Source organism: Trachurus japonicus, chromosome 20, assembly GCF_045865225.1.
Source record: "Trachurus japonicus isolate A0001 chromosome 20, Traja_1.0".
Classification (NCBI taxonomy): Eukaryota; Metazoa; Chordata; class Actinopteri; order Carangiformes; family Carangidae; genus Trachurus; species Trachurus japonicus.
Genome location: NC_140926.1, coordinates 12,907,899 through 13,037,334, shown reverse-complemented (window position 1 = coordinate 13,037,334; position 129,436 = coordinate 12,907,899). Strand labels below are relative to the sequence as shown.

Sequence of the window (129,436 nt, the reverse complement as noted above, 5' to 3'; positions counted from 1 at the left end):
AAATCAAATTATTCCCCTGGCCCAGCTGCCAGTGGCGTCGGAGAGAGAGAGGCTTTAGGCCTTAATACCTTTGTGTGTGACAGGGGCCATTACTGAGGCCCCTTTATGGTGGAACACAACAGAGACATCAGCACAGTCGGGTCCCTGCAGACAGATGGAGGGAACGACGGACAGAGATAGACAGACAGACAGACAGCGTGGAGATAGAGGAGAGAGGGTTCACTCACTGGAAAGCATGAGGAGTACAAAGTTAGAATTTCATGATCTATGTGAACTCATGTGCCGTCGCCTCTGACTCACTGGAATAACAGATAATTTAGCAAATATGACTTTTCCATCTTTCATCATTTTCCCCGTCTGAAGTCTTCACGAAGATTTTTGTCGTAAATTTTTTTTTTTTTGCATTTGTGTGATTTGTCAGCGGCATAAACACACATTATATTGTAATTATCAAAATGAGTCATCGATTTTATGGCCACAGTGAGTGCACAACCTTTTTTTTTTCCACCACAACATCAAAAGCTATAACCAATCATATGACCTGCTGCCTAACCTGTCCACCTCATATATATTTTACCTCACTGTCAATCAGCGGGGGGTTTGGATTTACAGAAGAGTTCGCACCTGCATGTAAGCTTGCACACGCACGCACGCACGCACATGCATACACACACACATGCACACACCTTCTTGGCAGTGGTATTCAGGAGTTGCATAGAGGACAAATCCAAAAGTGATTGCCGTGTGAAAGGCCCTCCTCCTGCCTTGAGAGCGCGTCTCCAGTTACGAGGTCACAGACAATTAGAGAGAGAGGATCAGACAGCCCCACTGTTGTCATGGTGCTGCGGAGTGACTCTCTCTCTCTCTTTCTCTCTACACACACAAAAACACACACAGACACATGCACAGTGATATATTACATGAAACACGTACAGACATTCCCTCTCTTTGGTCTTTAAAGCACTACCAATTCGAGTATGCAGTGCAGTAAACACCTGCACACACACTTATATACACACACATTCATAAAGACAGCTCACTGCCTGGGACTGCTGTCAGCTAACACCTTGCACTTCCTCTTCCCACCCCCCCTCTCCCTCCATCTCAGACAAACACTGCCTGGGGCTTCAAGAGCAGACGTTTTTTTTAAGAGGTGAAAATGTAATTTAAGGTTCAGGAATGAATTTATTCGCCAAAAAAATATTATCTGTCGATCTGCAGGGTGTTCACTGCTTCCTGAACACCTCTTGTCACTGTGCTGCCTTTCCCTTGTGGTGCACCGAGGAGGAGACGGGCCTGCAGGGACACGAGCCGACTCCAGATCTTATCGCTGCTACCATCCCGTATTAGGTTACATTCATTTTTTAATTTAGCATACTGGGAGACAAGTCAGCATTCACAATGCAGCCTTTATGATCTATGTCAACTCCGTGCCAGGGACGTGTTTTGCCTTGTATGCAACCGTGATGTCTGTATGTAAAGTAGTGACATTTAGTTACGCATGTAGTAACTCACAAAATTTGCTTATTCTCATAAACTTCCTTCCTAGAATGATTCTCAATACAGACAACTATTATCCTTCCTGGTGAGGGCCTGTTTGTGATGGTTATGATGCCAGTTATTTAACCCCCTCCACCGCTGATGAAGGAGACAATGATCAGTGGAAGTTCATAGGCTACAATATGGAAAGACATCCAGGAGGACATAGCATGCAGTTATTATAACCTTACATAAGCTAAATTACTAACAAAGAAGCTTTGAGGCAGTGACATTACTCACTAAAGGGTGCATCATAAAATAACAATTTTGACAAATCTGCATTTTTATACACCATCCATTCCACTCGCATGGAAAATAAGACACTGGCAAAAACAACAAAATATTTCAGGCAGCTCATGCGAACAATGAAAAACAGAAGTGAGAACTGTTTTGGGGTTTGGATTTTTGTCATTCAGTTTCCTTTTCTGGTGACATGTCATTAGAAAAGTGAAGTAAAACCAGAGCATCCAGGTTCTGTTCCAGGAGTAAGAAAACCTCATTCAACATTCAATTGACATTTATAACCTCACTGACTACTTCTGTCCCATGTCTTACTTAATATATTTAGACAAAAGATCCATCTGTCTGGAGAAAACCCAAGCAGATGGATAAAACAAACATTCCCCAGGCCTGGGAATCAAACATAGAACCTTCTTGCTGGGAGGCAAGTGTGCTACTCACCACTTAACTGTGCAAATGAGAAAACCATGAGCTTGTGATTTATTTATTTATTTATTTTTGCATTGTCGAGGTCAAAAGACAAGAGGAGCCACAATTTGGGCCAATGTGAAACGGATATTCCGGCGTAAATTTAACCCATGGTCCAATGCACCGCAACACTGCCCCGTCCCCTCCCCTCAAGAGATGAAGTCTGCTAACCGCTAGCTTCTGTAGTTGTAGCAACTTTAGCAAAGACCGACCCATAGCAAACAGCGCAGTCTATTTCTCCACGCGCAAACCGTGGTCAAAAAGCCACTCACACAGCCACAAATACTGCTCAGAATAGCACCAAACGTCATCAACAGTACAAACAGGGTCCCAGCACATAATACGAGGCATCAAACATCTGTTAGCTTTGCCTGGTTTCTATTGAAAAGAGACGAAAACAACTCACCCACTCTCCTCCAGTTATACGTTATGCAGCGTCCAGCATAGGGTCCAGGAACTGACAAAACACGTCCGAGTCCTGGCAGCCATTGGCAGGCAGTGAGTGACCATAGACAGACCACTCGAACCTCACCGGCTCTCTCCCTCTTTCACTTTTCTCCTCCATTTCCTTCAGCTCGTCCTCGGTTAACTCGGTCTCAAACTGATAGGGGCGCCCATCGAAATGATACCAGTCGTTGTTGTCCTCAAACACCATAAACTCAGCCCTGTCGTCCCTTCTGTGACGTCTGCTTGTTACTGCCATGGTTACAGGTAGTCCGCTGTTGTGGAGGCGATTACCGAGTGAAGCAAAGTCCTGCAGCTCAAGGATGAAAATGTGTGACTATTTCTCCATGCAATGCTGCCAAAGTTCCCATGTATCTCGCCTATATCAGTTTATAAAGATTATTATCGAGTGTTCACAGGGAAATGAACGGAATTGGACATTTCTAACTTTAGATATTTGCGGGAGAAAATCACGTAAACAAGCGCGAGACTAGACGCGAGTCACGCGACGTCACGCGACGTCACACACGAGATCAGCACGACGTTTGTTGCCGGAAGAGACTGTCACAGTGAAGCAGACATCACAGAAGGGACAACACGCTGAGTTTATGGAGTTTGAGAACAACGACGACTGGTTTCATTTCGTTTGAGACCGAGTTTACTGAAGACGAGCTGAAGGAAATGGAGGAGAAAAGTGAAAGAGGGAGAGATGCCGTTGGAGTCTCCGTGCTGGGGTTCTGGTCAGTGCCTGCCAGTGGCCGCTGAAACTGAATGTCTGTGCTGCCAGTCGGACTCGAACGTGTCTTGCCAGTGACTGGACACTATGCTGGACGCAGAAAGTTGCTGCATAACATATAACTGGAGGAGAGTGGGTGAGTTGTTTTCGTCTCTTTTCAATAGAAACCAGGCAAAGCTAATAACAGATGTTTGATGCCTGGTATTATGTGCTGGGACCCTGTTTGTACTGTTGATGACGTTTGGTGCTGTTCTGAGCATTATTTGTGGCTATGAGTGGCTTTTTGAGCAGGGTTTGCTCGTGGAGAAAATAGACTTGCTAAAGTTGCTACAACTAAGCTAGCGGTCAGCAGACTTCATCTCTGGTGGGGGGGGGGGGTCACGGTACGTTGGACCATGGGTTAAATTTACGCCGGAATACCCCTTTACAGTCGTGGGTTTGATTCCCCTGTTGACAGAGAAAACTCCTTGACACTCTCAATCAACATTTTAGACTACCTCTCATTGTCCCACATAAAAATTGTCCCTGTCCCATTGTTTTTTGTTTCTGATCTGGTCACCCTAGGAAGGTTAGGGTTAGGACTATAAACAGTATGGCATTATTAGCCTATTATTATAGAACTCACTTACTAATAAGATGTTTCTATGCATTCTGGTAAATCCAGATGATCTGCAGGCTGGAGGACAGTCATGGAGATAATTAAGCCTGATAGGCCTGTTGTGCCTTGCAACACCTGTTAAACTATAATCCGACTGCTGTCATCCATACATGCAATACTCATCTGAGGTCTTTCTTTAATCTTTACAATCTAACAGTAATAGGCCTAGCAGCTTTTTGTCAGGAATAATATCCTGCTTGTATGCTAAATGCTGAGGCGAACTGGCTGTGTGGCTGAACGGTCGGTCCTGAGCAGCAACTGAAACCATTAACATGGTGAACTCTGTCAGTTCTCTAATTCTCTGGGCTGGTGGTTCAGAGGAAGAATCATGAATTATGGATTGAGGTTTAAACACCCCCTGTCTCCATTTTATTTGGCCTATGGGATGGAGGGCCTTTTGCGATTATGCACGGCAAACCTTCATTCCTGAGCTGAGTGATGACTGCTGTTGGCTGAGGTCTACCTCAAAGCATCATCTTTGATTTGAATAGGGGACCATACAACTGCACGGTTGCATATTCAGCCTCTGATGTGTGGAGAAGAAGCAGTGGGACGAGCCAGTGTCAGTAGCATACACTACAGTACAACATGCCTATTCAGGGTATAGAGGTATGAGTGATCGGAGGGGAGAGAGTGAGCAGGGGGGTGGCGTAGAATAGAGGGCATAGCAGGGGGTGAATGTTGGGTGTGTGTGAGTTGGGGGGCAGCTAGGGGCACAGGGGAAGTGGAGTGGGTGAGGTGTGGGGATGGAGGGGGGGGTGAGCCCTTGGTTTCCTGTTCCCCAAATTCCCAGCTCCTGTCTGCGGAGCAGGTACACAAAGCCTCCCTTGAAGGTTTGGGAGAGGGGCGGCAGGATGAAACACAGCCACTGATGGTTAACAGATCTGTCCCCCTGGACGCTTCCCCCCCTCTCTGCCTTCCCTTCTTTCCCCTCCCGCACTGCTAGCCAGCGCCGCGTTTGTTTACACTCTCCCAAGCCTTTTTAGCATTTTCTGGCCGGGACGGGAGACTTGGCGGGGCTCCACGCTGCTGATTGCCATATTCCCAGACCAGAAATGTCACTTACCACTTTGCTCTCCTTCATCCGCCAGTTAAACCCTTTGTAATCCCCCAGAAGAGCGGAGTCACCCAGGATATAGAATATTTTCTCCTGTAGCAGTGGCTCCTTGCCCCGTGCTGCCCCTCCATCCCCTCTGCGTCCCCTGCCCAGAGAGAGGCCGAGCGCAGAAACCATTTCAGCCAACTGGAACGAGACATTAGCATTCCTACTGGGGCAGCGTGGGCTCCACAGACAGAGAGAAAGAGAAAGCAAGAAAGCATGAAACAACACTAATGTGGCTCTTTGTCTTTTACAAGATGAATGTCCCTCTTGGGTTCTGTATTTCAACAAAAGACATATTTTCTCACATATTAAACAAATGATTTTGGTTTTAAGATTTTGTGAAATCGATTTCAAAATCTAGATTGACTTTGCATCATCCACAGACCTCAGTGACCAATGAGGCCTGTTAATAGTGTATCTTTGTTCATACTGGCTTCGGTCTCAGACAAGTTACTTTCAAAAGTTACTGGAAAACATAAAACGATCACTTGGGGGCAAGACATTTTACAGATTTTGGACATTAAATTAAATAAGTGCATTGGTGTTGAAATAAAAAATACTTTTAAAACTTGCCCTGTCGTCACTCTATAATAAAAATAAATAAATAAAAGCGAAAGTGGTAGGTATCATGCACGTCTTTCGTTCTAATATAAATTAACTTTGCTCCTTTAGTGCGGTTATAGCTTCATAAAAAAAACTGTAGTGCTCCAATATACTGTATGTGGCCGTGGGTTCAGCCTTATAATTAAATGAAATATCTTCAGTGTAGCATTTCAGGACATAAAATGGCAACAGGACAGAGTTTCAGCAACAGGAGGAAAAAAAAAAAATCAAATGAGAGGGAAAACACAGTCCACCCTGGAAACAGGGTTCACCTTTCCTTCATTTCTACTTATAGAAAAAAATATGCGAGTAGAAAGAAAACATCACCCGTGACTTATCGAGCAAAAACAAGCCAAGGTGGGACGCGAGGCTGTTTTATTAACCAGATGACATCGAGTTTATTAAACTGGCCGAGAGGCTCCTTCTCCTGCCAGACGAGAGGGAGCTTGGCCCGGGTCCGACACCTAACTGGAGAGAGTCGGGTCCAATTAACACCCGAGTGGGAGGTCCTTTACACGCACATGCAGATACACATTTCATGCAGAACACACACACACACACACCTGCATGTAAACACCCTGTGCATGCTCATGGGGCAAGTCTGCAGGGGCTGCAGCAGCCAAATAAACCCTCAGGGAGCAAGTCGCTCATAGCTTTGACTTAGCTAAGAAGTCCTGCACGTGCACTCTCACTCACACACTCACAGTTGTAAGGGTGGCCTTAGCTTCGTCATATAAATCTTTGACATTCACCTTCAAATGGAGTGGTGTGGTGGGCCCAGTAAATATGAGGGAGTGTGTGTGTGTGTGTGTGTGTGTGTGTACGTGTGTGTGTGTGCGACCGCAGATGCAGGTGGAGCTGCAGTGTGGTCGGGGCACGGGGTGAAGCGCCGATCCAGCTCCGGCCCTGGCAGCGCCACCCGCTCTCAGACACTTACTAACCCTGCAGTGGTTATGAGCTGTGGTGAGAGGTCAGGTTGAAAGTGTGCCTTTGTTGCTGAATTTGCTCAGTGAGTCAACTGACTGCTGCAACCTCCAAAGAAAATTGGTTAAAAAATTAAAAAAAAAAAAAAAGAAGAAGAAGGAAAATGAAAAGAAAGAAAAACTACTGCAATCAGACTGACAGCAGCTAAATGACTGGCAGAGTTCAGTTTCAACATGTTTTTGCTTTTTGATATTTAACCAAGAATGCATTGCATCAACTACTGCTGAGCTAGTGTAGGATATATACATGATGAGGGGCTTCTATAATGATGAACACTTTATCTCTCAATGCTTTATTGAAACAGTATGGGCTTTGTCAAAACAACTGCGTCTGGTAAAATTACACATAATTTAGCTGGATTCCGAAAAAAAAAGAACCCTAATACAATGCAATGCAAATGCAATGTGGGTACCTGAATGTGCGTATGTATGTAACTGACCCTCTCTGACCTCTACATGACACAACCCACTCTGCAAGACCAATCAGACTCAAACCCTCCACCAGCACGCATCAATAGCAGTGTCGCAGTCTAGACTCACTCGGGAATGCCTCGTCTGTGTGGGACAGGCACGGCTGTGGACGCCCGGCCCCTTCGGAGTTTGACACTCCTGGCTGGGATCCCTGGCATCCACAGCTTCCTGATTACCAGCTGTCCTTGCCCCCACTCTGCCTGTCAAATCCCAGTAACTGAGAAATAAACAAACAGTAAACAAAGGGCCTAGTTTAGCACCACCAGCCGCCACAGCATGACAACAGGTTTGTCACTCTCGCTGCCTGACGGTGGCCGACTCAGCCTTGCACTCTGGACAGCCTGTCTTCATCTTTAAACCACCAGAGGAAGAGAAGGAGGAGGAGGAGGAGGAGGAGGAGGAGGAGCTGCATCAGTGACAGCGGGTTTGTCTGTCCTGCCTCAAGACAAACAGCATCAGCCAAACCCAAGAGTAAAGAAATACAGACTGAAACAATCTAATAGCATGTCGTTCTGGTTCTTCGATTGAGCAGAAACTCCTTGCAGCTCAGCTAAAGATGGAGGCTTTGTGTTTAATCCTCCCCTCCCTCCCTCTCTTTCTTTCTTATTGTCTCAGTCTGTGGACATCTGCTCGCTACAGAGACAAATTCCCCTAACTTGAGACACACTAGCCACCAAGAGGAGAACGCAGGCCTATTAATAGGCTTCCTGCTCGTAAAAAGAGATGTGGCAGATCAGGTTTTTTGGGGGGGAGTTTGATATGCATGTAATACAATATTAGTTCAATTGTGATGCACCGTCAGAGGCCCCCTCTATGGAAATCTGCATGAAATCACTGTCTGGGCGAAGTCGTAAATCACCTATGGCGTTGTTTATTATTGCAGTACAGTTTTATGGAGGGCGGGCGCTTTGCTGGGACGTCCCGGAGAGGAATGCCCAACAGAGGACCTGTAAGGTAATGGCCCCTTTATTTCCAAGAGGTGGGGAGGGGGAGGGGGGGTTGATGGGAGTTCAGTGAAGATCAGGCCTCCTGAGAATAACATGGGAACGGTAAAGCTTGATTAAAGCACAGGGACACCTCTGGCATGTTCACTAAACAGCCACCTGAAGCCCAGCACATAAAGAAATGATAGAAATCAAGATTCTGGCAGAAGATCGCCACTCAGAGACATGACAAAGCCAAACAGACACAATCTAGCTCTTATTTTTATTCCCCCGTCTGTTTTGTACGCGAGGCCAGAGCGGCTGGCCAACATGCCACAACACCCACTTTTTCTTTGACAAAATGTCTGGTCTGGTTGTGTCTGACTTTTCCCCTGCCAGGTCTCTCCGAGCATCGGGAAAACTTATCAAAGAGAACAGACCTTTATTCTGTTGCTGCGCGGGGAGAGCAGCTCTCCTCTCAGACGCTACTCAGTCTTTCAGCTGTTTGGAAGAGGAAGAAGCACATTCGCGGGTCATTGTTGCCGGTGCATACCGGTGGTAGCAGGCCGATTTTCCCTGTCCAACCTGGCAGACGCACATACCCTGGTCATCACTCCCACTCCATATGAAAGCATAATTGATCTGGATATTAAAAGGCCCTAAATAAAATTCCATGCATGCTAAATTCTCCCAACGTGGTTTTGGAGGCCGGACACTTTCTTCCCTGTCCAGTGTAGTGTTACATGCTGGACCGTCTCAGCTGTGACCACCTAATAAAATCAGCCTCATAAATATTTTTTGTGTTATTTAAACAAACCTAGCGCTCTATGAGTTGGAGTGGTTTGATATATGTAAATTATGCATGGAGGGTCCTGCAGACGTACACTATAAGGCCCTGGGCTGTTACAAATGTTGGGCTGAACACTGGCCTGACTTCAGGAGCCTCAAGAATTTGTGACGCATGTTGAGGCGATGAAGGAAATCAAGCAGTGTCTCATGGGAAATATGAAAAATATCTAATTGATAGAAAACCTAAATCTATAAATATATATATTTAAAAAAAAAAAAAAGCTATTCCATTACCTGTTCCAAACAAAAGTCGACAGATTATGCTTGCAATTCAAATGTAAGAATAGAAGTATTTCACAGCAGCTATTATGTGGATTTAAAGGATGTAATTAGCGAGTGGGTGTTGTTTGGTCTTCACTCGCACCAGCTCCAGTTTCTATTTGCTTCCTGGTAGGATTAGTGACTGGGGCCTGTGACATCACCGTCAGCCTGTGGACATTGGTGGCAAATAGTAATGTCATTCCAGACATATCAATACACAATGCAATGTGTAAAAAAAAGAAAACAAGACCTTAAAAAACGTTGTTGTGTTAAACTGTCATCTTTTTCGCTGTAGTTCTGAATTAAAGAACCAGAGAGCAACATGTAACAGTTCACAAATCAGTTTTATTAATTTAAACACAATCAAATAATAATGTCAAAAACATCTGTACACATATTTTGCAGACACAACAATCTTTTGCATTTCACAATGAGGCCCATGTAGTGTAAAGTATTTCCAGTTTGCATTTATGATTGCAACATAATAAAAAAAAGCGTGCTGTATGAATCTATAAAACATTTCCTCTATTTACCTACCATTACCTTGATCTAGCAGCAATATGTAGATACCCCAGAGCGCGGGGGGGAGAAGTTGTTTTGAGTAGATGGGAGGGGTGGGGGGTGGGGTTAGAGGGGGGCGTTCGGGGAGAGAGGGATCCGAATTGAAATGTAAAAAAGGCCAGCAGTGATCATGTGCAAAGGAGGGAAAAATTAGAAACACAACGATTCGGTTTCTGTTTAAGAAATTCACAGTCGATAGCACATGTCCTGTATGTTCACAAACCCCTCGAAGTTAGTGGCTTTTCTCTAAATGTTAATTATGGTTTCCCCATCCACAGATGTAGAAGCACCATGGAGAGGGCTTCGTGTATTTCAGCTACATCAAAGAGGGACACAGAATGTACTTTCAAAGTTGAAATAAAAACACTACATCATACAAAATTACGCTCGCTGTACAAGAGTTGTTATAGCGCTTGTATAAAAGATAATAAAACCTATTCAAGCCTGCTTTTGTTTTTAAATGTCAGATTTATTCAAATTTGTTGTTAAAATGGCTCTAAGGAGGCAGGAGACCGCCGTACGCCAAAACCCTTACCAGAATTAAGTTTGCTTCCAAATATATGGGGTCAGTGCTGCAAGCTGGTGAAATGCCGTAAGGACACAAGTTGTGAGCTACCTTTCTGAATAACTAAAATAATTAAATAAAACAAATGCCTCTTTCCCTTTGAAATGAGTCTAAAAAGGACTTGCAATAGAGGAGACCTGTTATGCTATATAAAGAGTGATTGAAGTTTCCTGTAAGGACGAGAAACATCACAGAATCAGATGAAAGGTCATTGACACTTGACATCCATGCTTTTGGTCTTGACAAAACGATTTATCACAAAATCCCATTATCTACATATTTGTTTACTGAACAAAACTTGAACACATCAACACTTTTAGGCGTCGCACAAGCTTTTGCGCGATGGGATGCCTTTTTTTTTCTTTTTTTTTTTTTACTTCAATGAAAAAGCATTGCCGCCTTTCAAGAGCACGTACCTAAATGAATATAGGAAGGAATAGTCCAGTGATTACAAACTTACACACACAAAAAAGATTTCCTCTGTACACGATTGTCTCAGCATTGTAAATAAAGTTTTTTGTAATTTTCTTAAATTATTAGAAAACCCCCTTTTTTTTGTTTCTTCCATAAACGTCTTCCTCTCGCTGTGGTTGGAAATCAATAGTACTTTGTAAAAGGCACGAGTCTTTTGTCGTCGAGGTACCTTCTCAGTGGCGCGGCGCCACTCACAAAGTCTCCGTTCATAAATAAGAAGCACAGGACTCCCAGGCCGGCGGTTATCACAGGAGCAGTCGCTTTGTCTGTCTGTCCCACGACGGAGGGGAGAATAAAAAGTAGGTAGACAGATAAGGGACAGAAAGAGACGGGAGGTGAAGAGCGGAGGAGGGGAAGAGCCAGAGGGACGGAGATATGTCACCACCAGTAGTCGTGGGGCCTGTGGTTTACTGTAGCTGAGTTCTGTGGCGAGGCAGCGGGGCCATCAGTAGCTCTGCTCTCCTCACAGGTGTGAACCCTGACAGAGTCCCGGCACAAACAGGGGGCCGTAAAACACTTTGACAGCTTCAGAAAGCGGCCAATTCACAGTAACCAGGGCAAGCAGCTGCAGCGCCGTAAATTCACCTCTGTCCTTCGCCTCCAGCAAAGAAAAAAAAAAAAAAAAAAAAAGTTTAGGGTTAAGACGAAGTGTGACCGTATGTCAGCACATTAACCGTGTGCTCAGCCTTCTTTTTTCCATTCTCCTCTTCTTTTCTTCCTGTGAAGTGGAAGACAGACGCCAGGCAGCGCAGGGGGGCTTTTTTTTCTGAGCTGTGGAGTCTGCGGCAAGCGTGGGACAGGGCTGGAGGGCGAAGGTGAAAGGTTTGCAGGGTGTGCTGAGGTGGAGCAGGGTGTATGATGGTGGTGTAGTGCTACAAGTACTCCAGGTCCAGAGCGTGGTGGAGAGCCATGAGGTCTGAATGGCTGGAGATCCTCCAGAAGGGCATGTTGTGCTGTGGGACGGAGAAAACAACAGATCACATTATGAACATTTATTAAAAACAACAAGTCTACATATTTTAGGACTGATGTGAACTGAAATGACAGAAAATTGCAAAACATGAATTAATCTGTCATTCATCATAGAAAAATGAAGAACTCTCAGCGTCCAGCTTCATAAATGTGTGAATTTATCACTTTTCTTTTAAATTTATTAACTTAGGACAAAGAGTTTCTGATTTATGGGAACTGTTGTGTATATTTTTCACAGTTTTCTGACATTTTAACATCATATGATAAAAACAGTCTATTTTCTGCCTTTCAGAATACTTGTGAGAGGCCGTAGGAAGCTGCAGGAAACTACAGCTAATACATTCAGTGAATAAAGCGAGGCTGGTTCGTTCACCAGGAAAAGCAATCATATCAATAACGCACCCCGACTGCTCCTCTTGCTCCCTTGTGCATACGTCTATGTGGCCAAATAGTACATCTGCACCTCTAACTAATTTCTCTGTGTAGTTTTATACCATCAAACTAATCCAGTGGCTGTCTTCAGCCTCACAGAAGTCAACTCCCCACAGTCTCTTTTAAACGTACCTCCTGCCTGTTAGTGTGTGTTTAGGACAGTGCAAATTAGCTGTTGTTTCCAAGCAGAGGACGGGGGAGAAACCTGAGTCGCAGAGAATGAAAGGAGCTTGTCAGGTAGAGTCCTCAGCCCCTCAGTGTGTGGAGCCCATTACCCTCCCCTTATCAAAGGTATGGCCTCTCCCAGGCATATGTTCCGCTTAGGAGAGCCTGCACTGACCCTTAAAAAGCTCTTTGCTTTTTGTTTTGTAAATTGTCTTTGCTTTTAAGTTTAAAAGCTGGAGATGTTATCTCTCCCTCCTGTCCCAGGCGATGGAGAATAACTGAAGGCAAGAATTGTTTCAGGGATTTTTTTAGGTGGAGGAATGAGGGCCGGGGAGAACTGTGAGACATTTTGCTTTTGTAGTTCCACACAGTGTCACGTCTGATATGCGCCTCCTGACGGGTGAAATTGTTGTGTTATTTCACGTCCTCTCTGATGTTGACACAGAAACCTTTTACCGCATGGCGTGTCGTGGGACTCGCACCACTCAGACTGGAGGGGGGAAAAAAAACGCCTTATCCTTCCATCAATGTCACACTCCAACAACTCAGGACTGAGTAAAAATATTTGCATCTTTTTCCACAATCATCCCTCAAGACCATATTCCCAGGGCGTGTTTCGCTTTTCATAATACAGAGCTATTGCTTTACACACTTATCCAGGGTAAAGGTTGCTACCTTTTCCTAATCACGGCCTAATCACTCTTCATCTGTCCGCACGCTTCTATTCGTTGTTTACTGAGAAACAGGTGAAAAAAGGAACTGGAGGCTTTTCAAAGGGAAACTCCATGTCTTCACCATGACACCGTGGCTCACCGTAGCTGTCAGTGAAATATGCTCCTGGGCCGCTGATTAATTTGTTAATGAATATGTTTGCTGTGTGTGGCTTGCATGTGGCATTTGGTTTACATCCAAACTTGGCAGAAATGCTGAATACACAACTCTCGGGGAGCAAGAGCCAACAGGTAACATGAAAAGGGGAGAGTCAGATTCATCTGAGCAGATACCGTCATGTTTCCTGAGAGAGTGCGGGAGATGTCAGTTTTTCAGCCTTTCTTGATCCGTTTCGTGCCAACAGGCTTGTCACTGCAGTAAATATTCTAATTTCATCAACAATGATTTAAGTCTCCTTTATGAGCGCTCCATTTACGATGCGCCTTCATCATGCCTGAAAGGGCCTGTCTAGCGTTACACATACAGCATTCACGCTGCTCAGGGCAGCGAGCAGGAATATATAATTATGCCATCTCTCCCCTCCCCTGCTCTGTAAACCTGAGATGGCGGAGGAAGAGCGCTGATTACACACCACAGACTTTCTCTCTTGCACTTGGATGCACTATAAGAGGATAAACACATAAAAGTAAAAGGGAGAGCTGGAGCACTGATTCCTTTCTGTGGAAAAGTATGGCAGGTATGTTTGGTGCTCTCATGATGAACTCTCCACCTTACTGATAGCAGTAATCACAAGTTCAAATGTTATTTTCTGTTCTCTCTCAGTTTGATTCTGATTGCACTGTGTGCATTTTCTATTATTCAAAGGCTTCTTACCTTTTTTGAGCCTTGCTCCTCTTCCACACCATCTCCAACAACAATGTAAACAACTTTCCTCCCGAACCTTTGAATTACTCTCTCAAAGCAGCTCTCCTTCCCTGCAGAAGCAGTAGACAGAAGGATGTTAGTGGGGCGTTGCATGGATGCAAACAGATACACAGTGACACGCACACATTGGCAGACTGAAAACCATCAAAGTTGATTCAGAGGCACCGGGTGACAAGAGCCCCCCTTTAAAAACACCACACGTACAAAATAGGGCCAAGTGTAAACACTCTGGCCTCAGCCAGGAGATGTGATAAGATCAGGCTTCAGATAAAAACAATCTGAAAAGCATTAACTCACTCCTCCTCCTCAAACAAAAGGGGCAAATGGACTTAAATCAGCTAAAGCAGAATGCTACAGGATCTGGTTAGGAGGGCCAGCGCGCTTAATGCTCCAAGGAACATAGAGCTGCACTCTGCTCCAACTCTGTGCTGATGGGCCTGAAAATGGCGCGGGAGTGAAGCTTGATGTTTATTTTGCATTTGAAACAGTGAAGAAGGGGAAGGGACCAGAGGAAAAGGGGGGTAGAAATGGGAGGAGGAGGAGGAGGAGGGGGAGGGGGGTCCTGTTGCTGTGGAATGACATAAATGTGCAGAAGTGGTTTCATATGCAGAGACTGAGCAGGAGAGGCCTGGGGAGGCCCAGGACAGGCCCAGCTCCAGAAAAATAATCCCAGGCTGATTAGGCTGATTCCTCCATAGAAGAACATCAACCCTCTCCGGTGACTGAATCTCCCACCCCGTCCACGCCTCAGCCCTGTCACTTAAGTAGCATGTGTGTCTTGAACGTTTACACTCACATTGCTGCAATAATAATCGCTCGCGTCTCCCAAAGTGATAGATCGATGATAGAGGAGAAACATTACAAAATACAAAAGGAGGAACTCATATTATACACTTATAGGATATTTACCTATTTTGGTTGCACTATAAATATTCTCGATAGGAAAGACTATTCCCAAGCCGTAGAGCAACACCTTCGCCAGGGCAGGGATGAGCTGTGTGGTGGTCACCAGGATATTCACACAGTTTGACCTGCATTGGAGAATCAGAGGAGGGGAGAGAGAAAAGGGGATGACATCATTTTAAAATCATTCCAAAATGAAAAAGAATGGGCTGAAAATGAATGAAAAATAATGTATTAGTTGTTTAAAACAATGTAGCTCACGTAGTTTTCAAAGTAAGAGAACAAAATCATGTTCAAAAGACGTATGAGAAAGAGTATGGAGTTGACTTATTTACACCACATGCAAGTTTATATATGTGCGGTGTGGGACTGGGTACAATTTTCCTCGCTGGAGTCCTACCTTGAGTGGATTAATGTTAGTGCTTTCAGTGCCAGTGTTAACCAGGAGTCCGTCAAGGCTTCAATTTCTGCTCGCAATTGCAACCAGGCTTCCCTTTTGGCTGGGCCCAGCAGACCTGAAACGTAGGGTAACATTGTTTGGGTTGGACCAGCCCTCTGAATACCACTGAAATTTTCAAAATTTACCCTGACCAAGTGGTGTGGCATGTGTGCTTTTAGAGAACACACACGTGAACACACGCGCAGACAACTCACACACACACACGAGCGCCCACGCAATGAGGGCACGTACTGTACATCTGCAAACTCATTTCTACTCAGACTGGTACAGAACAGTGCGGCTTGTTGGGGGATTACCTCCGACGTTATTTTTGTAGGTGGTGTAGATTTCTTTTACTCGTCTGTAGCGGAAGGCCAGTTTTCTCATCCAGTCCACGCCTCCCCGCACGCCTGTGGCCAGACATAGGTTGGCACTGGTCGCTGCTGCATGGAAACCGTCGGCGCTGAAGTTATACGTACTGGGATTAAAACAAAGAATGAATCTGTTAGTCCATGCTGCTTCGACATTGATTTTAGCTTGGCATATGATATGATGAACCAAGAAGCTGAGTGCTGTGACGTTGTACCTTAGATCTTGCCCGTTGTCATCAGAGGACACGTCATCGATATGGACCTGGTCACATTCCTGCAACACACAAAACATGCACTTTGAGTGATGTATTATATACCAATAAAGGAACATAATTCAGAGACGGTTGTTTTTTGGGGGGAAAGGACACTTCCCACGAGTTCCAGGTCATTTTTCACCAGAAACATATATATTTATTCAGGAATTTGTGCTCTGGCTGGACATCTAAACTTTAATCCCCCTTTGCCTTGACTTTCTCTTTCTATCCTTTTGAATCAGCTCTGCACATTTTTCTTTCCCTGTACTCTCACCACCTCTGTCCAAACAAAAAAAAAAGAACCTCATCATCATCAGTCTGAATGGGCTGCTACCACTAGAGGGGTCTAAAGATATGCACACCCACAGACATAACCAATTAAGTCCCAATCCAGCAACTCTAAACACTCCCCAGGTTGGCATTTGAGCAGCTACGTCTGAGAGCAGATATATATATATTTATATATATACATACAGTAGAAAGATGTGTGCAGGGTAGCTCAATATATAAAGAGACTTGGCACTAATGGTCTGTGCAAGTGTGTGTATATACGTCCGTGTATCTCCACACATGTGTGAGCACTCCTCTTCCCCTTTGGGGGTGCCTGGCTCCTCTTGGAAAGGTAGAGGGATTCTGCAGCTCTGCTCTGATTCCACCGGTACGCAGTAACACAATCCAGACTTTCTGGTAAATGTAACCTACTAGAAAAATTGAACCTGATGCTAACCGCCAATGAAATTATGACCTCTGATTGCTGCTGCGCCACACACCAACACAGCCCCGGGGCCAGTCAGCCAGCCAGCCGGCAAAAGAGCGCAGGAGAAAACACACTAAAAATCTGTTATTAGTTTTCCATTTATAGGAACTTTCTTGTGCCTCCCCCTTTCTCCTCTTCTCTCCGCCCCCCCCCCTTCAGCCAGCTTGCAGTGAGAGGGAGTCCTGCCCTGGCATTCAGATCAACACTTTTCACATGGGGCAGAGCAGAGAGATTAGCTGAGATGCTTTCTGCTAAAACTTGGGATGGCTACCAACAAGAGGTTGAGCAATAGGTTGTTAAGAGCAAAGGGCTGAATTTTCACTGAGTGTGACATCAACCTTTCAATTTGTTTCAGTCAGCTCTAATACAGTGTGAATAACAGAGAAACTATTTGATATCTCTATGAAATAGGTTAAAGACCTTCTCTGGAAAGCTACAGGTTTGAAATTGGTTGTTGCGTTGCCAAAAGGTTAGTCTCCCCTGTTTAAAGTTATGTGAGAAATAATAATTGAAACTTGAGAGATAGAATTCCTCCAGTCTCGAGTATGAAAAATCCCTCCCGATTTTGTAAGCTTTTTAATTAAGTTTCATCCGGCTGTTAAGACACCCAAACACAGAAAAGGACTTCCTTGTTTTAAGTCAATCTAACTGAGGCCAAATGCTGACGTTATTGCATTCCTCTCTAATGCTAGAGCAGGGTAAGGGTAAGGGCTTTGGACCGTAAACCTTTTTTATTTTACTGGTTCCCCTCTGAACAAATTTTTCATCTCCCTGGATTTGTGGGGAGAGGGAGGGGAGAGCGATGTGAGGAGAAACTCAAACCAGCTGTTCTTTAACAGAATTAAAATCTTGACCCCCAACCCCAGCTCTAATGCAGCCATTCTCTCGCCAAGCCTCTCCCAGCAAGCCCCGAGATCCAAAGAGGAAAAGACTTTGACCCCGTGACCCCTCTCCCCTCCTCTCTGGGGCTCCGGCACCCCGATAAGGCGGTGGGAGGGTAAGAGAGGTGGATATGGAGGAGAGCAGCGGGTAAACGCCGGGGGAGATAGTCCAAAGTGACCTCACATGGAGCGAGCTCAGAGCCCTGCGTTCCAGAAGATGGACTGCCAATTGGAGATGGGGTGCAGGCGGGGGCTCTCAGCTCAGTTGGCCTAATCTGTTTCCAGACACTCACCAGCAGATCTTTAATAGTTGAAGAAAGCAGCAATTTGTCCCAGCTTGATGATCCGCTGCCAAGAAACTGGTGGATAATTTATGTTCACAAATTATCCCAAAACGTTCCTCAGAACTGAACTAAAGCCAGAAGTATTGATGTGCCTAATTCCTTAAGTAGTGGAGGCATGTCTGTTTGTTTAGGAAAACAAAAACAGCACCCTGGGTTAAGCACCACATAAAGCCTCCTTTCAAAGACCTCCCATTCTGGTGCAAGTGACTGGAATGCTTCTATTATCCAGTAATTACCTGCTGATGAATCAGACACAATCAGCCCACTGCACAAGCTCCTGACACCTCTTTCACGTTGGTACTGGACCATTCAGTCCCACTCATTCGGTAGATCATTGCCAAATTGCATGCTGTTTCCTGGTTCCTTGTTGGATGACAATAGTTCCTCCATGTTTATTCTCCGTATGTAATGTGTTTCTTTCACAGTCTGACAGCCAGCATGGATCAAAACAGATATCTGAGAACAATATTACTCAGCATGTTCATTATGGGCCTACTTTGTGTGCCAGAGTCCAAACTTCAACACGACTTGATATACATAAATATGTCTCAGTAATTAGGCCTAACTGTAGCCATTATAGCTGCCGCCTGATTATGAATGATTTTTCATAGACTTTTCCAAATCCTTAAAGCTAATAAACACATCAAACCCCAACAACTGTAAAGTGTTAAAAAATCAAGAGGCCAATTTAAACACAGCAGTTAGGGGTTTAAAGTTTGAATGCCTGTACCCTTTTCATTTAGCTATTTTTTTGCATGTTTATATTATTTTTTAAATATAATTCTGTAGATATTACAGTGCATGATTAACAGCTGAACAGTCCTTGAGACCTCCAGATAGAAGTTGTGTGTGTGCACATGCACTGTGAATAAAAAGGGTGGAGGGCACACTGGAAAAATGTGCAGACTCCAACAATTACTGTTCCCAGCTGGGGCTGGCATAAACCTCTGCACTGGCTCCCTGGGAGGACCGGGAAAGCTAATAGAGGAGGTGGCTGTGGGTAATGTCGTACAGTAACCCTTACACATACTCATTAGGAGCCACTTCTGAAGGTCTCGTAAACACCACAGAGCCATGGATGGTGCAGGTTCAAGTCAGTTAAGTACAGTCGTATAGTCAAAGTGGTATGGAAAGAAACACTATGGGGAGGTGAATTTTACTAACTGATGGACTCGCTGAACGTCTCCATGGCAACATTACATTATTAGATGGATAGATGATGAAATGATCCAGAATATGCATACAGGATGCAGATAACATAATTTTGTTTTGTGCTGCTTGTGATAAAATAGCCACTTTAGAAGAATGCAGGACTTCCTAAAAAATGAAGAGTTTATAAACACTTCAACTTACTGCCACTGACTCAATGAAGGCCTTAGAAGAAAAATACTGCTTCTGTTATTTTGTTGGTGCAACAACAATAGAATGACAGGCCTCAAAGATGGTGGCTCATTGAGGGGCAGTCTGAGAATTTCTTAGAACCTTTTGAACATCTCTTTTTCATTGAATCCCCCCATTCTCCCCTCACCAAGCAAACAGTGGTCTCTCTAAAACCTACAATCACTGCTAACTCACACCAGATGTTCCTACTGTACTCAGGAGTGAAGACCCTCCACCAGAAGCCATCGCAATCACTTCTTATGCAAAATCTCAGTCTTTCTGTTAAATTCATCAGCAAGAGTCCTTTTTTTATTTGATCTGAATTCGTTTTACTACCAAACGGTCTGTAATTATAAAGAAAAGAAAAAAATATGAAAAACTTTACATTTAAGAGAGGAGATTTCCTCCTCAGGATGAGTGCAACTCTACATCAGTCACTCTCTTTTCCTTTCCCTGTCTCGCCACTAGTCTGCTGACAACTTCTCACTGGGGAGGAAGTTATCAGAGCCCTCTTTGTTCCCTTGGTATCTGTCATTAAGCAATCAGCAATGACGGCCTGAGTCTTCCTGTAGCCCTGGAAAGAGCTCAGAGTGGTGACTGTAACAGTCAGAGACAAGCAGAAGAAAGAAACTCGGCAACCCATGTTACCAAAACACAGGAAGGACTGAGCTATCTGAACTAACCTTTACACCCATTTTTCCCATAGAGGTGCAGGTCAGTGCCACAGACAGCTGCCCCCTGCCCCCCCCTCTCCATCTTCGCTCTCAGGTGAGCTGTTGGGTGGTCAAAACCACAGTGTGAGCGATAACAGCCGTCATCACAGCATTCTTTGTGACCCTACAGGCTAATGCCATGTGAAAAAGGCTCATCCATGGTTCGCAGGTTCTCAATGCTACCACTCCACTGGCAGAGGCTGTCATCCCACCCCCCGTGGTCTGTGACCCCCAGCAACTTCCTTCTCTGTTCCCACCACAGGCACCCCTGTCTAGGGGGAGAGGAGGAGGGTGCAGAAGGGGAGGGGTGGTGGGGGTGGGGGGGCTGTGATTACCTGGGGGTCAAACACAGGATGTGGGTAACAAAGGAAGAGTTCTTCAAACCTACTTCATTCCAATCCACAATCTGTGCTTGAACAGTCATGGAATTCAAACAGCAGCGCCAAACAAAGCACAGGTATAGAGAAGTCTCTGCTGGTTTTTACAAAAATTCACACAACCCAGAGAGGAGAACCAGAGGGAGCATAAGTTTTCCTTTGCTCCGGCACAGACTGAATTTTAAGAAAATGTTCTTTAAAGTGCTGCTGTAATGACTGGAAAAGCTGGAAAAGAAGGAAAAACACCCCACAGGTAGGCAAGAGAAAAGTATAAATTAGTTATGTGTGATGGATGAGCTGCTTCTCATTATTTCCTGTTTTTGGCATTGCAAGTCCAAACCACACCTCAAAGGAGAGCAACATTAAATGCAATATCAAATCTCAGCCATTTCAGCATTTTCCCTCGGCAACAAACGTATCCATAGAGAAACAGTTTATTCCTGCCAAGTTGACTGTTGTTTGGACAAATCTGTGCAAGTTTCTCTTCTCTTCTCCCCCAGACCACACTGGGCAGGTGCTGTCTCTCCCTATTTAATTCAGGACAAGAAATCTATTCTTGAATCATCATCATTTGTCACCAGACAGTAATGTTATATTTTCCATGCACCCGCAACCCCTATTGGTGCATGGGTAGAAGGTGGGGGTGAGGTGGAGCTCTGCGGAGCACAGATTGACAAAGTGGCTTTGAAACCTCCACTTTCTCTCTGTAGTCTTTCCAAAACACATCAGTGGCCCCGCCTTGAGACTTGATGGAGTTCTGTCGAGGCGCATGACAGAACTGCTGCATCAGTAGCCAGGCAAATGATGAAATACCCACATCAGTGTGCACAGGCCATCTGACAAAATATACCATGTATGAAAATGACCTAGTTTACTGTTGCTATTTGGTTTTAGCAGCATATTTTTATATCTGGAACATTTAAAAAAGGAATATGAACTCCTAATCCCTGCTTTGCATAGCTTTTCATTTGATGAGTGACTGCTCTGTCATGTTACTCTGATATATTTCAAAAACAAAGACAGATGTCAGAGCTACGGTGTTAATTAATAATCAATCAACTTAACGACCCAATGTCATGACTCGGTGAAAAACACAGTTGAGGTTATGTTTCTTCTTATTGGGAATAAAATCACACATACAGAAAAGAAATTACATAAATCTTCTATCAAGGAAAACACCATAAAGCTACCAATCATATGGAACGGCGAGTACAGGATCTGACTCTCTACTGTGGGACATAAAACCTACAGAACAGTTCCATACTAAGAGGCTCTGGAGGGCCATTTCAGCCACTAGGAAAAGGTAACCGTGCATTTCACAGCATCTCTCATTAACAGGCAGCCCCTGGGTGAGAGTGACAGAGGAGGTTTTAAACCTGTGAGTGCAGGGTGGGAGCTATAAAAGGCAGTCAGCTCACAGTGTCACAGGGTTGCTCCGCAGGTATGTGTGTGAGAGTTTGTGACCACTTTCACGAGTGTCGATACATTATGTATGTCTTTGCCTGCATGTGTGTATATTAAGATTCTGCAGCGCAACATGCTTAAAGTGCATGTGCACGAGTGTGAGAGAGTGTGTGCGCACACAGCATGGAAGCATCAGTGGACTAATTTAAAATGTTGCCACCTTTAGAGACCTCTCCCCCTCTCTCTCCCTGTGAGTGGTTTGCCCCCATGCCCTTTATCCTCCAGACAGGGAGGGTTGTTTTCTCACTCAGGGAGGGGGAAACGGCAGCCCCCGTACCCCACTGCGAGGGGAACACAGGGGGCTCGGCCGAAGAGAGAGAGGCCTCTGGTTCCCACATACTGCTCGGTGTTAGCGTTTGGGCTGCAGCAGCGCACCTACAGTAAACTCACACCCTGAGTCACAGCAGAGCTGTCAGTCTTCCCTGTGAGGTCAGGCTCAGTGGGCTTCATTACACACATCACTTTACACCATCAATTAACTCCACATTCAACCCCACATCAGCCTGAGCATAAAGATGGCATCCAATGAAGTAAACTGACTATAATTCATAAATAAGATACAAGAACAACAAATCATCTGGTAGTTTACTTATAAAAAGTGTAGCCGACTATCTTGAAATAAAATGTTATGTGTGATTAAATCTGAAAATAAAATAAAGTCTACAATAAAATACTAACATTACTTACCAATGCAGTGCTGTTGTTAATTAGCACATTATAAAAATTATTGATTTCGTATCAGGTTTTGCATAAGATGAACTGATTATGTGTTTATCTCTGTAGCTATTGGAATACAACTTCTACAAGGAAAATTAATACAATGGAGATCACATCAATAGGGATCATGTTGCCTTGAATTACTTTCCTAATACTTCCTTCAGTGAGAGCATTTTTGATGATAAAAACAGATTGTGCTGTTCATACAATACTACCCCCCCATCCTTTAAAGGACTGAGCAGCAAATGGTTTGTGTGGGACAATCGATAGAAAGATTGTGTGTGTGTGTGGGTTGAGAAGGGGAATCTTTTGGTGAGGTGCAGTATTTCTAGGACCCTCTATCTAACAGTGAATGAAAAAAGAGAGCGCTGATCCAGAAAAAGGTTAGAGGAGAAAGAGGGAGAGAGAGACGTAAGGGTGAAACTGATCCCTGTTGACCCCTTCGGCATGCCCTCTTTCTTTTTATGACTTTCCTCTGAATCGTCACTCACCAGCTCTATCAACACGGCCCAGCCTCCATTCACACACACTCTCTCTCTCTCTCACACACACACACACACACACATACACACACACATTGAGCGCACATATTACAAAGGTTTAGAGCGTTTTCTGTGGCTTCAGCAGGCTGGGAACAATATTGTGCTTAATTGTGATGTTTATAGGGCTGTAAACAACCCTCATGAATTCAAAATCTTTAAAAATGATTCATGAATATTTAAAACTAACATTAAATGCAAGCAAAATAATAGTTAACTGTGCATATTTTGAAGAGTTAAGGAAGCCGAGTCCATGTTTAATGTTCCCAGGCAGAGGCTGGCAGGACAACAGTGTTAAGACTTAGATGGGACCACTCACACACACCGTTAGGCCACTAACTCTGCACCTGTGTTTCTGTACAGCCTCTGGGGTCTCCCTTTATGGCTTAGACTAAATTAGATGGACCATATGCATTTCTGCACATGCTTAAATACATAACTGCTGCTGGCTGCGGTATTTATAGCTGGACTCTATTTAGCTCTATCTGAGAAGGAGGACTGTAAATCAGCAGAGAGGAAACACAACATGGTTAGATATTGCTGAGACCTGGCACTTAACACTCAGAGTGGCCCAACTCAGTTTAAGAGGAGAGGTCTATATGCCTTCAAGAGAATGTCACTCCTCCTCTGGTATGATTGTTAATGACAATCATTTCAGCGTCTGCTGCTGAGAGGTCTTTACATTGCCCGGTTTAAAAAGCACACAGCAGACCACAGATAGCGACTTCAGTCAGAGTGGAAAAAAAGTCTGAAGCTTTTAAGTGTCATAACAAAATCTAATAATTTGGTAACTGAGATAGAGCAGAAGAAATAGATTCGCTGCATTTTTAAATAATTTTATAAGCAGTTTGAGCTGCCAATTCATCTGTGAGCAGTTTCATCACACATGAAAAGAAATCAAAACACAGGACAGATGTTGAGCAAAACCACATTTAAGCGTTGTCACAAACTTCCATTTTTTCAAATGATTGGGGCACATCTATTAAATAAAGTGCAGCTAGAATGGATTCTACATGGCCAGGGCATAAGGAAATATTTAACCAGCCAATTGCAGCCAATTAACTTTGATCATGATGACTGCATTTGGAATCTCAGTCACTCGTCTGTCTGGGGGAGTATGAACATTTTCTTTCTCTGTGTCTCTCTCTCTCCCCCGTTTTTTCCTCCTTCTTGGGTTTGCTTCGTGTAACAAAGCCGAACATGGTGGTGGTGAGTAATGAGACTTGGCAGACTGGCCACAGATCTCTTCACACTTAAGTATCAAACAAAACATTTCCTCTACTGTGAGGTCAACATAAAGCAGGACACTGAGGGAAAATGCTGGGTCAGTCGGATCAGATTCAGCGGGAGAAAGACACACAGAGGAAGAGGCAGGAAAAAAATCCAAGGAATAAAAAGTCAGTAAATTCGTACAAGGGGAATTGGACAGAGCAAGTGCTGAGGGAAGTAACACAAAGATGAATTACTTTGTTTATTGCTTAAAAGAGATGAGCACAGATAGTTAGTTGGATCTGACAACTGGATCTGGTAGTGGGTAAATTTCACGTCTGTGTTTACTGCATGTATGAACAAATGTGTCTCACACTTTTCTGTACATACAGTCTGAGCCTATAGGCATCTCTAACCCTCTGGTCTTACTTCACTGCTCCCCAGAGTGAGGCAAACACTCAGACACCCCACCACATCCGCGCACACACACACACACCTCCCTGCCCCTGATCCCTCTATTCCTGTGCCCCAGGGGCAGATTTTACACTAGCCGTACATGAATCAGGGGGGTAAAGAGGCGTGGGAGGGAGACGGCGGGGGATTTCATGCTGGGACGGAAGGGTCTGTGGTGTAGGTGGACAGCGACACCAAGCACACAGCATGACACACAGACAGACAGAGTGGCCACAGAAACACTAGAGCCTGACAAATTGCGCTAGCTGCTATGGGAGTGGGAGTGGGAGAGGGGTGGGGGTGGGGGGAAGGGCCGGTGACCCAGGAACGACAGAGACCGACAGCACATGTAAAATTCATGGTATCCCTTGGGTTCCGAGGTAATACTTCACCACTGTGGGACTGATAACTGAAAAACGGGCTCCACGCTATGAAACAGTTGTTTCTGATTTTACTAAAATCTTAATGGTCTCCTCTTAAGCTCCTGTTAGAATATATAACTCATCTGACCACTAAAACCATAAAACATCACAATGTGAAGAAGTGGAGAGTAAGAGCACACAAAAAGACCCACCTCTAAGTCGTTAAAGAATAGGTGTGTGTCGGCCAAGTTGAAGATCATTTCTTCCATCCTCAGGCCTAATGATACAGATGTCGGTGGGTCCTGAAAAATAGAAGAAGAAAATTAAATTTAAAGAAAAAGTCTACTCATTCAAAAGCAGTTAATGTAATTTAGTAAATAATGCTGTTCCCTGAAAGCTACTCAATTAACACAGACTCCCTTTAAATTCTTCAGCAGGCTGTTCCCTTAAAAAAAGACATTAGCGGGACTTGAAAGTTACAGCCTTTGTTTATGACCCTTCGAAAGGGACCAAAATAGTCATCAGAAAAGCCACAGACTTGAATGAAAGCAGTAAAACGCATGTCTCCTCTGAGGAGGGGTGGTCGATTCAGACGAGTTGGGGTCACAGCCTCATCGTAAATGGTCCATTCTCCACATACTTGTCCTGATGCATCATCTGATTGCTCTCAAGGTGATAAAACAATTTCCCGCCAAAGGGTCTTGAGACCACACAGTCACATCAGTGTGTTTATTAATATTCAAAATAATTAAAATGTAAGATAAATAATGAACGTTTCCTGCATTGTGCTTCACTGTAATTTTTCCTTAAATCGTGATCTCTGTCAGTAACGTGACACGAGCGGTAATGGTGATATCGTTGCACTGTCTGAAAGATAATACCTAGAGAGGAGTGAACTGCACTGTAAATACTTAATGAGCCTGTGACAATGTGTGCGATTTTTTCCCTTTAAAAAGATAATGAATAAGCAAAAAGCCTTTGGTGCATTTTCACATAAATATTTATAAAGGTGCAAGCTTTGTGTAATGATTTTACACATTAACAAAATTGTTTAACCACATTTACTTAATTTACTTCAGCTTTAGAAAAAAAAAATCACTTGACCTCCCTATTCTTACGTTCTTGTTCGGGGGCATAACATTTTTTTTTTGCACAAATTAAATGAATTAAATTTTATCTTTAATCTCTAATCAGCAAATTGTCCTCGGCAAAGCATAAAGAGAGACAATAGCAGGCTGCAGAGGAGGATTTTCTGCAGCTGCGTGAGACTACATTATGGACAGGCCAGGGAGGACCAGAGCAGGGATTACAGAGTTAAACCACCTGAAGACACACCTGAGCTTTCTGCTGATTAGCTGTCACATCCCACAATGCTTATGTTTTCACTAAAATGACAGAGGACAAACCACACAAGTAGAGCTCAATCCCCCACTTCTAGAGGCTTTCTCCTTCCTCTTAACCTCCCAGTTTGAATCTTTCAGTCAGAATTCATCAAAAATAATTACCCCCCCGCTTCCCCCACCCCCACGTCCGCAGGCTCCCAGGTCCCTCCTCCTAAACTGTAGCGCTCATGGGTGATTTAGCATTACAGGCAGCTTTGGTGGGAAAAGGCGTTCTTCTCCGTCGCAAGTGAATCCTTTCCAATTAAATCTAAACAATCAGTCAGTGAGGGAGTTAAGAATACAAGCAGGCCAGAAGGCCAAAGTGCTGCTGCTGTCATTGCTCCAGCACCACCTGTCCTGAGATGTCAGTGCCATCCACAGGGGCGCCAAGTAACCCCCTCCACCCCCCCCCCCCCCCCCACCAACCAATAACACCCCCCCACTCCCCATCCCCACCCACTTTAAGCTCTAGCTCTGGCCAGCCCAATAGCAGCACAGCTGGCCTCAGCCATCAGCTTTATGGGGGTGAGCTGCCTTGATGCCAATTAAAAGAGCTGATAAGAACAGCAGTGTGTTTATGTGTGTATGAGGGAGAGAAAAAACTCAGAGTCAGAGAGGGTGGGAGGTCACAGTAAGAGAGAGAAAGTGTGGATGTGTGCTCTCTCAGATACTCATCTATTTATAGTAAGCTCAAAGCAGCTTAGAAGGAAAACTGTTTTGTAACTTTTCTGTTTATGCCACTAAGATAGGGATGGCATGAATGACAGACAGAAAGGAGGAGAAGGGGAGGAGATGGGGTGGTTGTTGTGGTAGATGTGGGGGAGGTCGGTCTCTACAGGTAGGTAGTTTACAGATTTGCATTTCTGATAAGCTTTGAGGCAGCGTGCTCTGTGGTTTCTGTGAGTAAGCATGTCTGCCTCTTATAATATGATTTTATTGTGATACTGTCAGCAGCTTTGAGCATGAGGTGGAAAAAAAAAGGTAAAAAAAAAATGGAGAGAAACGGGCAGCCGCAGAGAAAAACAGGGAACAAAAGAGAAAACAGTGAGACAGACTCTAGCGGCTGTCACATCCTATAGCTGAGCTCTGATGGAATGGGCCCTTATGGAGTCAGGAGTGTTTCCTGTTTCAGAGGAGCACACTGGAGACCCTGTGTATGCATGTGTGTGTGTTCATGTGTGTGTGTGTGTGTGTGGTTGAAGAGTCCCTCATCACCGAGCCACAGCTCCCTAAGCCTTAGCTCTCTCTTTACCCAGCATGCAGGGCTGAGAATAAAGTAAATAAACAGTGGAGGGTCGTGGGGCAGCCCTCTTTCACCCCAAAAACAAAACACTGCCCCCATCAAACACCCCCTCATTCCAGAACAAAGGCACCGAGCATGGGCCGCAGACACTAAGCTGTCTGACATATGAGGAGCAATATGTCATTTTCGACTTCAAAACCCAGACACCTCCATAGCCAAAACAACTGGTGATTAGAAATTGTGTATTCAAGCAAAGTAAAACAAAAGGTTGATTCATTTCTCATTGTGAAAATCCTGACTGCCATAAATTAATGTTATGATTATAATTTCATTTTATTTATCTAACCTCTATCTAAATGGGAAAAACAGAGAGGAAGATGCTATATAGAACCTGTGACCCCCCCAAAGAAACCATGAGAATAGGATTCTGCTGTGTTTCCCGAATTGTTTGTTTTCAAAGTTTAAATTTAGAGACGCAATTTACATGGAACAACAAATAGCAAAGCCTTGAGAAGCAAACTCTTCATCTTACGAGCATACACGGCAAAATAGGATAGAAAATGACCTTTCCGTATAATTATATACATGTATATATATATATAGTGAGTTTGACTGAATTGCAATTGGTGGACTCTCTCTCTCCTGCCACGGTCTCCAGGGAGATCCCTGCCTGAAAGGGATGGATTGAGAAACACTTAATTAAACTAACAATGTGGCATTTTCTGAAGGAGAAAGGAACACTTAAGATGTGTCAATAGACATCCAGAGTGCAACTGTTGTGAGCCCCTACAGCTGAGCCCCAACCAGCCACGCATAGCTCCAACAGCTGCAAAGAGCAGTCAAATACTTGCCAAGCCTTATTGGACCTATTAAAAAAAGAAATAATTATCTGTACACCGAGTTCTGCTCGGTGTTCTCACTATGGACTTAAAGCAGAGTGAAATCCATCCTCCAGTCAATGGCCATTTCCCCTCCTCTGATCCGTTTTCCCCTCTTTGATATTTATGTGTTTTACTGATAAAATACACCGCTACTGCTACAGTCTGATGTCACTCACCCGTCCATATCTGTTGGCATAAGAACCCGTAAGCAAGGAATGGAAAACGATGATTGTTTCATCCAGGTCCCAGATGAAAACTCGCTGGAGAGATATGAGGGCAGAGGGGGGAAGAAAGAAACAAAGAAAAACAGAGAGAAAAGAGGCAAAATCAATGGTGCACTCTGTAGGACTGCAAGGTGATCCTCCTGGTCAATAGGCCAGGAGCGTGTATTTGTGCGCCACAGGGACCAAGATCCATTTGCTTGGGTTGGTCACCGCAACACTCCTCCCCTCACCCCACCGCACGCTATCCCAGCCCTTGCCCTTTACATTAGAGTAATCAATAGTGACAAACTAATTAACTAGATATGTTAACATGGCATGATGTCAGAGCTATAATGGGTGCTATTAACCTCGTTCAAATTCATATCATATTAATGAAGAGCTCCCTGAATTACCAGTAGTTTATTTTGACATATGGTCGCTATCAGAGTGTTTTATGGCTCATGGTGTAGTAGTACAATTGTTAGTCACAGCTAGTGTCCAGCCTTTGGTGACTAGAATGTATATATTATTCACTCCACATGCCCTGTTACTTATTCATGCTGTCTACACAAGAGCTTTATATAAGATATGTGTTTAGTGATGTCATATATTCCACAACGCATTAATAATACATTTATGGTTAAGGAATCAAATCTTTAAGTATTAATGCCCATCAAGTGTTAAAGTTGGCGTGGCAGCCATACAGTAAGTGGATTAGTGTCCATGTGCCTCAGACAGGGCGAGGCTGTCTGTCGCCAAGGTAGCGGGCTCACCCTACCTCAAGGTCGGAGTCGGGCGGCGGTGATGGGTTGTTGTTCCTTCTTCCCCGGCCACGTGACTTTCCATCCGAGGCCCGGCGCAATCGATCTGATTCTGAATCTTTAATGGGGGTTGATGGACTGTGGATGGTACTGTACTCTGCTGAAAGGAAGGAAAGAAGGAAGGAGGAGAGTATTAAAAAAAAGTGTATCGAAGATGAGCTACTATTTGCTTGTAGCTAAAATGTTTTGAGTGATCATTTGTCTTGATGCTGCGCAGACAGCTTCCTGTGACATTATTTAGGAACGAAGCAGGCCCACAGGTAACAACTGTCATAAATCAGCTGCAGAACACACACTAGAAGCGATTGTGCTCCATGCTGATTTAATAAACAAGAGGTAATAGAGTACACATCAGCTAGAAAAAAGCAAAGATGTAATTCATTTAAATTAGATGAGCGTGGAGGAAATTATGTTCAAAGTCTGATGTATTTGGCGTTGATTGATGACAATTTCAAATGGAATCATAAACATTTGAATAACTTGTAAAGATAAAATCAGTGTTTGATTGCCAGATTATCTGCATATGTTTTCAGTATTAACTTTTTTCCTGCTTGATGAAATCATTTCCTTCTGCATCGGAGTTGGGGGGAGAAAAAAAGATTTTTGGTGTTTAGCTAATACTCTTTTATCGAAAACAACTTCAAGTCCGTGAGAGGGAAGAAGTTCAGCAACCCACTGGTTTCAAGAAGAAGAGACACTGCTCTTACAAAGATCAAACTCTGAATATTCAAGTTTCACAGGGAGACCCAGCTGCCTGTGGTTTATGTCCTACCTGCAGAGTTGTCTGTGAGGGCCTGGCTGGTGATGGCAGCTGGTGGCTCCTGGAGGGTGTAGGTGGTGGTGGTGGAGGGCGTGCTGGGGCTTGTGTTGTTGCTTGTCATGTAGGGTGAAGTGTAGGGTGAGCTGTTGTAATACTGAGCATACTGGCCCTGGCCAAAGGCTGGATAACTGGGGTAGTCCTGTGGAGAAAGACAGACAGCGTAGGGTTAATGGGGAAAAATGTAGGTTATACATTTGGGTAAAGTCAAGAGGAGAATAGTGAGAGATTAAGCAAAAGTGAGAGGACATATTTTGATCAAAAATGTGGAGGCAAAAGGTAGCAGAGTTGTGGAGGAGAAGTAGGGGGTTTGGCAGAGTAACGTGAGATTTGCCCTGCACCAGTGTTGCTACTTTACAGCGCAGATTCCAAAACATAAATGCAAACACATGTCTGTTCTGTCCTACATCTGGACAAAGATCTGTCTTGTTTTTTTTTCTTCTTCCTTTCCTCTGTGGCATAATACATATGTGTTGGAGGAGGTACAATAGATAATCCTGCGTACAAAGCTTTTGACATCCTGAGTGATTTATGTTTGAATGTGTCACGGATGAAATGTTACATATTGAGTGTGCATGTTTCATAAAGATTTCCAGGCTGGGAAGAAGTCTGCAATTTAAACTTATATAAACTGATAGCTATGCACTGATACCAGATCAGAGGGACAGAAATAAGAGGAAGGAAGCGCACAGCTACCTGTTGTGTGCTGTTGAAGCCAGTCGAATTTGTCAGGGAGTTGTTTCCTGGATACAATCCTGAAGTTGTTGTAAAAGTACCACCTTTAAAGGACAAAAGAATACAAGTTTGAGTTATAAAACATATTATATGAAATAAGACCCACAACCAAATCTGTTGCCTGGCAAATAAATGCAGTGACAGAAATAAGACAGCACATTGTTAGGGGAAAAAAGACTTTTGTGAAACAACTATTTGAGGTTGTGAACAGAGGGAGGCCTGAGGGAGCTCCCAACAGCAACCTTATCTTTGTCCTCTTCCTTTCTTATCAGTGATTGGATCAGGCCCGATGAATGATGGGAGGGGAGGGTAAAGAAGGGTGAGGGATGGATAGAACCTGCTTCCAAAGCCATCCAACACACAATGTGAAGAACACAGTAGACTGTTGTGTGTGAGCAACCAAAGGGTGGCGTTGGGAAAGGGGAGGAATGGAAATGGTGGGTGGCTTGGGGGCGTGGGGGGATGCACATGGGCAGCGGAGAGCGACATAGATGCACACGGAAGCAGGGATGAGGTCAGAGTGAGTTACACTGGGAGTAGGCTGCTGCTGACATCCAGCCTCAATGAATATGTATGTTCTTCTTTTCACTTGCTAAAAGGACGGTCCACCGGGAAAATTAAATCATTCACAGGGGTTGATAGCATCTAATAGCTTAATAATATACATGTCATGAATCATAGAGGAGAGGAGCAGCAGAAGCCCCCGAGGGCCATGACTCCTCTGTTCAGTGGCCGTCCACCTGTACTGTCATGTCAGGCCAGAGAACAGCAGCAGGGGACCACAGACTGGCAGAAAGAGAGCAGGCGGACAGGGAAACAATGAGAGTTTTATCTGTTTAAACTACAACTATTTTGCTTAATCTTGAGATCACAATCGTCATGCCAATTCAATTCTCTCCCGAGGATAAAGCAGTTTTACTATGCAGAAACATTTTTAGTATGATGTTTTCATGTCATGTATAATACTCTTTTAGTACAAATAAAAGCTGTTTCAAATGTGCAGATATTTAAATTGAAAATCTCCTGCCTGCAGCCACAGCCATGTTTATAAAAAGGAGAACAGTTCATGACAAAGTGCTCTGAGCAAAAACCTGTGATTGATCAAAAAAGCTAAGTAGGAAGTGTTTGATCTGTTGCACCGGCACTCTAAATCAAAGTATAAATATTTCATCCATTTAAATTCACATGTAACCACATATACATGTAACACACTTACTGTAGAACAGTTCTCTACCTATAGCAGCAACAGGTGGTTGAGTTTTACAGATTTCATTACAAGAAATGTATTTTAAAAACATCTGTGTTATAGCGATTCTAACGACCCATGGGCTTTATTACTCGTCTCTGTTCATACAAAGACATAACGCCATTGCTTTTTTTAAACAGCTTCTTCACTTCTCACCAGTGATCCACCCCATAGCCCCAAAAAAAACCCTGTTCCTTCAGTGAAAACGAAGGGGGAGATAAATTTACTGTTCCTAAATGGGGGCGTAATTACACCTTTGTTCCCAGAGACAAACAGAGTGAGTTCCTTTCATCCTCTGGTCATTGGCCCCATCAGGAGGGCCCTCCCACACCGTGACAAACGTGAAGCAGCTTTCATTACAGGGGGAAGGATCAGGGAAATGAGGGGAGGGCATGAAGGGTACCGTATGGAAGGAAGCATGAAAAAGTAAGACGTAGTGCTGTGTTTAGCCTTGTCAGTCTGCAAAGTACCCAGCACTGTGGCTAAAAAAGAGAAACAAATACCTCCCAAGATCCAGAGATTACCAGGATCCCCTAATTGTTTGTGCAGTTTCTCACTCTCTGCTTCCAGCAATTACACACACAGCAGATTTTTAACATGTTTCCAACCTGGCTGCAGAACTGTTCCCTCTCTTTGTTGTTTTGTTTGATATTTCATGGCCTGCAGGGGGAATTTTTAAACTTTTGTGTTCTCCGCAGAAAGTTCAACATCAAGTGAAAGTCCAACAGAACAAAAAGACAGAGAGAAGAAGGAGTAATGCTGCGAAGGACAACAAATTAGCCTAATGCACAGTTCAAACAGTCATAAAAGCTCTCACTGGAAGGGTTTGAGGGTTGCTCTGTGGAGAACAAGGAGCCACATAAAAGCCAAGGGGACCCCTGCTAGCCCAGTGAGAATGAGCCCGTGCTGTTGGGATTGGTGCTGTTGGTTATAGTAAAGAGGGGGGGAGGAAGACGGGGTCTTGTGGTTCCCCCGGGGGGCATGTTTTCTCTCCCTCCCCCTGTCCTGCTCCAGTTAGTTCACTCACACAAGACCAGACATCATCCCTCCCTCCTCTCCTCCTTCCCTCCTGCCTTCTGGCTCCACAATTGGAAGTCCATTTGCTTTGCTTGATCAGTCCCCTTGCCATGGGCTATGTCTATCATCAGTGCACAATATTTGTAGCAGAAGTTTGTATGCCCCACTTGGGAATAGGCTATCAAGTCCAGATGGGGCTCTCCTCTTAAAAAGGCAAAACCAAGGCTTCAGCTTCTTCAGCTTGCACTGCCACTGGGACAGAATGCCGGGATCCAATTATTCACCTAATTAGCATCTGCTCAGTCCCGCCACCAGCACAATCTCTCTGTTGCTTTGCACACCTCTTATGTTTTATGCCTTTTCTGGCCCATCCATGAGATGCGCTACATCAACTGCTACAAGGGATCGGAAATAGCACAAAAACGCCTTTGTCTCCCACCCCAACAATTTGATGGCACGACTTTAGCGCCCACACAAAGCTCCATGGCATCGGACATGAAAGCAAAGAGCAAAAACATTTATCTAATCGTCCTCTGCCTTGACAGCTGGCCACAGGCTGGTGGCAGGGACACTGGCAGGGAGGGAGGGGGGGGTATCAGATGTGGAAAGATTCTTTGGTTGGGACACCCAGGCCTGAGGCACCTCACCCAGGCCCGATCAATAGGCCAGAAAGAGTAATGATGATGGTGTGGCAGAGGGCCAGAGCCACAGTTAAGAGAACCCAGGGCCAGAATAGTGGTCAATCTGTCATCTAACAGGGCTGTCAATTACTAACACACTTATTGCTACGTGGGGCATTCGATAGCCAGAGATAGTGGCTGAGAGTGAGGAAGAGATGGAGATAGACAGAGGGAAAGAGAAACACAGAGTAAGAGCATAATACTTAGAAGATGAATGGGCACATAATACTGTCATCGTGAGTTAAACCACTAAGGGCAGGATAGCAGCTTGTGCATTCTGCCGCACATGCTCCGTCTCCTTGCTCTCTTTCTTTCACTCTCCCTCTCCCTCTCTTTGCCTCTCCTTTTTTTTGCAGGCGCTCGGATGCACGCTGCAAAAAAACTCTGGCTGTGGCCGCCTGTATTTGGTTAAGAGGCGTGGAAAAGAGGCTTCCCCGCGCCACATCTGCTGCTGAGCTGGCGTTATTTATTGTGAGATGCTCTGGAGGCTTTTCAACAACATGTGGAGATGTTTCTACTGTCACACATTAGATATTACAGGAGAGAACACAGAGACTACACTAGCTGTTAGCTAACTGTCCTTGCCTGGGTGCAGGTGCTGCCGGGGAACAGAGTGTTTTCCAACCAATACAAAGAAAATAGCAGAAATACTACATGGCAGGAGGCCTGATCTGAATTTAAACTGGCTGAAAGACTGGACAGAAAGAGCAAGAGGGGGAGTGCAGGCGCAACAACTCATTTTTATCGGTTTTAAGGCCATAAATCTCCATGGTCTCAGCTCTTAAACAAATACAAATATGATCACAGGGAGAGAAAAAACAAAGGCTGGGGAGTGGGGACATGGCTGGTGCCTCCTAAGTGCCTGCCATTTTTCCATCTGTGTTGATTCTTTTAAGAGGAGAGGAGAGGAGAGGGAGGCAGCCGTTGTGGCCGCACGGAACGACTGCTGGGATGCAACCATCTTCTGGGGTGAGGGCGAGGGCCGTGTAGTGAATCAGTCTGACTCATGCTGTTAAATCAGGGACAGAGACCTATTCTCTCTCATAATTTTTAAGTTAGACAAAGTAAGATGTAAGTAAGGACACGGCAGATGAGTACTTTGACAAGAGAGTTCAAAGGACAAAAATAGATACGCACAGAGGCGGGTCTAAGTAACAGAAAGAACACAAACAAGACAGGAATAAATATACAAGCAACCAGATTCCCACCAAAGCTATACTAGGTATTTTCAGATTGCTGGTGATCTGCTTTGTAGCTTTGTAGCCCAATCATGATTTTGCTGGAAAAGTATTACAATCGTAAAATTGGACACGCTGTCAATTTTACGAGACAGTGACGACATCTCATGTTGCATTTTGACACCCAAGTCTTCACTTGTGAGAATGCGCGGAGATAATGATGGAAGGATTCACAAAGATGTCCTCACCCTGCATCTGGTAGCTGTAGGGAGCCTGTCCTGTCTGCGGCGTGGTGAAGCCAGAGCCATAGCTGAGGAAGCCTGTCTGTCCCGGGGACTGGGACTGGCTCAGACCCCCCTCCGTCTTTATGCCTGCCCACAATGGACCTAAATCAGTTAGTGACACCAGATCGGTTTGATGCACAGACAACAGTCAACACAGAGGTTTAAATTACACTGGACACAGCAAAGGGGACACAGTCTCTCTCTGCATTAATGACAATGGACGAGCGCTGATTATCTGATTAAAGATTTTTACTATGATAGGTTGTTTAGAAATATTATCTTGCACTGGATGCTGTCACTCAGTGAAGGAGCTGTCTACTGATTGTTTGATATTACTTTATCATCCTCACCATTAATATCACCGTGTAAGATAAGTCATCTGTAAGAGGATGCACAATTATTAAAACATTGTGCTTGTGTTTGTGTGTAAAACGGGCCGCTTATATTGAATCAGTCTTGCTGCAGTTTCTGTGCAACGGTAGGTTGCAGGGCTCCATTCAAATAAACAGTATAAATTCCTCCACATATTGGAGAGTCTTCTGGGGTCAAAACACTCCAAAGACTCTGGACAAATAAAGCCTACAGTGGGCCTTGTACGCCATGCTTTCTCTTGCAGTGCCAGAGGAAACCAGTTTTTGTTTTCAGATTTATATCACTAATCTTTCACATCTATCTGAACAGCTTGACAAGCAAATTCTGTTTTATTGCAGTGGAGGAGAGTAGGCAGACACTAAACAAGAACTCAGCATCTCTCCTGGTCTTGCTTTACTGGAGGAATTGTGGGAACATGATTTGTAGCGAGCAGGGTTCTGACCTTCAGGAAGGAAAAATATTTAGTTGTGAATTTCTCTGTCTATGCATACATTCAATTAACACAACACTGACCTTTGTTAGTAGGAAACTCCAGCAAGACAAGAGAAGGTTATGTAGGCCTACTGTGTTTGAGAAATCTTACCATAAGCTGGGATGCCATACGGCTGGCCAGGCTGGGGGTAGCTAGCATAAGCTGCGGCCTGCTGCATTCCTGTGGTGTACTGCGTCTGCCCATACGCAGCCATATTTTGGGATGAAGGAGTAGGAAGAATATGCGGATATGTTCTGCTGTTTGAGAAAAGAAACAAAAGACAAAAGTGAGAAAGGAAACACAAACTTCGCTAACTGACAAATTCCTTGTGATTGTGCTACTTCACTCGAAACACTGAGCCAAGCGGTAAGACAGATAGCATCGCACAGCTCATATACATAGTGAAAGAACAATAAATGGCAAAGGAAATTTTTGCAAGATAATAATTACAACAGATTTCAGAGTGCGCAAGCTGCAGACATCCCGGCAAACAAAGCCAGTCGAGAACCCCCCGATCTAACAGAAGGATCTAATTAAAGATCCAAACGAAGTTGGATGCTGCTTATTTTTTAAAGAAAAATAAAAGAAGCCTTACTTGGAAGGATAAATCTGTGGAGAGAACTGGTGAGTTTGTCTTGGGCTGAAGCCACTGGTTCCAATAGCTGAGGAGAGTTAAAAAGAAAAGAGGCAAGCACATATTTAAACATTAAGAAATAAGGTAAATATTATTTTTTGCCAACAGAACTTCTGGATTCCAAGGAAACAGTAATTACATTGCATTACTCTATTTATTTCGGTAACCTTATTTAAGGTTGAAAACCGGAGAGCAATAATGAAGTAAAATAATCAGGTAAGAACATCACGTTTTTCTGCTGACCCGCGTATCTCTGAGATAGTTCTGGGCTGCTATGACGACCGCTGGTGTAAACACTCGCAGGATGGTCTGAATCAGTCTCGACCTGTGGCTACAGTTGCCTTGGGCTTTTCAAGCCACAACCACATTAGAAGTGACATCACTGATTGCAGGTAATGAGTGCTACTGCATGATTATTCCTTCATTAGGCGTACGACTCTGTGGTTCCATGGTGCTGTTAACTTGTGAAAGTGCAGCCACAAATAATTCACAGAATGTTTTGAATCTGCTGTGAGTCATGAAACACACACAGATGGACACACACACTCTTTCCATTTTAATGTTACTGTTTTCCAAAAGTAAAATGTCAAATAAAATCTTGTCAATAAGAATTGGGAATTTATAGCAGTGTTCACAGTGTTACCTGCACACTTCAGTTGACAAGTTTGTGCATTTTAGAAAATAGTTATTTTTAAAAAAAGGCTAAAGTAAATGAAACATCCGTAACAAGATCCAGCCTGCAAGAGCTCAGCTTCCACTTTGACATTTGTATTTAAAAAGGTACCATTTGTTTAAATTAATGAATCATTTTGTATGTAGTATGTATAATTTATTTCAAATTCTATCTGAATTTGTGATTTAATGTAGGGCTAAATATAACGCTTTATCTTTGATAAAACAGGCATTTTATCAGAAATTCACAGTTAATTAAAAAAACTGAAAAAAATCAAAGGCAACAATCAGTTCTTGCATTAAACTGCAGCCGAGTGGCACAGTTTTGAAACATCTGTCTAATTGGTCGTGACATGTAAAATATGGGATTTGGTTGCGGGGGAGTGCTAACTGTGTGTAACTGTATGCTGTAACCCCTCACACACGTTATTAATATTGAACACTTTTCCCACATCAGCAGCACCTGCCACTGGACAAAACCTGCTCCTCTCAACGGAGCTTTGGGTTTCCCCACGGAGGATATGGGGTGTAAGATTACTAAATTTCATTAATACTGTCACAGACAAAAGTCAAAGCAGTGATAAAGTATCAAGTGCTTAGTTAAACAGTTAAGGAAAAACAGGAAAATTAGCAGCAAGATAATACCATGCACTGTTAGATGCAATGGTATTACAGTAATACAGGTTTCTAGAAAAAGTAACACAGAGCTGCAGGATGACATAGAAACCACTCAGGGTGGAAAAAAGAAATAAGCCTAAAAATTATCACATTAGTGATTATTTCTTTAACAATTCTTACAATGCTCATTACACTCAGAGGGCTTGGTTTTATTTAGCAATGCCTGCGTGTGTGTTTATGTGTCTGATGTTCCCATGCTGAGAGGAGGGTGTGAAAACCCTGGCTCTGACAGGGCGATAGGGTAACAGCCCGTGGAGAGAGAGGGCCAGTGGGACGTCATGTCACTCCAGTGGACAGACAGGCTCAGTCCTCACTGGCATGGGAACCGAGTGTTAACACACACACACACACATACATACATAGTGCAAGCAAGCACAGCATATATATGTGCTGACAAAGGTAAGGTAGAGTCTCTTAAGCACACACACACACACACAACTACACACACAAACACTATATTGGCGTTTTAGCTGCAGGGACACTTCCTGAGGCCCAGCTTATCAGTCACCCATCTCCAGGCTCATCTCTCACTAATCAGTTCTGCATCTGTGTGTGTGTGTGTGTGTGTGTGTTTGTCAGAGAGAGAGAGACGCAACCAGAGCACACACACACACACACACACACACACACACACGTACAGAGTCCTCCCTGCTTACCTGATCCTGAGAAGCTGTCTAGAGAGGTGTCTGCTACCGAGGTGACGATTTCGCTGCTGCTCATTGGCTCAGTTTTAACTGCGAACAAAGAAGCCACATTGTCACCAAATGCACCAAATCAATGTCTGGAAGAAAAAAGGAAAACAAAAAAGACTAGATTAATGGCTAACTCTGCATTTGCCTGTGAGATTTTTTTTGCATTCACAAAATTATTAACCATTTAAAAAGTTACTCATTGTCAAAGAAAAACAATAATGCAGAGATGGGAGATTGTAGTTGGACAACTTTTCAACAGCCAGCAAATTTAACTGCATGATAAAAGATAAAAGTGACATCTGTGTTAGCTCCAATGGCTTCTATACATTTCTTTATGCTAGTATCTTTAATTCCTTTGATTGGATTTATCTGATTTTTCAAGAGACTTAACCTTATCTTTATCAGCGATCCTTATCTGTCAGCCTGGGGACATTTTCCTATGTAAATCTTAATTGTTTATTTAAAAATGGGCTTTTAAGTATTTTGCAAAAACAACATAAACCAGACTCTACTTTGAGATTGCATTACCACAAAAAAATTCTGACATTACTGTTTTTATTCAATGATGAATTACTGGAGTTTCAGTACTTCAGCATGAAATAAAAATCACCACTGTGTGTTAGAACTCAATGTTAAAAAAAATTACAAGTGCAATTGAAATGTCAAGGAAATATATGATGTATAAAATCTTTTTAAGAGTGTAGCAAACGCTATTTGACCTTGACTCCATTATACAGCTAAGCGATAGATCTGCAAAGACAATTTCACAGTTATCTGACAGCTCAGGAATCTTTGAAATCAATCCATTTCACTTCAGGCGGGCTGCAGGGTTTTTTCTTCCCCCATTTTTTTTTTTTTTTTGGCAAAACAAATTGACAATGTGGGCAAGGAAGTCATGCTCAGTGGAATCCCTGTTGGTTGAAGAAGCCATTTGCTGTCATGTTTTACATGTTTCCGCTATGCTCGTTCAGCGCAGAAACATATGTTGACGAGAGGCAATTCTTTTGAACAACACACTGATGAAAAAATAGTGGCAAGGTGCATGCATAAACTAGCACACACTCGAGTCACAGAGCATACAATAAGCACTGTATTCAGTGAACGGCATGTAACGTTCAAATGAAAACAAAATGCACAGTATGCAGGTTCACAATCTGAACATTCATTAACAATGAACTCAAAATCCAGTCATGTCAAACCATGCTTGAAAAAGAATACCACAACAATTACAGAAAAAATACTTAAGAGTTTCTGAATGAAAGGCACAATAGTTGAGGTGCATTTAGAAATTTCCAGCTTATAAAAAGTTCATTTTTGGTTGTAAAAAAATATAAATTACATTGTATTTTGTGGGTGGTTCAAGGAAGTGAGCTACACAGACTCCTTTCATTCTTGCTCTCAGTGGAGTTGGGGAAAACACCAAGTATTGTCCTTTCATTGTGTCACTAAGGGTAGACAAACCTGCAGCGGACTGTGAGTTAGAACCTAACAACCAGTCTGCAGTGGTAAGCATTGTGATGTTATCACCTATGGGAAAGAAAGAATGGCAAAGGGACACATTGACAGTCTGCACCATGTCTACGGGTCCTGTGTCATACACTGTATATACAAAGAAATAAACCCTGTGCTTAACCTGAGGATTGCATGACAGTGAGGGATGTTTCTAATAAGTTGTTGGTTTGTGGAATGGGCATGACTGCTTCACTAAACAAAGGCTCAGATTTAAAGCACAGGTGAATCACCTGAGTAAATAACTATGTACAGTAGAAACCTCATGCAAAACACCATCATTTCCATTCTAGGTTTTGAATAATTACATGCTTGCTTAGATAAACAGCTAATAGTCACTGGAAAATAACTACCCGAGGCAAGAAACATTTCAGATAGAAATCTTAAGGCACCAAATTTTCCGTGAAGCCCAAAATAATCTACACTGCAATCCCGCAAACATCAAGTGCACTTTCTCTATTGCTCATGGGCTCTTTCATGTCATATTAAGGCAAAATCAATTAATGCTAATTCACCCTAAGAATCATTTATGTTTTTAATAAAAGCCTATTTTATTTCTTACAAAACAACATTGCATTGCCTTTATTTACCTTTTTCAAAAGTCACATTCACCCTTAATGATAATACAGATAACACAATATCTATCAGGGTTTTTTTTTTATAAATATAAATATATATTCAGAATAGCAAACAAGGCAGAGAGAGGGATAGCATTTAGCACAGCACACATACCTTCAGTGCCATTGGGTGTCATGGAATTGTTATTGATGTGTGAGTTGTCGAGGTTGGGACCATTAGGAGATTCACTGCTTCCACTTATTCGGCTGTGAGGACTGGCTAGATCCTGCATTTCCATAGACCTGACGAGACACACACAAGCACACACACACCAAATCAAATTACACATATTGCTCTGATTTCAGGGAAGACAGCTTTGCTCTGCAGTGCTGTGTACAGAACAAGCTAAATACAGTAGCTCTGGTTTAGATGAATAAAATAAAATACTATAAATTAGAAAACAGTCAAGTCGAGTGTGAAGAAGAGAAATGTTCTATTAAAACTGCATTTAAAACGTAAAAATTCACTACAATTTTACAAAATGCTTTCTTGCATGTGATATTTTCAATACAATATAAAACAGACATTTTTATCGAATGCCAAATGATTGCCAAAAGAAAAAATGAATTAGAAAAATGAAAATAAAATAAATAAATAAACGTGGTAAAATGTGACACACACACAAGTGCACAAAGAAAAACTGTGGGATTCCAAACCATGAAATGAATAGTAAACATTTTGACAAGATAGTTTTCGGGTTTCTCTTATTACAGCAATTTCACAACAAGTCACTGTTTTACATGATGTGAACACAAAGAGTTTACTATCAATTTACTCTGGTGTATCTTGAAGCAAGAATGGCCTTAAGTGTATATCGTTTAGTGTGGTATCGAAGACTGTTAACAGATGTTTGCTGGTTTGAGGCAATGGTTAATGTGCCTGTTAAAAGTGCAGCACTGCTTGATTATAAGAGCCCATGCCTCAGTGATGGGCAGATGAGAAGCTCACGAGGCATGTGTTTGCTCTGGCAAGCTCCTTAATTGTTTCTGTGTTTATACAAACGACCACGCCACTGAAAACATTATTCTATCTTCTCATTTGTGCGCTCAAAGGATTTGATCAAGTATAGACAATGGAGTAGAAAGAAGGCACGAGTGATTTGAAAAGTACAGCCACAAACTCCAGACCCCATTTGTCTCTGCCACCGTTCCCATTGCAACAGTGAGTTAATGAAATTAGGACAAAATGTTTTGTACATTATACTGCCATTTCCAATTATATTCCAGGGTTCTGGATATCTCTGCTATCGATAAACATTGGCCTTTTACACAAGGCCACAAAGATAAATGCTCAAGTAACTCTAAGTAGTCTGAGTGCTATCAGATGGCACGAAAGAAACCAGAATTACGAGATAAAAATATTAAATTATGATATGCATTTACTGCATTTAAGATTATATTATGTTATGATACTTTGCAGTAAAGTTTGACAAATACAGTCCTTTCTTGCGGTTAAAGTCCAATTTAATTATTAATGGAAAATATATACTTCTCAGCATTACATTACAAATCAAACAAACTAAAATAAAACTACCACAAAAAAATGTCATAAAAGAAAAAAAAAACAATGTAAAAAGCCAATCACCTCTTCCACACATACCCTAATAATAAAAGCTGTATTATCCTTTTCCCAAAGGTGGATTTGTTTACTTCTCTGCTAAAAATATCACACCCTCCTAGCATACAACAACACAGAAGGGCAAATATGAACGCTTAAAAACTGTCCAGAATCAGCTAACCATAACATACACCATACGTCTCCTTTCGCCAAACTTTTTTCTCATTAGCTGACAGTGAAAAACTCATCGCTATCTCGAATCAGACAACACAGCAGACTGAGAGAAGTTGACAGTTTTTTAGCAGAGTCAAAGGCGATCTCTGATGCCACTCAGAGATCTACATGTCTCTGATGCTGCTGGCACTGGCTCAACTGTGCTCTTACCTGGACCTAAATGGCTTTGAGTCCTCTCTCAGACCACACTCTCTTTCTTTATTCTGCCTCCACCTGCCCCAGCAGAAACAATGTCACTCCTTGTTATTGCGGCTCGATGTCACAGTCCAGAGCCATCCATGACACAAAAAGGCTTGTCTGAGAAAACATTATTGTTGTTCTGGAGCAGAATGGGAAGAGAGGGCTAGCGGGGGGAACAGAGGCGCACATTGTCTCTCTCCGAGCCGCAGCCCTGCTCCACTGTTGTTTCCTCCTCCAGGTCCTCCCTCCTCCCTCCTCCCTGAGCAAGGGGAGCACGGCCAAATGACGGAAAGGTGATTCATCATTGGTCTACGACAGCTGCAAACTGGATTAGCCCTCCCCCAATCAACATGCAAAGCTGCTTAGCCAAGGTAAGCAGGAAGGGGTGGAGGGGTGGAGGGGGGGTTGCGGGGGTGAAGGTAGGCAGAGGGGTGAGGGGTTGGGGAAAGAAGGGGCTGAGGGGGCAGCAGAGGGTGGGAGAGTCTGCCTGCTTTCCTGCTTGAGGTAGCCTGCTGCTGGAAGGAAGATGGGACTTGTTGAGGAGAGACAAGTCAAGCGTGACACCCCTAGCATCTTCAGCAGATCTTTCATCTGCAATTGACACTATCTGAAATTTATCAGCACTCCCCATCACAGCACACTGACAGGTCCTAATGATCGTCAGGGCTGCTGTTCCGCGGGCCTGCCCCAGCCTGGGGCCATGCCACAGCACACAAATACGCAACTTCCTATACTTCACAATCTATGCACGATGGACGGAAAAGCAAAAAGGAGAATAATCTACACGCTCGCACATACATTATATAAATCTCTTCTTTCTCTGTGGCAATGTGAAAATTCATGCTTATGTCTTTTTCTTTAGCACACGGAGACACATAACTCATGTCTGCATGTGTACACACACTCATGCACAGGGCACTTCAGAGGCCCCCACATCAGTGGTGCAAACACACACACACACACACACACACACACACACACACACACACACACACACACACACACACACACACACACACACACACACACTCACACATGCAGGGCACTTTAGAGGCCCCCAGATCAGTGGTGCATCTCAGACAATGAAGGAGACTGGAAACAAGAACACGGAGAGCATATGGAGCCACATATGTTTCCTATGACGCTACGAATGCCTCTATTACTCTCCTTTAGCTGACAGTTACATTTTGCTGTCCACTCCCGCTCTGCTCGTCTCTCTCCAAACATCAAGCAGAGCCATATACTTGCATGACTATAACACTATATTAGACCTGACTCCAGCCCACCATGGGAATACAGGGTCCAAAAAAGGTTAAAGGTATTCAACTGGTCAGGAAAAAGGAAAAAGACATATAAAGTCTTTTTTTCAAAAATCCTGGCATGATTTTTTTAATGGCTGACTGTTTACATGAGCCAGCGTAACCTGAGCTACATGCATGGTCTTAAGGTTTTTTTTTCCTTCTTTTTTCAACAGGCTTTGCTCTTCACACCAAGGCAAAGCCTTCATGAATACCATTCCAGCTTTACAATTTGCCTTCTCGCTCACTGCCTATGGAACAGCCATTTTCAAAAAAAAAAACAACAAAATACATATATATATTTCATTCTTACTTTAGGAGCCACTGATAACAGCAGTGCCTCCTCCTGACATCTCCCAATATTGAAATATGCAGACGGGATGTAAAAAATACAAAAATATCAATGGAAAAGAAAGTCCACAGAGGTAAAAGCCATAAAGACGAAAGAGAAACACATTTTGCCACAGCACATTAACAGCGATCACAGAGTTGGGGGAAGTTGTGGAGAGAGTGCTGTGGTGGGTTACTGTGGTATGGTGTGTGTGTGTGTGTGTATATGTGTGTGTGTGTGTGTGTGTTGTGGCTTGTTTCTCTGTTCAGCAGTGCAGGCCAGTGAAGACATTATAATGCTGGTGTCTCAGCCTTTGCCAGCAGGTGAAACCAGCCAGGTGAGGAGAGAGGGAGAGCAGGGAAGACAGGAGAGGAGAAGGCAGGGGGGCAGGGATTTAAAAGCAAAAACAAGCCTTTCTTCTGCCACGCTAAATATTTATTGTTTAAAAAAAAAAGCGGGCTGCGTTAAGCATCTTTGATGTGTGACTTTAGCTCAACCTGAACTAGTTGGTCTTTGAAGCTAACAAGAACAAAGCCAGGCTAGATGAAGCACTGCAAGTGTCATCAAGAGAAAGAAAGAAAAAAAAAAGAGGTGCCACAACACGCTCCTCTCATGGTTGTTTGCAGGGTCTTTTGTTTCGCTTTGCTTATTTCAAGACCTGCAATTCCAAAAGTAAACATAACACAGCAAAGCTTTTAGCATAGATCATCTCAGCATGCAGGCTGACTGACCTGACACAAATCATTTTCGCCTCCTTCGCTGCATGTACCTGTGCTATCGCTGCAGGAGAGGCTCACCTATTTTAATCTGGAACGTCCTTTATGAACTACAAAATTGTATCTTTACATAATAATGATTAGTGATGCAAACAAAAATGACCAAACAGAAGATGTGACTGAAAAAGAAATATGACTGAAAATGCTCTGTTAATCTCTGTGCTCCTCTCCCTGTATAATCTTTAATAGATATTAATTTTATAGGGGAAAGTCTGCAGCCCTTTGAATTTTACAGACTACGTAAGCCATGTGTTGTGAGTTACAACTTTTCAAAAACAATGCTTTAATCAAAATCTAACTTTAAAACAACTAATCCCCACTTAAGCTGGTCAGCTGAATCCACATGGTGGCCCAGGAAAAATAAATCCACTCGCAAAGAATGTAGATGCAGACAACAATTGGACACAGATGTGAGAGGAATTAGGCACAGTTTACAAAATGCTACACTTCACTTGTGTCTCTATATGTGGCTGAAAAAATGAGGGTTGCCAAAAAATCCAACATCGAATAGCATGGTGTTTTTTTTTTTCATCCTCAAATGTAAAGTATTTTAGATGAGAAAACTGCTGCACATGGGAAATTACATGGTGGTGTAATTCTCCACAATGACACCACTTTTCTGAACATTGGTTACTGACAAAAAAAATAAGTATGTGTTTTTTAAATTCATTTCAACCCTACAGGATGCCATAAAACATATCCAAACAAAAGTAAATTTTAAATAAATATACAAAACATTGCTTATTATTTACTATTTTCCTTATATTGCATTTTTATTTGTACCAATATACTGTGGGACAGTCGACACATTTAAGCGCAGCACACAAATGAGTCTGATGGTGACAAATTTTGCAAGCAGATGGTGCTTCACACACAATTTTAAATTTTGTACTTGTCTATAATTAAAAGCACAATTATTAACAGATGTCTTGTTTGTTGATGTGCAATTTGTCCCTCTCATTTGGTTCAATCTGACATGGTGCTTGCAGCAATTCACTCAATAGCTACATTAAATCTGTTAATACTGTGCTCTTCAACCCTCAAAATTATTTCCAGAAGGCCAGTTCGCCTTTGAGGGGCCATCAAACAAGATTTAAGGTGCACATTTTATCACAACCTGCCTACCACTGTGACCACTGCAGAATGATAAAGGCTTTACAGCGCAGAGATGAAAGAAGGGCCAGTGACAAATCTCAACAGTTATATCACTGTAATACTTATGACTTGTTAGTCTAATTCTCTCAAATCTAAGACGGTGATCTATTACGTGAATTAGAATATCTAAACAGGGTGGAAAGCAAAGCAAATTCTGAAATAGCTTAGTTTATATGAATATAAAACAGATAAAGCATTTAAAAAAAATGTAAAAGCAGAAAACGTAATACGATCTGTGTGGGGTCACGCTGTGCTATAGGGAATCTATTGGCGATACAATGCAATCGCTTTGAATACAATTTCTGTTTAGACTTACAGCACAGCAGCTTCCTTTATATCTTTACTATGTAAACATATTGCCATTTACAAACAAACATGCAAGTGGGTATTAGTGACTGAGGACCTGTAATGGCGATCAACAAAAAACTTTAAAGCTCATTTCCTGCTCTTTCAGCCACACATTTCAAATCCAAGGAGCGGTGTGTTAACAAAATAACACCCCACAGTATTTAGTAAACAACCGTTGCACCCTAATCACCCAGTAGTGGCTACTTAATAGGAGGTCACCTATTTCCTTCGTTCTCTCGCGCTCTCTCCCCCCCCCCTCTCCGTTGTCTTCACTAACAGCCGAGTGAGGCAGGATCAATTAGCCCTCTGTCTTTCACCATTTTCAATCTCCTCCCTGAGAGAGGCGAACAAGGGTTTGGCCGGGGAGACACATCCAATACGAAAGGCATCAGGCCTTGGGCAAACAATGCCACCGTCACCGCCGACCACGCTTTCTTGTACACACTGCTGCTACACATGCATGAAGCGCTGGCCAGGCAGAGAGACCCTGCTCTCTCCCTGTGTAAAGCAAATACACAGTGTAAACAGCCTCAAATCAGCCCACTCATTATCTGTTAATTGGATAAATAAGGTTATTGTGTGAGTGAATGGCTGCAGCAGGCTGTCACACACTGTTATGTTTGTCTACACGGAGCAGAGGCAACCCTGCAAGCAGTCTGGCTCACCAGCCTGCCCTAACCTTTCTATTTCTGCTCTTTCATCTACAGTACTAACACACACCTTTCTAAACACATGGAAAAGGGCAGGCGTTTGAAAATGACAGGAACTAGAAGATGAAAAAGGACAGAAGGAAAAAAAAGAGATGAAATGCCCTCCAAACACACACACACACACACACACACACACACACACACACACACAACACACAATAATTCCCTGACTTGTGATGTAAGCCTGTGATGATGCACACAACATTAAACCAGAACATCCTTCAATTAGAGAGGCTAGTGATTACAGTGGGTGAGTCATCTTCACTACACGTGAAATACTGGCGAGCGGAGACGCAGCACGGCCGGGAGTCGGGGCCTGTTGTCTTGGTCAGACGCTGAGAGGCTCTCAGGTCTCCCTGCAGCATTCCTGGCCTCAGCAGATGGCATTAGATGTCAACTGCTTTAACTGTGTTGGTTTTGTTTGTTCTGCCAGTCGAAAAGAGACTCCTGCAGGGACCGGCCTGTTTTCCTTGTCTGATCAAAAATGTAAACCGGGCCAAGCATAAGAGGATCCCATATTTGCAAGGGAAATTACGTGAGATATATATTTGCCCAGATGAAATTATTTTTTGTGCTTATGTTGACGATTTTTCAGCCGTTTAAAAAAAAAAGTATTTTACTTACACGTACAGACAATTCTAAGGTCATTATGTGTGTGAGTGAATTTTTTTATCAGTAGAAAAAAATATACACAAACGCACGCCAAATATATTAATTATATATAAATATATATACATACATACACACACGCACAATTTTCTTTTTTCACAAATGTAAATTACAATTACAATTGAATATTTTTGAGAAAAAAGTGGTCTTGAAATTTGTGAACCTATTGCATGTTTTTTTTAAAAATAAAACTGATTGGAGGAATGAAGGAACATTATATTAGTTTTAAGACCTGTGTCTTTTTCAGGATGAGGTTTGTATTCACTTGCCTTTAAATTAAAACTTAAAAATTTTCACCCAGGGCTGTGTTTTGTTTTGGGTTTTTCTTTTTCTTTTTTCTTTCTTTTTTAATTATCTATCACCATCAATGAATTACAGCTATAATGTAAAGAGTAAATCCTTCATTTTTAGTTATCATTGTTCATATATTGTACAGTTCTACTGTATTACAATTCTTACTTACAATAAGCTGTAGTGTTGTAGGTTCTGTTTTGATTCCTGACAAGTAATGACAACATTAGTCTTGAAAACTAACTGCTTTGTTGACATAAATGCCTTAATTGTGAATTAATTCTTTAATTAAATGTACATGCAAATCTATGATATGAAAGATATTTCCACACACAGACATATATATATACACACACACACACACCACACCACACACACACACACACACTGGCATATTCAAAAATTATACAAATGAAGACAAGGCAACTAACAGATGAAAAATAAATTATACATTTAAAATATACTCACTACAATTATGGTTGAATCCCTGTGTGTTTATCCCTTCTTCTACTTTCTTTAAAAAAAAAAAAAAACTCTTCTACAGACAGATGGTTCAGTCCAGCAGACCGGACAGAAAACTTTTCTTTAAGGAGTTCTTCAGGTGTTGGTAGAACCTGTAGCACAATAAATGTAAACTACAAGACTACTTTTTCTTTTTCATTTTAGGTGTTGGAACCCATGGAGCCCCGCACGATATCTCAGGAGACCCAGTCCTAGTGAGAAAGAGAGTTGTCCGATTACTGCTTCAGGCAGTGACTAGTGAGTGTCTGAGGAAGAGGGAAAAAAAGAGAGAGAGTGAGAGAGCAACGCGGAGGGAGGGAGGGAGCGAGGGAGGGAGAGGGGCAGTGAATAAGGGAGGGAGAGGGAGGCTGCTGCTGTTTGAAAAAGCAGAAAAGTTGTGCGGAGCTCTCTCACAGGAAGACTTTGGGTCTGGAGGAGGCACGCGGGAGTTGCGCCTCACACCAGCTCCCCATATGTCATTCACTCACAGCTTTAAGCAATAGAGCCCTCTCCAGATTGTATCAGTTGAGACTAAGACAATGAAATGGCAGATCTCTCCACCGGCCTGCCTGTCCGCTGGAACACTAGGCTCTGCTCACACACCCCGAGGGCCCACACTTTTCTTACCCCCCTTTTCTCTCTTGTTTTTGTTATGCTCCTTTTTTTTTCTACCACAAACCACATTTTTTTTTGCTCTCTTTTGTGTGTCTTAGGTCACTGCTGGATTTCTCTCTGTTTCTCTCTGTCATAAAGGGACCTCAGAGGGGTAAACAAGGGTGCAGGTCATTAGCTTAGGTGATGGGGAGCCGGAGGTTTACCAGCGGCCGAGCGTCTCGGCTCTGTCCGTCTCCACAGCAGTCTAGTGGAAATCCTCCGTCAACACATACACACCGCGTCTGTGTGCAAGGTAATGACTGCCTTCTGTCTGCTCCAGGTTATTATTTCAACTGTGCAAAGCTGTTACACAAGGCCATGCTGCTACTGATGAGCTCAAACTGGTGATTTATTTAAGCGGGTGATGAGGCTTGTACAACTTTTGCTTTAATATGTCGAGCTATTTTTTTTTCAAAGAATATCAATTTTGTGTAATGAGCGGTTGAAAGAGCGATGCACCATTTAAAATTTTGTTTGATTTTCACATAATAAAACAGAGGTTAAAATACCAACTGTAATACTGAAAAATGATTTTCAAGGAAGAGGAAACCATACATTTACAACGGTAAAGAGGTGCTGAGAGAAAAAGAACACCCACAGCTTAAAGAATAGTATACTTTGTTTGCGGTTGGCTTATGTACACACTGCTTGTACATCTCTGTTTCTTACTAGTCAGTGGGTGATGAGAAATAAGAATTTTAAAATTTGTCATGTGTGTCATAATCAGATCTGTTTTTGTTATATGGCTCCGTGCGGTGTTTTAATCAAACAGGAAATGATAAATTGGTGGGTTTCTACTTGATCAGCTGCAGGGTTCACAACCCATACTGAAAGCAGGTCAACACCAACCAACCTCTGTCGAGCAATAGTCAACAAGGAGCTGACAGAAATAGATCAGAGCTGCAGAGCTCCTGATTTAAATACACTGCAATAATGATGGGGACGTGCTGCCTGCCGTTTCCTAACCAGCTACCCACAGGTGAATCCATAGGCTTATGTTTCAATATCTGAGCATGAAATATATTGCACATTCAACAGGTTTTTTATAAGTCAATTGACTAATAGATGCTTAGGGACTCTCAAGTAACTATTTCTAATAGCGGAAGTGTACACATGCCAATTGAGTTACTGCATTTGCACTGTTGCTCTCTATTTCAATAAGCAGTTGTATAAAATTAGCTTGAGATGCAATTTTGCAAGTGAGTTATTTTCAAATTGCACAGTATCATTATCCAGGGTTGTTTATGTCTCGATGACTAAACTCAGATTTCCCTCATACCCTCATGCATGCGGTGCTGTATGGTATGTTTTGAATCAAGGGTCAAATCAACCCAGCGGTTTTACTGTTTTCATGATTGACAGTATTTCATGCGGACAACCGTAAGTAAAAGGTGGTTTAACGTCGAATCTAAATTGTCAAGATGTTCTTTCGGTTTAACTTCTGATAAAAAATATTCACAGAGATATAGACTATTGCAGTTTAAGAGGTACTGAGACATATTCAGTAAAAGAAAAACGTCATTAGATGCATAAATAAGAACAATAAAATCATCTTTTTGGCAGCTATAAAAGCTTAAAACTGTCCACATGTGCCAAATGGAAGCTTAACAAAAGATGCACTGATACTGTCCAACTGACTTCAGCACTTAGACACCACTTGCCAGAAACTATATCAAGTAAGAAATTTGAGAAGTGAGCTAAGATTAAATGTGAAACCGTTCTTTATTAAGGATTATCTTGATGGGACTCAATGGTCTTCATGTGGGGTTGCAAGGATGCCTGCCTGCAATTTAGAGTGAAGAGAGATGTGCACTGTCCTCCACTGCCAACAGGTTATCCACTCAGCTTCTCACACACATGAAAATAGACTCACTTCCAAATGGCTGATTCTGTTTTTGAGATAAAGACTGGAGGGTTAATGAACATCTAAATGGAATCCTAGTGCTTGGAAACTTTCGGATCTTAAACCCCCCCGATTCTTCCTCAAAGGGGGACATCTCGGTAAAGAGAGTTTACTTATCCTGACAAAGAATACATAAACAGTGTGAAAGGAGCAGGAACGGTGTGACAAGGAGTCAAATGGTACAGATGAAACAAAATGCTAACACCCCGGTGACACAGTTGCAATATTTTCATATGCATAAACTGCAAATTTGTTTGGGTGGAGCTACTACAGTGTTTATACAATGTCACACACTGGGGGGATCAAGTTCCTTTTTTGACATAAGTCTCAGCAGAGCATTACACTCAAAACCTTCCTCTAAGAAGGGAAATCTGAACTTGGGACAACTTTGGATAAAATAACAGTTTTTATATATTTATACAGGCATTACCAGGTGAAGTGTTCACCTACTGACTAAGGAGAAAATAAAAAAAAAGCTCTTAACAACACAAACCCCTCAACCTTCCAGCCTTGCCCCTGACACAAGTGGAACATTAAGTTTGCTGCATGGCAATTTGTCAAAGAGCCCAGGAAGTGCTAGGTATTGGATATTCACGAGTTATTCAATGTCCATAGTTTCCTGTTGAAAATAACCAAGCTCCTTAGAGTGACATATGCTCGGTATAAGCAAAACAACACTGATGGCCAAGGGAAATTCAAGACAATTTTCTATACTATTCTATTCTTTGTTCGTTCCCACTGCTTGTATTTTTATGTGAACTCTTGAACTAGCCTAGCAACTTGCATAGCAATAGTGACAGCTAAAGCAATGATAGCAAAAATAAAAACCAGCCAAGACAAATATGTTACTTAAAGTTTTAGATGTCTTTCTGCATGTAGTATTCAAGTTGATACAATATAACATTAAACCATCTATTCACAAGGCTTTCATTAAACTCTAAAGAAAATCTTTGATGATGACAACTTGTCGCCACAAAAAAAGGGTTTGACAGTGCAGACAGATAATTTTGAAGTCGCTCAAGGTAAATTAGTAGCAAGTCAAGTGCTTTCATGTGGTGAATGAAAGTTCCAAGTGAAGCCTGAGTTCCTTATAAACAAACATCAGGTTGGCCTGCCTCGCTGAGGAGCAGTGATAAAAGTAAACACAGCATACCTCAACATGAAAATACATTGGAGCTTTCCTCGACAGAGAGCAAGGAACAAAGGAAATGGTTAACCTCAGTGGACGTCACAACCTTAAATGAACAGACTGACCCTACTGTTGCAGCCATCTTGGTTTCAAACAAAACAAGAACATGTTTTGAGTTAAGTGAAATATGCATTTGTCTTGTGAATTATATAAAATATATAGCAAGGACACTTTAGCACACTCTTACAAAAAAATTTCAAAGGTCACTTCAAAATTTTGTATTCGCTGAATTAAAACCACAGTGTGCACTAACTAGTATTTAGTTTAAGAACACCCAGTACACACATTTATCCATGAATATACCATGAGAGACAAGTTGTACTTTATGACCAGTGAGGCACACCTGGTGAAAGTCTATGAGGACCCCGAAAATCCTCAGACAAAGACTTTATTGCTCTCCAATGGCCCCAAAAAAGCCAAACAAGCACACTTTAGAGAGCTATTACTCAGAATGAGACATCACTACGGCTGGAAGTATCACCGCAGGCGTTACGCTAAGAATATATAGCCTGTTAAAAGATAAGTAAGAAGAGTTCATGCGGCGTAATAAGTCACTTGAATATGGTCTGTTGTATATATTGAGGTTGCCTTCCTTAGAATCTGACTTCAGTTATGAATATGTGATTTACCATTCATTGTTAAACCAGGCTAAATATGCATTTGTGTGAGGTAGACATCATCACTTCACCATAGTTGGATGACAGCATTTTCCTGTAAAGACAACCCTCTCATACACTTGAGTGGAGGACCACATCACTTGTTAAGCTGTCAGCGATATTTACAAACTGAAGAAACACTGGAATGCAAGGTTTGGTAGGTTTTTAAAGACGACTATACACTACACTTCAGCTGAGCATATATGTGATACTCTGTCGGTTTGAATGTGTGGTAAAAGTTGCGCTTAGATGGCTTCATGAGGAAATAATCTAAAAGTATTATTTTCCCTAAAAAGGCTATATTTGACCTAGACTCATTATCAGCATCACTTATATAATTTTTTGTCAATACTTGCCACTCAGCATCACACTACTCTCATTTGCTAAAATGGTTTAAAAAATAAAACATCATTTTGAAAAATGAATATAAAAGCCTGAAATAGCATATTTTTGTAATAGTAAATGATGACACATTATAAGCATGATGACAGACCAGATACTTTATACCCATTTTCTTGACGTTGTGCCCCATTTAAAAAATGAGAAAATAAGACAAGACAATTTTAACAGTTGCGATTCAAACCTATAAATAATAGAATTTCACAGCTGCAAATTTGAAGTCTGTGTCTTATACAACTGTTGAGAATATATATATATGTATATACACAAATGATTACTTTGCAAGTTGAAGAGATATCACTCATGGTTACTATAGTGTAAGAGCAGTAAGTGGGTGGGATGACTAGCACTCATCTAGTACTAGTAATCTGGTAAGGTTTCAAGACAGAACTTCAAACAGCAATGCCACTAAATCAGAATTAGCTGCACCCTAAAATACCAATATGTTTGGTAATAAATTTTCAGCACCCCTCTAATGGCAGCATTTGTCATGACTGCCCCAACTGTCTGGGGCTGGCTTCTGACTTGTGCAACCCAGGCGGCCAGAAATGTGGCACTCCCCGTCCCCTCCACAGCTGCCTGCCAGTTGGGCCCAGGTCAGCAGAGCACTGGGGGCTGGTCCGCTGATCAGCAGGCATGCAGTGGATCTGGCCCATGGGGGTGGGCTGGGGTGGTGGTCATCACAGGGAACTTATGTTCACCACACCACCAACTCCCAATGGGTTCGAGTACGAAATGCAGAGGTTATAGACATAACTGTTGCCTCACAATCCCACCCCCTCAGGCCTGACTCCATGTTCCTCCCAACCCCCGTGCCCCCCCCAACCCTCTGAGTCACTAACCAAAACCCCACTAGTCCAGCCACTGTGACATTTGTGAAGCCAGGAGTCCACATAACAAAAACACATTAGGCAAATGTCTGGGGTCAAACGTCTGTTTGAATTGGACAGATGAAAGCCACTTAGATTGGGTCCATGCCATTCTGCTTAGTGACTAAATACAGTTACAAAAGAGGCAGTACTGTGCAAGCCAGTGGTTTGTCTCTCTGACAGCATATGCTTCCACATTCAAGTTACAGTGCTGTGTTTGCCAAGGGAAGATACAAGAGCACAGACAAGGCTATTTAAGCCTGGGTATTACCAATCAGCTATCTATCCTACATAAATAAAACAGAAATACTACGGACCGGAAAAGAACTTATATTTAACCTACATCCACATTTGTTCTCTAAAAAGCAAGTGCAAGCGAACACAGCGGGGGCATTTGCAGTGATGAATGGGCACTGCCATTGGACACCAGTTTTCAGTAATTTTTAACTCCCGGGCTTTAACAGCTGGGCTTATCTGTCTGCCTAGCCTCCCTGTGCATGTGCACTTATAAAAGCTGTAGCTTGGATTATCTACGCACCAAATGTCACTCATTTTATAGAACAGTGGGAAACATGCTGAGCTGCAGATTTTTTTTCACAGCCTTGAGGACAGTGTGAACTATTAGCAGCTTGCTAAACTAGTGGATCCCTCCAATCATGCTGGTGTCAAAGGGACATGAAGTATGAGTGGTTTCCAAAATAAACCAATGTAATAATGGCAAGAGGAGGGCTGATGTATATGCTAATGCTTAACTCCAAAGTACCTCATAGTGACTTCTGTGCATGCGTCTGGTACTTGTTGCTGCAGTCATCACGACTGAGGGAGACAGCCTTTCATTTATTGTTTTTACTTGAGCACTACTGCTGCGCTATCAATATCCAGTGAACAGGAAGAGCTGTCCAAGTTACTTTACATATGAAAAAACAAAGGCAGCATCATCCAAAGGAGGAGACCACTAACCGTGGGTCACAAACCAGGAGGAAATAACAAACACATACAAAAATTCCCTGGAAGTAAACATCGATTCTTCCTGTTCAGTCCGGTCCGACTGTGATGCTGATCCACTTTCTTGAGATCTCCAACTTCCTAATTCAGTTCATTTGGACAAACATATCATTGTGAAAGACATCAATAGAACCGACTGGACTCGATGATATGCCAACTTTCCATGTTTGTTTCCTCTTGATGTGTTCGGAACAGCAGTGGCCCAGTTAAAAGGTGACTTCCTCTATGAGGAAATGGAATTTGCAATGGACTCCTTACAACACACTCCCCCTTTGTACTGCGTGAAAATATGTTCTATCTCATCTAGCCAGAACTGCTTTAGGTCTCATATTTAGCCGTTTTCGCTCCGTTTACATTTTCATATTGGAGCAGTGTATTTCTCAGCTATATGACTTTATAATATGGCACAATGCTTTTACGGTGACTGATTAATGATGATGATCAAAAACACATCTCTTAAAAAAGCAGATAGACAGTAAATGTTAATCAGAAAATACAGCCATAGTGTGGATTTTTTTTCTTTGCCTCTTGTTTTGCTGCTGTAGGTATTTCCTGTGAACATTTAGTCTTCTTCTTTGTTGCAGCGTTACTGAAATCCAACAGTGGTCACGAGCAAGACTGGACAGTAAAAGTTGCATTTCAAGGGGGAAGTAACAGACGAACGATGGCAAACGTATAACCACAATAGTGGTGTTAATAGTGGGCGTGAAGCTGAAAATGTATTGACAGGTTAGATCTATGTGCATTAAAAACCTTTAAAGACAGAAATGATTGATTGTTATTTAAGTTAATGTATCTAGTCCATAAACTAAATGGATTCCCATTGATATCTCACCTCTTTTAAAAGTCCATCTAATTCCATCTGTTATGTAGCCTCTTGAAATCTTATTTGTGGACTCAAACCTTTCTTAGTGTATCTACATTTATCAAGAAGCTGAAAAGCAATTTTTAATTTTGTTTTTTACTTATAGGTCTTGAACTTTGAAACTGTTTTAGATGCGACATTTAACAGCTGCAACACATATATAAAGGTAACATCAATGGAACAGAGATATATTATGTCCAGTGGATGAAGATGGTGAATAGAACTAAAAGTAAGAGACAGATTTTGAAACTGGAGTTAAATTGGCTACAGCTGCCAACTGCCTTAAGGGACAGCTCTTTGTGAACTCTGTAATTGACACCTATGATAATGAATATACCTGTGAATCAGAGATAAATTATCACATTAATATGGAGGGTTTCCCCGACTGACCTTACGAAGGAGATGCACACGGTGAGGAGAGATGAGATGAATAGCGAGCAACCTCTGATGATGAGCATATGATTCATCAATACCAGCAGCTCTTTGCTAAGAACACAAACTAAACCACAACAAAGAAATTCCGGTCATCCGGGGCATTGCCTCCGACTCCAAAATAAACATTACGTTTTGTTACAAGGATCCGCTTCTGTGTTGAAGGGGGGGAAAGCAGACAGCGGGAAAACAGGAGGGGGAAGAGTGTGAAGCCTTCCTCCTCTTGACTTTGTGACTCAGTTGCTCAAGCCCCAGGTGTTTTTGTTCTCAAAACAGCTAGTGAGTCTTCTGCTTGACATCCAGTCAATCAAAAGCAGCAGAGAATTTCTTGTTAAATAAATGAATAAATTGTTCGTAATGCTTTCTGTGCCTACTTGTACCAGTGAGATACACCTATAAATAGCTCAGCAGCCTGCCATGGAAACAAACAACCGCCTCATCTCGGATCAGTTACAGAAGTAGCAACTTTTTATAGGTCACAAAAACTTCCAGTTGCCTAGGAAACAATGTGGAAGAGTAGTGCACTTTTGGAACAGGTAGTACCGGTCAGGGCAATTAGAGGGCCCATTTTGTTGAATGGGAATTATCAGAGAGCCGGCTTGGGGTAATTGAGGGGTTTGCTCATTCACTGGCCACAGACTTTTCTCCCAACGCTGCACCTGGGCCGAGGCACTATGAACAACTCACAATAGACAGAAATTTCTGTTAGTCATCTGGAAGCCAGGGGCAGTTATCTGTCAAAGGACGGGACTGGCGGTGTAACAAAAAGCCACTATCTGTATATTGATTTCCAGTAAAATTGTGCATTCTGTAGCCAAGCTAAAGTGGAAAGCAATGTATCTGTTCGGTGTCCAGAGAACTAAGCTTGAAACACGTCGCTTTTCTTTATGTTATATAACAGCCGTTTCCGTTCATCTCCTGCTCCTTGTCTGCTGCCTAGGAAGCTTCTTTCTATGCTGCGTTTGTTGTGGATACCTGAAGACAATGCTCCCGCAATTGGATTTAACTTGCTGTACCTGTCACTAAAGTCCCATAGGCCAGCCTACATTCACAGCTGTCTCTCTCACAGACCATTGCATGATGACTATGCAATTTACAAAATTACAAGCTAGCTGAAACCCTGTCCCAAAGAAGCCCCAGACTCTGCCTGAATTATTAATCAACTATTGATGAAGGCCTGATAAATGCACTCGGCTCACCGTCCCAATGACATTCTTGTCTCCTGCCCCTAAGCCACTTCTGATGCTCCGCTCTGCCTATATGTTTCTGTCCACTGACACAAAAGTTACCAAGATGTGAAATGTGCACATTTAAATCAAAAGAGGTAATTGTTTTCAACAACGTATCGGCTTACAGATCTCAACTGTACCACTATCTCTGCTGCCCGGGAACTCAAATAAGCACACTTCCATGCCAGCTAATTACAGTTTCACACTGTGTGACAGTCGACAATCTTCCCCTATTCTGTTGGCCAGCCACCAAAGTCTTCTAATGTGCTCACACAAGGGGAATCAACAAAGGAAGCTTATGGAGGTATACAATCATCAGCAGAGAATTACAGACATAATTTTGATTACTTGTCTGCCTTTAGGTATTAATATAAACCCCATCAGGGTGTGGATGTGTCTTCTAAAAACAGCTTGAATGAATTTATGTAAACACACCAGGGGAATTCATAATACCACATGTACAGTGAGGATGTTAAGTTTATCAATATCATGCACATTATCAAATGACAGTCAAGCTCTTCTGACTGACCTCTGGGCCTGGTCGTCCATATCTCCACCACCATCACCTCTAGCAGCTGCAGAGCACTTAATAAATTGCACCTTTAACAAAAGGAAAAGGTGATGAATTGAAAAATGTTTAGCCCGTTCATGCATTATTAATGCAGCCTCTCCCTCGAATCGGCCGCTGATAAATAATTAAAATTAATCTCATTATAGGAGTTTTCATTATAGGATAACTTAATTAAATGAAAGCCCAAGGACCTCTGAAGGCCTGGAGCCACTAGGGCCCCATGCCCTACTCCTCTAATGGGTCAGGACAGGAGAGTGCACTGGTAATGCACAGGAGCCCATACATTATTTAATGGATCCCGCTAAGTAAGGACAGATCAATGATAACTTGTCATCTCATCAATGTGTTAAAAGCATTCCAAAGCCCACTGCAAGACAAATCCCAAAACTGGAAATGCAAAAATAAATGCATGCACAGACTGAAAACCCACACGCCTACAAGCACATCCATATTTATTCTACACCAAGCAATGTCACTTACTGTCATTTGAGGATGCGGCTATGAATATGCTTTGTTTGTGCATATCGAAATGCAATACAAACGGAGGATGCCTGTGCATTCCACTGATGGGAAAACAGCGGAGGTTGGAGGATGGAGGGTGGAAGGAAAAGACTTGATGCCTGTTGCCTACATTACATTTCAGGTCAAATGTGCTTCTGTGAAAATGGTGAAGGGTACAAGGTACATCTGATACCAAACAATAAATGATATCAGAGTCAAATGGGAGCCATTAAAGACCTTCTTGGTGAATGAGAGGAGGGGCTGAAGAGGAAGGGGGTATCTGAGTTTGTACTGTCTCCAGGAGCACTTAAGCACTCTAATTATCACACCACAGTGAAGATGCACACATCTAGCTCACATTGAGATGACTTAAACTGCTTTTCCGCCACACGCAGATCGAGTTCTCGGCTCTACAACACAAGCACCAAAATAAACTGCATCTTAAAGTTGTGATTACAACAATGCGTTTGAGATAAAGAACTGCAAACTCTCAAAAACTCTCAAAAAATAAATGTATATAAAATATAAGTGCATGAAATGCTAACAATTATGTTCTATTTGAGCTCAAGCCTCCATTACTGCCTTAAACTGATTTACAGATACTGTCCTAAACTATTTCTACTATTAAGATAGGCTACAGTCATAACAGCTACTGTATCCTTACTCCATATAAGACACTCCATTTAAAAATAACAGGAAGTAATGATAGATGGAAAAAAATATGTGTTTTAAGGTATGATTTATCATGTTACCCTTATTTACCAGAGGCAGTACTGTGTATGTGCCTTAAGAAAAAAGATGTAATTTGGTTAAATACTATCAACAAATTGTATCAGTTTGTTTGAATATATTTCAGCACCATATCCGCACATTATATTATCTTGTAACAGCTTTGTGTATACCACAAACAGAGGCTTCCATATGATTACTTTGGGCTCTCTCTCTCTCTCTCTCTCTCTGCAGTACAATTTCAACATGTGCGAAAAGTTTTGTTGTGTTTCAAAAGAGGAGTCAGACAATTACGGTCAAGGTCCAGCTTTGACTTTGAAGTCCCAGGTCTGATGACTCATACTGTGATTCTTCTAAATCAATATCCCACACTAATATTCTAACCTAGACTTTAATATCGTTGCCACACTCCTACAGATAAAATGAATGTAATTATTGCATTCAAAATAGTGTTTAAAATAATAATGGCAAGAGTGTAATAATGAAAAACACATGTGACAGACCTCCATTAAAATGTAAAAAATCTCACATTATGTATATGCATGTCAGACCTGCATTTCAAAGAGGAAATCTTTAACATAAACATTAGCATTTTGTGAAAACAACTGAGTAATTAGTTTAGGGCATAATAAGCTGGGGTAGGCACACAATGAAAGAAAGCATTCTGGCTTTAAAATGAATAAAAATTGATTGTGTCCCAATAAAAAACGAATTGGCGGAGTGTTAACTGGATTCCACATAAACGTCTGTAGCAGTCCCTGGCCGCTTTATTGTGTGCTAATGCAATAGAGAACACTTAGCAATAAATGCTCCTCTCTGATGAGCTCACAGAGGCTTTCCAAGATGGCCTGATGAAATTGTAAAAATTAGATTTGAGCTAGCTGCTAATGACTCCTAAAACAAAGGAAAATCTCTAAATAGAATTAGCCTGCCCTCTTCTTCTCTAAATACATCATATGTAAATTACTGTCATTTGGAGAAATATGCTTGCCTGGAAGGTAAAGCCTTCATTAGAGATCTCAGTAGGTTTGGGACTCGAATAAGAACTCCTCCAGGACATTTAAAAAGTTTGAGTACCGAGAGAAGGTAAAGGTATTGTTCACTCATGGCAGCAGATGAGAGACATGACATCTATTTTAGTTCAATCAGATGGATTTTCCTCTAAAGCTGAGGACATAGAGCTGCTATAATGTCATACTGTACGTTAACCTATATTTGTATTCAGTTTGGAATCCCACTGTGCTCACCACCCTTCCACTCAGTCAAGTGCACAATTTCTCTACAAATAGCAGACTCACTTATAATATCTTCTGTGAGCCAGTTCATAAATGAGGCAAGACAGACACCAATATACAGTAGAGTCTCAGTGAACACAATTCAGTACAGTCCATTAAATGAGTTAAAATCTGATACATTACAGCAGTCACTATGAGCATTAAGTGCATACAGCTTCTATTTTAAGCTTTTAATATGAAAGGTCATGACAACTGCACCTTCAGAATGATGTTGTGGGTTTGATTAGTGCTATCCAGCATTCAAGTTCTGTGAGTGCCATGTTTGGCAATGTTTCAAAATGTCCCCAATGATGGTAAATGTTATTAACAACAATGAGAAAGTGAACTACTGTCTTAGATATAATGACTTGCAGTATGTTTCAGACAAGGCTTAAACAGCTGACAAAAAACATGCTATTTGAATTAAATGTTTAGTTTCAAGTCAAGTGAAAAGCTATTTGGTCTTATTGTCAGTGTTATACTAGATAACCAAATTGCGTTATGCAAAATATTTTTTTTGATGCAGAACAAGCCTAAGTGCTATATAAGAAATATATTAGAATTATCTGGTGCATCAAATACTTAAATTGATATTCTTGTATATCCCCGTCATTGAAATTGTTCAAGGAGCAAAAATACAATAGTTTTAAACTAAGGTTTCAGAAGTGTTTACACAACTTGTTTGCAACAAGTTTACAACTAATTCATTGCCCTTCTAGAGAGAGGCTTCCACTTAACTACTCAATGGCCATTAACATACCCTCGACTGTTTGTTTAGGGCAGGAGAAAGAGACATATACGCAGGAATTATGCACCAATTATACAGGATAAGTTGTGTTTGCAGGAGCTGTTCAACTGTTTCCTAAGACAAACAGAGGGCCTGCTGGTTGCCTAGCTCCAGGCCACAGCCCTTGCCTGCTCCTACCAGGTAGGTATAATTCACTTATCTGGGCATTGTTCTCGGTTCATCCCTGTTGAATCGCGTGGCTTTGCAATTAGATGTGCCCAGCTTTAGATAAAACCTCCACCAAATAGAGGCACAGACCTCACACAGGTCCCCAAATAAGCCCATGCAGAATACTTAGTGTTACCAGGCAGTTGCATGACCCCAAATGTCAATAATAATTTAAACCATTTAATAAGAAATGAATTGTCCACACCATAACTTTCATTCCACAGCTCCGCGGTAAGCACTAATGGATTGTCAATAATGTTTTATATTAATCTAATTGTGAGAAAAGGCAGAACATCTGTAGACTCATTGTGAAGGCGGTGCATTTGTTGGACACATGTCTGTGTGGGTGCAATTGAGACTAAGTCTGTATGGTAGTGAAGTTTGAGTGTTTTCTGAGGGTCTGACAGGAGGATCACATATGGAGCAACAGCCAGACTGCAGCTGTGGGGTATTTCCAATGTCCATAAGCACCTACCTATTAACAGGCTTAAAGAAACTCATAATAACTCAAATCTGTCAAACAGTTACCGTGCTGTTATTAACTCTTAGATGCAACCATTTCTTATGAAAATCAAAGGCAAGCTGATACTCAACATCTAATTCTCTTTTTGTCTTGCGTTCATATTCAATATTGTGTAATTAATCTGAGTTATCAAGAAGGGGCACAAAGCAAGATTACTTAATATCTTTAAATATATATCCGAACTTTAATGGTTGTTTGACGTCTACTGGATAGGTAAAGAAAATAAATTCCCTTTATGTCAAAAAAAATTATGTCTATTTATGATATGACACTTTAGGTGTCACATCAAATGTGTAGGAATAGTTAATCAGCCCTGATGTACTTGAAGGAGTCAAACAGCGGATTACAGTAATTGAAAGCCCATACTGTGACAGAAATAACTGTTCTCACACAGGGGCTAGACCCACTGGTGCCTTTTGCTGTCTGTTGGCGAGAACTAAATATATTTTCTGCATTCTGAATGGCATTCCACTCTAACGCATACGTGCCAGTAGTTAACAGTGTATGAGAATAAATAGCTTTCTCAGCCAAGCCTTGAGACATGTCAAAGATGGGCGCACATGTATGTGATTTGTGTGTTTGTGGACATATTTTCTAAGTACATAAGCAGCTGTAAAGAAATGTCCATGTCAGTGTCTTAATTTCGCCTTTCCATTGTTATCGGTTTACATTAGTAACAAGTCAGATAAACTCATGCTTATACATATTGACAGAGTAATAACCCTTCTGGCAGAGCAACAGGGCCTAATTTCTAAGGATCTTAACAGTGTGCCAGAATTATGTCACTCTGACCACCTGTTCCTCTGAAAAACGTCATTGGCCTTAAGTAGTTCCGGCACGAATCCAAAATGTGAACTTCTGAACCGGAGTGCTTACTTTCTCATTCGTGTAGAAGCAGGAGGCGGCAGCGTGTAGCAACAGCCACTCTAATTTCGTGGTGGTAGAGGAAGGGTTTACATGAGGGATGTGTTGTCCTGTGCCTGTCACTCAATCTGCCTCTGATTGGCAAAAGCAATATAGAGGCTGATGCTGTTTCGTGTCACCTAAAGGCTAATGAGAGATTAAACATCAGTAGCAGACATGTTAAATATTCCTCCAGTAGTTCAGCAAAGAGTTCACACATGCATCTGCGGAAATAACCCAGGGAACATTTCCATTTCTGGTGAATGGAATAGAACGCATAACAAACACCTAATTCAAGCATTTTCTTTCTTGTCTTATACATATCTGTATCTATGAAATGAAATACAGCAACAACAACAAAGCAAAAAAAAAATGCCACATGACACCTGCTCTAACTAATACTCATCTCCATTGTTCATGAAATACAGGAAATGCCATCATCTCAGGAGAGGCCACACACTTTTAACTCCTGTGCTCCAAAAAAAAACCTTCTTCCATCAAGGGGAAATGCTGTCTGCAGACCCACATCCCATTGCAGGTGGAGGAGAGATAGACAGTATATGTCTTTTAGATTGGAGATCTAAAATAGTTGTGCAAGCGCCGACCGACCACACACAGCTGTTAGTGGTGCAGTGCTGCTTACATCATTGCAGTTTATGCCAATTAGCTTTTCTCCCTATTTGCAGGGTGTTTGTCGTGGATGGAAATAGATGGACCTGCCTCCACATGTACACAGCACTGTGCTCACTCTGACTGAGAGCACAAGCATAACTTAAACAGTATATGTTGAAAATATATGAATAGTAAGAATAAGAACGCTGATTCGACAAAGTGTATGATAAGATTTACATGTTTTCAATGCAAAAGAACTCTAAATTTCAAATTTAAAAAACACAACCAAGAGATTGAGTAGCTTATCAGGAGCTCCACAGGAAGATAGTGCATTAGCTGCACAGGAAAATGTTCCTGTTAAATGGAACAGGCTTGCTGAGGAAACCAGCCCAGCAGTGGTCTGTCATGGGGAGCGGGGCAACCACTGTACTGTGGTGGCCTTGATGAAATCAGCTCACACTAAGGCCCATGTGCTGACAGTAGGGATCAAGGCGGTCAGAGTTATTCCAGGGGTCCTGCCACTCTGCAACCCAATGGCTGACCTGTACAAGAGTCTGATAAGCCACAGACACATAGTGCCAGTCTCCACACCGTAAACTACATGAAAACCTAATGACACAATGTTTCAATTTGTGGGTGACCAGACAGACTGGCAGGCAGAAGAGGGCAGTGTTATTCTTCACTTTTGCACACAGAGGAGCACATTGATAGATGTTCTATCTAATAAATCTCATCAGTATACAGTACCCTCAGAAAACGTCAAAAGCTGTGTACATGATATGATACTCTATGGATCATTATAAAATGTGAGTCCTCCATTTACCAAACAAAATGGACAAATTAACACTTTAGAAGAAGAGAAAAATCCAGTTTCACTCTGTTAAGTAGCACTATAGTCCATTAAAAAATGATAACGCACCTACTGTAAAAATGTCTGAATGTCCTATAAAGCCAGCGACTGTCTGACCTGCTCAGTAAAGAGAAGTAGCCACAGACCCCACTCCATTTGCTCCATGTGTTAAGGTGTCTATCATGTGTGAAACAAGCTATTTTTCTTCAGCTGTGCCTTTTTGACTCTGATGACATAATGCTGGGGAGAGTGGGAGCAGGGGGAACTTTCCCCACTCTTACTTTTATACACCTATTTAAGAACAGCAGCCTTTCACACCAAGTTCAGCAGGAAGAAGTTGTAAAATGAAATGGGCAAGACCTACAGTATTTCATAATTAATAGGTAGCAGTGAGAGGAGAAGGGTCCACGCTGATGTAAAAAGATCAACAACGTATAAAAGTGATCTTTCATTCTGCAGAAAATTACGCATGAAAAACCCGGCGCGGTGTGTTATTCCTTTCGCACAAAAAATATCATAACAGATTTGAAATATGCATCAAGCCTTTTATAATCTTTGATTGCTTTGCTTTATTTGGAAGTCGTATAGAGCTGCTACTCTGCTTGCCTATACGATCTAATTTGTTACCGAGGTGGTCCCCAGCTTATACCAGGTCGCCACCTGCAAGTGGTACTGTAAATTACTTGGTGGGCCTAATTGCCCATGTCCGCTGTATTACTATAAACCACTAGTGCTGTGCTAACTCTATTGTCAGGTACTTAATCAAGGCCACCAGATTTATTTCCTTGCACTAACTCTGGGGACAACCACAAGCACAGGCCTGAGTAATTGGATCTTTTTTGCATCTAAAATTAACCACCTATTCTTAGTGAGAGCTGGGCTTTGGAAATGATAACAATAATGATATCAACCAATACCATATGAGGCTGTGCCTTTCATTCTGGGAGTTGGATAATGCATGATAGACCCAGATGTTGCTCGGAATGACCTTACCTGGGGGGTATGGTGCCATTATGCCAATCAAACACTGTACCACTTGATCAGTCACAGGCCTAGAGCAGACTGAAGAAACTCAATTATTCAGGCTCTTACCTCACACACACACACAGCAGAAGCAACAGGCGTTAAGGTAAGTCCGATCCCTTAGGCATGGATCTAACGCAGGAAATGACAAAAAATGAAATTAATAACTATTAATAACTCATATGCCTTACGCACACACAAGAAAAATACTGTTATTGAACTTTCAACATTTTACACAATAGACAAAATGTTCAAGTAAGAACATAGACACTGATTGCTGTATTAATTCTGCAAAATGACAACTTTTAGTTTGAAAACTGTAGGATAATACGGAGAGAGATCTAGAGTCATTTCTGGGTTACAAAATTCATCAGATCACATTTGAAAGAGTCGCAAAATACATATTTTTACATATAAAACATAGAAAAATATCTTTTTATGAAAATAAATAATTTTATTTTACCAAAACATTTTGCCAAAGGCTATACCGAGGATATGAATTTGATGTGTAATAATTCGATTTCAACATATTTTCCATCCCAGTGTCTTTCATTAAATGACTGCATATAGTAGGTTGTAATATAACTCCGTCTTGTCAGTGTAGTAGGTGAAGCAGTGCGCAGTGAGAAAAGCACTGAGCACTAAGCATGCAGAGGGGATGTGGTCTGTGTAGGGATGTCAGAAGCATAATGGCCAGCTGAGTCATAGGTTATAAAAAGCTGTCATTAGGGATTTCTGTCCTCAGCAGCTCATCACACAAGACCTGTGAATTATTTATTACGCTGGAAACCCAAGTGCCCCGTTACTCAAGACGGCCTGGTTTCCTGCACTTCCCTTTCCTTATGAGATTGTTTAATAAAGGCAAGCCATCTAGTTGTTGTAATGTTACATAAATAGAAATTATTCTTATTAATGTAACTTCTGTGGTGATTTTTATACTGGATATAACAAATTATACTGCACCAGTGTACAGCTAATGAGGACATTTATATAATGAAAGTGGACAATCAAAGTGTTTATTGTATTAATCCCAAATGACCACCTGATTAGCACTCTAATTGCAGTAATAAAGGGAATTTTTATGATATGACTGGACTTTTTAAGATGAGCCAAAGATGAAATCTTAAAGAGAGAAATTGTAGGTATTTTGTAAGAAGCGTGATGTGACGTCAACATAGTCAAGAGTTGTGTCCAAATGTCAGTCCTTAGAGATTTTATCACTGATTCAATATCATGAGCAACATATTCCACAAATCACGAAAAAAAAAGGAAACTACATCTCCCCTAAATCAGTTTCATTCATTCTTTCCCCTCAGTTTTTGATAGCAAAGTCGATGCAAATCAGCTCAGGCATTTTCCTCACTTTGTTTTGTTCTCGGTATATGAAAATGGTTAAAAATCCCATGGGTCAGTGAAAATGATCCTTCCACTCCAGTCGCCTGCTCTAAGTCAGCCAAAACATTCCAGACTTCAAAAGGCAGCTTTGCCTACCAGGGCCATTTCAGTGTCCCAACCTCCATGGCCCAGGAGGACTTGGTTATTTGGATAAATTAATTTCTGGAGTCTGCCTGAGTTGCAAAAACAACCTCCTGCCTGACAGCAAATTAGTCTAACTGAAAAACCTAGAAAACGCACAAGGTTAAAGAAAACACTTTCCACTCCCCTTTTTTTTTCTTAAACATAAAATTGATTTTCTGTTTACTGAATTCTCAGCTGTGTTTAGGATTTATATATATTTTTGGTAAGATTAATAAGAGAATAGAAAATATTGTGGAATACATCTGTAAACCTATCTGCTGCCAGGTGATGTGTTTCAATAGGGGACATCAGCACAAAGGCTGTAAAACATACTGTGTACAGTACACAGCTGACAGACTGTATGCCATAAAACAGGCTGATGTAAAATTTTAACAGCTGTCGGTGGTATTGAAAAATGATATAAAACTGAGATCTCTTAGACTCATACATTTATAAAAGAGGAAAAAAAATAAACCTGAGAGCATAGACTGTGAAAATGGGGGAGGAAAATGGTTATAGAGGGAAAATTATGCAAACAGATGAAGACAATCCAGAATTAATGGTCCGCAACATTTTCAGGCACTCCAAGAGTGTCCAAGGACACCATAGGGGAGACTGCATGGCCCCAGTAATTGGAGGAGCATGTAACTTCAAAAGTAAAGAGAACAGACTGGAGAACTTTCCTCTGAAGTCAAGTCTTAAAGAAAACGTGAAGCACATGTACAGTACAGTAGGGAATCTGGTACATATGTGAATGAAAATTGTTCTGTTCACTGCTGCAGACATGATACACTGCAGTATTCCTGCTGAGCTACCACACTTTTCTAAAGTGAATTCATTCACTTCTTGAATTTTTTAGGCCACAGCTGTTCCACCTCAGGTCAATGACTGAAAATCCAGAACGAAGCAGAAAGAAAGGGGGTCACAACAAAACAAGATACTCCACAATATCAGTAAAGACAACCACATATTATAGGCTATCACTCAGACAATGTTTGACCACCTCAAGAAAAAGAAGGCAACCTTTAAAATTTGATGACCGTAAGTCACAATACTTGTGTCAGTTACGATGCTGTGGATTTTGACATGCTCCCTATCTTTCATAAAACGGATGATATTTCTGCGAGGAAATCCAAGGGTCGTGAAACTGTGGCCTTGTCAAATGATGAGTCAATCGCAATATGCAAGGCACATTACAGTAGTGGTAATAGTCGTGTCGTGTTGCAAAATGCTAGACATCCCCTGCTTTCTTATGTGAGGATTTCTTTGTCTTCTGAGTGTAAATTCAATATTTGAGTGGTGGACTGCTAATCAAATAAAATAAAAAGTTAAAACAAGAAATGTGCGGATGTCAGCATCGACGTTTAGTAAATTAAGATCAAAGATTAAAAGAAAATCCCTGAATGTTCAAGAAAAAAATAATATCAACAGGAGAAAAGAGTAACTTTGACCGTCCTCTGATCATGTATGTTTTTGTCTATAGTGAACAATGAAGGCTGAAATATAATAAACAATACACGATTTGGTTAATATGTATCGAGAGGTCTGATTAGGAGATAACAGAGACTGGATGAGACCGATAGACAAAGAAAACTTCATCTGTGGCTTCTGTTCTGCTTTTTCACCTCTGTCATTGTGGCACCACATGGTTTGTGCAAACATGGACCCACTCTACTCTTCCAGCATGACCACTACAGTCAGAAATGAGGCAGCTCTCAGCAGTAACCTCATCATAACATTTAACCAGGTGCATAAATATGGCAACTTCATGGACTGACATTTAAACACCGGAGGACTACTGATATTTGACAATTCTATTCTGCAAGACTAAGAAAAACATCCAATCAAGGAACCACCATCTTTACAGTTGATTCAGTGAGATGCTTATTCAGTACTGCCGGACTAAAGGAAGGCCTGCTTCTGAAACCCAGACTGTTATCATGATGGCATAACTTTGACATAACCTACACTTCTGTCTTGATGATGTGCTTCGGCTATATATCATGGAAATGAGTCAGAGTCAGAAGAAAATGAAGACAAACTGTAACATATTGGAATGGGAAAAGCAGAGGGGAACACAATCTTTCCAAGGTCTTTTGGTCTGAGGGAAGAACTCCATGCGTGCTTGAGTCAATCCAACATACACTAACTGAGGAGTAAATGTCCATTTTTAACCTGTTATCCATCACTGTCAAATGCGGTGCACAGTAAAAAAGGAAATAATTAGACAGAAAAATGACTGCAGCCTGGGGCAGAATGAATGAGTGTAAAGCCTAGGTGCAACTGCTGTTAACTTAAGGCAAATGATATTTTGATAAATGCAACTGGCACTACCTGCATAGCCCTATTTCTGGGGGTGAAAGCATGTTATTCTTAGAATATATGCCACTGAGGGAAAATGTGAGACAATGCATGTAATATAATACAATGCAACTACACTCATAGGCCTACTGTGTGATACACAGGGGCTTGTTTGAGCAGCAACTGAATTATGCAGCACAAAACCCAACTCATTACCGTGAAGCAGTGATTACTTTTACAGACTTTTATCGATTTTTGTGAGGTAATACAAAGAACGCGACAAACCAATGATTTACAAAAATAAAAAAGGTGCAGGTAATAATTAAGTTAGAGTTTGCTGTTGCCTATGAAAGAGTCAGTTTACCGTGCTTTAATTTATCACTGCGCACTAGTCCTTCTGCCACAGCTAATACTAGAGCTATGATTCATTGAGCTGTAGCTTGTTCCACTCAGAATAACTCCTGCTGTCCCCGCCCATATTGGAAATGGCTCAACACCACGCTGTCAATTCACCACAAGTCAAACAAATAGGTAATGGTCGTTCATTGTGAGGAAACGGCGGAGAACAGAGAAGTTATAGAGAGAGAGAAGAGGAAAAAGTAAACACAGTCGTGTCACAGCTGCCTGCCTACCTTTAACCGTGCATGTATCCCTAGCGTGCCGCTGTCACTCCAAGCAACAAGTCGCTCCGTTCATAAACATGAAGTTAACGTCTTCTGAAACCGTCAGCGGTTACTTCTCCCACCGTGCGGCTGGAAAATGTGTCGGTGGCAAACTCGAACGTAACGGTGAAAACCCAAATAAAACGCTTGTCATTGTCCCGACATAAAACCCTCAAACTTTTCACGACGACGGGAGTCGGAAGGTTACAGTGAAATTGTCAAGCTAAATCCGCATGCGTCTTGTGCGCGCGTGCTGCCCACTGGTATCAATTGTTGCACGAGGAAAGGCAGGCACGAGGGAAACTTTACCCACAGTATTACAGTTCACTATTTGTCGTCGTTAACAGGTTGTTTTTGACTGTCAGTGCTATGTATTCTAAAATTATTTTTTAAAACTCTACCAATATGGGTAAATTTTGACCAAAATAATAATTTATTCTGAAAAATAATGACACTAAAATTATGATTACAAGTCTTTAGTATGGCCCACATATTTAAAGCAGGACTTTCTTGTAGTAAATCATATGATGTCAATAAATCATATCATGATGCTCTTTACAGTAGGTACATCTCTCCATCTCTCTCTGGATATGAACCAGAGCGCCACCTATAGGTTTCTGTATAACTCTAAATAGTTTTAAATTCAGTCAGTGTTTGTTTTTGAGATTTAGTCCAGCAGGAATCTATGAGGTGAAAGTCAGAGATTTGACCTGTTATTGACCACTTACTCAGGAGCCTTAGGGTCATAAAGTAATTTCTCAGGTAGAGAATGAGAAAAAATTATATTCTAATGCACAAAATAATGTATATCTCAGACTTTCATCTATAATTTGCTTGTTTCCTGTGAAATACAATTATTTTTACCTTCAGTTATTCAAATTAAACAGTCTGTGAAAGGACAATTTGAACTGCTCACATATGCAACCTATGATGAGGGGTCATAAGGAGATATTGCTTCATATTATGGGGTCAAGTCAAAAAGGATAGGAACCACAAATATCAGTGCATAATTTACTAGTAGGAATTTCTGGCACAACTTCACCTTCCAGGGATCATGGAGTGGGCAAACATCAATATTTCATTCAAGTGTTCCTTGAATAATCTTTTCTTTAATTTACAGCACACTTTGGAGCATAAAATAAGATGCACCATTAGGAAAATGTAGTTCTGGCATTGTAAAAGCAATTTCTGTGTGAAAACAGTAGTTCAAATAAATGCAACATTAATACTTATGGTCTTCATGTAAGGCAATTGTCTTTGTACTCTTGATAGTATCATCTCATTGGACTAGATGCTTGGATGGACATCCCTTAACAGCCTTCAGCAATACATCACAAGACTATTCAGATAATTTGTTGCATCAATTGACTGTTCACATAATCACATTTGGGTTTGAAAATGCACTCATCCAAAGGTTCCAGTCTGAGCCTTCATTTCAGCATAGCAGCCCACACACCTTCAGATAAAGGGATGCGAGTGGATGGAGAGTGCCACATATCCTTGAGAGCATTTTTTAATTTCTTGGTGCTCCATCTGTTGAAATGATAAAGTGCAGCCATAATGGAGTGCAACAAGATTAAATTAATCAGGTTTGTCCATTATACCGCCGCAGGCTCTTCACAGATGATTGCAATTTTCTCTGTCAGGCCCATTATTGTAAGATCTGTTTAGTGGGTTGATGCAATTAAAATGGACTTAATGTAAATTTAACAATACAAATAACACTTCTGTCTGTGTATGTTTAAGAGGGGTGCGGCTGGAGGGTCCCGAAGAGCAACGGTAAACACCCACTGTAACCATTTTTAACTTCAAACAAACCAGGGTGATATTTGATTAGTGTGGACTCTGTGATCAATAACTATGTTTCATGTTTTCATGTTCTCTGTGATGTCAAAGGATCTGGTTGCACAGACCACCCTTGTCTGGACGTTGGCTGTAAGGAACACAACACCTTCCACAAGCGTATCATGATGCCCATAGATCATTTGAACCTGGAGAGGGGGGGGAGTTTAATGGAGTCGCTCTGATGAAAGTGCACGCCTTTACTCTTGTGTATGAATCTCATGGTTCGGTACAGTAGGTGAGGCAGACTTGAGAGAATTTTATTAATTTTTCCCGGAGCTGATCTAATATCTTCCTGATTGGTTGCTTCCTCCTGCTGGATCAGGTCACTGCCAGGGGACAAAGCGTACAGGATGTGCGCTTAACAGGAGGAGATCTCGGCCTAGCGCCACAAAGCTCCCACCACCATTTAAACACGGGAACTGCGGAACTGTCACGCTAAAAATGTCAGACGCTTTTTATTCTCACCACCTCTATAATTTGTGATTTACACCATACTGTAAAATATAACAATGCACCAATGCCTTCTTTTCATGAAGATTCTCCTATGCATTCGAGAACCGGATTCAGTGGTACCACTGCCGTGAGACACATTTTTCATAGATCTATCTGGAACCTCAGAACCACATCTGTTTTAAGTGATTTTACTGGATTTGAGGCGGCTGAGCTTAAGGTTATTGTGGCTAAATGAAGAATTACCATAACCAATCAGACAATACACTTTATTACATTATATGCTACATTTCATTTTGAGGTCAGGTGTTTTGTATTAGTATCCTCTCACATTACAAGCAATGTGAAATAACCCACACCTGGAGAAAAGTACATATTTTCCTTGATACATAAAAAGGGTGGGGGGCAATGTTCTTATTCAGATATTATATCTTTTCCTCATCTTTGCTGTTTTTTTTTTCCCAATGAGATTTATAATACCTGGTGTATCGCCCATGCAGGTAACCTGAGGAGGTATGCACCAGTGTGTTTGTTGGAGGCACCTTTTACACAAAGCACATTCCAGTGGTCATGACAGGCCAACAACAAGTCAATCAATCACATTCTGTACACCAGTAATTTAGTAGGTGTCATACTATCTCTTTTGTTAGCCGGTGGACAGCAGTAGGAGTTGGAGAAGAAGGCAAGAAAACAAAATGCTTTTCAAACAGCTGAGGACACATGCAGAGCAATAACCCCCAGCCCCATTTTTAAAGCTAGCGATGGTCAGTGTGTCAATTAAACAGCCAATTCCTCTGAAATTTGACCCTTTACATGATAAATACAATTGTTTTCCTGCTCTCATTCATCTGAAATTTAAAATATTACCTGTTGAAAATAATGTTGTCTTGAATAGTGGTGCATCCTTTGGTTTAGATATGGATACCCACCACTTTTCCCACTGGATAACCTTGTAAAACTATTCCTCATGCTCTGATACAAATGATATATAATGTATAATAAACTTTATAAAACATATAAAAGTTGGCTATTTTATCAGTGTAGATCTAGTTATGAGAGTTTCATAAACAACACAAATATTCATTTACTCAGTCCCATGCTATACAACCCACTGTATCAGTTTATAATTGATTGCCATCCATGAACATTTATATTTTTGATTTGCAAGACCTCCAAACATGCAAATACAATAATAATCAAAATACTTTGATTCATTGCTCCGGTGGTATATGGCCTCGAGGTGAAAGCTGTCCACTTGCCAAATCAAATATCCCTGCAGGTATGTAAAAGCATGAGAAATGCAGTCCAATCTGTCCTCTATCAGCGGTTATACTGGAGAGGAAGTATGGCCAATGTTTGAGAGTGGAGCGCAAAATAATGAGCCACCCATTCCAAAAAATGTTTAATACAAACATACAAGCACCGGCATCAAATGCCAAAACCTCCCACAAAAAGAGCTTATGAACCCCCGGTCCAGTGGGATAGCATAAAGTATGGGAAGTTTGTAGTGGGGAGAAGTCCTCCAAAGCTGCTCAGTACAATTACTTGGTATGTGTGGAGTCTTTTTAATATGTCATGAAGAAAGCTGGCACTGAATGCAAGACCTCTTCTTCCCCTTTTTACTCAGTCATGATGGTTTTATGGGAGGTTTCTTTTTATTTCTAAACTTTGCTAAAGTTGCTCTTTATCATATGGAGTTTTTTTTTTTTTTTTTTACTATTTCAGGCAGTTATGTTTCCTTGTTAAATTATCACCAGGATCATTTTTGGCTCATGGTAGGAAACTGATTTCTGAGGAAATAATATGTGTGAAGGTTAGAAATGCCATAATGAATAGCAGAGATTGATTACCTTATTGGATCTAATATGATTAGACTGATGTGCCATCCACAAAGCTTCTTTAATCTCTACTTCCCTTTACTGACACCATTTTCTGCTGGTTTGCCTTACATACCTGTGGTTTTATGAAATAATACAATTACTGGTAGGTTTTCAAGCTAAGAGTACTTGCTTGTAAAAACATTATATATACAAAGAATGGTGCTAAGAGGTAGGATATTTGCTTTAAAAGCTTTTATGTGCACATTGTCACTTACATTAGGTTAGGTTATAGCATGCCTTTTTCTAACAGCTGGTTATACTTCATGATAATGTTATAATTTTCTTCTTAGGGGGAAAGGACTTATTAGATTTGTTAAGCATCCACCCTGCCGTTTTATAATGCCATTAAAACATGCCACAGCCCATGTGCAGTAACTGGGTTAATCATAACACATACGTACATTCATACCTTCATATATATATCAATAGCCTATATCAATATGTTAAAGTGGGAGACACACATACGATGAAAATGTTTTTGCCTTACAGCAATAGGTCAGCAATAGGTGTGGTTGAGTCTACAGACGGATAGTGATCATGTGGATTAAACTGCATTTAGCCACACTTGTCTCATGGGATTTTCCTTGGCTACATGCGAGCAGACACTGAGCCAAAGCCCAGCTCAGTATTTTGACAGCAGAGCCAGAAAAAACAAAAGTGTTTTGCTTTTCCGTTAAAAAAAGAAAAAAAGAAAAGAAAAGCAAGAGAGAAAGAAATGAAGATGTAGTGGAGAGAAACGGTAGTCCCTCAGCCACTGCCTTACTCAATCCATATGCGAGGCTTAGAGGCAGGAAATACCCACAATTCAGTGTAATCAGGGTAGAGGCCGCCTACCCCATTGGAACGGACCTGGTGGAACTGATTGGGCACCATTAGGGCAAGCAAGAGCTAAATATGCAGCACTCTCAAAATGTTACATTTTCATACAGCCTGAGACAGAATCAAAGTAATGGAAGGGAACAAGTTCTATCTCCCATGAAAATGTAAGTAGAGATGGATTTATGGAGGTTTTTGCTGTATGATTTTTAGGTTCACCTCTAATCTAACAGCTTCAGCGTGCTGCCAAATACATGTGAGCTCTGTCAGAACACGCTTCCCTTAGTTGAGACTGACACATTTCTAGAATAGGTTACAAATGTTTGATCACTGCAAGGGCAAATTATACAAAGATTTCACAGACCCTCGCCGTCGCACATTCGCGGCTCGCTCTGAATCACAAAGGAACATTTGTATTTTGTTCACTCGCATCGCTAATTCGCAAACGGACTCTTTTCCACGGTACCAACATTCGACCACAACCAAGACTTCGACTGAGCAAAATGACAATGTGCTTCCCTAAGAAGGCAGCAGTTGTTTGACAGGCTGGTGGGTTTGTTTCATGATGAGGGAGAACTGCTGGCATGTTAAACCATAATAACACTTCTCCCAAACTAGCGTGCTAGCTGTAGCCCTGCTTCAGAACCAAAGAGGGGTTTCCCAGATATACAAACACAGGCCGGCTGGCTTGTTGTCCATGCAACTTGACGTTTATGGAATTTGAGGAGTCTGCATGTTTACTGATAGTTGGTTTTGGTTTGTGCCTTTTGAGAAATAATTGGGGAGGCTGGAGGAAACAAGGGGAGCGACAGCTGATGTGGTTTGGTCAAAGGGAATGAACATCTGCCTTTGATTTAATGTGTGGCCCAATAAAGACCCATGGCACTGGTGCAATATCTGTCTCTCTGTCTCCGTCTATTGTTAGATCTGTCTGTCTCTCACAGTGTCCTCACAGACTCCTGTCCTTCACACACACGATTCAAGAAAGCATCATCTTCACCGCACAGCTCAGGACTTCTCTGCGTTGTAAATGTCAGTCATTTGTGAGACTAACCAACAGCACACACAGCAATCACAATCCCGATTGAACACTGGCCTATACATTTTGGGGAGGAGAGAGAGAGGGCTGGAGTAGTTAAATCCTTGATTTGTACCTCTCGAAACTCTCACAAGTCCCCAGTGCCCCTCCACCCCCGCTCTCCACCTCCCACACAATTCCCAGGTCAACAGAGCTCTCAATATGAGGCGCGTCTGGTCTACTGTGACAGCATATGGTTATCCACTCAAGGTGTCCAGAGACACTCGTTCTTCATACATTTCCAATAAACAAAAGAGTAAGGGGCTTATTCAATCAAAGTGGGTACTACTTTGAAGAAGTCTGCCTCAGTAAAATGTAAAGAAATATATATATGTATGTTATTCAAAAAGTTATATGTGCACAATATTGAATGTTATAACAATATAGTAAATTGAATTTCAAGAATTTCAGTCTGTCCCGTCTGTGTTGCTTTTTTTCCCTCTCTCTGCAATCAAAGTTTTTTCTCAGTTAAATGTCTGGCAAAAAGCAGCCGTACTGTACGCGAGCGAAGCGTAAACACACTAAATTAGACGCTGATTACATCATATTTTGAATTGGGGGGCTAGAATGGCATCACATGAAGTTTTATGAGCACTGTCAGTTACCTTTTAAATAATACACTCACCATGGAGATTATGTTTACTTTAAGAAAACAAGTGTATGTTTTGCCTGTTAGAGGCACAATTCCTTAAGTGCTCGGCAGCTCCGTGCAGATGTTTGTACTGTAAACATATAGAGAATATTAGAATGATGTAACCCAGAAGGTCTGCAGTCTATTACCACCTCCACTACTCTGCCTCTTTATTTATAATGTTCAAGATTATCAGTAAAGCAAATTTTATTCCATTATAGTGCCTCCTCTCCAATAGATTTGACATATATTGTGTGATTGGATGATAGACAGCCAATCATGTGAGAGAAAGACAGTTCCTAGAGTTTGTGTATTGCAGTTGCATGGCGACAGTGTGGCAGGCATGATGGAGACGTGTGCTCAGATTGATAGCATCTCTGAAAGGCAGCTCCCCTGGGTTAATGGGGGAGTTATCCTATTAGAGCCCCTCCTCTGCCCCCACTCCCTCTCTTTCTGCAGGAGAGCACCCATCACTGCCTGGACTCTCCTGCAAAGGGGAAGAGGCTAATGGCCTCTGCCGCACACAGTACGCAGTCCTCTCCTCCCTTTCTGTATCACTCTCCTGTCTGTCTGGCCGTCTCGGTCTCTCTCTTACCTTCTCATTCCACTTTCTGCATGGCTCTCCGCCGCCTCGTCCTCACTGCTGATTTCCAGGATCGATAATTCTCAGCCGGTGCCCTTGCACTTCCCACTCAACATGTTGGGGCCATAAATCACCCCTCCGCTTCTCAGGCAGGAAGGATGCCTCAGCTAGAAAACATCTCAAGCAAGTGTAGGTCAGGCGGAAAGGTGAGGACAGCTTAACGGACTGTCCCCAATAGCATGCCCTCCTCTATTGCTTCTACAAAAGAGATTTTTTTTCCCCCCTCGGTCCTGAGTCAGAAGATGGGTGGGGAAATAAATTAGGGAGCCACATTAAGCTGTCAGCCAAGACTTTGAACAACACAGACTGGCTTTTCACATCTGATCATGCTTTTCAGAAACCGCACTGAGCAACTGGTGCAGCTTGAAGCCAAACTCATGAATAAAGAGTATTAGGTTAAAAAAATTAAATAATAGAAGTACTGTATTTTCAAGACTTTTTTTTTTTTTTACTAATCCTGAGGTTTTCACTTGTTTGTTTTTTTTTAGCATGTGCAGTTATTCATTTTAAACGAAATTACAGCCACAGCCTGAGAAAATGTTTCACTTTAATGTGATTTTTTTTTGTCATTGCCCAATTATATATTGTTCAAATATCTCTGCTGAAATCAACCGCAGCCACTGGAGAGACTGCACCACAGGAAACAACAAAACCACCCTCTTTTAATATCACCACTGGCTTATCCCTGTTGTTTAAAACTCAACTCTGCTGCTTTATAAATCACACCGTCTCAACCCTTTTCCTCCTCTCCCAGTTATGACCATCATATAAAGCATTCTTATAGCACATATGTTTGATAGTGAAAGTCAGAGGAGGGAATCTTTTGAAGATTTCGGGAGTGTGCATCTGGGCTCCTCGCGGACTGTTCGCTCCTTCTACAAGAGCTGCCGGTTATTTCCCCGTGGCTTCTGAAGGCAGCACAAAGACGTTGACCTAGGCCTCAGTAATGGCCCCTCCGTGGCCATCCTGTCCATCGTCAGCATAGTTGAGTGCTGAGGTGCATGACATTTTTATGCTGTAACATATGCAACTCAACCATATCGGCAAGGGTGCACTTGCAAGATGTTATGGCAACGGAAGTGAGGAGAGAAAACCGTAAAAATTTGGGGGGATTAAAACAATCTTATAGATCACAGTCAACTGAGGCCTGCATGTGGCTGCGCTATGGCTTGTTCCAACAGTAATTACAAATTGTGCTCAGGGATCTTCAGGACATCAAAGGTGGTATGAGTAAGGTGACTCGCCCTCAGCAGGGAGGGCTGATATATGGTATGAGGAGGGAGATGCTATGAGGCTGAGGCTCGTTGAGGGGCTCGTGCGGAAACCTCTTGGACAAACTCTAACTGCACCGTGTTTGCCCTTGTGACCCATCTTCCTGACAACATTTGGTCAGGGCAGGGGAAATGTTAGTGGTTTTTCTGCACAGAAAGTTCTCAGTCAGACCAATACAGTCCAGCAGCGGCAATTAGTTTGGTTCCTCTTCCACTGTTTTAACCACATATTTAAAAAGTTATCATTTTCAATGAGGCATGCTCCACTTTGTAGGGTCTCAAATCAAATTCTCCTCTCTTTTATTTCCTAAGGACATGAATAATGGCGGTGTGGAGCCAAATTGTTCGAAAGAGCGCGATGGGGTTTCTCTGGCAGCAATTTATTGATTTCAAGTCAAGGGTATTTCCAGAAGAAGGCCATGGTTTCCTACCCGACTATAATTGCGCTGATTTACACCAAGAAACACTTGATTTCACCTCCTCCCTTCTGCAGTCTAACTTTGTCCATTGCTGCAACACAGACAGACCATTATATATCTGCATTACGATAAAGAATACACAGATAAGTGGAGACTGGTACCAAACAATGACTTTTCTATTGCAAGTGTAGGTAATCGTCCTGTGGAGGGAGTCACTGTGTTTTGGCAAATTGCACCAGATTCATCAGGCTATAGGCATCCCCTTTCCTGCTCTCTCCTCAGGTTTCCTCCGCCCCATCACAGCGCTGGGGCCTTATCATGCTGCCCGCTCTCAATAGGCAGGGCCGACGCTAAGATTTCAGATGCTGGCCAACCTCTCTGAGGGAACAGGTGTCCCCTCTGTCTGCCTGTGGTCGAGGTCCCGTAGTGGAGGCATGGGAAAGGGCAGCCACCGCAGAGGTTCTACCCCAGCGGACAGGTAACAGTGCGCCTTTCAGCTCAGCCTGAATTCAGCTAAATTGGCATCCTTTTAGGAACCACGGGAAGCAGTTGGAAGTAGAAAATAAAGAGCGGAAATTCACCCAGCGATTCCCTGTTGGCTTGAGGAGTACGGTGTTCTCACAATGGGAAAGGAGAGAAACTATTTTGATGTGTAAATGAGATAAGAGAAAGGGGATTTGGCCTGGACTGTTTTATTTTACTTTGCTGCGTGTCCTGATGGAGAGTGGACCAGACTAAAATGTACTCAGGATTCAATTTCTTTGTTGTTGCTATTTTTGTGAAGTCTAAGAAAAACCTAACATTATATGAAAATAAATGTGCAGCAGTGAGCCTCATCTCCTGAGGACAAACCTTTTTTTTTTCTTCCCAGTCTGACAATCTGACATGAGAACAGGGGGATTTGGGGCCTTGTGGTGAGGTGGTCACTTTGAGATCAAAAGAGCAGCAGTGTGAGCCCTGAAGCATCCAGTCCACCAGTGAAACCTGTGATCAATGGTGCAGGTGTGGAGGAGAACACAGGGGCAGGTAAATATCTCAGAGGCTAACACCTTTAACTCCTCATTAGGTACAAATTTGTCTGAACTTTGACAGATGGGATTATTAGAGACGTCACTTCAGGCCTGAATCTTAAAGTTTAAAGTCTCAGCCATGGGGAGTTTTAAGCCAAGAAAACACTAATTAACGTCTCAGTAATAATAGGCAGTTAATATTTTTAGTGCTACAGTTATTAATGTCAACTCTCACTGACGGTACACCCACCCAGTGATCTCCTCCATTCATAAATGTGGCCCAACATAAACAGCTAAATCATCAAAGTCAACCACAGCCTCGAGGAAGCTCTGGGGTTGGAGGAACAAAGACGTTTTGCAAATGTCATGTGTGACCTCTACACTGACTCAAATGCTGCAGAGTGATAATATATCGATGGGAACGCCATTAAAAACAGTTTCGAGCTCCTCCTGGATTCATTTGCGCTGACCCAGAATGCAGTATTTTCTTAACACAAGCAGCAGGCCGCTTTGATGTTATCTCCCTATCCAAACAGTGGAGGGCCGGCTGCCCCTGCCCCGCCTGTGGCCGCGGAGGACGGCGTCGATTAATCACAGTGAAGCCTGCGAGAGCGCGCTCATAAATCGCCTCGCCGCTCCTTAAACAGGAGAGTCCCAGGGCGCAGCGCCGTCATTTATCAACACTCTCCCCCTCAGGATGAGGAGTAAATAAAACTCTGAATATGTAACGGAGGGGAGCGGAGGTGGGAGGGGGGGCAGGGGGGTGTCCTGGGATGTTGAGCATATCCAGTGGTGTAATGGTAAATAAAGAAGTGCCTAAACTCTGACCTCTAAGCAGCCATCAATTTATGTTGTTTATTTATCAGGTTTTTCCTTTGAATCACACTTTATTTTCTCCTTTGAGATACTTCAACTCGGTGTGGTGAAGCTGAGCTACGTTCATATAAGAAAAGGAACAGGACTTATGACTTGTTAAATCTTCAATAAAGCTCTCACACTGTGATCATAACTGAACTCATTTGCACATTTGACTATGCTGCTTCTAAAGAACTGCAGCCAATTTGAATGTGTTTTTCCCCTTTCCATCATTCTCTCCACGCAGGTCATATTTTGTTCAGTAGGAACTGCTATATTAAACCTGTGCAGGAAATTAACCATCATTTACTATAATGAACATTAATTTAGTTTAAAGTTACAACATGCAACTTTTCCACATTTTGGAGATTTTCAAACAAGAATGCCAAACATCACATCCTCAGAACTCTATGATAATAGTATTTGATTTCTATGTGGTTATGATATCTGATATTTTATTGACCAAATTATTTATTGATTGATAAAATCCGTTGTGTCTCATTGGGTGTGTCTTTTTTCCAAACTGTCTTGTGCCGAGACAAACAGATGAAATTATGTTTCCCTCAAGTGGAGATTAAGAATAATGCACTAGTTTGCCAAGAACTGTCTCCAGTGTTAATAGTTTCACAACTATGTGTGCAGTGGATTGTGCTCTCATACAGTAGATGAAATTAGCATAAAGCAGGCAGTAGATCCAGTTGTACTGATTGCTATAGGTAAGGACTAAGTTATAAGATTCTATCCCATGAAATATACTCTACAACTATACAATACAATTTCAATAGCCTACAACACACATGTTGCGGACTCATGTTGATATTTTACTACATCCCTGTGTGTCAATTCAGTCAACTGATCTTTTTTCTTATGGGTCTGTGAAACACTTAAATGCCCTGTAGTGCTTTCTTATGTTCTTGGATCTGAGTTGTATGTTTTCAAACTTTTTACTCCAGAGAAGTGGATTAGTTTGTTGTACATTGTGTCAATTCAGTAATAACTCCACAGAATGAATGGGGCATAAGGAAATGTACACAACATCACACTTACGCAGTGTAAATAACCAGCCATGAAGACCAGTAAAACATTTTCCCAGGATTTGTCTTAGGGACTGGTCGGAGTTGTAAACATTGTTCCTTGTATCTGGCAACACTGGGGTCCTGTGAGAGTCTGGGAGAAGCAGCAGCAGAAAGCACTATCTCCATCATCGGCGCTCCCCAGGCCTGTCCTCACACTGGCAACCCCACAAAGCCTGCCCGGAGACAGATGACAGCGCCACAAAGACAACACAGGTGGCTGGCTGCAGACCACCTGGAGCAGAAAAGCTTGGCCACACTAAGACCTCTGGGAGACACCACAGAGAGGAGAGTTTGGAAAATGGGGGGGAAGAGAGGGAGGAAATTATGAAGGGGGTGAGAGGGGTTGAGTGGGATGAGGAAACAGAAAAACAAAGGATAGGAATGAGGGAACAGAGTGAGCTGGGCAGCTGAGACAAAGTTGGAAGAAAAAACATCTTTTCAGCAAAGTATTTTGTACTGTTTGTTTCAAACTGAAGGAAGTAATTTAAGCACCTAGTCACTGTCTGTTCTGGTCTTCATGGTAAATCTGAAGCTGAAGTCAGCAGCCAGTTAGCTTAGCATCTGTCTGAAGATGTCTAAAACTGTCCATCAGCACAGCTCAACAACTATGTTATATCTTATTTGTTTAATACATTGAAAAGTCAAAGTGTAAAAACTAATAATGGGACATTTTCAGAGGGTTATGCTCAACAATTTTTTGGCCAGACCAGTGATTAATTTCTATTTTTACACTTGATCAAACCTAAACTAAAGAAAACCCTAGCTTTCCAGCTAACCAGATGGCTGGCTGTATAGCCTCATATTCAACTGATGCGGAAATGGTAGAGATCTTGTCGTCCAATTCTCTGCAAGAAACATTCACTATTCTTTTTTTCTCCTTTTTGTTTTTTACTGTGGATGGGAAGGAAAGGACTGAAAAAATAAAGAAAGACAGAAAAAGGAAAAGTTGAAGGTACAAAGTTAAAGACAAAGAAACTTATTCTTTGCAGGTTTTCCAATTCCTTGCAACTCCAGAGTCGTAGAGAAATTTTGTCTGTTGGACTGTTTCCAGTTTTCTTTCACCATTTCATAGGGATATAGCAAATCACTGGTCATATATGTGCATGCATACATCTATATACGTATATATAGGGAGAAGGGGGTGTGAGTAATGTGAGCATAAATAAAACAGAATACTTGTTCCCCCCAAATGACATATACCTCTATGGTATAATTTATAGTGATAGATAAACTTCTCAAAGCTAACCCTATATCTATCACCAGCATCAGTTAAGGACTTGTCTCAAATGTCACAATAAGGCGGCTTACGTCGAATTTGACCTCTCTTCAATACGTCCTTTAACGATACCATTTAATAACGATATGGTGGGTCACGCTCCATAGTGCGATTACATGCCCTGCTTTCAAGAGGTTTTCTCTTGACCAAGATGAATCTCTCTTCAAGACTCATGTTCATGCCCACCTTTGAACTGGAGGAGATGCTTTAGTGCCGTGACCTCGATCCATTCCCCTTGCAGAGCGTGCTGAACTTTTATCCAGACAGCACAATCCCCTGGATCAACTCCTTCAGCATGATGGAGAATTTCTGGAGCCAGTGGGTCTTTAAAGAAAAGATGGACTTCCAGTGAGGTAGAGTAGATCTGATAGCCTTTCAGACCTCAAATCAACTTTTTTTCCCCTGTACTGGACACGACCAATAGTTAGTTTTTGCAGAAATTGAAGAAGAAGGTGAAAGACACAGAGGAAATAAAAGTAAGTCAGGCATAGCGCTGGGGAAGGACTGATTAGAAATACAGGACAGGCCTACAGTATATACTCCCAGCGGTTGCCAGGCTCAATTTTTGACCTCCTGCTATTGTCGGTGCTTTTACATGGCTGTAATAGAAGATATGACCTTACCTGCTGCTGAAGGTGCAGTGCTGGAACATCATCAAGGCAGATTGATAAGCCTCCATTCTGTCATTGTGTTGAAAGCCACCCACAGGAGGTCTCCCTGCAAAAAAGAGAGAAAAAAACCGAGTCAAGGGTCTGTTATTCTTATGTTAGCTTTGGAAAATAATCATTCCCCTTCTACTCTGCTTAACTCTCCCCGCAATTTCCTTTGCAATGCTAATCTTTTTCCTTCAAGTGTCTTCTCTCCTTGTTGTCATCAGTATTTTTTTCTTTCCTTTGTCAGCATCACTCCTTCATCTCACACACTTCTTTTGTCAACTTCTCTATCCCAGTATTTTCCCCTTTTTATGCCACAATCTCACCTCATCAGCAGCACTTCTCTACGAACGCTGCAGTCTCCTGTGTATCTGCATGTCTTCCATCTGGGCCCAGGCCGGCTTGGTTTGAGCCCTTCACCTCCAGCGCGAGGCCTGCCTGTCTGCAAGCCTCCTCAACAGCTGTCATGAAAACCAAACAGACACTCTTAATTGGTGTTCCAGACTCAAGGAAACTGGACTAAAATATTTGCATAATTTCACAGAGGACGGAGGAAATTGTTAAAACATGTGACCGGAGGCCCTGACTGATGTAACCCTACCCACCAGCTGAGTGGCTCTTGGGTGCCACCCAGCGCCAACGGTGCCAGGAGGGAATGGTAGAGAGGGTGACAGGGGTGAGGGGAGGGAAGTCGAGGAGAGAGAGGCGAGGAGTGAAAAGGTCATTCTGGCTGATCCTATCAGAGTGTCTCACCTTCTCATGCTGCTCAGAGCCAGAGAAGGCCTGACACAGGCAGGGCCGAGCCTGCAGTATCGTATGAACACAGCACTGGGTGGTTCTTGTTAGAGAAAACTTTTTTTTTTTTTCTGAAACTTGTCCTGTTGCTTACAGATATGTACATGGGTGTTTGTATGTGTATCAAACAGAAACCATGTTTTAAAATGTAACGCAGTAAACCACATAGTTTTTGGCTAATATCAGAATAGGACAGAAAAGTATTGTTTGAATCAGTGGTTCCCGGTCTGTGGGTCAAGATTCCCAGGGGAGGGTCACAAGGGGTTACCAGATGATTATCAGGTTAGGATAGGAGAATAAAAACATTTTTCTACAAATATTTAAAGGCAGATTTACATTTTTATGCCCCTAGAAATTTAAATATTAAACATTTTCATTGCAAATGAATTAAACCCTTAATGTGATGTGGCCATTCATGTAACCATGAATGTGGCCATTTATGTAAAGGAACAACACAGAATTTGTTTGACTCTATGTTGACTTTACACATAGAATTAAATTACTGAATACCTGAAAACCAGAATCAATTTGAAGAGGAAATGTATCCACTTATGTGCCTCTATATGCACATCTTTGTACTTATATACTTATGTAAATGTGTATTTTCATATATTTGTTTATGTAGATAAATCAACCAATAATAAACCATAAAACCCATGAAAATACCCTGTGAATATTATTTTATTTGTAAATTACTAGGATAGAGATAAAAGAATAGAACGTGTCATTGCTCTTTTTACATCACTATTACATTTAGTAACATAACATCACATATACACTCAATCCAACGTATTAGTTTTACGTATTGCTGTAGCCCGTGTCCTCCTCCGTCCTGGTTCCCACATAGTGAACCAGCGCGGTGGGCGTTGACAGTCACAGCTGAGGCAGGGCAGGGTAATTAAACTAGTCTGGGCCATGTGGAAAAGACATAGAGCTTTAAATGCCCTCACTGGAGATAACATGAGCGCCAAGCAGATAGATCACATGGGAGCCCCCCGTTTACTGGGGATGCCAGCTGCACTGAGACACTGCAGCGAGCTTTGTCACCTTGTAAACGAAAGAGGAGAGACAGAGACGTGTGGGGAAGTCAATGAGTGGTACTACAGTATGTCTTTTTGTTGCACACCAGAGGCAGAGGGAGCAGGGAGGGGAACGCAGGGTCTGCAATTGCACGGTGCTTAATAAAAACGTGGAGGAGGCAAGTATGAGACGCATGAAGTAGCTCAAACAAGCATCAGGTGTCTCTGGGATTTCAAAGGAAATTTCATGTTGCAAAAGGGTATTTTATGGTCCTTGCCGAAGAGAGGCTGTGAAATACAAGCCCATGATTGTTGACATTAGATATTATTTAGTTATTTCTTTTTCTTTTCAATATAGATGCAAATGAGCCGTCACAAACCCTGCACTTCAGTATAACGGAAAGAGCTAATAACAAATTCGCCAGAGCTTAAACCAGGCCTAATTATTAACAATAAAAAAAACACTATATTACGGAGGAGTGATTATATCTAATCAAGTGGAGATAAAGTGAGTAAACAGATCATTAAACATCAGCTCCTTATGAATACAACATAATTATTAAATGATTAGGGTGATTACACCCCCACCAGGGTTTGTGGCGTGTCTTCATTATCGCACAGATTAATCAATGCCACAGGCTCAGGCAGCATGTTGCTGGAATTCTCACAGTGCGAGAAAGATGAAGAATAAGAACACTGTCATAGATCAACAGAGAAACATACAGTAGTAGACACATACACACACTTTGTTTGAATGTTGATCATCTCATCTGACCATAAAAAGCTGTGGTGAAAACACACCGACTCCGATCTTTAATGCTCCAAGGAGTCGGTGTACTGTCTACTATTACAGATTCTTTTCTTCTTAAGTGAATGATTATTGTAGTCAGAATTCAGAATGACCAAATTTGGATTAAGAGAACAGATTATTAAGTGGGGTTAGCTGCAAAATCAATTTTGGGGGAAACTATATCATTATAGAGTTATGCTAATAGACTGCATTTACTTTCACGTCTTTTAGTGTTCTTCCACTGCATCACAATGTATAAACAACTGCAGAACAGTTTTCCCTGATATTCGTTGTGTGTCCATTAGACAGAACATATTAATCAGTGTCACAGGCCCAGACAGCAGGAGAAGGATGATGGATGAAAAATGTCTGCATGGAAATCATGTGACACCAAAAGAGGAAGAGAGGAACGCACTAAAAGAGACTGAGTGTGTGTGTGAGAGAGAATCTGTGATGCAACGATAGAGGAGGAGGAGGAGAGATAAAGATAGAGAGTGTGTGTGTATGTGTGTTGTACTGATGCAGAGGAAGGAAGAGACAGTGAGAGAAACACAGTGCGTGTGTCTTTTCAAGTGTGTGTTTGAATATGTCTTTCTATGATGACAGAACAAACGAGCTCCTCTGTCATGCATGGCCTTGAGAATCCTCTACGGATTTAGGACTCCATCAGCCCTGCGGGGCTCGCTGGCCGTCCTTGGAGCTGCCTGTTTGTCTCTTTCCACACCACCGACTAGCCAAACAGCAGGGTCCTCCGCCTCTCCCACGGGTCAGGTCCCTCTCAACCCCGTGGCAAGCTTTGATCTGATGGACAGAAGAAGAGAGAGGGCTTTGGGAACTCTAAGCTGTGTGTGTGACGGGGTAGCAGACAGAAAGGCTGGGGGGATGGTCCGGGTCAGGTGGGGTCAAAGGCCGGTGTCCATCTTGACTGTCCTCCTGTTAGTCGGCTACAGAAGAACTGCTGTCACACTCATACAAGCATGCACACACTCAGACAAACACATGCCTGCCTTTATATAAAGACACAGACAATTAAAAGACAATCTGTTTTATAAATTCACAAAAAACAATAGGTCAAATGTAAAGGGTATCACTTGAAAAGAGCCAATATTTCCAGCCAAATTTTTCTCTCACGAATTAGTGTGGAGACCAAAATAGAGCTAAAAGGACAGTGGAAACATAACGGTAACACTTTACTTGACGCCTATCTCTGTAACACATTATAACCATACTTATAATGAGGTATAATTCAGTTATAACACTGTATAACAATAGTTATAAACACTCATAAATGATCATAATGCTTTATAACAATAAGCATAACACTCTATAAAGCATTTTATCATGACTTATAAGGTCAGGTATTATAATAGGTTATAATTGTTAGTAACTCACTGACAATGCCCACATCGATAATGCATTATTAATATAGTTATAATGTGTTATAATTTTCTTATAAACATGTATAACTATCATTATAAACATCATTAATTATCATAAGGCTTTATAAAAGCATAACACATCATAGAGCATTTTATAATGACTTATAAGGTCTTAGTATTATAAGAGTTATAATGCTCTATAATGTGTTATGCTTATTGTTATAAATCATTATCATAATTTATGAGTGTTTATAACTATAGTTATACAGTGTTATAACTGCATTATACCTCATTATAAGTATGGTTATAATGTGTTATAGAGATAGGCGTCAAGTAAAATGTTACCAAAATGAATAGCTTTGCAGCCCCCCATTGGCCAAACTATAAAAAAGAAGTAAAAGTAAATCTGATAATAAATGCTGGTGTAACATGTCAGTTTTTTTTTTTCATTCATGTTTCATCTTCATATGACAACCTGATTGCTCACCTGTGTGTGCGGTTGCATGTCTGTGTGTTGGCTCCGCATGTGCCCCTCATCTCTGTGCCTTTTCCCCAAGGGCAGCCTCTCTGACCACCACAGCCCTCCACTCACTTCTACCCAGGACAGCCCCCTTTTGAAGGCTGAGTAATTAACGTGCCATCTGATACACCATCCGGCCATAGAGGCTCTCCTGGGTGACACACACACACACACACACACACACACACACGCCTCACACACACGCGCGCACACACAAACCTGCATGCTCACTTGCACGCCTACACGCACAGGTGATCCATCAAACAGTGTTAACTGGCCGAGCGTCAGCTGTGTCTTGGTGTATGATCGTGACCCTGGGGTTAGCCCAAAGAGACCATCATGGGCCATAATTACAATCCCCACTTCAGCAATTTGGGTTTGGATACACCATAAAACTAATCCTAAAGATATAATGTCTGATTGAAGGTCTGTAATATTTATCCTAAAGGGACAGCCTTGCTTGTAGGAAGTACAGGTACACTCATGTGTTCCTTAGTGTTTATTCCTTACTTGTAGTTTGTTAATGTTAATGTAATTCATCTGGATATCTATTGGATCAAGAGGTGACATAACTGCTCCATAGTTGGGGGTATATGTTTTCCTCATTACCTTAAAATTACATAGATATTTAGATATTTTTTAATAAAATATGCATCTTTTTTGTGAGAACATATTGACAAGCAAAGGATTTTTAGACAATTCCACGTCTTTAACAAAATAAATAAGAAAGAAAGAAAGAAAGAAAGAAAGAAAGAAAGAAAAATACAGGAAAACTGCATCTCTTTGGGTAAGTAGAACTTGTGACTTTATTTGTCAAATATTCTGATGTGTTTTCCTGTTGAGATCACGCAACGTTAAGTGTTTACCGTCATTGGAGAAGTTTGACATGGGTTGATGGGAAATGTAATAATGGGGAAGTGAGCAAAGATCAATATACAGTCACACAAAATTCAGCGACTTGTCCGTCTCTTCTCAACATTTTAAAAGACCCACATTTGTTGCTGCACCTGTGCAGACTATATATACCATCATCAGAGGCAATAAACAAGAAAAGAGACCACATCTCAATAAATTTCTCCCTTCCACTCAAATGTTTTAGGACATCACGTTCTACACGATAGCCATGAAATCACTTTGATTTCTGATGTGGTCATGCAAAGTTCAAGCCTCTTGGAACAACGGTTGGATTTGGGATTTAGTTGCTTAGATGTGGCGATCAGAGACCCCTGACAGAATATTTTCTCCATGAGGTTAAAGGTGATGCAGGAGGCTGTCAAAATAAGACGGATGCCTGGAAAGTTATCCTTCCTGACATTTATTTGGACTTGTAAAAACATTCTATGCAAGTAATCAGCTTGATTGAAATGATGGATTCTTTTTAAAAACTCTTTTTTTTCTTTCCAAAATAAAAGCACCCTAAATGAAAGTTCCTTTTGCCTTAAATAATCATCTGTTCATCTACCAAATCGCCATGATGAAAAGGCAACAAAATCTTCTGTGTGCGACTCATATCTTGTCCGCCATTACTCTGGGTGTTGCCCAGCATAGCCAAGTTTTTTTTTTCTTTTTTTTTGTCTCAAAGACCATTTTGATGTGGCCAACACTGCCATGGGCAATGTGTCAGAAAAGAAAGAGCAAAGAAAAAAGGCCTGAAAAAAAACTTCTAATCCATAGTTGCAGGTGTGTTACACTTTTGTTGCCCCAGCAGAAGTTCACAACAGAGTTGATGACAAAGGGCTGGGCCCCATGCAGCCCATTGTGGCCTGGAGAACAATATGGAGGCTGTGAATGGCTAATCCCTCTGGACCGCTGACAGGTTGGGCCTTTAAGCAACCTGGGGACTCATTTCTCCACTGGGCTGGGCCGCTGTCTGACAGGGATGGGAAAACCCAGGCTACTTACAGCGACTGAGCCTTCGCCCAGAGCAGAGACTGGGAGCCATTGTAAAGGGAAAATATTATCTCCATTGTCAGGTTGTGGCTGTCTTTGTAATGTCAGAAGATGAACTTGGGGAGAATGTGCCACCGGAGGGGGACTGGAACAGCAGTGGAACCAGCTCAGACTGTGTGAACGCTATTCATTCGGGTTAAGAGGTTTTTTAGTCTGAAACCTTGTCTCAAAACAAATTCTTCTGACCTCATTAGGGTGACACATAAAAGCAAGTGTGCAGATATATCAATTTATGTTGACATTTTCATAGATTTATTGGTATTCCATCTCTATAATTGTCGATATATCAACACATTAAATTTTAATTTTGATTTTTTTTTTTATGTTTCTAAAAATATTAAGTCAATTTTGGGATACAAATAGCATGGTTTTGACCTTAGGGTGTACATATTTATAAAATGTGTGTTTGCATACCTGCAAGAGGACACCACAACATAAAACCTCTCCAGAAACTGAGAGACAAAGGGGAAATATGCTGTCTGTGTGTACATGAAACAAGCCCGATGAAAGTTAATGTCTTTGTGTGAGAGACAGAAAGGCGAGAACAAGATAATAGACCAGGGGGGCACCGCCCAGTCCTCGTAAACAGGTTCGGGATAGCTCCACATGCCCTGAGAGCAAACACAAATATCTGTTTCTCCTGGGCTCCCATTGGCAGCAAGACTGGAACCAGGACACCACCCAAGCTCTACAACTGCCAGAGCCAACAAACAGTAGGGCAGAGCTGATATTCACCCCCTGTGCTGTCGCCCAGTTAGGGAGACAATGGAGGATGAGGCAGAGAGAGAGAGAGTGAGAGCCGGGGGGCTTGGGTGGATGTTGTTTTGTCAACCCTCCCCACCTAGTTGCGTCCTCCTTACCCCTCCACGGCAATTTATGCATCTTCCCTCCCGTCTTCTGTCTCTGTTTGGCTCGACCTTCCCTTTCAGAGTGTCCAGTTCATCCTGCCACAAAGAGCCTCCATTCTCTCCTGAGAGGAGGCTGCCAGTCCTGCACTGTAACCCAATCACCTATCTAACAGAAGAGTGTGTCATCTCCACAGAGTAACAGGAAGTCTCGCACACAAGACAGATCTCCGTCTCTCTGCCTCTGTCTTTCTCTCATTCACACTTAGGCACCACAAATCGCCATGGACAAAACAGTGCAAGGATTGATTTTGGGTGTTTTTCAACTTTTTTTGCACCTTAAGTTTAAGTTAAGTTTAAGTACCTTACTTTGATGTTAATTATTGTGTTTTCAATCCTGACAACATTCAATGTTTTTCTCATCAAAAAATCCAATGAAATTAAAGGCAACTCCACTGCACAGAGTAACATGTTCTTTCATTACAGTAAATATGGGCACTGTTGTTGTTTTTTTAAACCAATCACACATATGTTGTCCTGGTTTTGGCTTTCTCATCAAGCTCTCTCCAGCCATATCTTTTAAATCTGCTAAAATCTCATCATTTAATATTTTCTATCAGTGTGAAAAGTGATAGCGATTCTTATCTAATAAAAGCTAAAAAATGAAACGATTATATCTCAGTAAATGTGATATTTACAGATTCTGCGTAGCCCCCAAGTGCCTATAAATGCTTATACAAATGCACTTGGGCACATATACAAATGTGTGAGTACCGTTTAGTGTCCTTCAGCAAGACAAACATTTTCTCCCACTGCTTCCTCCACCCTAAGTCCAGCTTTGGCTCGGGTGCAGGTTTTCCTTGAATGACTGAGGTCATGGGCACATTCTTGGAGATGTTCCATTTCAGCAACACTGAGTTCACCAAGTAAGTGTGATTAGAGCTGGTTATCAACAAACAATGTCCCTGTCAATGTTGCACCACTATCTCATTGCGATAATCATAATTACAGCAATTTTTTTGAAAAGCAATAGCCCAACTCCAACCTTAAATTTCTGTTGTAGGATGACAGCTCCGGGTCCAAGGGGTCAACGTTTTTATACCTGGAAAGAATGTATTTTCTAAACAAAGCCTGGACACAGGAGAGGAACTATATCTCCCCATGAGGAAGTGTGTACATTAGGCAAACATGATTGAAATAGTTTGGGATTTACATATCCCGTCTCTCATTAGTGGTATTGAGTGACTGGATATTGAATAACAAACATGCTGAAGGTGGGTTTGCGAAGCTCAAAGGGTCCCAGCTCCATGCTTGCAGTCTGTTAAGGCCTTAATTTAGTTCTTTTGGGTCAGCTACAAAGGCAGTCTCACTGAACCTCAGATGTTGGCTTTGGACGTATAGTTCCTTCCTGTTCATGGAAATTCTTCCACAACTTAAAAATGTTTCAGTTGTGCAGAAAAAAAAGTAAGATTTTGCTGAGCTTTGATAGCTGACGACGATGCAATTTAACACCAAAGCGATGTGTTCAGTCTGAATTAATTTAATATCTGAAAACACTGGTTGCGGTTTTAAAAAAAAAAGATAGTAACAGAAGACAATATCACGTGAAAAGTACATGTCAGAAGACGATATTGAAAAACTTGTGTATTTTTTGCTTAATAAGTTTGCATGTTAACTTAATGCTAAGGTTTCCCAAATTCAAACACACCTTACAATACCAGGAAAGCAGTGAAGTGCCTTACTTTGTCTCGACCATGAGGACCATTGTCTATTGTGAAGATATGGTGACCTCTGCTGGACATCAGCTTTCATGACTCTTGCAAAATCAAGACTCAAAACTGTTCAAAAACCTGCTGGGCTTTTCCACAGCAACTATCAAACTTGACATAGAAGAAAACATAGGTAGTACTATCATGACAATAATCACAATACAATTATAATGATAGCTATTCAAGCGTGGATGCCTGTATTCCATGATGGTGATGGTGAGGCAACATGCACAATGCCAGCTCCCAGAAAATAAAATAAGATTCAGCCAAAAATGTAAATGTCCTTGATTTGTTGTCAGTGCAGTTTGTAGTCTGCTGAATATACTGTATATATATATAATGCAATTTAGATTTAGATTTAGATTTAGATTACATATTTCTTCCTCTTTAAGGGAGATTAAAAATAGAAATATATCATTAAAAATTAGCATTGCAATAATTTCAGGGCAGTTACTTTATATTTTACTGGCCTAACAGTCTGCTAAGTGCCATAAACAATTATACAGATGTGTGTATATAGCCTACAATAAATGCAATGCATTCCAGAGGTAAATTTTCAAAATAACATTAAAGATAATTTCTCCATTAAAAGGTTGTGACTCATATTCATTCTACAAAGTGTGTATTTTAAAATTAAGTGTATGAGACAAGAAGTGTAGAACATTATGCTGAATGTAGTGTATTTGCTGCTGTGTGTTCACATCTCTCACCACTAGATGCCACTCATGTAACATCACGAACTGCTTGAGCCTGAAAGAAAGTTGCAACAGCAGCATTGTGTCACCTTTAGCAGTAATGTCTTTGTTGCTCCAGCCAACATTGGCACAAACTGTTTAATTTACATAATAATAAAAATACACGAGAGAACTGAGATCAGCTCAGTCAGAGGGACAGTCATCGTCATGCTTTGATTAATGGCTCCTCATTTTCGGAGCAGTCAATATGCACATTAGACATTTTAGTAGTTTTCCCCAGGTGCCACATTTGAAGTGGATGGCACAAGAGAGGAAGCAGCCTGAGTGTGAGACAGCAGCTCATTAGCCGCCCCGGGTCCAGCAGAGTGGCTGGTTTGTCCCAAGAGAGAGCTTCAGAGTTCTGGGAAACTCACCAAAGCGCCAACAGCTGCAACCTGATGAAAACTCTTCCTCTCCTCTCTTTGTCTCTTTCTTCATCTAAAGAACTTTGTTTGTCTGTCCCCTCAGACAGGCCGCCCTGGAGCTCCATCCATCTGTACTCACATCGTTTTAGGGGGTTAAACTGAAAAAAAGTGAATCTTATAGATCAAGAGATCGCTCTCATCCACTCTCCCAGTGTCAGCTATGTGAAAATGAGTGTGTGATTGTGAAAGTTTGTGTGTGAGTGAGTGATAAGGGGGAGGGTTTGTCTGAGCTGACTTCAGTCTCTCCCTTAACTTTTGACCAAACTTTTAGTTTCTTGTACAGTTCTTTTTTCCCTTGCAACTCTACTTAATGCAGACAACCTGAGTTTAAGTGAGGTTTATGATTTATTTCCAGCTTATTAAAATGTTTTCATCTCACTGAATTCAAGCATTTAATCTACACATGTTTCAATATCACGATGCTCTCTATTCAATACAATAGTTGTCTTCTCGTTTGCTTTATGGCAACATTAAAGCTGCATATGCACTATATCAAAGCAAAGAATATTGGATGTCCAAAAATATATGAAGCGATATGGAATTAAGGGAATAAAGCTGTGACACAGAATGTGCACTGGGTGTTGGGTTACATGCACAAATGACACAAGTCAGATGTTTTTAATTGGATTTTCACAGCATATAAATGCTGCAGCTACTGGTCACAACTCATTTCTACCATTGAGGTCCATGGAGCTGCTCACTGCACATATCAAGTCACATTGATGACCTGTTCTCACGCAATGACACACTGCTAGATAGATAGAATAGGCATGATTTGAAGTTTAACACCACAAGAGACAAAAAATTAAAACATGTTACCAAATTTTTATCTGAAATGCACAAACATACCACAAACACAATAAATAGATCGGCAATATCGAGCCCTCCTGCTACACATGTAGGCCTCGTGATGCACTGATATATTCAGGCCTAAGTAGTAAAACAGATAACACTTAACTGCACTCTAATACCTGTCCAATACCTGAATACATACAGTTCAGAGTAGCAAACACTGCTATTGTAAAATCGAACAACAGGTGGGCTGGCAAAACCATATTGTACATCAGTGAGGTTTTGTGCTCCACCATAATGTTTAATGACACACTGTCCGATCATCAACAGTGGCTATGACAAGTGCTGGGGTTTGTAAAAAAAAAACCCATATTCACAATCAAACATAAATGAAGACAAGAGATTACAATTATTGTAAACATGCCATCATATTGATTTCAAGCAAAACATGCACACAACAAAATATAGTCTGAAGTTCATTGTTTTTGGGCCACAGATGTTTGTCAAAGGTGAGAACTGGAGAGAGGAGGGGTTCTCACTGTCTTCAGGTCCTAGAACCAGAGCAGGTTCCTATGCTGTGGCTCCACAGAGTCTTACAGTGGTTGAGATATCTTGGTCCTCTGATCTGCCTGACATCATAAACGGCCAGGTCTGTGAAATGAGAAGACAGCAGGTTAATTAAGACATCCAACTATAGCATTAGTTTGAAATACAACTTTTTTTTTTCCACTGCAAAAGCCATAAATAAACTCTGTAAACAAAGTTGCATCATCATACCAGACTGACTGGGTGCGCAAAGCTGTTCTCGAATCGGTCATCCTGCAGGAGCTGCCTCAGGTGAGATATGTAGCTCGAGGCGAGTCGAAGCGTGTCCAGTTTGGACAGCTTGGTGTCCGCAGGTACCCAGGGGAGGCTGGTTTTTAGTCTGGAGAAGGCTTTGCTCAGCACTCTCATCCGCGCCCTCTCCCTGGCGTTGGCGGCGTTTCTCTGCGTCTGCCGCGCCTCCTTCTGTTGCGCTCTGGACAGTCTGCGCTCCGGCTTGATCCCCCCGTCCACACCTTCGTCCTCCAGCTCCTCGTCCGAAAACTGACCGGGGTCGTAGCAGGTGGTTTCCCGCGCGCTCCTCTCCAAAGGGTTTGAAGTCCTCCTGTAACATGTCTCATAGTCCTCAGCATCGCTCGCTGCAGAGCCAGTGGACATGGCTGATCCACCTGTGCCTTTGGAGGCGGACAGGAGTTAGCACTTAATAAGACACAGCAGTGGCAGAAAAACTGGATTCACAGCTGGGTGTTATTTCAGTAAATCACAAAATATTTGAAGCCAACGGTCGATCAGGCCTTTTAAAACATTCCCATTTGGTAAACCAACACCTTATCTCAGCCTGATTCTACTTGACAGGACTACAATACCAACAGCATGAAGGCAAGTCTGAAAATTGCAGCTCTCTCTAAAAGTCAAACATGCCTCCTTCCTTAGCTACCCCTCTAATTTAAGTGTCCAGGACTTGGCATCTGTACAGTTTCTTTGGAACATTTCTCCTCCCCTTTTTTCTCCAAGCCACCGTGACCTCAGTGAGACCACAACTCTGTTCCCCTGTGCAAACTGTTGAAAACCCAACTTGCTCATCTGGACTTTGATAAATCCGTTACGCCCTTTACATGAATGGTTTATTATTGGTAAACATATCGAGTGGGGAGTGAGGTTGAGGGCGTAATGGAATTGAAAAATGATGTCTGAGGAATGATTGCGCCCAACAGAGGTCATCCTGCCTCTACAGTGGGGCCATAGCTATTCTGACAATAATACACACAACCCATTGCAACAGTTTGGAAAATGCACATATAGAGTAAACATTTCCCAGGTTTGTCGGTCCCACAGATGTGTTTTGGTAATAGAAATGTCTTGAGGACCTTATCAAAAGTGTCTAATCCCCTGCTGGTTTCACAGAGGGATTGGGTTTCTGCAGATGGAGCAGCCTTTCACACGCAGCCTGAGTGCACCAGCCCCAGCTGTTATCGGTTCCCATGACATCTGGAGTGTTGGCATGAGAAGGGTGTGGCAGGGGAGAGGAGGCACCATCCTCATTCCCATAGCATGTTTTACTGTGGATCTTGGGCATTTTTGCATCTGTCGTGTGCTGTACAAACTCTCTGAGAGCTGAGAGAGAGAGAGAGAGTTGAGATAGAGAGAAGTATTTTTCTGTGGATTGAGATCAAGAGCTGACAGAAGAGGGGAGAGAAGAAGAGGCTACAGGAATTCAAAGTGTACTTACAGACGTAACCATACTGCCTGGAAAGTTTCAGGGAAAGAATGTATTTGCTGCACCAAATGTTGCCATCCAGACAGAACATCTATTGTCTGTTAGATTTACAAACATCACAAAGTAAAACTGTAGACACATTGAAAACCAGATCCAACAATTGAAAGTTCTGTGTAGCTGTTGCAAGAATCCCTCCTCTGCTTTCTCAAGATATTCCCAGAAAATCCCAGGTCCCTGTTAGCTATTACTCCATATAATATGTGTGAAATTTAGATTTTTTTTATGACAATAGCAAGACTCTGCCAAGGATTACCTAACTGCAGCTGAGATGCATGCTTGATTTTTTGGTAGCTGGCCATGCCAGGGTCACAAGAGGGAGGAATTACTGTACTCTGCTCTGGCCTGAATGCTGTACTGTACTCCACCAGTTCCCAGGCTGGTGTGTAATTTAAAGCAGCACAGCAAGCTAGCATCAATCTCATTTTACTGAGCAATTGTTGAGTTGAGATGTTAAGTTCAAGTTAAGTTTGGATATGAAGTTTATAATGACGTTGTTCCGATTCTGTTTTGCAGTGTCAAATGCATTTTGCTGTGGTATTGGAGCACTTTGTGGTTTTCCTCCACTCAGATTTCCCTCTCTCCTATAGACCAAGAATGCTCCTTAATCCAAGGACACATTCCCCCATACTTCCCACAATCCTGCTCTACACAGCTTTCACAAACCCCAACATCAGCTGAACCTCTGAGGGATCCCAGATCTTAGCTTAGCCTTGGAAGTGTCACAAGGTTGAGATATTGAATTCCACTTGTGCTGGTAAGACAGTCAGAGCCTCAGGCAGGCTGCCATCTCATCCCCAGTCACTGCATCAGTCAGCGAGGTGAACGGCCTGACTGACACACTTGAAGGTGCAAGGTAAGGGATTCTGCCGTCGGATTTACTCCTCCGATGATAAACTGTCATTTTTTTTAACATAACATGGGAGGGTATTGGCTAGGTGACACATATTTCAACCAACTGCTTCACTCACTGTCAAGAGGAAGCAGGTTGACATAAAATACTCTGCTCATTAGTCATTCTATAGATGTAGCTCCTCAAGCAAAAGCGAAAAATGTTGTCCAAAACATCAGTGTAATTGATGGTTACATGGTTATTGTATTTGCCCTGGGAATAATTAAATCCAGGGCCAACAGTAATAAATATCACTTGAAAGTTGACTTGAAGGGAGAGCGAGTGTTTGTCTATCGGCAAAGACTTTCAGGGGTCACGACCTCCACAGGGGCCCTATGCTAGAGAAGCCGAGGGACAGGTGCAGGCTCATGATGTCAGAGGCCTTTCTCTGTTTCTCTCACAACATTTTAGGATTCCCATGATCACTACTGAAGCTACAATAAGCTGGTGTATGATGCCAGGGAAAGAGGCATCACACATTATCAGTGGCAAGAACATTGGTTCATAATAATAATTTTAAAAAAGCAAGCTCTTCTTCTGCAGACCTTGTTGACCCAGGCAACATACGACTGGGATTCAAACCCCTTGCCAAAGTCAGTGGCATTAAACACTGAGCTTTCCAGCTAGATGTGTCAAACCCTCAGGTCTTCAGTAAAGACTAAGCAGATAAAATCACAAAAGCAACCGCCAGGCTGACACACAGGTGTTTTAAATCAGATGTTTGGGAACATCTGGGATGTTCATGGTGTTTATCACTTTCATAACTCTCAAAGTCCGACACACACTCACAAATGCACACCGACAGGTTGATAGCGCTTTCATGTCGGCGTTCAGAGAGACAGATGATCATGTGCTGTACTGTACATGACGGCATGTCTGTACAAAATGTGACTCCTGATGTTAAGGTTGTGGGTTTAATTCCCATGATCAAAGATCACACCCTGGCAGCACACCCCATGGCACTATTTTTTTTTTCCTTTTTAATTCAGTCTTGCATTTGGAGATCCAGGGCAGTCTGGGTGTTTATTTAAAAAAAAAACTTGGATAGAATTTATAAATATGTTGCACAACCTCAGTGTTAGGCATGAACATTTTAAAAAAAATTTACACATTCCTGTACTGTTTTACATTTAAAGATATGTTTAATGATACACTGGAAGGAAAGCAGAGGCAACATATGCGCCACACCACTGAATGATATAAGATGTTTCACACAATGCTAAAAAACAACAACAAACACTATTACTATAGACTTTAGCCTCATATGAAATAGTGTTGAACCTTCAACTAAGATGCTTTAAAACCCTTCAATAGCTACATAATTGCACTTAATGGAAACAAACTGCTTGGATATGTAAACAGCTTTACACATTAGAAAGACAAAGTCGTATACATAAGTATTTCGTGAGCTACATTATCTGGTTAAATAATGCCATGATTAAATCTATCTGTCAATTGAGCTAAGTATTCATTCTCTAAACTAATTGTTACGATGTTTACATGTGTTTCTCATCTCATCTCATCCTCTTCATTTTCTTTTGGCCTCAATGGCTTTCATCAGAGGGACCCACTGAGACACGACACGTCTTCTGGGGTTAGCCTGTCTCACACTTGGCCACATGCTGGCCCTGACGGGGTTGACGGGGCCGTCGTACTCGTCGGCCTCTGAGGTGATCTCCATCTTCTGGATGATGAGCTTCACGAGGCCGTGCTGCTTCTCCAGCAGGCATGACATTTCTTTTATCCTGGAGAGGAAAACATGTAATCATGCAGTTCAGTGACAGACAATTCAAGTACATTTATAATCAAGCTATTTCAGGACAAAGAGCTTATTTTAAGAAAGGGACACAGTGAGTCACAACTGTCTCTGACCTGGTCACAGTCTTTATTTCTTTCTATCCACTAGGGGCTGCTCATGCATTAAAAACTAACAGCTATTACATCGTCTTTTATGCTTTACTACTTTGACTTTACACACTGTTTGGTGAGCAGCATTCATGAGATTGTAAACCATTTTCAGCATCACACCCATTCCACTGATTGCAGTCCATTGTATTTATTATCTGCCATGTCAAAGGTAACTTTGCGTATTGCCCTGCATTATTGAGCAGAGTCTTTCTGTGCTCTCACTGTGTGCTTTACCTGTTCTTCTGCTTCGCAAGCTCGGTCTCGATCACGGTGCAGCGCTGTGATTTGGCCTGCAGACGACTCCAGACTTCATTTGTTTCAACCTCACCTGAGATTAATCTTTTCCAATATTGCTGTAAAAAAATGGTGAGAATTAATAACAGACTAATATTTCACTGTCATAAATTACAAAAAAAATAAGTATGGAGCGGCATACCCTGGAGCATTTCCGGTTGGGATAGATGATTATGGAGGGTTTGTCAACGCGTTTCATAAACCAATAAGGCAGTTTATCTTCCAGTGCGGTGTGGAGGTCAATCTGGGGTCAGGAAGAGGCATTTTCAGTCACATGTGACATTTTAGGCAGACATGTTCAGAAATGTTTGTCAAGCCATATAAAATGTCTCACTTCTCATAATAATAATGCTTGATCACAGAGGCTGATTTTTTTTTATTAAAATCTAAACGGTTATAAGTAAAAAAAAAAAAAAAAAAAAGTTGTATAAGCACACACAAGCTGGGTCCATAAATACCTGCATGGCTATTCTTTTTAGGGCAGCATTTCTTTGTACTTCAGCAATGTCTCCAACTGCTAAACCAATCTGTAATACACCAAAAGACAAGCAAGATAAGTCTAATAGATAAAAAAAAGGGGGGGTATTTACATGAAAATAGATGTCTATTAGGAAATGGGAAAAGTATCAAAGAGCTAACAGGCAACATGAAGTAGTGTGACATTCAGGGGCTCTTAGTACATGCTTACCATCAGGTTCACCAGCAGAATTGGCATGAGCAGTACAAATTGCACAAGAATGAAGTAAGACAGGAGACCAAAAGGAAGGCTGTTGCTCAGGTAGGCGTCCAAGAAGTTATTCTGGTAGTTCAGTTCCCCAACCATCATGATAAAGGTCTGCATCACTGAGAGAGGCATGCTCTCAAATTCTTTCTAAGAGGGGAGACAGAAAGTCAAATATGCTGCCCGTAGCTTTGTGCTTACAGGCTGGAGGTATCTCCTTGTCCAACATTTGGCTAGAGAGTGAAAAAGCATCACTTCACACAATGAGAAACTATTCCTGTTGAATAACCTATTCCCTTTTGCCCAGTTTGGCCAATGACAATTCAAGAATGAATGGCTTACTGTTAAATGTGCTGAGCTAATTCATGCAGAGGATTATTGGCTTTTTATCAATCTATAGCTAAACTACTGATGATTATGAGATTGTTAAGTTCTTTACTCAAAAAAATGTATGCAAAGATGACGAAACAATTCAAAATGAGACAACTGATTATAAATACTAAAATAAGACGAAAAGCAGACTGGAAACATAGGCTTGAAGAACTTTGGTCTTAGATTGTTATTTATTTCTCCTCCTACCTGGTTAAGCATCAGAGCATGGAATGCCAAGCTGAACGCCAACATCAGGTAAAAGAACAGCATTACAATACGGACCAACGTCCTCAGGATCTCTCCAAACATCACAACATAGATGCCAACACCCTCAAACCTGAGGAAGTTGGAGATTATACCAATTACTGCCTATTGCAGCATGAGAAAGTTGTTGGATTGAAATGGACGTCAGAGTAAATATTACCTCTGGAGATAAAGGAGAAATCCAATCCAGGAGCTAAAAACTGCCAATGCCCCTGCCTGCCAATGTAAGGAACCCTCTACATTGAGCATGAGAGGGATGATGAACAGAAGAGAGAAGATGGCTGCAAACCAGTCAGACTGGTTGGAGTAATCCTTTAAGTAACCCCAGCGCTTTTTTAAAGACAAGGGAGGAAAAAATCAGCAAAAATAATTTGTATATTGTATTGTATTGTGCATGTATATTATTTAGCATATTACATGATGTGCCAGTTTTCCTAAGAGCTATAATCACAATGACTAAATATAGTGTGTGGAGCGGACATCCAGTTATCCTACAAATCTAAATCAGAGGGCGCCTATCCATCACGCCTGATCATGAGTGTTGTCCACACAGACCTGGTGCTGACCAGATTTATGAGCACATTTCTTATGTGAGGCAATGACACTTGCGTAACAGTACCTGTTGTGATATCTGCACCAATTCCTTTGCTATGCAATACAAGTTCATGACCAAGACCATCACCATGCAGAAGGACAGGAACACACTTTGCTGTGAAATGACAAAGTTAATATTGCGAGAGGTTGAGAGAGACTCTGTAAGCATATGAATCAATTTTCTCTGATGTAACTTCCACTGTGTAACACAGGGCTTCACCTATCATTCCAATCACCAGTGTCATTCCTACCTCAATGAAAGATACGGGCACCATTGTGATTATGTGCTCGCCTGATTCAGTGGTGTTCATTGTGGGCCTCAGAGCTATCATAAGGTGAGTCAGAGGCAGCAGGCCTAACAGGTAAAAAAACATGTTGAGCACATGAGCCATGCTCCCATATGCAACCCTGCAGAATAAAACAAAAGCTGATATTAAAACACTGATATTCAAAGTGAAAAACGTATCATCAGCTATAAATCATGGAGCTTAGACCACAGTGAATACACACCACTTCATTTCCAGGTACTTTTTGCAGACAGGGTGGTTTAGGAGCTCGATGCGGTTGTACCGCACCATTGCCTGCAGAAGGAGTAAGAGGAAAATAGCCCAGTGTTACTGGCACATTTTCTACAAGCAGGAAAGTACAGGCTGACAGCTAAAGCTCATAAGATTTAAGTATGTGCATATTACTGATCTCCACAGGAATAATATGGGATTACCTCTGCAGGCAGAAACGTGCAATGAAGTATTTCTAATATTTGGTGGAAGAGGAGATTGTTTCTATCAAATATATCAAATAATAAAGTCCACTGTTAAAATGCTGCCGTAGGATTTGTCAAGATTAAAAAATTGAAATTTTCATGCAGATTAATTCCAGTTTTCAGCTAATAGTGAAACTGGGAAAATATAGTATTGCGCTACCCACTTTCCAACTGGCAGAAAGGCCAACAACAACTGCCTGTCACACACAGTGCTCAGTAAATGATGAAGTGACATTGTGGCCATGCCTGCTCTTCCTATGAACTGTCCCCCCTGATGCATCTGCTGCTGACAGTCAACAGCGATGCATGCTGAGAGGTGTTGAACCAGGCAACCAGCCGCAATGGGAGAAACTCATACAGCATTTAGCAGCTTGTCTGTAACATCAACACACATAACGGCAAGCAGAAACCTGACTTCACAGCTTATTCCCACCTGGTCCTGTCTGTCTTGGCCTTCAAGGCAACCAGTTAGAAAGGCCGACAAGGTGACTCAAAACATCCTGGTCATCTATTTACCATCAAACAGTGCAGCGAATTTGACTGCCAACAGAAACCGCTCCACTTTTCATAGCAAAAATTGCTAACCTGCTAAGTTTCATCAATTAATTGTTATGATTGAAGACATCCAGGGTAATGAAAATCTGAGGTAAGAGTTTGGATTTGACAAAGCAACAATTTTTGTGATCGGCTATTAGAAGGTATCCCACTGGGACTGGACTTGGGGGATCCATGCCATTGCACATCACCCACCAGTGAAGGCAAAGTGCAATATATCAAAGATGCCATAAACCTTAGCAATGTAATTATCAATGTCACAGGAAAAAAAATAGATGGATAAAGGTGTTTCCACTGTCCTTTATATTTGATTGGATCAGCCAATACTTGTAAAATATGAACTTGTGATTACAAGAGGGTAAGTCGTTAAGTTGCTTCATTGGGTGCAAGGCATGACTAAAATAAAACTTTACTGCTTAGCAATTATGGGAGATTATTTAAATATATACTTGAGAGATGAAGTTTCTTACATTGAGTGCAGGTAGTGGTTGATATCTTATAGACGGCATACTGTCCAAATTTTTCTTCATTGTAGCAGAAACTTGGAGCCATGTGAAACTATACTCAATCTACAGCACAGGAAGACAGAAAAAGTACATTATACAATAGATTTGTACTCTAGATTTGTGCATTATAATACAGTAGAGTGCTGTGATGTTTCACTGTGCGAGCTGCAGCTGAGTTACGTGGTATTCAGGGCTGTTGTGGTCATGATCTGATTCCCTGACGCAGCGGTCCAACAGGTGCTGTTGAAGACAATGAAGAGAAAGATACAGATGTGTTGACTGCTATGCGCTCAGATGTATGATTTGTTTTTGTTTTTAATTATTTGCCAGTGTCAAACCTTGTAGGTCTCAGGCAGGAACTGAATCATGTCTAGCATAGGACATCGCTGGCCTCCACCAGGTATGAACAGTCGCAAAGCTTCACCACATCTGGAAGAGGAAATCTGGTGACTTTATACTCTCATGACTTAATTGACAAATAATTCTGCCAGCAGTCCACACTACTTCTCCTTGAATTTGATGATAAGGACACATGGTGAAAGCCATCTATGTTTAAATTTAATGAATTTGGATATTAATGGAAATCTACTGAATAATATTTAAAAACAAAAAAACAAAAAAATTGAAAACGTAGGATATTTGAAATAATGCATTTAGCTTAAACCAGGTTTCTAATGAAATGTTCACACGGCAGCACTGAAATGCTGGATAAACACACTGTTTACAAAAGTGGTGCATAAAAACATATAAAAACTTTGTACACTGAACACTGTTTCTGTATTTTTCCTCTACAGAGCCAACAGTTGTGTTGAAAATGTACCTGCCGCTGTCAATCACAGCATTGACCACATCTTTTCTCCCATTCTGCAGAGCTTCATGAAGGAATGATGTGTCGTTCTTGTTTAAGACGAGCTCTGCTCCCCGACTCAGCATGAGTTTGACTGCAGTCACATGGCCCTCCTTTGCTGCCATGTGGAGTGCTGTGTTCTGGTAAATCAATACACAATAGGACACAGGACTCTGTATTTATTATAGAATAGCAATGTCTTTATAATCAATGGTACCTTAATAAACATTAATCATAAATGAATTATGGGTTTGGTTAAGTAGAAATGATGGTAAATCATACCCCATCCTCATCTATTTTGTCCAGTAACTTGGTATTGGCTGACAGAAGAATATCCATAGTTTGTGTGTATCCTTCAGCTGCAGCATGGTGCAGACTGGTCCAGCCTTTATAATCACTGTAAACATCAAACGGGAATCAGTCACATACTGTATGAGAATTGTATACAGATTTGACTGTTGTTTTTTGTGTACATGCACGTGTTTTTTCTATAAACATTCATTTTGGATGTACCTGTGAAAGAGAGCTCCCTTGTGCAGCAGCAGTTGGACCACCTTGGTGTGCCCCCCTCGTGAAGCCAAATGAAGCGGCGTCAGACCTCGCTCATCGCCTTCATTCAGCAAACGAGAGTCTGTGATGGTCTCTAGTAACCGTTTACATGTATTGATGCGTCCATACCTTGGAAAAAAGATAGTGAGGCATTAGGTTGCTGAGAAACATTTCCTCAGTTTCAGTCCTCTGAAATGGAAATGCTTCTTGTTCAAAGCCAACAAAACAGCAAAAGGCAGAGGATGGGGGGCAAGAGTACAGTTCCTCTTGGAGAGTTGGCACTTTGCTTAAAGACACTTAATATTGCTGTTACAGGTCTTGAACCTGTAAGGTAAAACGTTTTGAGGAGTGTTAGTGACTAAGTGTGCTGCAACCTGCGAGAGGACATAAACAGATGTGACATATTAGCTCTCACTGTGATCTCTCTTCATCTCCCAGCCTCTTAAGAGGGTCAGCGGCACTTTGTGTCAGTGCGGTGGGACAGGTGGAGAAAGAGAATGAGGTGTCTATATGAGTTAAAGTATGATATCATAGCGTGGCCTTCATTCGCCCCCTAGCTCTAATGAAATGGGTGTACATGATAGAAAAAATCAATAACAATAATGTTGAATGTCCGCTCGTTTCGCCCTATTAGTAACATTTCTTCACATGTGCCTCGCTAATTGAATTCTATTCTTGTGACAATTGCTTTAGGTCACTGTATAATAGGTGTGCCACGGCAATTAATCTTCAAAAACAGAGCGAGAGCTTTTGAGCCCAGACATTTCTCACAGGATTAAAACAGCAGATCAGTGAGGTAACAGTTGTAAATGCAGTTAGATTGTTCATTTTTCATCGGATTGCTATTGCTCAATTACATGGATAAGACTTGGCTTTAGGAAGATCGTAAGTCAAAGTCCTTTTTAGAGCCATTGTTAGCCATTTTTGATTCATGTCTTATACTCTTGTGATATCACTGATCAATACACAACACTTGAAACTAGAACAATGTCAAAATATTACCATAAACTGCATGTCAAACTGGGATTTTCCTAATAACTAAGCTATTTTCAAAATCAAATAATGAAATGCCGTAGTGGCCCCTGAGAGTAAACTGTACTACAGTGGGATGGATGGGATTTATCGTTGTGAGTGAATATTGAAGTTCGTGCAAACTGAATATTTATAACCCTCTTATGCCCATACGACATTTTCATTTTTTCATACCTTTGTGTTTTCCTAATAAAGTTGTCATTTTCAAAAGTTCTCACTCACCAAGTGCCATCCATCAACATTACTTAAGCTACTTATGTCACTCCTGCCTATAACTCAATTTGCATATATTTGCATAATGTAATATTGTGAGCGTATAACTGAAGGACTAAGGCCAAGATGCAGTTACAAGACATAATTTGAAACATCATATTTCATAACCATTAAAAGGATATACTTGGTAAAAAAAAAAAAAAAGTTTGAAAAACAAAGCCTCTGTATAAGACACTGTGTGATTGGCTATAGCAGAACCAAATCCAGCCAATAAAAATGTGAATTTAAGTGATGTCACTGTGCAAAAAAAAGAAGAAAAAAATAATGCTCTCAGCAGTAGGATTATTATTGTGGGAAGGTGACTATCTCTGCTCTGGCTCACACTCCAGCGCAGTAGGTGGCGGTAATGCACCTTGACGTTGGTGCCGCCAGCCATAAATGACAAAGAAGAAGATGCTGAAGAAAAAGTAAGATTAGGCTACTCCGAACCTTTTGCTAACATAATTGTAAACGTATCGATCGATGACAGCTACTCTCGCGGATCAATTGCGCTAATTATAAAGTGCCGATTGTCTTGTTTAAGAGGCGGAAATGGCGCGTCTCAAGCTTAAACTGTCGCGGAGTTATGACGCTCTGAAGACAACTGAAACATGGGAGTAGGCTATAGGATTTGGAGCAATGCTGCCTGCCTGTGGACTTTGGATGATCCTGCCTCCAGTGGCTTCAGGTAGCCTAAGTCTGTTTGGTTTGATCATCATTAGGGTAGCAATGGCTTGGTCAGAATGTGGATGTGAATTAGGACTCACTCTCCATCCTTCCCTCCTTTCCCCCATCTCAATAATGGATTCTTACAGTTGAGAAGCAGGTATTGACACAGATGGTGACCTTTACCTGAATTAAATTTTTTCCTCAATTGCCCAGTTGCAAGAAACTACCTTAGAGAATAGCCTATTTTTCCTGAATATCTGCAAATCTGACACTATGTGCACACCCTCTTACCTTACCTACTCAAAGTGAATCACCTATTTTCTCCAAAATGTGAATCCTGACGGAAAGGTGTCACATTTATTTTTACAATTCATTATAACTTGTCTTTGTGACAGCAATCAAAATTGAATGGGGAAATGAGCTGGGGATGTGGATCTCCAATGTGGGGATCGATTAATCTGTCCAGTGCCTTGGACAGATTAATGCTTGCTCTAGGTTTCAGTTTTGGGTTATCAACAGATTCCGCTATTTAATATCAAGGCTTCAACTAGATATTTCCAGACATCTCCTCATAGTGTGATGAGTGCACTTTACCAGAGGCACATCTCCTGCATGATTGAGAGATACTGGACACAAAATTGTTAAAACTTTCTCTGATATTCTCAGTATCCACACTGAACCTGATCCTGTCTTAATTGCACTAGAAAGTTAAGATTCCATAAAAAGGACCACAGCAGCAGCTTCTCCCCTAAGATCTGATTTGAACTTAATATTAAGTTTGACACTCTGACAACGGGAAAAAGTTCCCAAAAGAATTAAGCAATACCCATCATCTGGAAAGAAAAAGATTCTCTCTGTCAGAATTTGACCGGCCCTTTGTCTGTTACCTAAGAAACAAGCCACAGCCGACAGAGCAGAATGTGTTGAGTTGTTTTTGTGTGTGTGCTGACGAATGTTGGATACTTCCTATTGCATTCTGTTGTTTGTGTGAAAATGTAGTGTGCGTATGTTTGTCTAGACTTGTGCTTGTGTTATATGTAGTTCTTCTGCAATTTGCAAAGTTGAATCAATGTTGAGTGAAAATCAGGTCGAATCAGTATTGTTTATATCAGTGAAATGGAACGACATGCCCTTAGGGACCAATCAAACTCACTGAGCAGCAAAGTGCAAGGCAGACTTCTTGTCCTTGGACTTGCATGCAAGGCCGACTTGTCCCGAGAGGCCCAGCATGTTCTTTACTGAGTCGTGGATGCCCAGTCTGCAAGCGTAGTGTAGCGGGGTGCATCCCTCATTATCCTCACAGCTCAGCAATGCCTTCACACTGTTATTCTAAAGTTTGACACATTTTAAAGACATAGTATTAATACAGTGTAATTCACATGACTATTTAGTAATGCACAAATGCAAAAGACTTGAGTATGTTGCAGGAGTCATGCACCATAAATGTCACGCGTTATATAACTCATGCTTCTAATACTGTATGAACATCACACCCACACACAGATATGCATATAAATTATATATAAATTATATACATAAAAATGCAGCATAATGATACTTACTGTACAGAGAAACCCATTTACACACTATCTGTAAACAACCATTAAATGTAAATGTATCAGCTCTCCTCTGTGGCTCATTTTAAAGGCGTTGGCATTATTCTAGCTTAAGGTGAAGCTTACAGTGTTTTAAATGACTATCATCTGGCTTAGTGAGGGGGTAATGAAACTCATAAACTGGCCTTGAATATGTGCAGCTCAGGGTCAAGGCAAATTGATTAAGGAAACGTATCATAATTAGATTCCAATCTCTCCATGGTGTCTTTGCCTGTGCAGCATAATACATGGCATGTGATAAACTATGAACAGAATACAGTGATTGACAGTACCTGCAATACTTCCTCAGGGAGGTTTTTCAGACCCTTGGGCTGCAGGATGGCCAGGTGAAGGAAGTTACAACCGCATCTGTCTGTTACATTCACATCTGCCCCTAAAATGATATAAACATATGCATGAATGTGCACAGTCGGCATTATTTAGGCATTCTTACAAATTACCTTAGCACTGCTTGTGGTGAAATACAATACTGGCGCTCACCTTTTGACAGTAGCAGAGACACAGTTCCCCATGCTCCACAGCTTGTACCCAGCAGCAAAGGAGAGTTCCCTTTACAATCAATGCTGTTTAGGTCTGCACCCTGCGGAGGGAATTACCTAAAGGCTTAACATTAAATCATTAATTACCACAATAATTTCAACACACATTGCCTTAAGTATTGCAAACAAATTAGAAAATTAAAATAAATTTAAATTAATGATTATATTAAATCCTCTACTGCATAATGTCAGATGTAGTGTGCTGATAATGAAACGAAATGGACCTTAGATACAAACAGGAGGAGGGTTGAAGAACATAACAGTTTAATACCACTCATCTGCTTCATACTTTATTTGTTTGAGACTCTTCCCTGCAATACATGAAAAATAATGTTGTTCTTTTATTTATTATTTTACATGAGAGATGGAGGCTTATATTTTACATACACAGACACTATAGCCTCATGATATTACTATGTGGTCAGTGTATATTTAAGACTCTTAAACAAAATTCCCTTTTTAAATCAAGCCAGGTGAGCTAACTAACGGGAGCTGATCAAATCTATAGAATAACATGAATAGCCTAATATAAGTCCACTCTCTTTGTTAACTGAATGTGCCATGTAAGAGCAAAAACATTAACTGGCACAATAGATAAAGGTCAATTATTTATGTCTTCATATATTCTGTTGAAATATGAGAGAAATGGCACATGCCCAAAATCTTGTTGGATTCAATAGTAAAGAGACAGCTTGGATTTATCTTCTGCTATTGGCTGGTTTTTGTCAAGTGATCTCGCTCTCTATGGATCATTTCAGAGTTTCCATGACATGCACACTTGTGTGAATTAGTTTACTGTTGCAGTGAGTTTACATGAAATGAACTTCCAATTTCTTCCTAGCAACAGAGTTCTGTTTAAAAGGTCTGTATCGAGTGACAGATGGTCTACAAGCAGCGGATACCACTGTTAACCTTTATGGATCTGAGAGGTGTGCTTGAAATAGCAAATATTGTTCAGTGGTGGTGAGAACACACATAGTAAAGTGGCAGAATGGACAAATCACTATATGAACAAGGTGTAATAAAAAATGTCCTCAGCACAGATTCAAAATAAAAGCCTTTTTAATTTGCACAGTCATATTATTTACTATGGATGTAAATGATGTACTTTTGATGATTTATGATGAAGATCTTTTCCTCCGAGCAAAAAGAGCCTTCGATATTGAAGCTGGTATTGCCCTGTGCATGGCAGCTGTAGGGTGTGTTCATGTGTGTTTGGGTGTGTGTGTGTGTGTGTGTGTGTGCCTTATTTACCAAAGAAATTAGGTACTCTGCCAGCTCGGTGTGGTCAAATATTGTAGCCCTGGAAAAGTAAACACAGTTGTTGTAAACCAGCCACGCAACACGTGACTCACGGTGAGTCAGGGTCTCCCTCACTACTAATGCTGTCAGATGTCAAGCGGGGACGATGCGATTCTAATTCTGCTTTGTAGAAGTGTGATATAACAACCAGATTTATTTCCCTTTGTGGTTACTTTGCTTATCTCCCGGATAGTGATGGTCTGCTTCAATGACGCACTTTGATGACTATAGTTACTGGTATTCTGGTCATATTATGTATGTATACAGAGAGACTTAAGTCGAGGACAGACGATTTCCATTACCGCACAGATGGCACTTTGTCTAAGGAGAGAAGGGAGCATTGCTGTTGTGTTTTGAGACTTATAACAACACATTACAGTATCAGAATAAGAATTTAAACTTAAATCTGGCTCTTGTTTCCAAATATTTAAAAAAGGAGGCAAACAGCATTAGACAGGCTCATACAACACCACAGTCTACTCCCTCACTCTCTCGCTGTCCTTGTATCAGGTCTTACTCTGCTGCAGCCAGTTCCAACACAAACAGCTTTTTGATAAAATCAATGTCGGAAGCGGATCTTATTATTATCATTCTTATTGTCCCCAATTAATGCTCATTATACCGGCGCTGGCCATGCCCAAGGTTTTCATATCGATGTTCCTCTTGTTTGTCATGACAATAGAATGGTTGTATGAGCCAGATAATTACACAACATGACTAAGCAATAAGCAGCACATGACTAGATGCAGTACACGCAGTGACACCGAAGAAAAGATAAGAATTTGTTTTTGCTGTAAAGAAAAAAGTAATTGTTCTAGATTCTGGTATCTTGCCAAGACATAATTGACACAAAAAGATTGATACCACTCTCATGTGTACAACTGCACTGCTGCTCAGTTTATCTTATCTTAGCTTAGCATAAGGACTTCCTTATAGATACAGTCCGATATCAAAGTCTTCACAAAAAGATCCCAGATTTTTCCTTTAATTCCTCAAAGTTCAGGTGTTAAAGAGGAACTATGCAAACATTTTACCAAGAACTGTGCTACATGTTTACCTTAATTAAACAGCTTCGGAGTAATTGTGATGACTAGATCAGTTTCTCCGACTCGGTTCCCCATAGCTCTCGTTTCTGTGGCACCGTGACACAAACCCACCGCTTAGCCCATAATCTCTTGTGTATGACAGATAAGACTGTACAAATATACACATGGTAACATGTATAGATAACATTATCCATTGCTCCGTGGATTGGTTTCTCGTTGAAAACAAATGCACATGGCCAGGAGGAGGGTTAGCAAAACAGGGGAATAACAACCAGACTTGCATAGTTCCTCTTTAAGTATGGACTGCTTGTATGAAGCACCAACTCGTATCATCGCAGAGGGAAATGTTTAGCCCACCTGTGCAGAGGGGTCTGGCATGCCCCATCAGTTAGGTTGATGATGTCTTCAACTTGGCCAAAGGAGGAGAGCATCATTTTGACAACCTCAGTAGCTCCTTGGGTGCAGGCCAAGTGCAGTGGTGTGGACCTGTCATTCTGGACAGAGACAAACATAAACGCATTATGAGTAATGAATTATAAATATTCACAAGCTCGTCGACCATGTTTGTGTCTGCTCCATACAAAGATGCTGTGGCATACTGTGTGAGACTGAGCAGAACATAAACACACAGGAATTAGTATGCACACGGGCTCTCTCACGTGTACACTTCCCCAGTGAAACATTAGCAAAGTATCTCCCAGACTTGCTGGCTGAACACTGGGGGCTGTAACACAAGCCTTTAATGAGATAACTGGGACTGGCAGGAGGAGACTAGTGATCGCTCCACTCAGCTCCACAGTGTAAATGGAGGTAATTTGTATCAATTTAGCCAACCGATGCCATTACTGCGCTCACTATTCCTGCTGTAGCTCTGGCCACTAGCCCAGGGCTAAGCATGAGGATCACTCCCAGATGGGCGTGATAAGACTGACATGCTCTAACAGTACCAACATCGATACTGTAGGCTACCCTGTGCCAGGGAAATGCTTTACAGGTGTATGCAAATGAGATTGACATTTAAAAAAACAATGCAAATCTAACAAAGCATGGAATTGCCTTATAAAGGGTAAATAGCAACATTTGTAATCTGTAGCTGCAAGATGTTAATGTGTTTTTGACTATGTGATGCAAAGGCAGAAGGGTATGAAAAACAGCCACTGCTACTGTATGACAACTAAATTAATTTGTGACCTTCTAAATGGCCACTTTGAAGGATTATGAAGAATGCAGATTTAGTGTAAACCATTTTTTTTGTTCAGTTTGTGCTGTGGGTACCTGTTGCTGGTCAACTTTGGCCCCAGTAGCAAGGCAGAGGCAGATGGTGTCGATGTTTCCGCCACGAACGGCCAGATGGAGGGGACTGCTCTTGGACTTGTCTAAATAGTTGATGTGGGCTGCAGCTGAGTGGCCGGACTCCTCCCCTACAGAGAATAAATGGACTGTTTCTTGTACAGAGTATTGTGAAGATTTCCTGGTTAATGCGTGTTGGTATAAGCTTTCCCCGAATTTTAAAAGTTAGGTTTGTGTTCTTTTCAGTCACAGGAAGTGATGAGTAATTGTGTCCGTTCACGGTGGGTTCTGTGTAAATTCCCAAACAGCACGAGAAGCCATTTGTTTCCTTGCTGAGCAATCACGGAAATGTCATAAATATTTTGTGCTCTGACTAAACCTTTTTTCCAGCGACACAAGATTTACCAAGCAGACCTCCCACTGTGGATAAACACGCTGTCAGTCTGTGGCATCTGGCCTGTGGACAAAGTAGCACGAACATTTTTCTACAAAATGCCTCTGGGGGCTGAGGTGAACTCTCTTGTTATCTATCAGCTTAATGTGGTGTTTGGCCTTGTGAAAACTTTTTCATTATTGTCAGCACTTTCAATTTTTGATGATGGATCATTCCTTTCGTCGTACCGGCCTTCAGGATCACTTCCATGGCTTTCTTAGCGCCCGCGAAGGCAGCTGCATGGATGGCGAAATGGCCGAGCTTGTTCTGCTTGCACAGCGCTGCTCCATGCTTAATCTTTTGACGGAGAACGAACAGAGAGGGAGGAAAACAGAGATGATTCCTTGTCGGAGATGAAGCTTCAATTATCTGGCTGTCAGTCTAAAGCAATGCTACATAATCTGCTCTGTGCAAATACTCATAAATACGTGAGTCTGAAAAGTTTATACATACCAATATGCTGAGAGCCTCACAGTTATTGATAGAGCAGGCCAGTATCACCAGGTTGTTCCCAAGGTCTCCCTCCAGATTACAGTCTGTAGCGCTGTACGACACCAGCAGCTGCAGGAGGCAGAGAGTAAAACTCGTCCTTACAGGCCTTCAACTCTGCTACCTATACACCTGCATCCTTTATCTTCCACCATACTGCAACTCAACAGTTTGTGGACGGCAGCCAAATGCTATGGGGATGACATTACAAGGTCTTTCCAAGTAGACTGTTGAGTCAGGTATTGTCAGATATGCAAACACTTGTCAGATGACTTTAGGATGCAGTGGCTGCGCAAGTGACAACTTCATTTTGTATAAAAAATAGGATATGAAGGCATTCTTTGGATCCTATTCACAATGAAAAAAAACAACCTCCAGTACACGCCTGCCAAAAAGTAAAAATATGACATTAATGGTAAACATAAAATACAAAAAAACTATTGAATGTATTTTTGTATAATAAATCCCACAATGTAAAATATAAACATACTTAAATGTAGAAATGTGGGGTCGGGTGGGTCATTTTCAATGCTGTTCTCAGCGAGAAAAAAGCACTTTTGTGTCATATTTAGCTGTATTATGAATGTGCACTATGAATGTTTACCTATATCATAATGCTGACCAGTTTGTAAGATGTGCAGTTTGTACTTTATAAATCTAGCACATCCTCAAAGAGTGTGTATTCAGTGAGAAAACAGCAGAAAGAGGAAACACATAATTCATCTGGATTGTTGTTTTCAGTCGGGCACCTCCACTAGGTTGTTGTGTCCGCGGTTGACAGCCAGGTGCAGGGGGGACAGGAGGGCCGTGTTGAGGATGTTGGGGTTGGCCCCCAGGTCCATAAGAGCCCTGCAGCTCTCGGCTCTGTTCTTCTCCACTGCCCAGTGGAGGGGCACATTTCCCTGCTCATCACAGCTGTTCAGCTCTTAGAGGACACGAGAGCACATGCAAATACACACACATGCAAATACATACAGATGCATGACACAGACACATTGACAGAATACATAAGTCAAACGCACTGCTCCATATAGTAACTTACAGACAGAATTATGTTGATTAACAAGACACATATTTTACCTGTGCTGGAGTGCATCTTGTGATGGATGGCTGAGGTATGCTTACCCTGTGAGTCTATGACAGTGGTGATGAATTGGATGAGGGTGACATGGCCCCCTGCGGCGGCATGATGAAGGGGGCTGGCTCCACATTCATCTTTCTCACTCAGGACCTCTGGGCTCTTCCTCACCAGGTTCTCCAGGAGAGCCAGGTCACCCCTCTCGGTCAACTAGATGGCCATGTAGATTATAATGGAGGACAAAAGAGGCCTATCTCAGTCTGATTTCACCACAGATTATGAGAATAATACTTGTAAATGCTAAAAGACATTAAGAATAAGAATTACCCTTGTGTTATTCCTGTTGTGATAGTTGAAATATGATATGACAGATTTTTTTTCAAGTCACTGATCATTATAATCTAAATTTCCGTTTGAATTAAGCACTGCGGCTCACGTCACAATATTATTATACAACACAGAGCTGCCATCAGATCTCTATTCTGTTCTGTTCTTCACAGTGACTTCTTTAAGGTTACTCAGGGTCAGGATTAGAGGGATGGGGTGTTACATAAACACTCATTATATTGTACATATTTGAAGAGGACTTTGACTGTTTGTTTGTATATGTGTTATCAACTTCACCTCAAATACATTTAGGCTTGCCAGGGCTGGATCCTCATCTTCTATCACATACGTATAGCAGCTGGTCTGTCGGGCCACCTCCCTGCCGAAGTTCATCACTTAACGCACTCTCAGAGATGAGTGAGTCCTCATGAAGAGGCAGCGGCACGTGTCTAGACATAACCACATACAAAACTCTATGAAGGCGACGGTAAAATGCAGGAATGGAAAACAAATCCACCTCGGTTTAGATCAAGTCGTACAGCTGAGCACATAAAGACTATTAAACAAGGCAGAAAAAACATCATGTGTTATGTGACGGAGAGGACAGATAACGCCCTAAGCCAGATCCTCTTGCCATGAGGGGATATGGGCACGGATGACTTTGTCTTTACCCAGAAGGGCATTCAGATCCGCTGAGTGTTTGGAGGTTGAAGCCCTTCTTTTTAAGAAAGCAATTATGTTCTTCACAGCAGGAGGCGGGGGCTGCTTGTTTGAATCAGTCCCAGGTCTCCTTGCGTGATCCTGGGTGAGCAAGATTGAGAAGGACCTTGTAACTGTATTGTGTAAGGCCCCTCAGTCACATCAAAGGGCCAAATGGCAAATTACATTTTTGGCGGGCAATTTACCATGGAGAATTTTCATCGTAAACCACTCCCAACCTTATGCTGCAGCACTCGTTTGGTGTGTACCGTGACTGATTGAAGTTGTTTCTCGGGTGAAAGTGGTGGGAAAAAGTTTTACCTTGAGTTGTTTTTCAAGAAAATTATGTAAATGAATTGCGCATTTCTTCACAAGTGTGCATTCAAACATTTAAGCAATAATTCCATGGGTCGGTTCATCTGGATGGAGGCTTCAAACAGGCCTTTAGTGGCTCCTTTAATGTAAACAGAATGACTCACTCCAGATGAAAATCTTTACTTCTAAGAATCAGTTGGTTTAATTCACTTTCATTCAGGCTGCTTTACAGATTGGTAACGGATTGTTCTAAACAATAAATGAGGAACCACAGTGTATTGAAAGTGTAGCTCTTACGAGGTCTCCAGGTGACTTTATTACTTATTACGTCGTGCCAGCTATGTGGTAGGTATGAAGACTATTGCTACAGAATTTCTGCAGTAGGAGACTCAGTAATGCAACAGAATATATTTCACCCTTGTTCGTAATGAGATAAAATATCTCCACTATGAGAGAACATTTCCATTATGATCCATCAATATTTAAATGCATTATACTTTGATTAGCTTTGCACTTAAGAGATGACCACACTGTAGAATAAATGAAGACTCAATGGGAGACTCAATACAGCAGATGATATATAATAGTGTTTGTAGGCTTACTGCACAAAAAACGAAGAAAAAAAAGTGATTGAAAGGACATATATTTCTTTTTGGGGGGTTATATTATGGGACAATGCTAAAATAACTTTAATAAATGTAGAATTGAATGTAGAAATCACTTTTGGTTTTTCAAATAATGACCTGCAAAATCATTTTTGGGGTTAAAAATGTGACCAATTTATAAAATGCTAATATATAAAGCTATTTGGTTTTATATATGGTGGGTTGCTTAAATTGATACAGTAAGAATATAGGCAGGTATATAGATATAAATGTTTTTGCTTTAGCCTAATTTTGTTCAAAAACTACCACAGTACAGTCATTTATGCTTATTTGAAGACCTTTTGTGATACAGATAGAACTTCATATTACAGTGCAAAGTGGTCAGTTTGGGCAAATTAACTCCTAATTTGGTGACTGATCATAATGACTCACTGCCTGCATCCCCCACATCACTTCCAAGCATCAGTGGTAAATAATTGTCATTGGTTTTGTAATTGAGCCTGTCACTGATCTGTTTGCAGAAGCCAAATGTGCAGGAAGTGCACTAATGGACACTGGTAAACACACTTCCCTAATAGTTGAAGGAAAAAAAAAACAAGTTGAAAATTAGATTAAATGTAACAGTGACATCTTTGCTTTTATAGCTCGCTTCATATTAAACAGCAGCTCAAGTGTTATTATAATTAACATGGGATAGTTGTCTGTTTGTATAATGTAGTGTAAAAACTTAATGAACTTGGCTAGTCAGAGTTTAATAATAGATGGAGCCTTAATTGAGAAAAGAGTTTTGAGGCAAAATAACTGCAATCAAAATCAGAGTAGCACAGCTGATATTAAATTATGGTTATACTTATAATCATGGAACATAAACGAACATAAGACAAAATAATTCTAAAACATGCGGAATAGCTTAATGAATAAATGATACACTCAAATGAATAAAGTACATATTTAATGAGGAAGTTTGTTGCTGTGCCCAGTGAGCACACCTGTTCAAATGTAACTCACACTCTACATCAGATGTATTTAGTTATACTGACAGAGCAAGGAAAACACCAGGTAAAACTTTTAAATGAAACCTATCCTCCACAATGAAGCCAAGGTCATTTAGCTTCACCAAAGAAACTGTATAGATATAAAGTTTAAGATTCGTACTTACTGTATTTGTGTGATGCTGTTGTTGAGCTCAGCGAACAGGATGTTCCTCTCACCACAGCAATAGGGCTTTAAATAATGTGGGCAGTGAGCTATTTCCCTGTCTGTCTCCTAATGCAGGCAAGACGGTGGAGCTGCCCCCTGTGACCAATTCACTCTCATGGTGTTTTTTTTTTGTTTTTTTACATAGGATAACATTAACCCGTCATGAAACATGATAGGAAATTTGACTATCAGAAAACGTTCTGCAGACTGCCGTCTCTCTGACAAGAAGTTAATTAGATTTTATGATTGAGGAGAAATGTTTTTTTAATGTTTTACACAATAATCGTGTAAAAGTGTTTTTTCCCCTCAATGTTGTGCTTATCTGCAAACTGCAACACATTCTTTTCACTGTGGAAGTAGAGGATGTGTTTATGTCCAAAGCAGCCTTTTCCATCACTTCAAATTTCCAGGCTTGACCATATTATTGTTAATATTTGTTTTTGATGTCAAGCCAGGCTGGGTGACATTTTCAGCAAACCAAAGAAACAACCTGACCGCTCAGCTGTGTATAGCAAACTGTATACAATTTATCAAACCATTACTCTGTATGGGAAAACTATTTACTTTACTGCCTGTGTTCAAGATAAGGCCCATTCTGCTGCATACACTCAAAAACATGTGACTCTTGACAAGATAAAATGAAGACAACCTTTAAGACCTCCTCGTTGATCGTGGGGATTAAGGAATATTCCACAGGGAATTTTTATCAGGCAGGATTATCAGATAAGGTATATCATTAACTAAGGATTATACTAGCATTTCTACCAGCATTGTCATCAAGGGAATAAGTATTGTGTCAGACTGCTCTTTGACTACATACATGTATATTATATCTCCCTTTTGAGCAGGACTGTATTTGAATCTTATTTTAAGAAATTAAATTGATACCAGACAAGAATACTATTATATTTACCAAATGAGCCACTAAGTCTGAGAACAAGAGGGAAAAAGTTTATTGTGTACTAGACCAGATAGAACTATATGCCACATGTGGACATTGGTGCAAAGTCTCCAATTACATTTACCCAAGCGCACAAAAAATGTACAGAATGACAACGTTTATCTTATGTTAAGCAGTGAAGCTAGCCAGCTACTGACATAGTTATGATAGCTTTCATTACAAACCTGTACAAACTGTAAAAACTCAACTAGACCATTATAATTTCAGTATAGGAGAGAAGGATAATAGTTGTCGTCAACAAACTTGACACCCAGGTTTCTCTCCACTTTAGTTGCGGTAAGGAGGTACTAGTGTTTATTGTAAATATAAGTGGTCCCAGTATTGATTCTTGGGGCACTCCTCTGGGTAGGGTATGGTATAAGGACATTTTTCCTTGCCATGACACACTGAAGGAATGCCCGGTGAGATTCATACCAAGAAAGCATTTTGCCGAATATACCCATGTTAAAGTGTACAGTCACTCAGACAGTAGGATGCAGTGGTTCACTGTATTAAAGGCTGATAGGTCTAACAAGATAAGAACGGTGGACTGAGCTGCAGCTGCAGCTGCCCTTAGGGCTTTTGTTACAGACAACAGAACTGTTTCAGTATAATGACGCTTTTAAAGCTTGATTGGTTTAGATCAAGGAGGTCATTCTGGGACCTGCTTGAAAACGATCCTTTTGATTCACTTACATAAGAATGGTAGTAGCGAGATCAGTCAAAAGTTTTTCACTTGAGCAGGGTCAAGTCAAGTGAAAAATGTATCAAGTATTATTGCTGGCACAAATGATGGGAGATTTGGCTTGGGGGAAGTTTAAGGGAATTGGTGTAGAAGGATGATACCCCTCAGAGGTTTTGACATTTCTCTTGGTAAGAGAGAAGAATTAGACTTTAAGTGGGAGACTGGGATGGATCTGTGACAGGACTAGTACATGTAACACATTTTGGAGTCTTACACTCAGCTATGGGTTATGAAAGCGAGGTGGTGAGGTATTGACCAGAGTAAGAGCAGAAGTTCATGAAAGTCGTGTGGACAGTGGTGTTCCTTTAATCATCAGAGACTCTGTGAGGTTCTGGGAGGTTCAGTGATTTGATACCGGCGACCACCACATGACCAAGATATGAAGGTGGAAAACAGTCCCCAAGTAAAAAAATAAAATAAAAAGTGGTTTTGACAGCACTGATGTAGGATGAGGAGAAAGGACAGGAGTGGCAGATTGCCCTGACATCCGTTTCAGTCAGCCATGTCTGGAGCAGATTAGCGTGGCTAGGTTGGGTACATAGATGACACAGGTTTTTCAAGCATTAGATCAGAGTAAGGTAGAGAGGCTTGATACCCCTTGCCAGTCAAATGAGTTCAGGGACAGGAGGTCTGCAGAGTTTGTCTTAGTTGTCTGAGTGGATGGTCTTATCATAGGTAGCAGACTATGTTGAGGAATAATGTGTCCATAACTCATTAATAAAATCTCCCAGTTGTGCTGCTGGTCAATACAACAAGACAACCACAGAGACATTAAGTGGAGTAATACCATGGTACTTGAAAGAGAACTATTTCTTTGGAGAAAACTGTTGAGTGAATGTCCATTTGTTGGAAATTAGTAGACCAATCCTGCCTCCTGGGACAGACAGACAGGAAGTATGGAAAAATTGTTGTCCGTGCATCGCCACGGCAGCAATGAATGGGAGTGGATGTAAGTTCCGCTGTTTAGGCTGTTTCCAGCCCTCAAAGCCGCATTTTTTTTCCACAGACAGCATCAGATGGCTACTCAAACATGCACCGAGAAGTTTATTTACTTCAAGCAAGCCGACATGTTTGTAAAAGTCGATCTAATTCAAAGTCTCCCGGAGTCTCGCGCGAGCCCGAAGTTGCAGTGCTGGTGTATTCAGGCGCAGTAGGAGCTACCGCTTGTGTCATAAACACAGGAATATCAACTCTTTACTTGCTTGAAGTGTACATTTTTTTCCACAGACAGCGTCAGGTGGCTACTCAAACATGCGCCGAGAAGTTTTTTTTACTTGAAGCAAGTAAAGAGTTGATATTCCTGTGTTTATGACACAAACGGTAGCTTTTCCCACTGCTCCTGAACACACCGAGCACGGCAACTGGGTCTCGCGCGAGACTCCGGGAGACTTTGAATTAGATCTAGTTTTACAAACATGTCGGCTTGCTTGAAGTAAATAAACTTCTCGGTGCATGTTTGAGTAGCCATCTGATGCTGTCTGTGGAAAAAAAATGCGGCTTTGAGGGCTGGAAACAGCCTAAACAGCGGAACTTACATCCACTCCCATTCATTGCTGCCGTGGCGATGCGCGGACAGACGCAACTACCGCAAAACAGGAGCGATTAAACTGAAAATCTTCAGATTCATTCTTTTAGACCTAAAATGATATGAAAATACACCCCTGAGTTGAATTCGCCTGGAATTGTCCTTTAATGGAGAGCTTTGTAATACTTAACTTCTGAATTGAAACTCTAAAACTTAATTGTTGCTGTTGACGTCAATCTAATTTATAGCAGGCTTCTTTTTAATTAATGAACCAATACATCATCAAACAAGCAAGTAGTCCTCAAATTTTATTAATTATGTTTAATCTCTATTTTGTCAACAAACAAAAAAGTACAACAGTTTCCATCACAATAAATGTCAACAGGTTCACTCAACTCAGAACCGGAGTTCAGAGCCACATAATGACTCAAAACTAATATTTGCCCGGTTATTGTTCTCACAGGTTATCTTTGAGATGCGCTGTTGTCCGAGCAATATTTGTGGAAACGCCACACAAGCAGTCCAAGTGGAGCCAGTTTTACAAAGCAAGTATTATCTCTCCAGCTGAACTTGATTTATAGGCTGCATTACATAAATAAACATACAGAACAATATGGTCGTGTTTGTCTTGGAAATTAGCGGTGGGGACTACTTGAATGTACAAAAGCGAAGAGGCAAGTGAGGGTTAGGAAGGCCAAGTAATGAACATGTGTGTGTTTTGACTAAATTTGTTTCAGGGACTGACTTTGTGTGTTCCTGTATATATAATGGCTCTGTAATGGTTGCATTATTTGAATGTTATTTCAATCAGACAGAAGAAATGTGTATTTAGCAGCGCAGCCATGCCTATATGAGGACGCTCCACTGCTTTTGTAGAATGATACCACAAATGCTGACGAGCCGGTTACCGTGCCGTGGTGCTGGGAGGGCAACTGGGCCCTAAATTATACATTCATACCATTATGTAAAGGGCATACCGCACACTGTAAAAATCATCACTGCATAGAAAATGAAATTTCTTACATGCTTCTCCTATGCTCAGCCATGCATTTGATACCGTTATTATTGATACACATAAAAACTTGATTCTCTACTTTAACACATTTGCCCTGATTTGCATATTGAGGGTTTTGTTGGCAACAGAAACATCCTCAGGCATCATGGGAGACTATTTGTGAAGAATGTCACCCATAAGAGCTATTTAAAGTGCCTGGCTTGCAATAGAAAAGCCTCTTATTGGTTCACAGAGTGTAAAAAGGACAGGTTAACGTGTTGCTGTACACAAAAATGGCTGAGAACAGCGATATGCAGAGTGCATTAACCGCTGAGCTGTCAATCAGAAGTTCACAACAGCCTAAGTGGTCTTAGTGTGTGTGGTTGTGGTTACGGGGCACTGCGGTGGTGTTCCATCACTTATAAATGAGGTTACCTCCTAAGAGTGGTGGTGTCCTTGGGGACCACGCAGCAGACCAGGCTGCCAGACTGCTTTTTGACACTTTATTTGTCCCTTGCTGAAAAGGCACTCAGCATTTTTGACTTTTTACATTAATTCTAACACCAAAAGTCACTTCCCCATCAATTGAAGACACGGACAAACAGAACTTTTATGATGATAATGTAAATTATGCTGGTTTTCTCCTGTCTGACAGTGACAGGCCTCCCAGACAATGTAAATCACTTCGTAAGTGGGATGCAAATTTCAATATACATATGTTTGCACAGGGAATCTCTTTAGTCATACAGAGGATTAGATTCTTTCAAAGCATGTAATTAACAGCTCAAAGGCATGTGTTAAAGGCTTTTCCTGCAATATGGAGTTAGGCCAGAGAGACGTATTTGAATGAGTTCTTCTTCTGAAAGGAAATAAATATATGATGTACTTCCTCAGTGATGCAATGAAAACATTCAGGGAGGTTTATGTTAATAACAATAGCACAAATGTGAGATTAGTATTCCTCAGACTGTTCCACAACAGGCTCAAATGAATTCTAAATGTCTGCGATTTTTAATGTTGTGCTGTGTCTGTCCGAGTTTGACGGTGCACATTAGAATTCCCCTGTATCCAGTGTTATAGGTTATAAATAAACACCATCAAAAACAACTTATTCTAAACAACTTTTTTATTTTGCTCTGCTGGCTGTTCGCTGCTGGGTTTGCAGTCTGTGAGTGTCTGAACTCCACAGTTTGCAGATTTTTTTTTTTTTAGTCCAGATAAATTTTGTATTCTGTTAAATGCAGCACTTTCAAGGGGGTTTTCTTTTGCTCTCTGCAAAGTTATGAAAAGTTTATAAGACCTCTCTCCCCTTTACAGACATGTGTATGAGACACCAGGGAACTATGTGCTGCAAATTGTAGATATTTGTATAAAATTAAAGGGACAACGAGGAGTTTCTATTCGGTTATAAAAAAGTCTCACGTTAATGTGGATGAATCTCCGATACCCACACTTGTTAATGGGCCCATTTTCGATAAATATATCGTTCTGTCTCTATCGTTATTTTGTTATTATTAGTGGTGGCGGAAATGCTGGTCGAGCCGACCAGCGTTTCCTTCGTGGCGAGTCATGAGAATAACGCAGCCAAATCGCCGTTTATGGTCGGAACTACGACGGTATGTGAACCTCTTTGAACTTCTGACTTTAATTATTGATAAATGAAAACATGAGTCCGTCTTGCGCCGGTCAAAGAATTTTACGGTGCGCGCGGAGGCTCATAAATGTAGTGTGAAAACGCTTTGCTTTTCCAAAACTCCTCGTTGTCCCTTTAATGTTTATGTGCTTATTTTTACAACTTTTTTTTTCCATCTGTGTGTTTGACATTATTTTGTCTTATTTTGCACCCAGTAGGACGCAATTATGGTAAAAGGCAAATAACAACCATTAAAGATTTACTAATGGCTGATGAGAGAAAACAAGTATTGACAGGACAGTGTTGCTGTTTGGGAGAAAGTTAATTAGTCTGTTCTTAAGCGTTGATTCTGGCGCTAGGTCTCGCTCTCTCCCCTCTTCCTCTCTGCCTTGCGGCCCTTTGTTTTCTATCCCCTCGAGCCCCAGCTGGTCTCAGCTAAGCTGAGGTGAGCTCCGCTGCATTGTCTTGAGACTACTGTGAGCATTATGAATGCTCGAGCCCCCTGAGGTCTAAATCCTTGATCCCGGTGCCTGTGATTATCTGTGTGGATTCGCACAGGTCAAATTGGAAAAACAATCATGAGCTACACAGGCTGCTGCCGCTGCTTGTCAGGTCAGAGTCGCTATCATTTCTGTCCCATCCCAGATTCACCATCTGCTCAGTTTGTGAGGCTGTGCCCTTAGTGGAGTATTGTATTTGTCACTTAATTCCATTTCTACTCTGAAGTTGTGAACATTTATTGCACTTTATTAAGTGCAGTATGTATCCAGATATTATATGCTAGTTACTGTGGCTATACATTAATCAAATATGTACAGGTTACATTTATGTAAAATACAGTATAACTATGTACACAACACATTCTGCAGTAGTTTTCATGTCACATGACTATTCCCTAACCTGGTTCTTTATCATCTTAATTAATGACAACACCATGATAATCCTCTGTCCCACACTGATCTGCAGTGACTTTAGACCAGGACTGAAGGGAAGAAAGATACATGCTGTAGCTGCTTCCGGAAAGCAATCAATGCACTTCATGTACTTCCAGAAGGCCCCCCCTTCCCCTGAGCTAACCTTTAATCCTCTTTAAAACTATTGTTCCATATGTCAATGCTGCATCCCGTGTTGATCGCTAACACTACAGTACATTAACACTTGAGTAACCCACCTGGTAGATCCTCTCAACAACAAAGAATAGGACAAGTGAGCTTCAGTTCTGAGATAATCAGCACTAAAGACAAACATTGAAGTGATGATGACTTGTATTGTGTACGGTCTTCAGCATGTGAAAAGTTCTTCATACATTCAATAGTAACTATTTTAGTAGCTGTTTTCAAAAATAATGGCTTTCTTTATCATGTTCCAGCCATTAAACTTACAACAATAAAATGTTTTTAGGTAGTAAAGTTGCTTGCAATATTTGTAGCATACAATATAAAAGAAATGACTATGTTAAAAAGAGTCATTGTGCATCTCAGATGTGATATAACTGCCAACAGTAGCTTCGGCAGGCCTTATGACCGCTTTTATTTGTATATACATTTGCCTTAAAGGCTACACCTGCATATAAAATGTGCTCATTTTCCATTAATGAGAGTTATAGCACCCACATTTTAAAACATGGAATTTAATATACAGCTTTCCAACTGATTGATTGATTGATATAGATGTGTAAATATGGTGCTCAGACAATTATTTTTTATGTTTGTTACCTTTTTGTGGCATCTAAAAGGTGAAAGTTCATGTTAGACCCATTGCTAACTAAAGTTATGGCAAAGTTTGTATGGTCACACACTGCACTGTACATGTAGACGTGGAAACCACAAAATGGATCAGTAAGCCGATCATGAGTCATGGTTAGTTCCATTTACTTAGCCCAGACAAAGCTTGTTAACCGTGACACCAGGGGGGGTTGAGCCAGGCTGCAACCAGACTGACCACCAGGCAATGTGTCATTGGAGGCAGAGAAGCAGGTTACATATAATTGCGTTGCGTAATCACACATTATTTGTTTTTTGCACACAGCAGAGAATAAATGGCTTAGGAAATCATAGAGGATTGATTTTTCATTAATAAAATATGTACATATATATGTATGTACAGGGGAAATTAATAAGGATGAAGTGCAGGGAGAGAGAGAAGAGGAGATTAGATGGGATGGCTCAGTGGACAGACACACAGAGGAGCTGGAGATGAGACTCCACTCCGGGATGCCCTGTTTACTTGCCCTTATTTAGAGATTGAGGATGTATGAGCTGCAGTGGACTGACAGGGATTGTGCGTAATGAACAGTCTCTACTCTGCTGCAGCTATTATTTTGAAGGTCAATGGACGGGTCAAGACAGCCAGCTCCATAGACCAGTACCTTCCAAACTGTGGTAATGACGGCTTCATCGTCTCACTTCACTGCTCTCAGCAGTGGAACTGTTTTGTATAGTCACACTTAACCACTTCACTCTACAGAGTAACAAAGGTCCACAAATCACATGCAGATTTATTCAATTTTTCTTTTCTTTTTTTACTTAATTAAAGGCCTGCTTTACACTATTACACACTGTGTCTTCCAGCATGTGATGTAAATGTAGGATAGAGTGAGGTTGTATCACCCACACAACTATGGGATCGACAGGCTGTGAAAATGAGCTGCAACATCCAGTTAATGAGCATGACACCACCTTGTGGAGACAACACAGACTTCTGACTGGAACACCCATGCTGAGGGACTTGGAGATAAACTGCGAGAACTCTTTAAGTATTTCAGACACACCATTCAGGAACATCATACTGTACTCAGACAGGCAAGCTGTTAAATTTTTCATTGGAGAGAAAATGCTTATCGGAGAAATATACGAATATGCTGGTGGATTAAAGTACCATCCTGAAAAGTGAGGCACCTCTTGTTAATGTTTTTTTTTTTTTTTTTTTTTTTTCATTCCCTCCATGTGGCCTCGGTCTATCTTACTGCTCTTACTAGAATTGCTGTATCAAGGACATTTGTTTTGAAATGTGTTCCACTTCAGTGTTGAAGAGGTAACACCAAATCACACCTCCCTTTCTCCCCTCCTGTCCCCCGGAATCCAATCAGGGTTGATGAGTTTGAAATTGATGGCAAATCTTTATGAGCGCGGGCACACACACTTCGCATGATAAGGCAACTGAAAAATGAGAAATGAGAGGAAGACGAGGTGCAGGGAGAGATAGCGAGGTGGAGACAGCTCAACAGAGAGAGGGAGAGGAGGCGAGTGAGGATACACTGGTAGATTTATGACTCCGTGTTTAGAGCATACTGCTGAAACAGACTCATAAATGTTTTTGATGGTCTGCAAATAAATAACTCCCAGCATGGTCTGCTCAGCACACAATAAATAATCCCAAAAAGTTTAATCATTCTCAATCCCCTCGATTTATTTTGGGGATATTTATGCGAGCCTGTATAGGCTATACTGTAAAATACATACAGCCATTGCAGAGGCGTACGCCATCTTTCCGTCTTACCTCATGTGTTGTATATTAACGTGAACGGTTTGTCACAGCAGGATTGTGAGAAACCAGCACTTGAGGAAAAAAAAAAGGTTTTTGTTTCTGCATCTAAAATTCTATTGGCTGTCTTCTCTGCAGTAATTTCAGTGTATTCTCTGAGAGCCGTGTTCACCCTTGAACCTCCTCCTCTTCCACAGCAAACAGCTTCCCACATGCACAGGTCAAGAGACTTACTGTAAAGGTGCCCTTTGTATAACTCAGTATTCATTATAACACATTGGGCTAAAAGAAAGGAAAGTATTATTGTGTGAGTGTTTATGCACAAATGTATTTCCTCTTTGTGACTGCACATAGATTGCATGTGGGAAATTGTAATGTATGGGCTGCAGGTGCATGAGCATGCTCTCATAAGATGCACTTCTGTGTAGGAAGACATTTGCAGTGATGCATGTGTTGGTTAGGTGCCCGTGATTGACCGGTGTGCATTTGTGTGTATGTGTGTTTGTGTGATAGCTCATATGTGTTGGCGGAGGTTTCCCTGGAGAAGCAGAGCAACAGAGCTGACCTTGCAGTAAAAAAAAAAAAAGACAATAATTTATTCATTGGCATTGCACAAATTTCTCTCTATCTTCTGTGAGGTGTTCAGCTGTTATCTCAGCTGTTTTAAAGCGTCTCTTCCTGCACCCGGCGCAGTATTGATTTCTCCAAA

The 129,436-nt window shown here is 41.5% G+C and overlaps 3 protein-coding genes and 1 long non-coding RNA gene across 20 annotated transcripts; 1 reads left to right on the top strand and 3 right to left on the bottom strand.

Moving 5' to 3' along the window:
* Positions 1-9,602: 9,602 nt before the first annotated feature.
* Positions 9,603-71,215, bottom strand: eya1 (EYA transcriptional coactivator and phosphatase 1). 17 transcript variants are annotated; one of them, XM_085763785.1, is made up of 18 exons: positions 70,983-71,215; positions 41,454-41,581; positions 40,674-40,739; positions 39,177-39,254; positions 37,132-37,198; positions 36,648-36,793; positions 35,657-35,794; positions 31,249-31,331; positions 30,508-30,694; positions 29,693-29,835; positions 28,888-28,971; positions 25,418-25,507; positions 15,971-16,029; positions 15,702-15,862; positions 15,346-15,460; positions 14,952-15,073; positions 13,992-14,092; positions 9,603-11,830 (listed from the first exon to the last, which is right to left on the bottom strand). In XM_085763785.1, exons 2-18 carry the CDS (start codon positions 41,575-41,577, stop codon positions 11,750-11,752), a joined length of 1,845 nt encoding a protein of 614 aa, XP_085619911.1. In that variant the 5' UTR covers positions 41,578-41,581; positions 70,983-71,215; the 3' UTR covers positions 9,603-11,749. The 17 variants fall into 17 exon arrangements, with proteins under 17 accessions (XP_085619911.1, XP_085619903.1, XP_085619905.1 ...); XM_085763777.1 differs by lacking the exon at positions 70,983-71,215 and adding an exon at positions 59,120-59,185; XM_085763779.1 differs by lacking the exon at positions 70,983-71,215 and adding an exon at positions 59,120-59,185 and having other exon boundaries at positions 35,657-35,779.
* Positions 71,216-72,682: 1,467 nt separating this feature from the next.
* On the top strand, positions 72,683-73,549 carry LOC146966541 (uncharacterized). Its single transcript, XR_015034523.1, has 2 exons — positions 72,683-72,791; positions 72,909-73,549. It is a non-coding gene; the product is annotated as an uncharacterized LOC146966541 (long non-coding RNA).
* Positions 73,550-96,390: 22,841 nt separating this feature from the next.
* msc (musculin (activated B-cell factor-1)) lies at positions 96,391-97,379 on the bottom strand. The gene is made up of 2 exons (XM_085763198.1): positions 96,711-97,379; positions 96,391-96,584 (listed from the first exon to the last, which is right to left on the bottom strand). Exons 1-2 carry the CDS (start codon positions 97,131-97,133, stop codon positions 96,504-96,506), a joined length of 504 nt encoding a protein of 167 aa, XP_085619324.1. The 5' UTR covers positions 97,134-97,379; the 3' UTR covers positions 96,391-96,503.
* Positions 97,380-100,268: 2,889 nt separating this feature from the next.
* trpa1b (transient receptor potential cation channel, subfamily A, member 1b) lies at positions 100,269-119,480 on the bottom strand. The gene is made up of 28 exons (XM_085763498.1): positions 119,367-119,480; positions 116,886-117,037; positions 116,309-116,471; positions 115,933-116,108; positions 115,148-115,255; positions 114,883-114,991; positions 114,247-114,392; positions 113,329-113,465; positions 111,878-111,926; positions 110,565-110,664; positions 110,357-110,457; positions 109,622-109,797; positions 106,480-106,644; positions 106,249-106,363; positions 105,940-106,106; positions 105,458-105,548; positions 105,300-105,359; positions 105,084-105,182; positions 103,806-103,876; positions 103,547-103,703; positions 103,321-103,410; positions 102,862-103,031; positions 102,645-102,774; positions 102,033-102,215; positions 101,803-101,871; positions 101,487-101,588; positions 101,285-101,403; positions 100,269-100,887 (listed from the first exon to the last, which is right to left on the bottom strand). The coding sequence occupies exons 2-28, from the start codon at positions 116,979-116,981 to the stop codon at positions 100,671-100,673; spliced, it is 3,366 nt and encodes a 1,121-aa protein (XP_085619624.1). The 5' UTR covers positions 116,982-117,037; positions 119,367-119,480; the 3' UTR covers positions 100,269-100,670.
* Between the last annotated feature and the right edge of the window lie 9,956 nt (positions 119,481-129,436).

Bases quoted from the DNA above. Each gene is read 5' to 3' on its own strand.
- eya1 (XM_085763777.1), bottom strand. From the start codon at position 59,139: ATGGACGACCAGGCCCAGAG. The intron at 30,695-31,248 runs GTAGCTGTGCGC...CTTTCTCCACAG, and splicing joins GCTTCAACAGCACACAACAG to GACTACCCCAGTTATCCAGC. The intron at 25,508-28,887 runs GTGAGTGACATC...TCTATTTTTCAG, and splicing joins ATGCCAACAGATATGGACGG to GACCCACCGACATCTGTATC.
- msc (XM_085763198.1), bottom strand. From the start codon at position 97,133: ATGTCCACTGGCTCTGCAGCGAGCGATGCTGAGGACTATGAGACATGT. The intron at 96,585-96,710 runs GTATGATGATGC...CTCATTTCACAG, and splicing joins TTGCGCACCCAGTCAGTCTG to ACCTGGCCGTTTATGATGTC.
- trpa1b (XM_085763498.1), bottom strand. From the start codon at position 116,981: ATGAACTTCGGCAGGGAGGTGGCCCGACAGACCAGCTGCTATACGTAT. The intron at 109,798-110,356 runs GTACTGTCAATC...GTCAAACTTTAG, and splicing joins TCCCTGAGGAAGTATTGCAG to AATAACAGTGTGAAGGCATT. The intron at 102,775-102,861 runs GTAATATTTACT...CAACTTCCTCAG, and splicing joins TTTCTCCTTTATCTCCAGAG to GTTTGAGGGTGTTGGCATCT.